The sequence below is a fragment of the Pithys albifrons genome, chromosome 5 (assembly GCF_047495875.1).
Source record: "Pithys albifrons albifrons isolate INPA30051 chromosome 5, PitAlb_v1, whole genome shotgun sequence".
NCBI classification, from domain to species: domain Eukaryota; kingdom Metazoa; phylum Chordata; class Aves; order Passeriformes; family Thamnophilidae; genus Pithys; species Pithys albifrons.
In genome coordinates, this window is record NC_092462.1 from 30,734,163 (window position 1) to 30,877,885 (window position 143,723).

Sequence of the window (143,723 nt, forward strand, 5' to 3'; positions counted from 1 at the left end):
ACCCCTACCTATGACCAGCCAGACTCCCTCCTGCAGGCACTGAAAATGCAGTTGACTTTTAGACTCAGACAGGCAAAAAATCAACTCATGCTAACATTGTTTTTTAAAAACTTGGCACAAAAAACCTAGTAAGTTAAAATAAAGGTAGCCTACAGCTCTAACTGGTATTCCAACTGGCACCAGTTGCAGTAGTGATGAGAACAGTTCCCTGCTGAATGCACAGCATATTCATGGTGCCATGCAGCCCCCGAGTGCGCTTGTCATATCAAGTTTATGCCATTATAATCCTCTTTTTCTTTAAAGCATTAATTCAAGCACCTGTCCAAACACAGGTGTATGTTTGCTGACAGAAACATCCATCCATTCCTATTTTGAAAGGTTGCAAGTTCCAGGGTGCTCTGGGGCACAGGCAGAGGGTGCCACAGTGTTCTGCCCACGTGTGGGAAAGCCCATGCAATGAGATTAAAGACACAAGGGGACAGGGTGGAAAACAAAGGACCCGTCTAACTGGAAGAGAGCAGGAAAAAGGGGGAAAGAAGAAAGCGAGAGGAGGATGTGAGCAGGAAACAACATCACTGTTGCACAGGATTAAAGGCCAAAGTCTCCTTTAGGAAGGGGGTCAGCACTATGACTGCGGAGACCCATCCATGCCTCCAGTCAAACCTGGGATGGCCTCTGGGTGGGAAAAGCTTTTACAACCACAGAGCAGAGAGGGCATTGCGCAGCTGACCCACTGCTGATGGGGACCAAGATTCCAAATGGCCTCATGTGTTGTCTCAGTCCAGAGCTGAAAACGAGTTTTGTCATTTGTTTGGCTTTATTTTATGAACCTTTGGTGAGCAAGCCCTGTGGTGCCAGTGTTCCTGTGAGTTACTATGTGTGATTGGTAAGGAGAGAACCAGACACAATTTTTGAGTTGTGAAAACCATGTTAGCAGAGTATTTGCTTTCTTTTTCTCCTCAAGCTTTGCCGAACTAGTTTAACTACTGTTTTTTTCCTGTAATTTAAGCATTTGAGGGTTTGGGTTTTTTTGAGCAAAAGGGATAAGTGCTTTAAAATAAGATTAGAAGGGTGTGTGAAACATGTTAAAACCGTGTGACCAACGCAGCTATCTCCAGGGTCTGTTCTGCACTTCTATTTTATAAACACCGTTTATTTTCCTGAGAGACCCAACAAGCACCAGAAGAGTTACTTAAAACCAAAACGGGTTTGAACAGCAGCAGCGATCCTCCGACACATGGGGCTGCCAAGTAAAGACAAATTAACCCTACTGGTGCCAGAGCACTGGAACAAGATGGCCAGGGTGACGTCTCCCTCCCTGGAGACAGTCAAAGCCCACTTGGAGGAGTTCCTCTAGCATCTGCTCTGGGCCACCCGACCCTGCCTTAGCAGGAGAGTTGAACTAGGTGATCTCCAAAGGTCCCTTCCAACCCTAACAATTCTCTGTCATCTGCACTAGGGCCACCAGATCGGAGGGATTTCGGTTGTCTTTTCTCCCTCGGCCCCTTCTTTCGAGCCGCGCTCTACCCTCTCCCTTCGCGCCGCGTTTCGGTTTTCACCCTTCTCTCTTTCCACGTGTTTTTTTCCCCCCTAAAAATCCCAGGGCAGCGCCGAGCCCCAGCGCGGTGACACCCTGCACGGGCGCGAGCTAGAGAAGCAATCGGTGCGATTTGGCACCGCTTGTTCCCAATACCTCTCGCATCTCCCTCCTGCATTGCGGGGTGTTGGTTCGGACCCCAGGGCGCGGGACGCAGGGCCCCTAATGGTGCAGCCTCGCCATGTGCGCGGTACTGGCTGGCGGGCGGGGCGGGGCGGGGCGGGCGCAGCCGCGCTGCGGGCAGGGGCGGTGCCCGGTGCTCGCGGAGCCGCCCTCGCCCCCGCCCGCCCGCCCGCCCCGCCCCAGCCGCAGCTCGGCGCGGCGCGGCTCGGCATGGCGGGGCTGCGCTTCCCGCAGCACGGCGGCTACTGCCGTGCGGCCGCGGCCATGAATCTGCTGCTCGGCGTCTTCCACGTCCTCCTGCCCTGCTTTCGGCCCGGGGAGGCGCAGGGACAAGGTGAGGGCGCCGGCGGGGCGAGGCGGGGCGAGGGGTGCCGGCGCTGCCCGCTCCGGGCTTGCGAGCGGGTGCCGCCGCCCCCGCCGCCGTCCCTCGGGCGGCTGCCGCGGTGGCAGCCCGGGGACACAAAGGGAGCCGGGACGTGGCTCGCCGTCGCCCCCCCGCCTCCCCAGTTCCCTTCCTCCCGGTCCCGCGGTGCCCGCCGGGGCCGCGCGTCGCTGCCGGCGCGCCCCGGCGCGGGGAGCCCCGGGCCGCCGCCTGCGGGCTCCGGCCGCTTGCCTCCCGCCCATCCGCGGTTTCTCTCTCTCTACCCCCGTAGCCATCGAGCCCATTCCCGGCGTGGTGGAGCTGTGGCAGGCCGAGGAGGGGGAGCTGCTGCTGCCCGCGCAGGTGAGGGGCGCGGGGTGGGGGCGGTGGAGGGCCGGGGGCCATTGCGGGGGCCATTGCGGGGCGGTGGGGCCCGCGGGGCGGGGGCGGCCTCGCCTGCCGCTGTCACGGCGGAGCCGCGTCCGCGCCGACCCCCGCCAGCCGCGTGGGGGTTCGTCTTCATTTGTTCTCTGATTTGTTTGGGGATTTTTTGCTCCCTCTGTATGTTTTTATTTATTATAATGAGTGCATTTGTGCTCGAAGTGCACTAGTTGTGCCTGTCGTGAATATGCACATGTTTATATCTCAGGCCTGCTTAGGTGAAGCCATTTTCCCCCCTTAATGACACATCATTTATGGTGCCGTTCCTCTCGTTCTAGCACATTTTTTTTGTCTTGTTTAGCCGCTGTCTTTGGGCACTAACAAGATCTGATAAATTCCGTGTTGGCGAGAGGAACCGATATAGTACAATGCCCGGCGGGGCTGGTGGGCGAGGAGGGGCGCTGGAAGCGGGGTCTGGAGTTAATGGCATTTGAGGCAGTCATTTAACTCGCACTGATGGACTCTGCCATATGTTGAGCTGGGCCTTCTAGACTTCAAGGCACCAGGCTCGTAAACGGGAAGAAACAGTCCTTAGGGACATCATCTTGTATGAGGGGCAAAAGTGGGTAATTTTTTTGTTTTAAGCTAATATATCATTCTCTGTTCAGTGCTCAGCGGTTGATACCCATTAATTTAAGGAAAAAGAGCAGAAGTGTCTATTCTTTCCTCAGCTAGCTAACAATTGATGCTGCTTACCAGGGCCCAGCATTTTATACTGTGGTGTTATGAAAGTATTAGCTATTGTATTTCCAAATATACATTTATTGTGCTGTTCAGAGTTTGACTGGTGTAGGTATGGTAGTAGCTAAAAGAAGGTGTAGGGTCGCGGTGCCCAGAGATGCTTAAGGAACTCCACCTTTTGCTTCTGCGTTCTTTATCTTGAAGACATTAAGATGCATTAGATGTAGAACCATGTAATGTAGCCGATTATAGTCGCTTCTCATAGCGAAGCTGCAATCGAGTGATGATGACGTGATGTTTACTTCCTGAGGAGATTAGGTCCTCTTGGAAAACACTTTGTTCTTGAGCATCCTCATAAAAATAAGCTTTAGCTTGGCTAAAGGAAGACAGACATGAATGACCCGTGATCGCATGGTTGAGCACATGGTCTTGCTAAGTCCTTGCACCACTGGAAGATGAAGCTGAGGCTGCTGCTACTCTGTCATTTCTGTAGATGCTGTGGTAGGTGTGCAGGAAGGAAAACAGGTGTTCTGACTTCAATTGTGACAGGCTTGCTGAAATAAAAGGTATGTTAAAAGCCAGATGAGCCAATCTCTGATTATTAGTGGTGCATTGGCTGTTTTGCATGGTTTTCCCCTCTGAGCTTGAGGACCACAGTAGCATCTGACGCATCAGTGGCTGCTTAAGCTGAAGCAGAAGGTCCTGGGTTCCTCAAACAGGTTTTAAGACCAAAATTTGGTTACAGGCTCAACCCTGATGCCTGAGTTTTTGTTGCCTTGTGGGCATGGGCTTGGGCTTTACCCAGACCTTGTTGGACTTGGGTCCTGTGGCTGCATTTGAAACCATCTTTTCTAGTTGTCGTGGGGAGGACATCTGTCCCTGCAGATGTGGTATGGGACCCTTTCAACACTGCTTTTATGGAGTGGTAGCACTGGTCTGCAGTGGCTGGTCATGGCTCTTTGAGTGCCTGAGGAGTCGAGGACTGCCCACCCACCCATGGTCCCCTGCGGTGTCTGTGAGGTCCTGAAGGCACTTTGACGTGGTTGCCCTTGTTTGCTACTGTTCTGGGTTAGTGAGGGGCATCAGTGGAGAAGCCAGCATCAGCTCCTGAGATTGGGAATATTGCGTTATCTGTTTTGCCCTTTCTTTGTTAGAGGGATGCTTAAACTTGCCAGAGGTTTATTGCTTGTTGGCCTCTGCATTCCACTAAAAAGTGGTGTGACCTACTGCTACAAGGAGGTTGTCCATATCTTCTTCCTTGCGAGAACAGACTTTCTCAGTTCAGCCTTTGTTGAGGGCTGTTGCCCAGTGTTCGTGTACCACAGCAATGGTGATGCAGTAGTGAGGGTCTGGTAAGAGAAAGAATTTGCTTTTGAATGGATAATAAATATGGTTTGGTAGGGAATATCCAAGGGTTGCTTCATTCATATATTTAAAGATAGGTCTCAGGGTAGACTTTGGGAATGGGAAGTGCCCTGGTCCCTTGATTTGGTTATTCCTGTTCCCTTTTGGAAGCAATTTGGCACAGGTGAGTGAGAATTTTGCCTGCAGAAGTGAAAAATCCAGGGAAGGAGCCATGCATATTCCTCTCCCAAAGCACCTCCTGCTACTCTCAGCAGGAATATGGATTAGGTTGCCCTGTCTCCCAGCCCTTTGCCTGTTTCTGGCGGGTTACCAATGCTGTCTGATGGATATTTTTCTCTTTCTGTCATGGCTTTACACTATTATCTTATTTTCCATGCATCATCAGCTGCCTGTCTGTGACAGAGCAGTTTTGAGCATTCCTTGCTGCCTGCAGAATTTGAGAGTGAAAGTTGGATGGATTGGTAACGCATTCAGCCATCCGGTTGCCAGCACATGCTTTTGTGCCAAGAGCATGCAGTGAATAAAGACATCGTGTTAAGGGGCGAGGGAGGGGAAACAAAGCGTTTTAATATTTGTAGTTGCTTTCTAGGCCTTTCACAGCATTGCTTTGTCTACGTGAGCTGCATGAATTTGCATGCGGGAGTGCAGCCGCCCAGAGCCCCCACGCCTCCACCCCAGTTGGTCGTTCTACCTTCTGTTTCCTCTTGCTTCCCTTTCATTGTTTGTGCTTCTCACGTGTTCCCTCCCAGCTTTCCTCTTACACATTTCTCTGCTTTTTCTTTTTTTTCCTCCCTCATGCTTGTGATCTCTTGAGTTTGGCTTCTATTGAAGCCTGCAGAGCTGTTTGGGGCTGGCTCACCTACTGCTCTTGCTCCGCAGCCGAGCCTGAAGTGTGCCCAGAGCATTGCAGTTGGTGAGGGTGTGTGTGGGCTGGTGTGCTGGAGCTGAGGGGGAGCTGGCTTGTATCTAGCCTGCTGACAGTCTTCCACTGGTCTGCAGCTTCCTCCAGCATTTCAGAGTTTCTTCCTGGGTTCCGTTTTTAACTCTGAGACCAGCTGGTTTTCCCAGTCGGATGTGGTGTCTGTGTTCCCTTGTGCCCAGTTCTTGTTGAAGGTGGTGTGAAGCATGGGGTAACCACAGAGCACCCACTCACCTTGCTCTCCTCATCCTTGCCCTTAACCTTTTTTGTAGCAAACATCCCTGGGATGGGCAGCTGGATTTTTTTTAAGTTTCTTTTCTCATCATTTGTCCACAGTGTGGGAAAATGTGAAGTCTTGCCTGCTCTAATGGTTGGGAGATGCATGGAAAACCAGTGGAATTTTGACATGGAAAAACTCAAGTGCAAGAGGCTTGATTAGAACAGTTGTGGTTTTTATTCAGGCTCCTTAAAATTTTGTGGTTTTGCATGTTTGTTTGTAGCTGTTTAATACTTACTTAACTAAAAAATCTGGGAGAAAAGCTCCCTCACAGAGGACTTGACACCCAAGCCCTTCACCATTAAAGGCTGAAAAAGTGCTGACTGTCAAGAGCCAGGTTGTAGCCCTTCAGTGCAAGGCTTAAACACAGTTAGTTAAATTTTATTTTCGATGAAAAAGAGAGGAAAGAGAAGAAGGAAAAGCACAGTAAGGATATCAGACCTGATGTCTTCATGAGTTTATGAAAAGAGAAGCACAAATGCCATTTGTTGTTCATGGTGTACACCGCTTGAAAGAGGTATTGGACAGTCATAGTTGGGTGCTTCTGTCTGTCCGGAACTACACCGGTGGTTACTGTGAGCATCTGAAGGCAGGGGCAGCCAGGTTGGGTGCCTGTAGAGCAGGGTATTCAGCACTTTCCTTCCAGCCTCTTCAGTTCTGAGGGAGGGAAGTACTTAAAAGTAATGTAATGAAGGTTAAGTTATAGTTCTTGTTATCATGATTGAAAATGACAGTAAGTCATCAAAGGCGATGTATACTTTGGTGTCAGTGCAATGTCTGAGTGATGTGATGGGTTTTCTGTTGTTCCTGTGTGTTGCTTGTAGGAGATGAGAGAGATGTTTCATCAGAGCAACACCTTGTGAATGTTTCAGTTTGCTTTCAAATACTAAAGAAATTACAATGACTGATTGTTTCAGTTTATTGTGACAGTGTTCAGGTGCTTGAATTTTGGAGAAATAGAAAGGTACTGCAGTATCTTCTGTGTCACAGTTGTTACAGACACTGGGCAAATACAGAGCTGCTGCCTGGGTTTTCACTTTGAAGATTCTGCTCAATTCTGAAAAAATATTTTATTATTTTTTTTCTTCCAAGTAGTAGCGACTGGTCTTCAGTTCCTGTTCTTCAGTGAAGCTCAGAGGCTAATAAGGTTAATTGTTGTACTGGTTTCGAAAGCTGATGAAGACCTTGATCTTACATCTGCATCTGAGATACGCAGCATTGCAGTATGTCATTAACGGAGGCGCATCCCATCAGCTATGCACAAATTAAATGTACAGAGTCACCTACTTCAAAGCAGGGTTTGTCTGAAGGCACACAATTTGTGTGAAAGCCTGAGACAGACTTGGAGTGGGAATTGTGCTCCTCTTTGGGCTGTTAAAAGGCTCCTCCAGGTTCCCAGCTGAACTTCTGGATGGCGCTGATAGGACTTGGGGCTGGTTGGCCATGCAGATTGTGCAGAAGCTGTCAGCGCAGGCACTTGTGACTTGTGTGACACAAGAGGGGTGCTTTCAGGGGCTGTCTAGCACAAGATAAGCACCTGCCCATATTCTGGGTGAGGTTTGAAGGAAGGGAATTTTTTTCATGTCATAGATAGACTGTTGGGACCTGCATTTTAGTTTCAGGAGGTGTTCCCTTCCTCCTGTCCCCCTGTAGTTTAAGAATGCTGGCTTTTTTAATTTTCCTGTAAATCCTCAGTGTAAGAATATATGTAGCCTGTGGCACATAGTGGAGTGAAGATAGGAGAAAGCTGGACATGGGTGTGTTCAGAGTTGAGAATGATTTAAAAATACTTTTTCTTGCACAATTGAGATTTTGTGCCATGACTGCACGTAGATTTGAAAGATTTGCCTCATTGTTGCATGGGAAGAAGTGAAGAGGAGAAATTGTAAGGTGGCTGGTGTTAAGGGTGAGCACTGTGCAATGACACAGACCCAAGTTTCTGATGCCTGGGAGATTCTAAGCCATTTAAAGGAGAAGTTAAGCCATTTAAAATGAGGATAGCTTGCCAGCCTGCTGTGGCAGACAAGCTACTTCTGGAAGAGGTGGATGAGGAGACCTGAAGTTCTGCTTGGTATTGTACTCAGGACCTAGAAGTGCAAAAGGATCTTGGAGAAGCAGGAAAACGTACTGGGTTTGGATTGTTGCCATACTGATAGAGTCTAACAGTAAGGCTTAGCAAAGTCTTTAGAGGAGATGGCCATGTCTTCATGAGGGCTAGATGCTGGGATCTCTGGATAGGTCTGTGCCGAAGAGCTTTGTGATGTGCTGCTAATCCTGGACAATTAACATGGTGTCTCCAACCTCCAGGCAGGTGTACAGAGAGATTGTCAAGTCCTCAAATTAACTTGTACTTCCCTGTCAGTCTTGTTCCAGATTTGGTTATATTATAGTGGAGGCTGTGCTGCTTCTCTTCTATGAACTGCTTGTGACAAAAGATGGAAGTTCAGATGCATCCGGTAGCTTTTGGCAAGATCTATATTAATATTAGCCATAAGGTCACTATTTTAGCCACAGTAATATTAGTTAGTGACAATAATATTAACCATATTTACTGACTTAGTGCGGTTGTCATTTTTCCGCCTTCATGAGGCTCCGGTCTTCAGAAATCCTACTGTCTGTCCCATTCCACAGACAGGTAGGGCCACCTGATCTGCTTTCTGAAGCCAGTAGAGGTGTTTACTGCTTATGGGTGATTTTTTTCCAGTATGTAGTGCGAATAGGAACTAGAATGAAAGCAGTGGCTTTTGGGGCCTGTTCCGTGATATACTTTGTGGGAAACATGTAGGAGGGGTGGTGGAAAGTACGCTGTTTTAATTTTAAAAGGGTTTTTTTTCTTGCCTTTTCATTGCTTAGGTCTGTAGCTTGTGTCTTGTTGGAACTATCACCTGCAGAGGTAGAAGCTGGGAAAACTCACCAGCTATTCCTGGCAGGATGACTGTGACCTCTTACTGAAAAATGTTAATCTCCCTTAAAGTTGTCCCTTGCTTCATCAGTGGGGGTTGAGTGGCTGTAACACACTTCATTTTGAGTTGTATCTAAAGCTTTCCTGGAGATCTGGGCAGTTCAGAGCAACTACCTCCTTGTTTTAAATGGATTTCCTGTAGGGAGCTCATTGAGCCAACACTTGAGTTCATTTCTGTAGACAGCTTAAAGTGGTTCATGGTGAACTGCAAGCTGGCACAGCTCAGCTGCGTGTCTTGAAAATTACCTGAGTCCAGCAACTGAGCTAAGATGATGTGTTCAGAGCTTCTGCTCTCTTCACTTTCTGTACATGCTGCTTATCAGTTGCTGCTACTCAGTGACAAGATCTGGGTTTGGGACCTCCCTGTGCCCCTTGGAATGTGGTACTTTGCCTTTGCTTTTAGCATTAACAGGAGATTTGTGTTTCAAGGCACTCCGCATCCTATTTCTTCAGGTTGTGGCTAATGAAATTTACTGATGGGGACAAAGAATTTGAAAGTGCAAGAACTAGGCTTCCTGTAGTTTGAGGACAGTTTTTGGTTTTAGACTGAAATTGTATGTGTGAGCAGATTTTTTAGAGATGCATTTGCATAAATGGAAAATGAGTCTGTTCTGTCAGCCTTTTGGGAAAAAACAGCAGAGTAGCCATGTTAAGTCACCATTTATCTTGTCAAAATGAGCCAAAACTTCAGATGGGATGTCCAGCAACAACCTTATTTGAATCACAAAGGAATTGCTGTAGGAATTTTAGATTTCTGAATTTGTTTTGCAAACAAGTCATATGAGAATCTGTCTCTGAAGGAGTTAAAAATGGAACATATGTCCAGTGTAGCATATCACAGTTCGGAGATACTTACATAGCATTTTCTCTGTTTGTCAGGCTGATACAGAGGAGGATGTGGAAGAGCATCTGCAAGAGCAAAGGTAAGCAAAACTCAACTAAAAACAAGAGTATTGAAGCTCATTTTGGTTTATGCTCTAGGAAATATCAAGGTGTAATTGAGCAGTCTACTAAAAATTACCTTTTTTCTTCTGCATGTTAAATTGTTGGGGTTTTTTCACTTATGGCCTATGATGTTCTCAACTTAATATGGATTTATTAGCAAAATGAAAAAACAGTGCCCAGTGTGTGCAAGACTGAGATATCCTCTTGCATCGATTTTTCCTAATTCTGTCTCTAAGACAAATTTGCTTCTCATTGTTTTCACTAAAAAAAAAAAGTGTTTATTAATTTTGCTTCATTGTATATTTTGTAATTGATTTCTTTAAAGAAGGAGACAGTTTTCTATTACAAAATCTGCAAATATAAATAACCTTGGAGTGTTAATTTGTACTGAGGTGGGGAAGCAGGTAAAGGACACTTAAAGCCAAAGGCTTATTAATGTGTTGCTGTGGAACAATAAATATCCTGCCTTACGTCTTGAAATAAAGGTCTTAAGAACTGTAGCCTCAACTCTGCTCTTTCTGTGAATGTTAGGATTTCTCTGTTTTGAAGGGTTGGGTAAATAGCACCACAGATTATTTTTTAAATTCACATTTTGTTTCCTCTGAGCGTCCAGGTTGAAATGCTTGGACATCTACCAGTGAAACACTTCCTTCCTTTGGTATGTGTTAATGTGGGTACAGCTTTCAGTGCCATGCCAGCCAGAAAGATCACAAGACTTAAAATAAACACGTGTATAACAGCACCGTTCTCTGATGGCTGCAGTTAGCCAGAAATGCTTTTCTCATTTATCTCCAGTCTTTGCCCTTAGCTTAGGTTTGAGAGCAAATAGATCTGATAAAACACAAGCCTTGCTGGGAGCTGGCAAAGCAGTAAGCGCGGGGGGCGGAACGGGCGGGTTATGATGAGTCTGCCCTACACTGCATCTCCCCGCGCAGAGCTTTGCCCCTTTCTGCCCCATTGGGAGCCTTCTTATCTAAACCCAGCATAACATTAAGGCTCGAGTGCCTCATCTTCCTGGGAATTACACAGAAGGTATAAAAACAGGATGTGAGAATTACTGTGGGCTCTGACAGCTGGTGCTGATTACTTGTGCTTGCCTGTGTCTCCCAGTTCCTACCTGCACAGGGTTTTTATTTTTCTGCCTCGTCTTGTGAAAAGAGAGTTGAACTATTGAAAGCTACTATTTCCCTGCACAAATACAGAACTTTATTTTTTTCGGCTGGGAACTGCTATGGTTTTGACGTAAAATTTTCACGCTGTACCTTTATTACCTGCATGCTTTCTGTATTGAGAGGTAGTCAGAAGGCAGCAGTCTCTAATGCTGTGCTTAAGGTAGTTTCTGAAGTTTTAATTAGTAGGCAGAGAGGTGTAGTTCAGGTGGCAAAAAAAAAATCTCTGCTTGCCTGTTTTCTCTGAAGGTGAATGGAGTCACTGGCTACTATGGCAATAATAAAAATACTGTGGAAAGATAATTGATTCTTGACTCAGGAAAATGTCATTTGACACATTTTTTTGTAATTCAGGTAATTAAAGATTTTTCAAGTAATTATTCATTTCCAAAAGTGAACTTGCTTTTGAAAGTAAAGGTTATAAGGTTCACTTCCAAGGATGCAAACATCCTTCTATTGTCATACTGAAATGCTTCAGGAAACTTGCCTAAACAGACCCTGGCTTGTGTGCACCTTTTAAACTGTTTTGCTTTTATGCTGTATGTAAACACTGACCTATGTGTGCTCTGTGTACTGAAGGAATGTTACAGTGTAGACTTTATGAAGAAGACCCAGCAGAGATGTGTTAGAAGGACTAGAATTTTTTTGTTTATTTCTAGATTAACTTTCATTCCCGTGACTTATATTACTATATGGTGAAATCATGGGGATTTCCTTTTCCTGTAGCAGCAAAACCTGAAGCTTGCAGCATCTTCATCTCATTGACAGCATACCCTGGGGAAATCAGCTAAAGCTACTGTAATTGGATGTGAGGTCCCTAGAAGCAAAGCACCTTAAAAGTAAGGTTATGAGCAGAAATTAAAGGAGATAGAGAAATCAGAAATTTCCCCAGAGCTGAAGGAAGTATGGAGAGTTCATAATCTTGGGGCATAAAGGAGAAAGTCTCTTCCCAAAACATTGTTTAATTCAGTTTTTAATTCTAGGTTAGTGGGCTCTGTTTGGAGCTCTTGGGAGCTTGCTAACCTACTTTAACAAAAAACCAAAACCAGTAGAGTATTAACAATTTTTTAACTGACTTCCTGTGCATGTGCATCACAAGGTTTTCTTTTTGGGCTGGGCATCTTGGTTTGCTCTTGTTCTTGTCGCAAGTGCACAAGGGAGATGGATGTAGTCTCATCATTTCTGCCTCATAGCTTTAAAAAGTAGAGCAATTTGCATGGAGGTAAAAAACATTGTCAAAATAACTTTCATAAAGAGCTATTTGAGAGGTGAATGAGATGATTTTGAGGTCTGTGGGTTTGTAGCTGCCCTGATTGAGAAAAAGATCGTTACTAACTCCTTGATTCCCACCCTGCAATTCCTGCCTTTCTGATTGCTTGGATGCTAACTCATGTTGCTTTCTGCTGTTTTGTGTCTGTCTGGATCAGACTTAAAATAAGAAATGTGGTAGAGTAGATACTTGAGTTGCTGGAGGTACTTCTTCAGTCCATGGACTCTGACAGAATTAAAACCACACATATGTTCGGGCTAGCCTATTAAAAAGCTTCAAGTTTTCTAAAAAACTTCTTATTACATTTGAAGGCAGTAAAATGGTGCCTTCCAGAACAGCTTTGTCAATGACAGGTATTGGCAAGAAAGGGTTTTGTTGTGTTTGGAATTTTGTTGTTTGCTGAAGCCCCTTGATCTGGTGACTTTGCTTGCCACAACTGGCAGTAGCAAATTTTGAAAATTTCAGTACTTGCTAAAGCAGCATAATAAGTCAAATGCAGAAGTCTGGCACAACTAAAGGGACAGGACTGTTAGGGGATGTGCACAAATGATGATGCTATCAAAATTTTTAGCTTTCTACTTCAAGGAAGTAGTCATTGTACTACAAAAAGAGTAATTTCATGTATATGACATTGTTAATACTTGGGTTTTGAGGACTTCTGGAGAAAGGCCTTGGAGGATCCAGTTTCCCAGCTGACACATTAAACAACATTTGCACCAGAATAAACTGCTGTGGAGCATGTATTCTTAATATGTGATGTGCAGTTATTGTCTATGAGAGGGAAAGCCATAGAATATTAGGAGTATGGTTTGTAATTAGCCAGTAGGAGGACTTTTTCCAGCCTTTGCCTGTGACAGGGCATATTTTGCTTTGAGTAGATAAGTATCAACTGCTAGGAAAATTATGAGTGTGATGCAGTTAGCTCAGTCAAGCATTTCTGTTGAACCTTTGCCTTTGATCACTGGAGAGCGTTTGACCCTGTGGACTGGAGCTGCTTGGGGCAGTAGATGGTATTGGCTCCCAGTGGGTTCCTGCTGGGGTGTCAGTGCAGCCTGGAAGTGACAGCTGATGCCCAGCACTTTGACCTCTCCTGATTGCCTGCTAGAATTTCTCCTAATCCTGTCTTTTTTGCTGTGTCTGTCAGACTGTGCTCCAGAAGTGGAAGAGAAATTGAAGGTAAAGGTAGCGAGGGAGTAGCTTCCTAGTTACCTGAGAGACAGCAAAGCAGTTAAGGAGCACAGACTGCAAAATTAGGAGATGGTTTAGTGGATACTTGAGACATAGTTACAATGTTTACTTCAGGAAAAATCTAGAGTGGCATGGGGAGAATGAGCCTGCTTTGTGTTGTGAGGTTGTACATAGCAATTTCTCCCTGGCCACAACGTCATCTCCAGTCAAGAGGAACAAATGAGGTTTGGCACTGTAAATGGATTATTAAGGCACTTCAGAACTGACTCATCCTTCCAAAAAGCCTGTGGTCTTGGTGCCATAAATTTTGGCAGTCCAATTCTTGGAAAGTAATGGCTTGGGACAGGTGGTATGCCTGTGTACCAGATAACTAGCTTGGGTGGTGGCTAAACCAGGAAAAGAAAGATTGAAAAATAGGTTAGGATCAACCAGGTTTTCTTCTTCTGTCTAATTTTTTCTTATTGAGAAGAATAAACATTGATTTTGTGCAAGAAGAAATGTCTGAATGTTAAAAATACCATAGTTTTATGTTGTGTTTATTTTTCAAACATCTTTTATTAAAATTAAACTTAGTATCAAGAAAGTGTTTCAAAATGAAAAGCTGGAAAGTAGTTTTGAGAGTGTCAGTGAGTGCTTCAACTGTCTGAAAGGACCCATCTTAAAACAATACTTTCAACCTAAGCTTGTGTGGAGTACCACTGATCATCTAGACTGTCATAAACTTACCCCTGAAAGTATTTGAAAAATTACATGAGGATTTTTCCTAGGATATATGCTTGGTCCTAACTTTTAGTAGTAAAAACTGCTTTTATTAAGTTTTTAATATTTTTAATTTTTTTTCTGTTTTACAAAAGAAGCAGAAATCCATGTGTGTATTAAAAAAGGAAACAAGAAGCTGCATTTCTTGGGAAAAAGCTTTTTAGTCCCCACTGATGTACTTGCATAAGGTAACACATTTCTACAGTATGCACAGAATATGTGCTTTCAGTGGTTTGCATCAAAAGCTTCTTCAGGATTGTTTGTAATTGATAAGTCATGTCTGCTTTGCCTCAGTTACAATTTCACTAGATTGCCAAGGGACTATTGATTGTAATTTTTACTGAATGCCTAAAGAAATTAAATTTGCTTTACATAATCCTTAGAAGTAGAGGACTGGAAATGAGATGCACACACCTGCCTGTTAAAACGTGGGTGAAAATCCCTAAGGAAACACCTGTAGGGGACACAGAGGATAATGTGAAACTGGACTAAAAGCTTTGTGAGAAGAACTGCAAGGAGGTCAGCGAAGTTTGAGGTTCACTTGTAGATGAAGAGAGAGATTGTTTTGGGAGGAGCTATCAATGTTACTCTTCTTTCCTTCCTTCCACTTCTGCCAGGCACAGCCAAGGTGCCAGGCTGAACTGTCAGTGCTTTAATTGTTTATCTCTGTTTTATGTGCGCCAATTGATTCACTGATGAACTTTGCCTTGCTGAACTTTGTATTAAATGCTGTTAGGGACAGCTGTGCCCTTCTGTGCGTTGCTTCTTCCAAAATCCTGGTCCTTTCACAGATTTTGTTACTTGCCTGTTGGGACATTGCATGGCAGTGCTGTGTGCTAACAAGTTTTTCAGCTATTGTTTATTTATTTATAACTAAATTGCTTTCAGACATTTCTTAAATGAGAGCAGTGGCCTAGGCCAGCTGTACTGTGTTTCACAGCAAACTGAGGAGCTGGTGCTGTGGCTTTCTCTGGTCAGGAGCTAAAGGCAAATGAGACAGTCCTGCACTGTTTTGCAAAGAGCTGTCAAACTTCTGTCCTCGGTATAGGTCCTATTTGACCTTGAATGAAATATTTTAAAGGTGATGTGAGGCCATATTAATTACTGTTGGATTTGCTGTTGCAGTCCCACTCATCATCAAAAGCTTGCCTGTATTGAACAAAGCCTGCTGGAATGTGTGTTTTCCTCACTGTTGTGCATCTTCTGGAGCTGGAAGATGCTCATGGTTGGACTAGAGACTCTGATGTGTATGTTGGCTCATATGCTACCTAAAATAGACTTTCTTATCTATGGGTGACAATTTGACTTTGAGAAATGAAGACAATCTTGGTATGGTAATTGCAAATTGGCATTTTTGCTTTCCTATGACTCATGGTGCCTTGAAAAGCAAGACAGGCTTCTATGGAATCACCAGTTTCTATGCTGACAGTGGCCATCTCCTCATGGCTTGGGCTGTGAGGTCATTGTTTGCACAGGGATTAGTGTATGTGAAGAAATTGTGTTTGTGGATATGTGCTACAGGAGGAAACTTTCTCACATGTAATGACCTGTTTTAAATGGACAAGTAAACTCTGCTTCACATTTTGATGGCCTGTATCTTTCTTTCTTTTCTTCTGTTAATAATTTCTTCAATTTTGATTATCTTCTGCAGATCTCTTGTTTACTTTTTATGACATCTCTGCTTTTTTTTTAGTTTCTGCCTGTGCCATGCCTGGAATGGTTGTAGTTTCTGTACTGCAGAAAGAAAAGGGTCTCTTGTCCTCTGCGTTGTTTGGTGCTCTCCTCTGCCTATGGAGCCCTACCAGTTCTTTGGATTAGAAGCACTTCTTTCTTTCTTTTTTTAAATTTTTTTGCCGTATTAACATTTACCTGTGATCCCTCTTCACTTTCTGTGGCAGCATCATCTGAAAATGTGTGCGAAGTGCTCCCCTGGTATCGACATCCCACTGTCAGGGATGGTTGCTGGACCAGACACCAGAGCTTTGTGTCATCTGGAGGAGCTCACCTCTGTTCTGTTTGTCCCAAATTGCACCCAGGGAGGTTCACCCATGTTGGTGTGGCACTGGTCCAGACCTCATGGCGTCTTTTTGCTCTTTTCTCAGTTTTTCAGTCCCCTCTCTTCCTGCCTCTGCCTTTTGGCCTGGGGTGGTTGTGTGGTGATACTTGTGTAAGGGCTGACTCTCCTCCCTTATCTCCTGCAGTGAAGAAGGAGCTGGGGAGGAGCCCAGCCAAATATGCTGCTCTGCTCACTGTTGTGAGATAGAAGAGCAGTTTAGTCCTCAAAAGTGTGGGGCTGAGAAGGAGGGCATCCTGCATACATATACCTTTGTCAGTGGCTGTTGGGTAGGGGAGGGTAAGGCATTTACACTGGTGTGACAGCCTGGGAGGCAGTTGGTGGGTTCTGAGTGGGTGATACGGCAAATCACACAGCCTGCCACTGGGTGGAAAGTTGAAAGCCACACACACATGCATCATTTGTTGTGCATGATTTGTTTTGGTTTTCTGTTGGTTTATTTTTGTTGGTGTGGTCATTCAGCAAACACATGGGGAAGGTGAACTCTTAATGCCAGGCAGTCACACACTGGGACGGCTGTGCAAGTCTGCTCTGGAACGTGGCATTTTTCTTACTAAACTTAACCTGCATTGTTTTGAAAAGGGGATGTTGGGACATGTTTTGTATGTTTAGAGAAGAGGGTGGAAAAAAAAAGAAAAGCAAAAGTAAACAGCTGCCAGGTGTGTTTGTCCATGTCCATTTGTAAACTTAGTGTCCCTCAGCCTGTACTTACTGCTTCTGTATTACAAGTAGTTCAGAATAGGAACTTTCTTCTTCTACTTTCACAGTTTAGCACACTAATAATGGATTTCAAGTGTCTGTTAATCTTCTGATTTGTGGACAGTGGGCCACAAAACATTTAGCTTTATGTCTATACATTTATTATTAATAAATTACTTTTACCTCCATAATAGCTGGTTTTAGTTGCCCTTAAAATAATTAATTTGCAGTAATTTTAATTTTACACAGTTAAATGCTAGGCATCTGGAATCATAGGCAGGTGTCAGCAGTCTGAGAACTGATATCCTGCAAGAATTTAGCTTCATAGTTTGTCTACTGTTGCACATTGGTGAATTGTGACAAAATGGAGAAAAGCCAAACCAACAGTTTGCTCACTTCTTGGAGCTTCCATCTGTAGAGTCTCCTTCGGAATGATTGCCCCCAGCACTCTGGCTGGATTACAGTAAGCAGAGCATAAATTTATCTGAAAGCTGTCTAATGCAGTGCAATAAGGAGTTATAGGCAATGCTGTTACCTGCTTCTCATCTTTCTAGAGACTCAAAGGTAACACAAACTTAGCTTTTAATGCTTCTCGGATTTTTATTTGACTGGGAAAGCTGCGCTCATGCCCTGGCAGTGGCTATTGAGTGCATGACTTGCAGGGAAGTAGGTGAAGGAACCTTTTCAATAGTTTTGGTGTTGGTCATAGTAACATAAGTAAAAGCATTGACTGGAAAACAAAGCAAATAGCTCATCAGTACCACTTGTAGTTCAATATTGGTTATAAATTCAAACCTGAGTTTCAAAAAACATCTTAGTTACATTGTTTTGAATGCCATTCTTTATCCGCTTTCTTCAGTAGCTGCTTTGGGAAGAAAGTTTTTCTTTTTCATGGTCATTGCAAAATGACCAACTCCCCTCATCAGGACAAAATGGTCCTATCCATTTCGGGGAGGGGAACAGTATATATCAAATATTATACTTGCACTTGACCACAGTGTGTATTAACTCTCTGGCAGAGTTCTGAGTTCTCACTGCAAATATTTGCTTTGTATTTGTGGAAGTTTACTTTCATCAAGTGAGCTAATCACCTGAGAGAAACATGTGATCAGTATAAATAATTTAGGTGTCTGCTTGTCCTTTCAGGGGTCCACCATTCTGTGTTATGTCCGGGCTGCCAACTGAGATAAGGAAGATAGAGGGCAAAGCTGGCAGTGTTGATAGTCACCTTATCTTCCTCTCCGCCTTCTGGCCCCAAAGTGGTGTACAAATAAAGCTGAGGGGGTTTTGCCTTTTTTTTTTTGTGTGTGTGTATGTGTGTCTTAGTAACTTTTGGAACTAGAAGTGAAAATATATTTAGGCAAGAATAACTCAGGATGTTTTGTGTGTGTGTACAAAACAGACCTTGCTTTCAGTAAAACAAATGACGTTTATATAAATTTTAAATATGGAAATTTCTCAAACAAAAATAATCACCATGAAACTTTTTTTGCTCAGAAGAAGCTTTTTTGCTCAGAATTGTGAGGAAAATTAGAGAGAGGGAAAGATTTTTTCCAAGAAGAGCGTGAGAAGTAGCCTCAGTTGTTGCTTTTGCTGAAGTTCTCATGTTCTGATGAGATGCTGCTTCAGATGAGGTCTGCTTCAAAATACTGTGGTACCCAGTGAGCTGTAGTTAGCAGTTTACCATCTCACCCACCTGCATTCCAGAACGTTCTTGATGGCAAGATCAAGAATTTTGAAGTGTAAAATAATGCTTTTAGTTACTATCTGATAAAAGCCAACTTCTGCTTAAAAACTTTGTGAAGACACATGGAGAAGCTGTAAGAGCTCAGAAGTAAAAATGAGAAAGTTAGGAAGGTGTATCACATAGAGTGCTGTTGAAAGCATGATGGGTGTTGACTCTGGTTTATGGTTTTGTTGTGTTTCAGATAGAAATTGAGTTTTATGAGAAGGAAAAAGTTCTGTTAAAATCTTTGCTTGCAACAGCATACTCCATAAGGAGACATGAGAAATGCAGAAAACAACGCTATTTTTTAAGCCTAAAACTGTTATTTCAGACTATGTGATGGTGCCAAGTACAGTCATGTAGCTGACCTTGTATTATGAAAGAACTGTTCCTTTGCAGTACTGAGATTTGAAACTGCTCTGGTCTTTGGAGACACTTGTATATCAATAGGATGGTAATTTGACACATCAAAATTCTTGAAAAGACTTCCAGAAATCTGAATTTTACATACATGTCTAAATATATACACATATACGTGAAGAAAAAAGTGACCTTAAGCCACAGTTGTTCATAGATATTTTCTGACTCTTTTACATATATAAATCATTATATATGGCTTTCCAATTTTTTAAGTTGTATTTTCTAAGTTTAATGTTCCTCTCTGGGTCCTGGCTATATTTTCTTTGAGAGTAAAGCATAGTTCTGTTTTTACATATCTCTCCACCTCTCTCAAAAAAAGTTAGCTTTTAATTAAAGAGGCAGTCTCAGCTTTACAAAGTAGATACAGGTAAACAACCAGGTTTTAATCTGTTTTTCTTGGTTCCTGCTTCTGTCTGCCATGTTGGTAGCACATTTATGTTAATCTCCTAAGGGAAATTTTCCAGTTTTTTTTTTAATCATGTGAATGCTAATACCTGATCTAATGGAAAGTTAATAATCTATTGTTTTACTGTTCTTTGTTGTACTTTGTGGCTCTTGAATGCTGCCATGTTCTTGCTGCCATGTTCTTCCAGCCCTTTTTTCCCTAGTGAATTAGTGGAGGGCTTCTCCTAGTCACGTGTGGTGGGTATATGCTTGAAAAGCTTTTGTGCGTGTCAGGAGAGGATCCAAAAGGGAATTGTCATACAGACTCTCAGACTTCTAGAAGCTCTGGGGACCTGGCTTTGAGCCACTGCAAGTGCTGCTTTTGACTCCTGCACACTTTTTTCAGAGCTCACAGTGACTGGCAAGCCATGAATCCAAATGTTAATACTTAACATCTCTTTAAGTTTGTTGGTGTACTGAGGTCTGACCTTTCCTGTGAAGTGACTTCATTTATTTCTGAGTTTTCTGGTTATTAAATTCAAATGTAAAATAAAAGGCCACCTGGCATCCTGCTCTCTGCTGATACTCTTTTGCTGATGAGCACTTCAAAGAGTTCCTCTGTGGGGCCGCATGTGGGTTTGGTGACATCAGGCCACTCTTTGCAGCCCTTCAGCTGTAGGTATTTGTTTCCTGTCAGTGAGGGCAGAAGCAGGTTCAGCAGCCATGGATCAGCCCCAAATTTGGCCATATGAATGAATACATGTGTATGCACTTTGATGCCATCTCCTGCCATTCATTGGATCAGTGTGTTGTGCTGCCATTGAGAATACAATTGGAACAAAGCGGGACTTGGGGACTTCTTTGACTCTAAGCCAGCAGTCTCAGTATGATGTGTTTAGCACTGGAGAGAGAAAAAACAGATGCATGCTTATTTTTGTATTATTTGTGAGGAGAATCCTTCGTATGGTTTCCAAGGTCTTCATTTTCCTGCATGTTGTGCTGCCTTTTAACTCCATGGCTGTAGTGGACTTGGAGAGGTGCAGTTTCCACAAGGAATTGAAAAGGCATGTGTGCCAGATTTTTTAGGTTCTCAGACTTCCTCGCAGCTTGTGTCAGAGTGCCAAAGTGCATGTTGTTCTTAAGGCTTCCCTGGGTGAGAATATGTGAAAGCTGTCAATTACTCCTCTGTTACAGGCTGGCTGTTTCACAAACAGGTGTGGCCTACTGGGACATTTCCCTTATTTAAAACCCATCAGCGTCACACATGCTGTAGTTTTAGCCGTTGTCATTGCACAGCAGAGCTGAATCCTGGGAGAGTTGTAAGATAAAAGCAAAAGTGGTTGAATTCTACTGAATTATCTGACAATACAGTAGTTTTATTTTTTGGAGGATAAATTGCAGTCGTTCTTTAATAAAAAAGTTGGTTACATTTGGTAACAAAAACTGTAATTTTAAAGTAATTACACTTTCCTGACTGCTGCTTCTGAGGCACTGCTTAGAGTATGAAGATGGACATTGCATGAAATTTCAGAGTTGTAAATACTAGGTGTCGTTCTGAAAGATTTGATTGCCTCTGCAGTAGTCAGTGCAGAAATCACTGTGTGAAGTCATTTGCTCTCTACTTGAACAGTCAGGACAGTCTATCAAGAATTATTACGAGTGTTCAAAACTGAAACACAGAAGATTTTTCTTTTTACCTTGGAACTCTACCAAAGTGTTGGCAATTGGCTGTCACCATGCACAGAGCTGGACGCTCGCGATGTTGGTGCAGTCTGGGCATCAGGCATCAGATCTGGCTGAGGTAATGCTGGAGCAGGTCAGCTCCTGCACTGTGCAGTAGCCACAGATCCTGAGCATTTTGGAGTACTGAAGCTGTCACTATAAACAAGTGCTGCCCAATGCAGTGGTTACCGTGGTGCCTTGATATTAAATCTCTGGGTGGAGGGGCAGTGACATTTTGCTGTGGGATGTGGCAGGAGGAGTGGTTTTCTTTCCACTCATTAAGTGCCCACTCTCTGAGCCGGGTGCCCAACAGTGTTTGTGTCACAACAAACTACACTGCAGAGTTGCACTGAAAGCTGCTTGTTCCCCTTTTCATCCCCTCTGGGCTCAGGGGACTCTTGTCCCAGCCAGAGCCTGAGAGGCTGTGCATCTGAGGAGAGACAGGCAGCAGCAAGGCCAAGTGGGAAAACCAGTAATGTTACTCAGGCCATGCAGACTGTTTTGAAGTATTTTAAGTATTCCATGTGCTTACAGTGCCATTATGGCATTTCTGTGTTGTCCATCTGTTGCTTGAAAGGAGGTGAAGGGTGTGGCAGTGGTTGTATTGCACCAGTCATGATAAAAAACAGTGTTTCAGAACAACAGAAAAGCTGTAACTACAGCAGTCAGGCACTGTGACCTGGAGCTGGCCCATGATGACAGGCAGAATCCATTCCCACTGCTGGTATCTAGTGTCTTCTGTGTGGAAGCGCCTTCTGTGGGCACTTCGGTGGTGGTGGAGGAGCAATTTCAGGGCAGAGCTTTACATGCTGGAAGGAAGATGGTCCCCTTCAGCTGCTTGTGCAGTGAGAAAGAGGTTTCACCAGAGGATGGTCAAGGATTTTTATTTAGTTACTTTGAATTACCCTCCCTGGCAGCCTGTTTTTCCTTAGTCCTTCAGAGGGAGTGGGAATGACAGGTTTCTAATTTCAGAGCCCCAGGTGAGGGAGTGCCCATGTCCCCCAAGCTGACCTGCCTCTGCTGCTTCCCATGGTGTGTGCAACTTCCCCTTGCTGCAGAGGGCAAGGTGGCAGGTAAAGCTGCAGCAGCCTTTTCAAACCCCCAGCATTTCTGACTTGCCTAGCTTGCCCTCTTTGCTCAGGTTTTCATGTTAAGGTCAGAGACTTGAGACACCCAGCATCAGTTTGTATTGCTATGGGGCAGACGCTGTGGCTGCATGTTGGGTACTACAGGACTTCCTGCTACAGAAGCAAAGGACACTCTGCAATCACCAGGCCTTTCTGTGGGAGCTGCTGCTTACAGATTGTCTGCTTTGGTGCACAGGGCTCGTCTCTTTAGTTTGATGCCACTTACTAAAGTTCAGAACAGTGTGCTGGGTAAGGCAGAACCCAACTGTACTGGGGTTGCTGCCATGGTTGCCTGGCTGGAGAAAGAGGGGCTGGGCAGTCGGCGAGTTGCACATCATGCTGGTGAGACACCTCGCCTAACGTGGCACTGGAAACCACTCGGATGTGGTGCTGGACCTGTGGGCTAGAATTTGGCAGCAGGGGAAGGACAGGGTGTAACTGCTGGCGGAGGGGGTAGGGGGGGGGCGGGTGGTGCGGGGAGACAAAGTATAGTAACAAGTGAAAAAATTACTTATGTCAAGTGATTGGCAAAACTGATATGGGACAACAGCAGATTTCAATCTAAAGATAAAAGGAAAGATACACAATAGCAAAGGGGAAGTGAAAGGAGAGAATGTAGATGGTGACTGATTCATAGCTGCTTGCACCTTGTAACCACCACCTCTGTTCATGCCAAGTGATTTTAAGGGTCTGCGCAAAACAGAATCCAGTCTCCCCACTGTGGCTGGCAGATGTGCAAGTCTTGCTGTACATTCATTTGGTGTCAGCTCTTCTCTGCAGGGTACTCAGTAGAGAGCAAGTCAGACCTCACTAGTGACATTGTAGGTCACCTCTTAGATTTTGCCTACATAAATATGTTTTGGTGGAATTACATTGTTCTATCGACTGCAGTTGTGGGTTAGCATTTTAAAATTGTTTGCACATCAATAAACATACAAACAGCAAAGACCTGAACACAGAGACGATGAATGCGCTAACCATATAGAAGTATAAATTATGTAATTTCTTTTTGAATTTTTTTTTAATGAGACTGGAAGAACAAGAAGCACTGCACTGCCTTTGGGAAGCATGTGATATTGTAGAATAAGTTTTGCAGTTCCTTACTCTTCTGTGGATGTAACATGTCTGCTTAGTTTTTGTGCCTGCCTGCTATAGTGCTGTGTGCCATGTGTGTCTCTGTTCTGTGTCTAAACCTTGATTCCTGGCAACTGGAGCAGGGTAGGGAGTTGGAGGGCCTGTACTTGACCGGCTCCTTGACCCGTGCTTTACGTGCTTTGTTGCCATTAACTGCCTTACTTCAATAGCTATTGTCTGATTTCTGTCTTGGTGTGTTCTGTCTTTTATTCAAAGCCTTTGCTGCAAGCCTGCTGCCTACAGCTCTAGAGGTGCCTGCTGCCTGCTTAGGTATTTCTGTGGCCTGTTGCTGACCCAGTTTCTGCAGTGTTTAAACTGCCCTTTTGAAAAGGGGACATTTCTGGCCTTTGTGAGCATTCTCAGTGTTGCTGGGATAATGTGGCTGATCCTGCAGATGTGGGTAGGCGCTTTAAAACAAACACGTACCCCTGCCCTGGTCCCCATGCTTTCAGTCTTGCTTGTTTTTTTTTTCCTTTCCTTGTAAATAAAAACAATTATTCATGCTTTCTGGTCATTGAAACGGTGGGCTGTGTTTGGGGGATGGTTTGTTCCTGAAACAATGACTGAAACGTTTGCTGTGCAGGGAGGGCAGGGCAGTGCCCAGCCATATAGAGTGTACACTTCCAAATTTAAAGATAGGAACCTTCGCTTTTGTTCCCAAACTGAGGAATTGTTTGAGACTTGGAGAACTGCAGGTTGCCCCATGTCCTCTGTGGTTTTGTTGTGATGCTTGGTTTGGAGGCTAAGTTGTTTCAGGTGCATTTACTGGGTTGGGGACTATGACTCTTGGTTTGAACACCCATGCCTTTTGTGTTTTCCCTCTACCCACTGAAGTCTTGCAAGCTGCAGGAAGATATGATGCTATGTCAAAAATGTGACCTTGTGGTAGCTACAAATCCATGTATTACCTGCTGTTGGCTGTGGTTTGGGGCACCTTGTCAAGCTTCTTTATTTCCTTTTTTTGCCATACTCCTGCCAAAAGCCACAACTTCCATTTTGACGCGATTGAAGATCTGCCTTACAAAGCCTCATTGCTCCTTTTTTGGTGTAAAATATTGCTGTGGAGTGACAGAAGAAACCTGTACAGAGGCTGGATGCACTTGCCATGCTTTCTGTCGTGCTCTTAGGTCAGATGCGTGGCTGTCATATCCAGCTGTGCCCATCAGAAGGGGCAAAGTGCTTTGTGTTGGTCCTGCTCCTCGGCCCACCCCAGCTACCCCTCTGCCCATGAGAAGCCCTGCTGGCTTCCATAGGACTTTGTGCAGTTCCCAGGCAGGACCATGATATTAATTCGCTTGCCTTGCAGAGGATGGAGAGTTGAGAGATGTATGGCCAGGATCAGTTAAATACACCTTTGTGCTGCCAGAGAGACCTTTGGCCTGTCTGAAAGAGCTTTTCCTCTCGTGGGCAGCTTGAGAAACCCTGAGTGAAGCAGACTAAAGGAAAGTGCGCCATTTCTTGCAGTGGAAGCAGATGTCTAGTTTGAGGTTGTCAAAAATCTAAAAAATAGCATTACTGATTCTTTGCCTTTGGTTTCACAGGTGAAAATTTCAAGCTGGTAAACTCTGATTAGCTTCTTAGCTTTGAAATACAGGAGGAAATGCAAGAATCTAGGGGAGGTGGAGTCTTAATACTGTACTTGATTGCAAGCACTTTTTAAATCTTATATAAAATAATAAAAGCTGACTTCCTTTTGGTTTTTTCAGCTATTTTTCCTCCTCTTTCTTTCCCCATCAGCTATCCCAGTGAAGGAAGCAAATGTTAACTTGTGGGCTTTAGGTACCCCTTGCTGGAATTCAAAGCAGTAACATACCTGAGGTTTCCTTGCTGGTAGACATTTTGTTCATAAACCTGTGAAACAGAGTGTGTTTCATATGGTTCTGCATTGCATAGGAGCAGGAGGTTGCAGCATTTTGTATGTTAGAAGAAACGGGCTGCGAGCATATGCTGTGCATTGACTTCAGCAGATCCCAGATGTTCTGTAAGGACCCAGTAATTTCTGTGATAAGTATTGTAACTACTCATCCTGCTAATGTCAATTTTTTTTTATTTTTACCAGCTTGAGTTTTCTGGTATAATTTTTTTCATATCCGTTTCCTTTAAAAAATAACCTAGTGAATTATAAATATACAGTAGTCCTTAGGAGTAGGTCAGAAATACACTGTGAGCATGCTTGCCTTTATTAATAGCACTAAGCCATGAAGCTGTCTTTCCATTTTGCACAGCAGAACCCAGAGCGCCAAGTGACACAAGGCAGGTGAGCTCAGCAAGCCGTTCTTTTCAAAAGGGACAGCCAAGGGACTTTTGCTGGCAGTCTGCATGGTGCCCTGTCACCATGGGGTTTACTGCCTTTAGGAGAAAAAGTGAAAATGATCCCATGCTGTGGAGGATTCCCCCTTTCTTTTCCTTCTTGCAGGAGGGGATGTACTTTGAAGTATAACTGGAGTTTTGTATGGCAAGCTGGAAAAAAAAGCTCTTAGTTTGAGAGAAGGTTTATATGACTATTGCAGCATACAGATGAAGGTGAAAATGCACAGTGCTGTCAGTTAATAAAATATGAGTGAACAATAAAAGTACTCTGCAATTTTTATTGCTATTTTAAAAAGGGTCTTAGTAAGAAAATGGTTCTGTATTTTATGTCCTATCTAAAAAAATATACCACACATCACATAGGTAAAATAACACAGATCCAATAGGTTACTTGGACAGGAACAAAAAGCTTTGTCAAGTGACACGAAAACGTTTGGAGGGGGAATAAAGAGGATACAGTACATCCCAACTGGGACGAATGGTAACAAGAACAAGAGAGTGATGCTCTTGTGAGATGGAGGTGTTGATTTGGAGTCAAAGCTACTTTTTCGGTGTTGCTATTTGGGTGGGTAATGGCTTATCTTTGACTTTTCATTCTTTGGATTTGGTAGTGGCCTGTGGGGGAGCAGCTGCTGTTTCCCTGCTGTACTCAGGACAACTGTGTAACTGCAGCTTCACCCTGCAGCACCAGGCTTAAAGGACTTTTAAGAAAAATGTAGCCTTGCTCCTTCTCCTTATGTTTTTATTTGCCTCATAATTTCATATTCATATAGAACAGCTTGTGAAAATGCTTTTCAATGACATGAAAGATCAGATATTTTTTAGAAAGCTATTCTGTAGTTTAAATTTGTTGCAGTTTGGACATGCTTCAGAAATTCTTGTATGAAGTTTCATTTGCTAGAGGAGATTAAGTTTTTAAAAAATTTGGCAATCAATAGTTTTTCTCCTTATAAAACTGAAATATAGCAGTGAGAAAACTGGTCTTGATGTGTTACTCAAGCAAATGTTTGGTAAAGGGATTTTGTAAGTGGTGCATTGTTTTAAGTTTTTGAGAGGGACTTCCCCAGCATCTTATCAGTTTGTAAAATAAATTGCTGCCCAATGCATTGAAACTATGTATTGTAGTGTTTGCTTTTTTGCATTTGCACGTTTGAGGCTGTCGGTTAAAGTGCTGTGGAAATAACTCGTTTAGTTGTTCATACTGAGCTCATTTTGGTTGTCTTCCTACACTGGCTTAAACAAGGCATGGTATTGGATGCTCGTTGGTAAATACTATTCATAAAGGTTGATGCTCAAAGGTTATACTTTGTATTTAAAAATTGGGGCTGAAATCCACAAAACAGAAAACATGCAAAGTCCGGACTGATGTTTTCCACTATTGTGTCAGATGTTTTGTAGCTTTGAGACGTGAACTTGGTGACTTTTCCATGACTTCTTTTCAGGGCAGTTGGTATCAGGTGTGCTGTCAAGACCAAAGGAAAGAAATTAAAAGCAGAAGTTATTACTTTTAATTTAAGTACTAGATCTGAGTTTTCTTGTATTTGCTTAGCTTCCTTTTTAATTAGTGTTCTTTTAGTTTTCCTGGGTGGTGGTGGTGGGAGGGAGGGATGCACAGGGAAGGGTAGTGGGTTTTTTTGTACTTAATGGTTTCAGTGTAAAGGTTTCCTATGGGCTGTTAAGATTTACCAAGCAAATAAGTGCCTTTGGTGCCCTACTGGCCTATACTCTTTTATTATATAAAGAAATTAAAAGGCTTGGATTATGTAGAAACAGCAAAAGGCAGCTCCCACAGGAAGATTATCACTCTTAATTATTAAGCTGGTCAAGTTTATCAGTGACCACGGAACTTTTTCATGCATTTTGCTGAACTGCTCTAACTTGAAATGGTTTTCATCAAGATAGAAATTTTTGGCTGTGGCTGGTAGTAGAAAAAGGAAATGGTTGGGTGCAATGATGTTTGACAAGAATGTAACTTCCTATTGCCGTGAGCTTTGCAGCCCTACGGTGCTTCCTGCCAGTGCCTCCCCCTTTTCTCAAGGCAGGAGTCGGATTTCCCTAGCCAGAGAAAAACCGGTCTCCCTGGCATGTGGAAGCGAAACACTGGAAGGAGTTTTGCTGCTGACTTGACAGAAATTGGCCCTTCGCTCTTCATCTTCGGGAGAGTTTTTGAGTAAAATTGGGTGTGTTTGATCAAATGAATTTTTATTTTAACTGGTAAAAAGAGAGTTGCAGTTGCTGCGTTAAAATGATGAGATCTGTTTTCACTTGGATCTCTTCTTTCTACTGGTAATTCTCCTATAGACATGCTGCTGGAATGGCAAGTGTTTTCATTGTAACTTTTACATAATTTAGTTGAGGCAGGTGTGATAGAATTGGCATTTGTCTCTTCTGAAGTATCTGCCTCTTCCTTTGTTCAATTCTTAATTGTTAGTGTAGGACTATGCTTAAAAACTGCCCTTGCTACTAAAATTTCTGTTTGCCGTTATAAGAACAGAAATAAGTTCTTTGCTATCTAGTAATAAAAATAATTATGTTCTCCTTAGGTACAAGGCAGGTGGAAGTAAAAATGATTGTTCTCTTTAGGTACAAGTCAGGTGGATTTGTGGCCCATGCTCTGACTCTGCTAAGGTTCTTTTATCCTGCCTCTTTCTTGGGGCCATGCTGTGAATTTTGACTGCTTCCAATAACAGGCTTTGAAAACCGTGGGTAGGGAATGGTGATTTAAATTTCATGGTATTACAGCATAAGGCTTGCGGTCAGTGCTTTGTTTTTAGGCACAGAAGGCAACATCCTGGCGCTGCGAAAGCCTTTTCTCCAGGTACTTCTCTTTCTACTCCTTCTCTAGGGCTCGTGTTTTCAACGTGTCTGAAAAAGATAAGTGAGCAGCACATCTCACTTGCAAATGTTTCATTTTCAGTTTAGAGGTTCTGGGCCGGAGTTTGGCTCAATGGTGTGGTCTTGCAGAGGTGTGGAGTCTCACAGCTTCTCTTGAAAGCGGTTTGAGCTGTGGTAGTTGAGCAGTGTTCTTCAAAAAGCACCCGTTTATTTTTATGTACTAAATAGGCCAGGGTGCTTCAAGTTTGACTGCCGTTCTTAATGCCAGTTAATTGAGTAAGGCAAAATAAGGAATTATTTGTGGTTTTAATGGCAATTTTTGAAGAACAAACCTGTGTTATGCAGACAGTTTAAATGTTCTTGGCTTTTGTTTGTTTGTTTGGGTTTTTTTTGAGTTTGGCAACTACAGGATAAGCAAATTACTCAAGTGAATTTGGCTAAAAAGTTTTGAAGATTAAAAAGGGGAAAAAATAGTGTGAGCTGTTTCAGGGTTTGTGTTTTTATTTTGCATACTCATGGGCTAGAAGCATTCTTTAAAAAGACATGGAATACAGTATTTTCTCACAACCCCATGAGTCCAGGACCTGGTAATTAAATATAAAATGTCAAGAGTACTAAGGCTCCTGATGGAACCAAAACTGTTTTTATTAGGCAGGTAGCTCTTTTAAATTGTCTTGCGAAGAACTTAAAAAGAATAATAAACTATTTTTTCTGAAATTTCAAATCTAACAGAAGATTGCTGACTTCTTAAAAAAAGATGAATTGTAAAGAGGCTAAAAAAGAGAGAGGGCAGCTAAAGGTTTTATTTGAGAGCTGTTATCATTGTCTTATGAACTTAGAGTTTGCCATGTGAAATATTGCAGAATGAAAAGGCAATTGTTAAATTATATGAAGCCAAAAGTAAATTGAAGGTGGATGTTCTGCTTGCCAGGATATTTGGGCAATGCTGGCAGTGGTAGAGATCCTTTGGATGAAAATATGTTTGATGTGCATTTTGAACTAGTGGACTCCGTACACTCTTCCAAAGCAAATAACTTAGTTACTGTCTATCCAAGATGCCCAAAATATACATGGTCCCCCTGAACCATCTCTAGAGAGTGTTGGTTGTTGCTTGATATTTGGTGGTTAAAGAATTTCAAAAGAAGAGGTTTCAGAAAACAATTCCAAAGGAACTCAAGTCATTGAGAATTAATATCTTAATTTACTACAGATTGCAGTTATTTCAGAAGTTGAGGACTTATTTATGGGAGGGAATAATTCTGTTGTTAAACATGCTTTTTACTGTGCTTCTCATGCTATTAAAATACAAACCACAGGCACAGCTGAAGAAAGAAGCCTTTTCACCCATATGCTTGCTATAGCACTTTGTGGATCATCTTCACTAGGTTTCTTCACAAGTCTTAATCTTATTTTTATTGTGATCTGCATTTAACTTCTTTGGACATTTTTGAAGGAGACTGAGTGTGAGGTTAGGGAGCAAAGTCAGGTTTTTAATCTTTCTTTCCATTTACATTCCATTGAGAAATATGACTTTAAGGGCTATACTGTGAGATACTGCAAGTTTGATGATTGCAATTTTGTTGTTTTGTAATAAGTAAAACTGAAGCACTGCTGGGTTAGGTTCTGAATTCTGGTAATAATGGTTTGTATAAATGTTACTGCAGACTTGGGTAGGAAAAGGGAGCACAGGAAGCAAGAGGAGAGAAGTTTGCCTGGAAGACAACTTAGGGCAGTGGAAGCACCAGCACTAGAGTCAGGTAGCAGAGGGATGCTTGAGTTGTTGGAGGAGAGCAATGCACAAGAGGCCAAGTGTTTTTAGAGAGGCTGTCTCATCCTTTTCACTGATGGGTTTGTTTGTTTGCTTTTGGGGTTGCTTTTTGTTTGTTTTTTAGCGTCTCTTTCCTGTAGCCAAAACATGCAAAATAGCAGGCATGTGTGTGCTCCTTAGTTGGTGGGTAGAACACTGTTTTGACCTTCCCTGCTTTCCACAGTCTAGGATTCAGTCCCTGTTGTACACAGTGTAGTTCAGAGGAAATAAAGACAACCATCCTTCTTCCAGAATCAGAGCGATTTGGGTTGGAAGGGACCTCAGTCTAGTTCCACCTTCCCAGCCATGGGCAGGAACACCTTCCACCAAACCGGATTGCTCAGTGTCTCCATCCATCCATCCTGGCCTTGAGCACTTCCAGGGATGGCGCATCCACAGCTTCTCTGGGCAGCCTGTTCCAGTGCCTCACCACCTTCATAGTAAAGAACTTCTACCAGTAGCAGCACAGCTCTCTGGTAAAGCATGTAAGTGAATTCCTAACCATGGGTTTCAAATCCCAAGCGTTCAGCAGCAGTGAGTCAGTCCTCCCCCTCTTCCCTAAACAATGCCGTGCTAAAAATAGGGAAGCTTTTTGACTTCTAGTTTTTCAGTGTTTGAAATTCACATTTGTGTTCTTGTATCTGTTGGTCATTCTTCTTTAAAAAATAAAAAAAATCTTGACAGACTGAGTAGTCACAGGTCAGTACAGGGCTTCCTGCAAGTCTCTGGAGCTGAGGTGGTGAGCATGACTGCACTTCTCCAAGTGCCAGAGCCCTACAGTGGCACACCATGTATAGCTTGCCCATGAGTTCTGTAGGGTTGTTGCAAGCTGAACTATTTTCTAGTTTCTGTGGACTCTTTCTGCCTCTAGGAAGGAACATAAATTTGGTGACAGGGGCAAAAAAAAAATCACTATTTAAAACTATTCCTGTTTCTGGTTTTGGCAGAGTTGCCTTGATGGTAAACTGAAGTTTTAATTTTGTATTTCCAAACAATTTCATAATATCTTTCAAAACTCCTCTGTGCCTTTCAGGAGCTGTAGTTTAACCTTCCTAATACAACTTGGTGCTTTTACTGCCTTTGGTAAAGGGGGAATTTGAGAGAAGAGAGGGACTAGGGATATGATAAAGGAAAAGTTTGTAGTAGTTTTGCAGAAGATTTTGGTTCAGCTACGTATTCTACTGCTATCAATTTCCTCTTAATTACCTGTTTTCATTTGTCTAAATAATTTCTTTTCATCAGCTCTAATCAGAATGATTAAAAGTATTTGGGTTTGGTTGTTTCTCTACGTGTGCCATTCTGCTCTGTCTTTGTCAGGTGTAGTTTAGAGGAATGAATCTAAAATTAGTCAGTAAAAATGAGAGGTTTGAAATTTCCTTTTCTCTGTTTCAGTTTACATAAAAAGGTTGTGCTTTCCTGTACAATACAATGCATACATGCTTTCGTATCTCAAACCCTCATCTTGTGGGTTCATTACCATTGCTGCATTGGTGGTACAAAGTGCTGAAATGCTCAACATAAGTAAAAGTCTACTTTTATCAATATACTGAAAAATAAAACAGTACTGCCTAAACAGATTCACTCTAAAAGGACCTCTTGTATGTTTAAGAACCCAGTTCTTTTTGCCTGCTGCTTCCAAGAACACCCTGCAGCCACAAAGCAAAAGACTCAACAATGAAATGCCTTTCCCTGGCTTGCTATTTCATCATCTGCTATGAACAAAGGGTACAAAAAGGAAGGAAGAAGAAAGGGTACAAAAAAGAAAGGAATTTCACCATGTAGCAATTATGATTATTCTCAACTACAGATGTTGCTGTCTCAATCATCAGATAATACGCTTGCTAAGAAAATATAATCAATTAAAGTGAAGAAATAAAGATACAAGGAAGACTTAAAGGAGCTTAAAGGACTTAAATTGAAGAGAAAGGAACATTTGGATAAACTTCCTTCACTCCTGGTCAGATGCAGCTTATTCTACAGATTGAGTGTTTTATGTGTATAGTAAGATGAATTAACTCAGTTTTAAAGTTTCATTAAGAAAAAAAAAGCAAAACAAGCCAAAAAAGCCTCCAGTGTAAGCCCCAGCATTTTATTCAGAATAGATTTGGTCTTTGGATTTTTAGGAGAAATATTTGTCTTGTGATATTGGACAGTGAATTAAGAATAAATCTTCTGTGAAGGAAGATTTATTTTTATTGAACTTTGGGGGAAATAAAAGGGTTTTGCCTATTTCAAACAAATGTTTGTAGTATACATTGCATAAAACTATTAGGGTTTAAGACTGTAAATAAACACATAAAATTATGCTGATCTGGTTGCTTACCTAGTTTTACTTATTGCATGAAGACTAACAGAACCCAAAGCAAGGGCAAACCAGTTTCAATGGTATATTTGACAGTGCTCTCAGCATCCCTGTATTAGCATCCCATTTTGTTAGTCCCACATCAACAGGACACCAAAATGTTCTTTCCTGGAGCAGGAAATGTTGTAAAAGGCTGGAACTTCTCCATGTTCTCAGCTGCCCTTTTCCCTACAGACAAGCAGTTCTGGGGCTTCTCAGTGGAGGGAATATGATGGCTTCACATTTTACAGATCATGCACTTTTAAAAAACAACAGCAAAAGCCCTTGAAATTGCTGCTCTAGAGTTATGTGTTTCTCCACTTGCAGAGGTAGTTGAGAGTGCTTGCATTCCTCCATCCTGCTTTTTTTCCCCCCTGGTGTCACTCCTCTTCCTCATCCCACCTTCCCTTCCAGTCTTTTTACCTGCTCCACCTCCACTTTTTTCCCCAGCCTGTGTTCCTGGAGCTGGCAGTTGTGTGCCTGCTCAGGATTTGTCCCTCTCTGACGGGTTTTCTGTGAACCGGAGTGATGAGCTGGAGCTGCGGGTTTCTTGGGCTCACCCTCTCTTTTAGGTGAATCTGTTGGTGAGATGAGGTACTTAAAAAAAAAAAAAGTTATTTTTTTGTTAAGTGACTTCAAAATTTAGATGTCTTAATAAATTGCCTGTGTTTATTTCTGTGTCAGATCCCCCCCAGAGATCTGAATGTGCTGAATTGTGTTTGGAGCGCAGGGATGTGCAATGGTGTTCTGCCAGCTTCCAGCTGCCTTGCAGTACTTGCAGTAGTACACTGGAGGAGTGCAGTTCTGGTGTGGATGGACTTGCCTCTTTCTCTCTGTAGTGGTGGCCTTGAGAATCCTTATTGTTCAGGTGTGATGGACAGAATGTTCCCTTGCCCATTCCCACTATTCCAACCTGTTATCGCCTGTGAGGGGAAAAAATCCTCAACCCAAAAGAGTGGTAGATCTCTTTCCACTAGTCCTGCTGTTGAAGAAAAAGCTCTCAAGTTATTTTTTGGCAGTACTTCAGGAGCACTGATAATCAGTGCAGGCGCCGTGGAGCTGGACAGCGGCTGGGTGGTGGGCAAAGTGCCATAGGAATGTGGCTGTTCTGCTTTTGGGGCCAGGCTGGGGCTTGAAGCCATTCAGCAGCTTTTGTGGGGTGCAAAGCAGAAGCTGGGTGTCTTGTAACCACGAGACCATTCCCAGGTGAGCTGTGTGCAGGGATGCCCCAAGTTATCTCCATGCTCAGGAGCCACCTCAGAGCCTGCAGAGTTTGTTAGTAGCTGAGGCTTAGCTTCAGCCATCCCAGGTCTAGGCTGACTTCTCCAGGAATGGATGGAAGCCCTGGGATCCTCCTGCTGCTGGTCTCACAGGCTTTTCCCATTTTCTAACTGGTAGAGGGTTGACTGAACAACAATACAGTGCATGGCCATGTTCACCCAAGACAAACGCATCCACAGATGGATTTGCACCCAGTTGTGCATTTGGTACCTATTGCAGAGCGTGAGGGTTGAGAGGAAAAGAACTGATGCTGCTAGAGCTCTCTCTACAAAGAAGGTTAGCAAGTCTTGGAGAGCCTTTGCCAATTGCACGAATTGGCAGAGAGAGGCACTTGGCTTCTTGCTGTTCTCAGCAAGGGTTTTTTGGTTGGGAAAAGTTATTTCAGCAGAATCTGTAAGATGCTGGAAACTTAAGTGGTAGTGGGGTTCAAGGTCATTCTGTAGTGCCCAAACAACCACTGGCTTAACTTGTATTCTGCCTCTGTGTGTGTGTATGCAAAAAGTATCTGAGGACCTTCAAGAATCGTGCCTTCTCCAAATGTCTGTGGCTTTTACTATAGTAGTAATTTTAATTTGTGTATGTTTACAACAGTACTCAGGTTTTCCTTCTGGGTATGTCCCCGAGACTGATTTTTGGAAGGAGAAGGAGTTGCAGCATTGCTGTGGTGTTTCTAGGACCGGAACAAGAGCTGACTGCAGCAGAGACAAGGTGGTTGGAAGGAGACTGTCACTAGCAGCTCCCCAGGAATGCTACGTGGATATATTGCATTACTCTTGCTACAGCGGCAAGGGAATTTTCTCCCTTGTATGAGTCTATGCTTTCATAAAAGTTGTGGGTTTTCATAATAAACATGGTTTGTCCTGACTGGTAATAAATTACTATTTCTATATTGCTTTGGAATATAGCTGCCGATATTAAAGGTGTCATGTTACAAAACTACATTTAAAAATTTGGAACCAATGAACTCTACCACCACACACTACACAAAACAGCTGGATAACTAGTGAGACTGCAGTCTATCTCTCCCTTCAGACTCATCCTTGCTAGGATGCTTATTAGCATCACCCAGTAAGATGAAACTGGTTCTGGCTATGTGACATGCAGGCAGCTTCTGGGGAAATTTTTAGCAACGTAGAACTGGGAACACAGATGTAATGAACAAGTGCTGGGCTTTTTTTTTTTACTGCTGTAGTTGTTGGGACTTGCAGAGGACAAGTTTTAATTGAGAAAATGGTGAAGATGTCATGGGTTTTCTGTATTATAGGTTATCAGCTAATGTTGAAATAAGCTAAAAATGCTCTAGAACTGTGAATTTTCCTAGGGCAAAGGAAAGATGATGATGTATGTTTTTCAATGTATTTTTTTACTCTCTTTTGCACAGAAGAAATGAGTTGACTTTTGCGTTAAAGCCACAGTTACACAAATGTTTCATTTGATGTTGGTCTTTGCCCAAGCTGCTATTTACTCCACTACCTCTGCACCTCTGGGTGCGCTCGTACCAGTGCTTGCATAGATGTGGAATTGCCCAAACTGGGGATCTGCTCCATGCTGATGTAGTTTTCATTCCCCAGGACTCTTTTTGGTTTTTTTCTGTCTGTAGTTCACTGCACAGCCCCCTGAACAGGTGTTATCAGTGTGATTGGGGAGGTATGTTCAGGAAAGGGAGATTGTCCAAGGCAGCACTGCTTCTGTAATGGCATATGTTTCAAACTGCACTTTTAGCATGCACTTTCCTTTCTTATAAGGTCAGTCTTATGGCAGTGAGGAACGTATGAAAAGATTGGGAAATGGATGAGAAAATACTCAGAATGTAAAGAGTTAAGAGTGTGTATTGTATCTTCCTTTCTCGCAAAGTGTAGCATCATGCACACTAAATACTAATTGTGGCTTGTTTTCTTTTCAGCTTCTCAGCAAAGATGCCTCCAAATGGGAAGGCCTTACATTTTCACCCATCAGTTCTGCATTTTGGAATGCAGTGAGTATCTTAGGTCATTGTTAATTTGGTTAATAACGAAGCATTGAGGAACAGATCTACTGAGTTCTCTTTAGGTAGAGAGCATTAGCTGAGGTCGTGCCATCCTCCAAAAAGCGGAGAAGTAGTAAGTAATTGCCGTGGAGATGGAACTGCTTTTCTTGCCTTGCAATGCTTTGTAAGTTAAAATCAACATAGTTCTAAGAAGGAGGAAAAGGTATTAGGGAACTGTAATGCATTCTGGAAATCATTGTTGCATGCTGGTTGCTCGTTTTTGAGTGATTGCCTTCCTAGTGGAGGGAGAGCTTCTTGTTTCGTTTAACTTCTGAAAATAAAACCTGGAAAGTCCCAGGCAAAACATACTGGTAGAATATGTGAGATTTTTTCTTACATCTCTTTTCAGAAAACTTTAAAAATTATTCTTAAATGGTAATGAGTCTTTGGTCTGTTGGTAACCAGAAAGAAACACAATCCCCTTGTGATTTAAAGGAATGTTTCAGGGAATTCACTGGAGGAATGTCTAAGATGTTGAATTTTAGGATGTACTAACTAAAGCAGAAAGCCTTAAGAGGATCATTGCTCTAGCTGACAAAACCAGACTTCAGTTACATAAAACTGTTTAATCAAAACTTTGTGCTTTGTAAGTATTATTTTTTCCATAAGCTCCCAGTGAGTCCAGAAAGTTTTGGTGAAGTTCACCTCTCAAGTCCCAGTGTTATGTATTTGTATACTAAGGGCAAAATTTGTTAGATGTGTTTCCAAAGATGAGTTACATCTGGGTAATTGTTGCAGATCAACATGTTTTAAAGCGGTTTGTGTTTGTTGCTTTTTTTCATACATTGCCTGTGCCTATTGAGTGAATAATTCATTTCTCTTTTTTCCCCCCTCTACTTTAGGTTACTGGGGTTACCCAGAGCTAAAATGCTGCATGCCTACAATCCTAGTAGAGATAGAGATGTTGTAGTCCATTCAGTGTTTACAGCTACTAGACAGTTTCATGTGTCTCCTGCTCATAGCCGGGTGAGTGTTGATGTACTTTTGGAAACTATGTAATGGCCAAGTGCCAAGACTTCGTGCTTCCTTTGGCATAAGCTCCTCATTCTCTGTTTTCTCTTCGTGCTTTTTGTAGGACCTCCAACTCTTTTTCTATTTTGCTAGTGGTTTTTTTGCTCTTTTCTACTTAGACTGGTATGGGAGGAAACATCCAAAACCTACAATAGGAAATGTGTTTGACAGTAACAGAGGAAGAGAAGAATTTTTCAGTGTTAGGGAGGCTGTTTAGATCTCATTCTGTTCTATGCAGTAATCCCTGGCATGTGGGTGTTTTACAGCCTTGAATTCTCAGTCTTTTGAATGGTGTTGAATATTCCTCAGAAAAACCTGCAGTGAAATGTTTTATGCATTTTGTATTGCAATTATGAGCATAGTTGCCTTTATGATGTAAGACCATTAATTTAACTCTGATTTTTTTTAACTATGTATAACAATATAGTGCATGTTAAGAATTAATTGCTGTGATCTCAGTTTGATGAAGCCCAGATTTCATCCTCTGCTGATGTGCAAAGGGATTTTATTATGTTTTCATCTGGGGTATTACTGTGCAGACATAAACGTAGTTTTTCTTCCAGATAGATTATCTGGTTACTAACAGTGATGCCTCAGTTCAGCTTTGACTCATTTGACTTTGTATCATGGGGGGATTGATTCACTTTGTAATAGCCATTTCTCTCTCTGTGGGGAAGTGTTTTTGTGCATGCAGACTGTCAGTGCTGCGTGGTTAACAAATTACACAAAAAGCAGCCCTGACCAACAAGGCCTGAGCTAGCTGAGTTGTGGACAGATAAACCTCGCAGTGTTGAGGTTCTGCTTAGTGGGATCTACAGAGAGGGTGTGCATGAGGGTTGTGTGACTGGTTGGTGGGTGTGTGATCACTGGCACCAAGCAAGCAAGCCTCTCTGTGGTCTCTGCAGGTGATTCCAGCGATGGGAAAGATGTCTTTCAGAGTACTCTTCCTGCCAACAGAAGAAGGCAGTATTGAAAGCTCAGTATTTATAAATACCTCATCTCATGGAGTACTTTCATATCAGGTAACCAGTCTTGTTTTTAGCTGGAGTTTTGTATTTACTTGTGTTTCATAAAGTGATTTTCATATTTTTAGAGACTTTCAAAGTTCATTGAATTCCAGATACAAGTCTGATGGGGTCATGTTAACAATTCATCTGTTTTAGCAGATTGTGCTTGTCTCATAATCACATACACATATATGGTTAAAATTACTACTGTTAATGGGGCTACTTGTTTTAGTAAAACCAAGTGTATTTGTGTGTGTGTACCTACAAGATCATGGCTTCATATTCTACTGAAGTCTAAGACCGCACTGTGCTGGAATGCATTTGTTGTGAAAAATTCATTGGAAAATATTTTAGGTGGTTTTCAGCTACTCAGCAGGATTTTATGTAAACATATTAGGGATGCAGCACAGGGTGAGAGATTTAGGCCCTTAAAACATGGAAGTCAAAATAATGGTTGTGCATTAAAGCTGTCTGTTTTCTGATTAACCAATTAATTCAAGCAGGTCTTTGGCTTTTAAGAAATTTTATATTCGACGTTATATACTCAATCCTTGGCTTTTATTCATTTTATAAAGAAATAATATAAGTCTGAATTCAGTGACTTAAAAAACAATGCCAGCTTTAATCAATCATTTAGCTATTTCATCCTTATGCTTTGATACTGTACTGGAAAACAAAGCTCCTTAAATTGAAACTGAGGTACTTTCAATTTAAGTGCATGAGTTTTAATACAAACATTGCATTCATCTAGTGTTTATTAGAGGTAATGCCACATTTGACAGGAACATTTCATCAAGGATGAGGAAGAAGTGCATTGTAGAGTGATTGACCTTTTCTTTTTGACATTTTTCCTTTCCTTGGGCTCACTCCTGACCCCTTAATTTATTGCTTAGTCAACTCAGACAGGGCCTTTTTCTCAACAAGTTGTAGGGAAGCAGTTTTAAGTGCCACCTAAAAATCATGTTTTTTTCCTGTTGGACTGCGGCAAAAATCAGTAGCAGCCTGGTTTTCATGGGTGTTTGCACCAGACACCTGAAACAGGGCAAGGAGCTGCCCATGATTTCAACTTGCATTAGGTTTAAGAGTTTCAAAATCAGGTGTAACTTGAGCGTTTGATGCACAGTTACAGCACTCTTGAGAGCCCCAAAGTCTTGAAACATTTGATGTTCCTAATGCATTTGTGCAAGACTATGTACAGAACAATCACCCAGATGGAAATGAGGTACTATTATAGTAAAATGTACTTTGTAATTACCTAATGGGAAAAAAAGGCATATTCCGTCTGACCTGGTATTTTCTCTCTGTAGTCAGAGATCTTCAGTGAACATAGAATGCATTTTATTATCCTCTTAATTAAAAAGATCCAGATTCTTTCTATTATAAAATAATAAATCTTTGCATAAAAGTGAAAACCCCCAATTGTTCTTTACCTATGATTATCCCTCCTTCCTTGATCTCCCCATTTATCATGCATCTCATTGTCATAAACTAACCTTGGTGGAACAAAATATGAATGCAGTAAAAGCATTCAACTTAAAAATCTCACAGTGTTCTGAAAACTGCAGAGTTTAAAAATAAAAATTAACAGAAATTATTTTTTTTGATTTTTAAGGTAAATGGTGATATGTGTATTAACTGCCTGAAGACTAGCCAGGAGAATTTAGATACTTTCTTTTTGAGATAATCTCATGCTCTGCTGGCGAGTACTTTGTTTTGTCTTTGCAACAGTGCCTGAATGAAGATTCTAAGGTGCCATTTATATGTATGGTTACTTTCTGCATTGGAACTTTATGTGTATAAATAGCCTTGAAAGAATCTAATGTGAAAAACGGATCTGTTTCTTGGGAAGATTGTTATTATTAGCAATATATTTTTTAAGTTGCTCTTACAACTGAAATACTAGATGTTGATGTAATGACCTTTTTTCAACACCAGGTTTTTGGAACAGGAACTCTGATGTCTTCTTCAGAAGAATCTGAAGTGCAACTAGCAAATGCCTACTTACTGCTTCCACACATTCAGAACATCCAGGCGTCACACACACTGGTACAGTACACGTTTCAAGTGGAGATGAAACCTCTGCTTAACCATAGAAGGTTTTTGGCCTCAGGTTGTTGGGATGCAAGGAACATTAATAAAAAATCCAAGTATCAGTGACTGCAAGAGAGATATTGCAAGATGCAGGACTACTGTGATCTGCTGCTTTTACGAAATGGTCTTTGGCATTTAAACTATTTGCACTTGTTCTTGTTCATGCTCCCGTGGTGGGCTGTCCTTTAAGTTGTGCTACCAAAGCTCAGTGGGTGGTTGTCAGGTGGTATCTGAAAGTTGTAGGCTTGCTGTTTGGCCGTTCAGTCTGAATTCTTGCATAGAGAAGTTTTGGGGAACATTTGACATTTTCCTTTCTGGAGAGTGACAAACATTATCCTATACTTTATTTGTGTGGAGTACAAGCTGGAGGTGCCGTTTTGCCATGCAGCATGATAACACTGGCACTAGTCTTGTTGGCAGGATATGAGTTGTGAGAGAATGTTGACTCAGTTCTCCTAGCTCTGGGTGTAATTTTTCTGTGCTGTGCTGTAATTGAGGAATTACTCTTCAGTTCACTGCATGTTACCAGTTTGGGCAGAAATGCTGCATCAGTGGGATAGGCTCCTCAGCTGTTAAAGGTGATAAATGAGATCTAAATACTAAAGAGGAACTTACGGCTCGAGCTTTGGTTCCTTTTAGAAAAATATTGCTCTAGAACAAGGTATCCTCTTCAGTAGTGCCTCTTTTAATTCGCCTTGTTTATATTCTGATCCAAATTCCATAAAAGCTGGTATCATTCTGTTTTGTCTGGCTTGTATTTTAAACTCAGAAGATGTGGAAGGAAGAGAGGTCAGTGAGGTTTGAGTGTGTCTACATGTGTGCAGACTGAAGGATACATTCCTATAACATGTACAGTGGAGGCTTGTAGTGAAAAAGCATTTAAAACAAACCAGTCAACTCACTTCAGTGTGCACATTTCTCTCCCCCTGTTTATTTTTAACATAAAATAGTAGTGTAGATTCAGGATAGCATAAGCCTCATTTCCACATCCCTTGTCTCCGTGGGATGATTGAGTTGTAACCTTGGGCACTAGTGTCTTAGTTTGATACACTAAAGGTATCCTTACCTCTGAAGTCTACTGATACTGCTTGTAAACCTCAGTTTGGTGCTGCATGGTGTCTGTCTATTTTTTGCCTCTATTGTCATCTGTTTAAAAGATTCTTGTGTTTAAGTTGCTCAGTAATACTGACATTCTTGATCAACCAAGGCCAGAAAGGCTTTGACATGATTTGGTCCCTTCAATGTGCTTAGTAAAGTGACTTCTTTGAGTTGCTGGAGGCATTGTTACCCCAAATACTTGCTCTTACTCCTTTACTGTTTGAAAACCTACACCTGACTTCCAATCTGAATTGCTTTGTGGCCGCTTTATATTTATTTAAGCTGTGCATTTAGTTTGTGTAACTCCTCCTGCTTCTGATGCTCATACCCAGAAGCATTTGTAGGTGGCATCGAAACTTTCAGCTTTCCCTTTGCCAAGCTACACAGTCTGTGCTTCTGCTGTCTGTGGGCTGTCCATTTCTTAATCAAATTTACAGCCTCTTTCTGCAGCTTCTTCCATTTCTAAAAATTTATTTTGAAGGTCAGTGGCCAGAGCTGTAAGTAGGGACGTGGATGAAATTGTGCCACTGTAGGCTGTTTGTATTAGAAATATGACATATACCTGGGGATTATAGGTCAAAGTTTAGCTCTACAGTAGTATTTCCATTGGAATACAACATGCAACAGGGTTGTGTATGCATTTTTTGTCGAAAATGGACCTTCATGTATTTTGTGTGTTGTTTTTAATCTTTTAATCGGCTATGGCACAAAGGCATTTCTTTTTTCTCCGTGACTCTCCTGCTTTTTTTCGCAGAAACTCTTGTGATTAATAAGAAAAACAAAATGCAAAGTTGCCTTTTTTACTGTTGAATTTCTCAGTCTTTGTTACACTTTGCAAAGTCCCAACTTTTGAAGGCTTCAGGATTGGAGTGCTCTGGCTGTGGTCCAGGAGCCCAGGATTTCTGGTCTCCTGGCTCACTTGTTGGGAGGAGAGAAAAGCTGTGTCCAGCACTGTGAATTCATAGTATGTCCACAAGGCCATTCAGCAGGTGCGAGTTACTGCTAAGCCGTAAGAGGCGGTGGAGCCCATATGGGTTGCTTTTGTTTATCCAGCTTCCGGTGTAGTCTTTGCATTAGTTGCCTGGGTTTTGGCATTGTTTAGTATTCAGATGGCACTAACAGGGCAGCTGCATCACTGCCTTGCTGTGTTCAAAATGGTGGAAACATCAATGGAGGAGTGACATGCAGAGTAGTGGGTCTTATCATAGAAGACAGAGATGTCACTTTGCTGACTTCCCAGAGGAGTTTGAAGTTTATGAACTCTGACTTTGGAAATACTGCTAGTACTGTCAGGAACCTCCTTCAGCTGTGTTTTGGACTGGTGGACAGAGAGTCAGAGAAACAAACAGACATGTACAAGCGTGGTGCTTGAGTGTGGAGAGGGAAGGTAGCAGGACAGTAGAGTTTTCTTGGTGTGCCATCCTGATAACTGCTTGCACAAAACTGGTGAAACATTGCTGAGTCATTATTACTGGGAGAGCTTATTAACACCATTCAGAGTGGAAATACTGCTTTAGGGTCTGGGACTGGCCAGGACAGAAACTTTGAAGGATCAGCCTACGGGAAGAAGAGGAGGCTAGTTCGATGTTTGTTCTTTTTTACTGATTCCGTAGCCAAACTCCAGGAAGTGGTTTGAACTCAACAGTCCTGATAATGATGCAAGAATATATCTGAAAATCTTTTGTAGAGCCATGTCTGATTGACATCTCCTTGATGGATGAATTATTTCCTAAGTAACTGTGTACTGTACTGTCCCCCAGCGGGGATCCTAGACCTGTGTCAGGAGTGGGGCTCCTTGCAAATCAGGTGAATGGTGCAGATTTTTGGGATTTTATTGAAAGAGGCCTCTGTTTCTTCAAAATTTAAATGTGAGAATTTATCAAATTGTCAAGAATTTCGTATCTGTGGCTTTTATCAGTTGTCTCTATTCAGTTCATGTAGGATTTATGGGTGCCGAGTGTGTGCATACATACAAGTACATATGCCTGGGTACCTAATACAAAATAAAGGCACCAGGTAATGAAGTGGCATTGTTTGTGCTGACTTGCAGAACTCTTCATTTCCCTGCTGTGCCGCTCCTTTTCAGTTTGCCTCTGGTACAAGCATTCCCTGTGTAACTCAGTGCTCTGCTCTGATTCATTAGCAGTGATATTTAACGTGTAAACAGAGTGCTTGCACTACTGGGATTTGTGGACATTGTCTGGGGTTTGTCTTCTTGGAAAATCTGTTTGTAACAGTGTTCTCAGATGCATTGTCTTCTCTTTAGGGTTAACTCAGAGCCATCCTGCCGATGTTGTAAGATAGTGGGCATGACAATTATACATCTAGAAATGTTAGAGAAATGCAAATCCGTTTCCCATTCTGAAGACAGCTTCACAAATAAATAAAAATTTCCCATAGAAACCAGAACAGCATCAAATACACCCCAATACCAATTTCCCCCTCTGTATGTGTTACATTAGCAGCTTCAATTTTAAGGTGACAGCAGTTTCCCATGTTAGATCTATGCCGGGTCAAGAAAAACAAAGGCTGGGAAAGCAAGATGTAGCTGATTTTTTTTTTAATAGGAGTGTAGAATCTTAAACTGCTTTAAACTACAGTGGCATTGAGTAAGGTATAACAACTCCCTGTGTAGGACCATAGAAGCTGTAGCCTTCTTTCTAGAAGCACTGATAATGAAAGTCTAAGCATAAGTCTAAGTTTAGCTGAAATGACCCCCAAAGTTGTACTCTTACTGCCTCATTAAAACTCGGGTAGCAGCCATGGCTGTGAGAGATTAGGAAGTGGTTCATGTTTTGGATTCGAATGGGTTATTTTTATGCTCTCAGAATGTGATGAGGACAAAAGCATCTATGAAAAAGAGGTCTCAGGGGCTCAAGTCCCCCAGAAAGCTGCACTGGGGACAGGGTTTAGGTCGCTGCTTACCCCTTTGTAGGGGTTACATCGCCCTCTTGTGTGAAATCTCAGTCATTTTGATATGAAATCCTGTTGAATTGCGAATGCAGGTGTTGGCTTCCTTTTGCCAGTGCTTTTATGAAACTGGACTCCATGAAATGTCACACTTGTGATACATCTCTCTGCTCAGATGCCCAGTCTGCCCTTCTTCCTGTCCTAGGGAGGTATGAAATAGGGTGCTAGAAACCTTCAAAAGTTTCTTCACAGTTTTGCTTTTCAGCATCAAATTATTGAACTTCTTTAAAAAGTCAGTTTCATTGACACCTTCAAAAACTTTAACCTGCAGATACCCTACTCAGATATTTAGGTCAGTAACGAAGGGCAGGGATTCACATCAGTTTCAAAATTAGCAGGAAATTTTGCTATAATTGGGGTACTGATAGAGTGACAGGTCTGTCATTCCAGAGTTTGTTTTTTTGGGGGAGAGGGAGGTGTAATATTTTGATTTAGAATAAAGATATACTGGTTGAGCATTTTGTGCAAGTAATTTGACTGCGGATTTCCAGATACCTTTCATGAACTATACTTGGCTTTGTCGGTGCTGTTGTCCCATTAGGTTTATGAGTGCTTTACCAGCTGACACAGTGGATGCCATCTTTACTTTTCCCATTCCAGTCAATAAAAAGGCAAAACAATCAATAAAAAAGTGAAACAAGTATTTTCTGTCTGTCCATTTTGGCATGCAGCCTGTGTGTCAGACCATGTCCAAGAAGCATTATGTTCTTGGCCTAGCAACTGTATTTCAGTGTCCAATCAGCAAAGACAATACACAGAAAACAAGGACATAAGCTTTTATATTATACAAAAAAGCTCTGTTGAGTACAGTTTTTTGACATATGGAAGTTTATTAGAATTCTCCTGTAGATGCTATATAAATATTTAATGATCGTGTGTAATAATAGTTTGATAAGTAGATATTGATGGATTCCCAAGATCTGGGGATTGATTGCTGGCCTACTGTACAGAGTAACTGTATTCATTTTTAAAAATTCCTTGCACTACTCTGTTACGTATGCATGGAAGCAATCTGTTATCTTTGTAAGTCATGGTACGTGAATCAGATTTCTGTGATAACATTTGAAGCGATGTGCTTGATTTTTTCTTCACTTTTCTTTCCTACAGGCAGAAACTTTGAATGCCACTGTCTTACGGGTTCGCCTTGAATGCAGTTTACCCAATGACACATTGCAGCTAGTTAAGGTATGTTTTATTATTGTTTTATATTTGTTTAGATCTTCTTATTTTAAGCCAAGCTTCAGGGACACTTTCCAGAACTCCAAAAGTTTTAGCAACAGTGCAGTTTTCAGTGTCTCAGTTTAAAGGGGAATTGTGCTTTTATAGAATTGTATCCTGGGATACAAATTAAATGTTACACATATCACACTAAAATGTTTAGGACAGAAGGAGATGAAAAAAGATAGCCAACACCCCATAAACCCCCTCAAAAACCTGGTCCAACAGGCTAAGTGTTCTGATGTGTGAGTGTTGTACTCCTTACATAGGGCACAAAAATGATTACATTCTAGTAATTTCTTTTCTCCAGAAATGTGTCACAAATGTCTGGTTCCCAGTGAGAAGTGATCAGTGAGCTGAGAGGCTGACGCGTGGGCTGCCTGGTCTCTGGTCTCAGAGCTGGGCTCTGGAGGCAGCCAAGGTGCTGGGCAGGACTGAGGAGAGGCGAGTGTCTTAGCAGAGAAACCGCCTCCAAAAGCACTGAGGCCCAGGCACAATAGCTGTACTTCTGTATGTTGCACATGGCAGCTGCCCTGTGCTGTTCCTCTTCCATGTTTGGTTCTTGCATTGCATGGTGCATAGGACTAGGCTTGAGGTGCACCTGAACATTTGAGATTGCAGAGAGTGCAGCTGCAAGCTCTTTGATCAGAGCATCCTAAGGGCACACCATGCCCGTGGTCCAGTCTCCATGGCAGCCTCCTCTCCTGCTCCTGGCAGCCATTTCAAGTGCTGAGGGTTTCTTTGATGCTGTATGAGCTGTGAGCTGGCAGCCCATCCCCAGGCACTTCCCTATTCCTGCTACACTTCTTGCAGCACTTTAGATTAGCTGAAGGTGTTTTGCTGCACTTCTGAGAGCACTTCATGTGCCAGTTTTTTTCTCTTCTTCCACATCCTGAGCAAATTAGTCATCTTGGTAGGGCATTAGAGCCTGGGTTTAGCAACCGTGACGGTGTGATGCAGGACCAATTTATGTTATTCACTGTTGATTGTCTAGTTTGTTTTGCTTTGTTGGCTTTAATTTTTTTTATGAAATGTTGTCTGTGTCTTTGTAGTTGCTAAGACTCGGCTGTGTTAACAGCAGCCACTCCTTACAGATAGAAATAAGATTCTACTTGTATTTATCTGAAGTATTCTAGCCAGACAACAGTGTTTTCTATTAAGAATTGTACATGTATGTTTGTTTTTTTAAAATTACTTCAGTGAGAAATGGAGACAAAAAACACAGGATTTGGAAAAAATAACTATAAACAGACCAGTGAACATGAACTGTCTTCCTACCATTAAGACACATGCATCAGTCTGTTTATGGCACATTTTATTGAAGGCAGAGGATTTAACAAAGGAAACTGTTTTGCAGTCCCTGAGGTGAGACTGACTAAGACAGTTTATGAATTTGCATTCTCTCAAGGTTCAGTGTCCTTTTTAGTTGTTTTTGTCTTTGTTTTTGCTGTGCTGTCTGTACCTGCACTATGTTTGGTTTCTGCTGAGATTTTAGCAGAGGTCCTAATTACTCCTGTTTTGCCAGTGCTTTGGTGCTGGAAACCTTGTCTGTTAGATAATACCTTTAAATAATTTCTCCAGATACCTTACTGTAATGATTTTTTGTGTTTTATCCCCCATCACACACACACTATATCCCTTGTCTCACTTCAGAGTTGCTGTATTATGTCTGAAGACCCAATGCTGCTAGAAATGAGCTTAACGGTAAGAGTGGAAAATGCCCAGCAAGATTTTGGGGAGCACAGACAATACTTACTGGAGAATCTTTTTGTCATTTATGTAGCAACGGAAAAAACAAAGACCTCAGGTAAGTCCTAAATATGCCTGTTAATTGTAATACAACTTGGTTTTATACATAAGTTGTAATTTGTTGCACTAAATTGAATCAAATTCAGTTACAGCTTGATTTTGTAAGAGAAACTAAACCAGTTCAGTTATGCACAGCTTGTCAGAGATTTTGTGTATGGTAGTTACCTTAAACACAGTTTTCTTCATGAAGGTTAACAGTCATAAAGTTGTAAACTATATCTGTTTCATTTATTTTTCAATTTCATTTTGTATCATTATTTTATGTGTTTTTTATAATTTTTTCATTTTTTAATCTGTTTCATCTTTTATTCTTATATCTGTTTTCATTCTTTAGTTCCCAGTGCTTATGCTTCTGCTTAAGTAGTATGGGAAGATGATATGGTCCTTCATTTTTTACACCTGTATTTCTGGTTTCCCATTATTTAAATTGACCATAATGGGACTGGGAATGCAGAATGGTTTATACAGTACTGGGAATAGTGGCCATTGTGGAAAGTAGGGTAATGAAATAATACAGATGTGCACATCATTTGTTCTTGTAAACTAGAATTCCACAGGCAAAACAATCAACTCCTTGCTGTTTCTTTATGCTGCAAATCCTCTAAGTCCGGGGGATTTAAAAATATTTATAGAGCTTTGCAATCTGTTAAAATAGCTCTTATTTTTGACATTTCTGCCAGTTTTACTTTCTGATTGGAGAAGAAGGAGCTGCTGAAGAATCCAGATTAAAATAATATTTTTAACATACTTGTTTAAAAAGAACGTGATCTTTTTGTCTTTCGAGAAGTGCCTTTTGAAATCTAGTCACAAAACAACATATGCAATACATACTGTTCCCCTTGTGCCTGTTCTGTGGTATTTCACAGCTGAAACTGAAATACCCACTGTAAACCTGCTTTCCTTGCCAGTGAGATGCCAGTGCTTTATCCTCTGGAGTTGTGGATGTGCATTGATACTGGTAGAAAATTGTTCACGTCTGTTGTGTCGATCATGCTCACTCTTAACACTTTCAGTGCTTAACTTAGCAGAAGTATGCCTTTAGGGCTGTTTCCTGTTAAATGTAGTGCAGTTGTAAGTCCTCATTGTGCTAGAGGTTGGTCCTATAAGCCCTTGGGCCTTGATGAGAAGTTCCATGTCTTGCTCCATCAGTACCAGTCGTGGTTTTACAATATCAAACAGTAATTCTTGCTTACCTGCTATTTGAATAATGAAACGAGAAGTGTAGTCTTGAGGGGAAAGTCTGACTGATGGGAATACGGTGCTGTGTTAGTCTCTGTGTGCAACATGTGTCAGCACCTAGAGAGGGACCACAGGTTGGCAGGGCCTGCACAGGGAAGCTCCTGACCCTGTTCAAAGATTGAAGGGGAGAATGCACTTTGGACAGCTCTGGGTATGTGAAGTATCTCTCACTCATAACCAACATCATGAACCCTCTTTTGGAAGCTGGCACTTGTTGTCTTGCTTGTGGAAGTTAAATGACCACTGTAGGATAAAAGTTCTCTCTTAATCTTTCCTGCTGCTTTTCTTTTGGTCCTCTACATCTTCATAGTGTCCTGTGGACAGGAATAGCTTTACCAGTGATGAAGGGTGGTTACTCAGTGTAGCTCTACTACTTTATCGGCAGGTGAAAGCTGTGTTCTACCTGTCCTGTGTTGCTTTAGGTAATAGTTTGCCACCCTACCAGGTGAGAGGACCATTCCTGTTTTGAGTCCAAAGCATTGAATCTGGCTTTGCACTGTCTCCTTAGAATGCTTGCTGTTTAAAGCAGGGGAGCCAGGATCTTGTGTAGCTGTGTGTGATACAGAACAGTTTTTACTGAACTTTCTCATGCTATTCATAGGCTGGCCCTTAGAAAGTTACTTCAGCAGCATCAGCTGTAACTCCTGTCTCCCTGCCCGTAGGAAAAAGTGGAATTGTGCTCCATCTTAGATTTAGGGAACAGTTAAGGAAGATTCCCTGTTGATGCTTTGCCTTAATTTTTGTGGCCAAAAATCTTGAGTGGATTTTTGCTCCTCTATCAAATGTTTGCCAGCTCAAGTTGTGAATAGTTCTTCCTTTTTACAAAGCTGTCACACAAAGATTTTTAAATTTAAATTGGGATTGCTTCTCATTTGAGTGTCTGACAAAACAAGAGTGCTTCTGTCCTTGGCTAACTTACCTCAGTGTTCCTTCTTTCGGACAGGTCATTCATCAGTAGATGTGCATATCATGCATTCTGGAAACAACCTGGTGCATATACAGGTAATTGTGGGCTTCAGAAAGTCATAATTTAGAATATTGAAATTCTTAGGGGAGTTAACTTACTGGCTTTCTCTAATAGCAGATTGATTTTGCTGATGGCAAGTGTCACACTTCTAAATTTTTAAAATATGCCCAAATGCCTAATAAATCCTTGAGATTATGAGTTGTAGTTCAGTGATGGATTTTTATTTTTTTAAGACACAAGAGCTGTTAACTTGAAGAAAAATTTATTTAGAAGATATGAGAAAATGGCAGATGGTGCTTGTAAATTTGACATGATAATAGACTAATACAGGAGCTGCAACACTAGTAACAGTAGTACTGCCACAAAGATGGTCATGTCTTGTCTTCTTGCAGGAAATAAGGCAGTTGTCCCAGAAAGGCACATCACCTGTGGAGTTTGAGCCAGTACTGCTATCTTCATCATCTACTAACTTTACAAAAGTTGCTTCTATTTCTTGTAAAGGTATGGGATACATATATTTAGAGATAATGTGATTAAACAAGATTTGATTATAAAAGGGTTGCTTTTTTCAGCTGAGACTCTGAAAGATCTCAAAATCAACTTGTCTGGACTTTATTGAGAAGGAGGATGAATTCTTTCTGCTAATTGTTTCCACTGTTTGTGTGTATATGCTTCCTCTTAGGCTCATTGAAGACTCTAAGCTATACATACTTCAAGAAGGGGCAGAAAACATTTGCTAAAATGTTAGCAGAATTATTGAATATGCTTTTTCAACATACTTTCATAATTTATGGATTTTTTTCTCTTTCAAATATGTTTTCCAAAAGGCTATTGTGCTTGGGTGGTCATTTTCTATGACATTTCTTGGCAGGATCATTGAAGAGGTTTGTCTGAGACCAAATGTGTTTGTGGAAGAGCATAAGTTGACATTTAAGCATTCCTGACTCCAGCCTGTTTCCTATTCTGACCACTAGACTGCAGTGTACAGACTTTAAACATTTATGAAACAGACTGCCTTCATAATGACACTGAGACATGTTTTTCCTAGGGGAAAAAAAAGGGCGAGTAAGAAAAAAGAAGGGACTATTAGGTTAAGTAATTCTTTTTTTCAGAGCAGTTTTTGACTTAAAATGAGGCAGCATGCACTGTTAAGAAAGAGTGCTGTGCCAATGACACATGGTTAAAATTGGTCAGGTTACTCTTTGCAGCCTTTTGTGTGTGTTTTTTAAAGTGTTTAGCATTCATAAATTCTTCTTAAGGCAAAGCTCAAAACCTCTGAAAATTAGGACTTAAGTAATTAGATGCTTTGCTCACCTGTGTGAGGGTTGGACCAGCAAATGTTCCCCTTTGTAGTGTTCTTGCAGATCTTCACATGAAAATCATTGTGGATATGCTTTGATCTTGCTGATCTATTTTGTGTGTCTGCTCTTTGTTCAGCTGTATCCTGTGACAGTGAAAGTCTTTACTCTGACAACAAGAAGAACAATCTGTTGGAAGGCACTACAACACTAAAAGCCTGTCTTTCCTGTCCTGTGATGGAAGGGTAGGTTGGCAGTGGATTTCTGTGTGTTTGCTACCATTCACTGATATAATAAAAATACTGTACCCTACTTCTAAGAGGGAAAGTTAATTTGCTTTGTCACTGAATGATTCCAGGGTCAGTGAAGAGGCTTCTTCTATTATTGCTGTGTCATTTGCCAATACAGACCCGTGACATTTCAAGCATTAGTCCTGTATTTTGTCTCAAGAAGTAAAAGATATGCCTTAGCAGCTCATATCATATAAATGTTGCTCAGTCTGTGATAAAATTTCCAGCATCCTTGTTAATGTAACACAGAAGCTGGATAGTTTTAGAAAAAATGTATAGTCTTTTCTTTCTTCAGTCATCTTTTGCCATCCAACCTACTGTATCACAAAGCAGTAGGCAATGTTGTACTATAGCATAACAAGAGAGTAGAGTTTTTGCCTACCTCTTTTATGTGGTTTTTGTAAATTTTTACTGTCTTTTGTAATTATTCCAAAGGAAATAATTTTGTTCTTCTCTGTAAAACCTTAAAAGAGCTTCATTATGCAGGAATACTGAAGTATCTTATCTTGGTATGGATCACTTACGTGTGTTCAAGGACAATTGCAGATGTTTTTGGGTTTTTTTCTATATTTACTTACAGGTATTTTGATGTAGATCCTTCTGCAGCATTGTTTCATATAGAGCCACATCATAATACTTCAGGATTGTGGTCCATATGGTTTACAAATAATTTTTACTTCAGCATTGAATTGAATGAAGTCTTCATAGCCAGAGAAGCAAAGAACATAATAAAGGTAAACTTTGTCTTCTTCATACAGTGTTTTGTCTTTTTTTTAAGGATATGGAACTTTGAAGATTCTTTGAAGAACTCTGTGTTATCAGAGCTTTTTGGAATCAGTTAAAAATAAAGTTATATATACATCTGTAACTGTTAGGTCCTGAAGAGCTTACTGTCTCAGGAGGCATTATTCACTGCCCAGCTTAGTTTTGTATTGTTTTTTTAATAACCCTTCTTTAACTTGAGTTGCAGCTACAGATATATCAGATTATAGACTATTGCTCTGTTCTCAGAATTGTTGCATGGTGTTTCTGCTCTTCGGGATTCAGCATTTCTTCATAGGCCATAGTGGAAGTCTTTAGTGCATGAACGAGCTTTGAAGTGTCGAAGGTGAAGCCAGTAATTTACTCGTGCAGTTACTTGATTCAAACCAGGCAAAGCTGATTCATGAATACATCTAAATGTCTATTTATATTTTGATAGGAGATTTATATATGTGTACTGTGTGGATCAGTTATGGGTGCATATGTGCATGTAGTAACAGCAAAAGCATGAGAAGAGAAAGAGAAAGTTTACATTCTTCAAGGTACCACTTGCACCCCAAACTGGTGTACCAATTTTAATTGAGTTTTCATTTGATTCTTTTTAGATCCTGAACTTTGCTGAACCTTTGACTCTACCTCCAGGCTGCTGGAATGTATTTTCTTTGAAGCTCAGTGTGGAAGACACTGTAATGAATGTGCTCTCTAGTGTTTGTTTGGCCACAAATGTGGGAGTGATGTTTGAAATACCTCTGCAGATACATTCGACTGTGTCCAAGGTATTGTATTCAATTGTGTTGATATATTAATAGGCACTACAAACCCAACTGCAGCAGTGTCTCTCTTAGACCAGCAATTTGTTCCCTAGCCCTGACAGCAAAGCTTAATACCAGACACTTGTGAAACCATTCTGCAGCTTGAGAAGTTAAGTCTCCAGAATTGAACTGGGATTCAGTTATGGAATAACTGAGCTATATATCGAATTATAATTGTTTTTATTCTTTTTTCATTTGACTCATCAAAATTATGCACTGAGAAACTGAAATTTGAACTCTTGTTTTGTCATATGGTCAGTCTTACTTTTTGTTTTGTTTTTTCAGCAGGGAGATCTTAATTTTGAAGCAATTGCCCACTGTGATATTCAGTGCTACTTGGGAAAGTCTGATTCAGGTAGGCTCATCTTAGGCTTTTTTAGGCGTCTGACAGTAGTTTTATTGTAGAAAATTCATTTTATGTAGCAGGACTTGTAATGAGAATATTGAGACTGTTCATAGAAATACTTTTATGTTTTTTTAAATACATCCACTTCTCTGGGAGTATATAAATAGCTGTGAGTCACCTGTACTGAGTATATGATGAATTATTTCAGGTCTCTAATTCCATAGCATGTGCTAAGTTATTGTTTTGTTTTGAAAGAATTTTTTAAACTTAATATTTAAGACTCTCCTATAAGTTCTCATTGATGATGATTGGCTGACATTTACCCAAATGCAGCATTAAGTATTACCTGAGTATGATACTGCCTAAAGAATGTTGAATCTGTTAAAAGCTGACCCAGAATAGTGGCTTTTAATCTCTGTGTTAGTAGGGAGTTTCAGAAGGCAGCTGGGTAGCATAGGCTTTAAATTTTTAAGTGAGTGCTTTCCTGAATGTGTTTTCAAGATGATTTTTCCCAAAATGTATTTTTGTGTGAGGATATGAAGAAGGCAATAGTAGTCACTCAAATGTAAGAAGGAAAATTGAGGTGACATACAGAAACATGTGGCTTGAAGAATTACTGATGCACATGCACACTTAGGTACATATCTTAGAAGCAAGTGTTTGCTTTTTTGTATTTTTTAAATCTCTATAAAGTATGGCTGATACAAGTGAATCCTTATTGCTTATTTTCTTTCCATTCTAATTATACACATAATCAGATCTTTACCTTTAGGTATTCTGCCTTCTGGTTTAGGATGCTATTATTTGTTAAATAGGAAATGCACAAGCCTGAAAATACTGACCTATTGAAAGTTTAACTGACTTATTCCAGTCATCATCAATCTCAATTCATCACTTTAGGTATTAAGGATAGGCATCATCAATCTCAATTCATCACTTTAGGTATTAAGGATTGTAAAATAAAGTACATGCACTTTCCAGATAAGTGATTTTTGTTTTCTTTCAAAAGAAGTTTGATTTTCTAACTCATTTTTACTATGTGAGAACGCTTGAACCAATATGAGTCTATCTTTCTAAAAGGCATTAATCTTCAGACTGATGTAGACCCTTGCAATTTATCTTAAGAATCTGAGAAAATTATCAGCACCTAGAAAAGCAGCTAAGATGAAAACACAATTTTTGCCACACTGTGGGATTTGTTTTGCTCCCTGCCATGCTGTGCAACTATAATGTTTTGCCACTATGCAGTATATTATTTTGATGCTTTACTGGCATCAGTGGAGAGTAGACTACTGATAACATGACGACTTTTCAATGGCATCCATTAAAAATAGTGGCAGTAAAAAGGGCTTACTAGAGCATACAAAGCCTGTGCAATACCCATGCTCTTGTTTGCATGTACAATTACTATGTTTTTGCAGATGTATTTCCTTCAGCAAATCTGATATGTAAAATAATTTCTATGCCCTCGCATAGGCTTACTTTGAAGGGGAAAAGTGGGATGCCTTTTTTATTTTTGGGTCCAGACTCTTTGCAGATACTGATTACTCATATTCAGAATTAGATTGATGGAAAGACCAAATATTATCTCTGTAAAATCTGAAAACTCTACTATCGTTTTAGCAAATCTGCTGTGGCAGAAGAGTCTCTCTCTGGACCATTCTGCCTGGGACGTGGATTCTGAGCTTGCAAGTGACCTTTATGAAAGATGGCAAAAAATCAGGCGTGGGGAAGCCTGCAGGTCTGTACAGAATCTGTCGAGGTTCTTAATTCAAGCCAGTACAGTGTTCTAAGAAAGACTTGTTTCTGTTATGAAGTATTCTTAATTAGAAGAAAATATTTTGGACCTTCCTACACTTAGGTTATTTATCTTGAAGCACCTGGAGTTTCAGAGCACCCCAAACACCTCCAGCTTTCATTTCTAGGCAGTGCCAGCCATAAGTAAGCTTTTCAGGTCCTTGAACTTTAGATTGTAAATAATGTTCTGACTGTAGTTACCTCACCACGTCTACCTAGCATGAAAGCAGTCAAAGCACATTTTATCAGATCATTTATGGAGTTGCATGACTCCTTCATCAACAGGATAGCAGTCTTTTTGGAATTAGATCTTTCAACAGCTTCCAGGGTATTTAGACCCTAGTGTACACACACAGAAGGTACACTGACTCTCTGCTACTAGAGTACAGCTCTATGGGCTTCATTTTGTAAAGAGCATTTTCAAGGAAAGATGAGTTGATGTAATTATATAATTATAGGTCCTGGCAAATCATCTTTTTTCTTTTGTTCTTTGAAATTAAAAGAAATAACAAAGTTTTTGTTTTTTGCTAATAAAGCAGGAGAAATATTTTAGGATCAGCTCGCTTTATTCAGCAGCAGAAGTCTGAAGAGGAATCCTTTGCCTTTTTCTTGCCACGATTGACTACAGAGCCTGGCCTTACACTCAATTTCAGTGCCACAGCAGTTAAAAGTAGTTTGGTGAGAATGGTTGTTGTTACAGTTTTCTGAGTTATGTGTGTTTAGCTTTAAATAACAAAGCCTGTGGTTAATATTTGGTGTTGCTTAGCACTTTTGTATTGCCTGTAAATCAATGTTTTGATCCAATAAAAGGCTAGATTTGTATCCCTTTGGCTCTCTGATAAGTTTTCTAGCTACATAGTGGTAATATTTTAATACAAGGAGAGTAAAGCAGTGTAAGTCTTAACCAACAATTGTGGTTGTCAAGGCTTCCCTTGCATCATTGTATAAGTTACATACTTGTAGTAAAATAATTGAACAGAGTACTAGGGGATAGAGTGTACTGTCATTAGTGATGCATGTGTTTATAGGATGGCCTTCCTCATGCCACCACCTTGTGTAACAGAAGTGTGTAAAACATTTATGAGAGATAAAACACTTGAAGAGCAATCTTCCAGCCACTCTGACAATTCTTTCCTCTTGTTTATGACATTTAGGCCTCTACTAACCTACCCTAGGCCAGAAATGATCATATGGAAATAGTTTTCCTATGCACATATTGTGAATTACCTTAATGTTCCATTTGTCTAATTTAATTGTTAGTCATTGCAGCAATGTGGGTAACCTGCTTGCACTCAGACTTCTATAAGAAAGGGTGGCACCTTACTAACTTCACCTTCTTCTGTGCAAGAGCTTTGTTCACCTCTGCCTGCATAAATCAAAATCCAAATGAAAGGGTTTGGGGGGGAGCAAGGCTAGTCTGTATTTTTGTACACACAGTTCTTCATGCACTCTTAGCTGATTTTGCAAATTATGACATTGTGGTGACATGTCCTGCTGTTCCATGCTGTCTTGTGCATGGATGATAACACTGCATTAAGACAGAAGCCAGATTGAAGTCCCTTGAAAATGCAGATCATATTACCAGTGCTGAATTGTTTTACTGTCCAGTTCTCAAATGTGTCGTTTTTAACTTTCTCTTTTCCCCTCCAAACTATTTAGGTAAAATATTTCGTACTAAGAAACCCTTCATCCTTCCCAGTTACGTTGCAGCTTCTGCCTCTTTCTTACTACCCTGATCCCCAAGCTTCACTGAGTCTGCTGAACAAATGGTAATAACTATCTCAGGATACTGTTTTCCCTTTTAAAAGATATATTTGCTATGCCTTATGATGGTTGCATATTGGGTATTTTTTTAATTTCAAAGGGTAACTTAGGTGGGGACAGTGTTCTGACCTATTTTGGAAGGTATAATCCTGTTCAGAGCAGCTCCCTGTATGGTGCATGACTTTGTAATGTACCTCATCATTGACAAAACACAAATTGAACAAGTTTTAAGCAAGTTTGTGTCTACCAGATGTGAACTACAGTTGGTCACCTTTTAGGATCTGAGGCTTAGTGCAAGCTGCTCAGATGAGGTGAACAGCTTAGAGAGCTGGGAATGTGCCTGTCCCTGCAATGCTAGTTGGTATCTACACAGGGTCTGTAGACTGATGAGTGAGAAGAAGGTATCTGAACCATCCCACCAGGAAAAGTTTTCTTCTTAGCCTTTTCTTAGGTAATAACCCTGGTTGCAGAGGAAACAGGAACTAAAATTCAGGTCCAGAGTAAGGAACCCTACCATAAATGTTTAGGGCCAGCTAAGTAAATGCTTCTACATTGTTTTGGACTTTTCTGAGATGATATAATGAGAAATCTAGATTAGAGATAGATGAACAGTAAGGGGATATGGTGAGGTGAGGTGAAGTTCACACTTAACTTTGAAAAAAAGATGTAATTCGTAGGACTGCTTGATTAGAGACAGTGGGATTACCCATGTGCTTAAGTGTAACTTGCGTATGATTTGGGATCCAAATCCCTGTGTAATTGCTTCCTTAACCTCATTTCTTTACATAGGTATGTGTATGTGCATATATATGTGCGTGTGTGTATATATATGCATATTAATAACTACATCTGTTTTCATACTAAATATGATTTCCACATAGACTCTTTCTAGTGGTTTAAAATTATGTTTTCTCTGTAGTTGCACACTTTAATTTCTGCAGATCTTCTAGGTTTACCAGAAATCACATCCATTAACTGGTTCTTTTTAAGCTGATGTCATAAATAGTTATGACAAGTCAGTTTTCAGTTCAGTGGCTGGAGGTCCATTAGTCCTCTGTAATCTTAAATTTTATCCATTGGTTTCCTTATGTCAGTTTTTAAAACCTTAATGTCAAATGCTTATAATTTACACTCAGGTAAATAATCAATTGCTCTAAGTGAATTTTACTTGCAAATTATGTGATAGAAAACAGGAATTTGTCCCAAACAAATCATGAGCAGAAAGGGGGATATTTGAGTAAATTAATGAGATTTAAAAATGATTATTTCTTAACAGTTATGTGGGCAGAAAAAGCTTTGGGGCATTTTTATGGCTTAGAAATTATATTTCTTTATTTTGATCTTTTACAGTATTTACATTGACCTATCTGAAATGCCCAGCTATTTGTCTGTGTTCCAAATGTGTGGAATCCACATAAAACTGATTTGTAGTGTATTCTGTTAAAATGCAGACCCATATTTCCAGCATATTTTACATCTGCCAAAATGAAATTGTAAAAATACTCTTTATTTAAGAATAGATGCCAGCATGTAAAAATAATTCAATGCAGTTCTGACAGGCTGGGTTTCAAGTGCTTGACATTTTATTTTGGTTTATTTAGGTTCGGCATAAATGTGCGAGCTATTAATTTCACAACCACCGAATTCAGGCTGATGGATGAATGTTCACACAGGGTAAGATGGCTAATTTTGGTAGAAAAAGTGGTCTGACACTCTAGAGAAAGCTTTTTCTAGCTATGCTACTTCTAAGTTGTGTGTAATTTATAGCATAGTGGTTTCATGATTCTCTGTCAGGTTTGTATCTTTTCAGTTAATTATTTTTCAGAGTTTGAGTTTGTTTCAAAAACAGCTGTGGGAAGGGAGTGCATACATGCCTGCATGTGTGTGTGTACGTGTTGAAGAGGCCATCGTTGGCATTCGCTCTTGGGATTTAACTTTTAGCTCCAGATTGACCGTGGAGTATCAGGCTTTTGAGTCAGTGATGTCAGGAGCTAGCTGATAATCTTTTCGGTAGGGGGAAGTACTGTGCAGTAGTTCAGGGGAGGAGAAGACTGAATTTCTACATTTCAGCTTTAGGTCATTGCAACTCCCGGATTCAGGTTTGGAATGTCATGGTTCTCTCCAGTTCCCATGGCCTAATTTTTACATGAATGTGATAACACTTGGCCGTGTCACGCCAGTGCTGAGCTGTGGTTAAACCCTGAGATGTTGTGTCGTGGATGACAGAAACAGAGAAGATGTTGTGTCAGGGATGTTGCCGTATTCTGGTGCTGAGAGTGCCATCCAGAGTATAGAGAAAATTTCTTCTTAGTCTTCTGCTGTGTACAAAAGCCTGGAATTGATGTATTTTCCTTGCTGTCTGGGCATGCTGCAGCCTCATCCTTAATGTTCTGTGTAGATATATGTTTCTTCACATATGCTTTAAGACCTTAATGAAGTTTTTGTACCTTATAAAAAGAAGAGTATGTTTACTACATTAATCAGAACTAACTTTCCCTTTCTGGCAACAATTTTAAGAGTAGTTGTAAAAGAGAGGAGACACCAGTTCATAAATCCTAGCCTGCAGGAACCCTCTGAAAAAGAGAAGGGTAGTACATGGTAGGATTGAGTTTCCACAGTCCCATACACCATACTGTTGACCAAATGGAAAAATAGTGGTAGATCTTTACATGAGTGTGTGCAATACATGTTTTTCGTTTGATTTGAAGCACTGTGAGGAACATGTATGATTAGATAGGTGTTCAGCACATATGAGATGGATCTTGACTTGTTAACCAAATCACTAGTTCTTAATATTTAAATTTTTCAATTTGTCATCATTTTCCTTGTCACTTTGTGTAATGAATTGCTAGGATCTCATTTGAGTTCATGCCTATCTTTTTAGGGAGTGATTGGTGAAGTTTGCAAATACCATGTGTGGCTTGCTTTTAATAAATACTGCCTGTTAAATGCAGTTTCTGAAAGTGTTTGGTTTTGTGTGTTATTTTTCATAAAATAGCCTGAAAATAAAAACATTTTGAATGGCAAAGATCAGAAAAGCTGTTAATTCAACAGTTATAAATGAAAAACAGCCAAGCAATGCCCGTTTTGGAATGTTTATGGTGGTTTTGACTGCTATAGGTATCTTATCATGCCTTTCTAAAAGGAGACTGCCAGTTTTGGAAGAGCAAGTTTTAGGGCTATTTCCATTTTTGTAATGGCACAAGGAATAAGCAACAGTATAAAAAACAAACAAAAGAAAACTTTACATTATTTCCAGACTAAGTGAACTTCTGGTAGTTCTGGTTTTCAATAAATATAGTTGGGAATTCACTTTGACTTTTTTCCAGTGACTCAAATGATCAGCATATTTGCCAACAGTCCCTTTCTCACTTAAATCAAGTTGTAAGTCATATGCTGGGGGTATAATCATTGCCACATTTCCCTGTGCAATCAGTACACTGTCAGTTCTTGTGTTAAGTGTTTCAGGATTCCTTGAATATGAAAGACACTGTATAATTTCTTTTCCATCTGAGCAAGCAAAAACTCTTTTAAAAAAATGAAGTAATACATTCCTCATAATTAAGTGCAGTAATAGGAACTTTTGCTGAAATAAACAATCTTATCTGATGTTTTATGTTGTTAAAATTAAAGGATTTTGTATAACAAGTTAGCAGTTTCTGCACCTTGCCAAAAAAGTCTTACGTGGTGCTAAGTAACGATATAGTGCTTTCTTTACTGACATCTTTAAACACACAATTTTGCTGTGAATAAGAAGTGCCTTTTTGTTTAACAGAATGCACATCAAGAGGATCTCATCAACAAGAAATGCAGTTCTGAGCTGCTTTTGTTAAGTTTACAGCCACTGGAAACCAGAAAAGTTGGTGTAATTTTTACACCGCTTGACTACAAAAGAGTAGCTTCCCTTATATTAATCAGGTAAACCAAGTTTCAGTTGTAATTCAGAATCAAACAACTCAGTGTAAAAATGAATTTGCAAAATCTTGGAGCATGGACAAATGCTCAAAATTTGAAAGTCAGAATACCTCTGGTTTAATAAAAATTACTTAGTGTGTTTGTGCCTTATGTCTCAGTCATTAAAAAGTAACAATCATTTTTCTTGATCTGTGATCATTATAAAATGCATATGAATATACTAAGGTAATTCTGAGTTGAGAGAAACACATTACGTGGCTTTGCTATTTTCAACTTGACTCCATAATGATAGGATTTATGTATTCAGTGAGTCTTATGTGCAGCCAAACATTATTTATCTTTGTAGGAAAGAAGTTTATGGAAGAAGGTAGCAATTTTTACTAGGTGGCACAGTTGTTATCCAGTGGCAGTGATTACAAACTTTCCTTTACTATGTGGAATTCGCTAGACACTGGTTCTGGAGTTATCCCCTCTGTGTACAGGAACTCTGGCCAGGTTTGGCCACTGACTCTGCTACTGAAACACTGTTGTCTTGGTTTGGCACCTAGAGAGCAAAGTCATGATTTTGCAAACATAATACCTGTTTTACTGGCTGATTGCTTGATTTTTATATTATGGCAGAAACAACTTAACTGTTCTGGATGTGGTCCATGTAGAAGGCTTTGGAGCCAAAGAATTGCTTAAAGTAGGGGGAAGACTTCCTGGTACAGGAGGGTCTCTTCGATTCAAGGTGCCAGAAGCTACACTAATGGACTGCAGACGACGTGAGTAAGAAGGCACAGGTCCCTGTTTTTGCAGCTGGCTGTGTTACTCTGTAATGGTACTGATGTGGTACATAAGTGTCAGTTAAATAGAATGTTAAATGCTGAAGAGCTTGCTCATGAGGGATGTAGATTCTGTTTTTTTCAAAACACTGAATGAGTATAATTAAAAGTTCTAGCAATACTCTACTGCAAAACAGTCTGTATTAAATATTAATCACTTCTGTATTTTTTATTAAATTGTAAATAAAAATAGCAATTTCTTTATAAATGTAAGAAAATACATTTTATGCATTGTAAAATGGTTGCTCTTTTTTTTTTCTTTAAGAACTGAAAGACAGCAAGCAAATTCTATCCATTACGAAGAACTTCAAAGTAGAGAATATTGGGCCTCTTCCTATAACAATTTCATCAATGAAAATCAATGGCTACAGTTGCCAAGGATATGGATTTGAAGTGTTAGACTGTCAGGAATTTTTCCTGGCTCAGAACTCATCGCGAGAGATCAGCATTGTGTAAGCACTGACAAATTCGCTGACGTAAAAGCTTTAATGGAAATTTGAAATAATTAATTTCAGTAACGGATGCTCCAATAGCATACCCACACACAAACTTTTGAATGTAAATTTTATAAGCATTTCCCTAGGGGTAATGCTAATAAATGGGTAATATAATAATGTTTCCGTATAGGACCTATAATTTTTTAAAAGTAGCATTCTTGCTTTTATCAGTGCATTATGAAGTAATACATTAAAGCAAAAGACTTGCCACAATTTTTAATTTGGTTGTTATTCTCTAGCCTGTTCCAAGTAGCCTGACCACAGTCTAGTCATATTTTTTCTGTACATTGCACGTACTCTAAAACTGATGATTTTTAAAATCCTCTTGAGTGAAAGATACTGTGACTTAAGTAGAGTTAATATGACTGTATTAAAGTAACTGCAGTTTCCTATACAAGTATCACTTCTACTGATTGAAAAGGCAAGTCATACCTTCTAGCAGTACCCATGGCAGTCAAATAGAATAAGGTGGGTCAGGGAAGTGGAAGAAGAGACAAATCTGACATTTTCTTCTGCTTTCCCTATCTTTCCAGCTTTGTACCCTGGTACTTTTGTATCCTAGTACCTGGGTTCGGAAGTACCTTTGTACCCTGGTACCCAGCTCTGAAATAATGCTGCCTGTATGCTTGACAGCTGTGCTTTTGTTAGAGTGTTTGGGTTAACCTGAGTTGATCGTGTGCACCTCCTTGAGAAAAGGAAAATGAGTCACAGTAATAAGAGTATTGTGAAGAGTCACAAGAAAATCACCGATATTACCAACTGAAGATGACCTCAAAGTCTTAACCTCTGTTCAGTGCTACTGCAACTTGTGTAGTTTTAGCAGATAGTGGATATTTAATTAATTGCTTTTTTTCCCCCTTCACATTATTAAATCGGGAATTATTTTGTATTTTTAATATCAATGTGACTCCATAAAATTAAATTCAGCACAACAATGGAAAAATAACACCAGTTCTGTCTGTTTTTCTTGACAGATTCACTCCTGACTTTACTTCTTCGTGGGTAATTCGTGAGCTTACACTCGTGACTGCTGCTGATTTGGAGTTCCACTTCACACTCAATGTGACTCTTCCTCACCATCTTTTACCACTGTGTGCAGATGTAGTACCAGGCCCCAGCTGGGAAGAGTCTTTCTGGAGGCTCACTGTCCTCTTCGTAAGGTAATGCTTTTGGGGCCCCTGCACCACTTAGAAAGGGTCCCACCAGGGAAAGATCAGCAAGTACTTTTGACTTGTGTTAGATCTTTTTTTTTTTTTGTGATGATAGGGCCTAAAATGTGTACTGCATCTGTCTCCTGAAGTCCTGCCAGCTGGCTGTGACTGCTTAGGTGTGATAACAATAGCTCATGGTGGAGTTCGCAAGCATTTCTTGCTGCTCCTCCTGATAAACTTCCCTGTTAAGACTGCAGTGAAAAAGGGCTAGGATACCCCCACAGGAATACCCAGGATACTTCCCTTGCTAGAAGATTTAACTCCCCCACAGCAGAGACACACATGTAACATATTAGTATCTGAACATTATAAATAGAATTGAGTGGACTTGTAGTTTATCTTTAAGTATTCCTGGAAAATGAACATGAATTTTATTTATAGTTTCAGACAACTGCTTGAGGACCTGCTTCTTCTGCTTCTTTCCTCCTTTCACATGTTAAAAAAATTGTGTTTATTGTTAGCTTTTTCTAGGCACACTGCAGAGCAGGCTACCCCAGAAAGATGGTGGGGCTTGTGTTAGCTGACTCTTGCTGGCACATAGTAAACTGCTTTGAAGAAGATTGTACCTTTGTACAACCACGAAGGGCTCTGCTTCTATGCATGCTCCTTGTTTTGTCTTTCTTTATGGACCTTTCACTCTGTGTAGTTGGACACAGATGATGTCCAATGCTTTCATCACACCAATCCTGAATTCCTACAAGCAGTGAATGTGAATGTCATGGTGATAACACACATGTGCTGATGCATACCTGAGATCCTGAGGCACACAATGCTGCTTGCATAGTTTCAACACTGAAAACAGCACAAATGAAGAATAGCAGTGACCACATTGCATGGTTCTAGATGCAATAGAAGGAGACTGTTTGCATCTGAAAAATCAGGAATTTCTCATTCTGTTTTCCTGCTAATAAAATTTATACTCTGTGGTTGAGAAGGTGGTTTGATGAATTGCAAAGATTTTGTTCTGGTCCATTTATGTTTGGTGCAGTTAATACACCATGGATAGGGAGGGTGTTTTGCAGCTTCATTTTTAGTTCAAAAGTATGGTGGCATTTGTAGCTCATTTTAGCCAGAATTTTCTCTAGGAAAAGAAAGAGGCAGTATTAAATATCAAAATAATTACATGACTATCGTGAATGAATAGAAGGCACTCAGGAGACTGATAGGTATCATACTGTGATATATAGTCATTGAGTTGTAGTGGGACTTAAAAATTATCTCCAAATCAAGGATTAGCTTTTTTAGAATGAACTTTTTCTTTGTTAAATTTTCTTCTGTCTTCATGAAGCTCATGACTGAATTATTTTATGGAGTTACAAACTTGTAAGTGCTATAAGGAAAAAAAGCAAAGACTATTGCAACTATATTTTTTAAAGCTGTTTTGAGTTTTCTTGTCTGTCTTTTTACTTAAAACTTACTAACAAAATATTTGAAAAGTGGATCTTGTTGGAAGCTTTTAAACTCTTTCACTGAATATTCCTGAAAGTTGTATGTATCGTATCTTTTGCTTTCCTTTGGCAGTTTGTCTCTGCTTGGAGTGATTCTGATAGCCTTCCAGCAAGCCCAGTATATTCTAGCAGAGTTCATGAAATCAAGACAGAGGCCAAATCCTAATTCTTCACCACAGCAGAACAGCAACTCTGTTGACATAATCAACTCTGATTCCTACAAGTAAAAATACTTTTTTTTCCTTCTTTTGTACCTCATTTATTGTGGAGTGGTGCTTTTTCTCTGTATTCTAATGTTGCTGTGGGCTGCTTTAGAGATTATTCCAAGCAGCATCTTTAAGAGAACTTTCAGTGTTGCGTATGTTTGTCTTCACACAAAAGAAATGGAAGAACTAAAGGGTTTATTAATCTTGTATATTGCCAGTAGTACATAAGGTAAAAATTGTGTGGTGACAGTAAAGGATACACCATGTGTGGCAGCCATGGAAAGAATACAAAATACATTGATGGTTCTCAAATCTGACCCTCTTGAGGAGTCAGACACTTAATCACAGAAGCACATAAGTGTATTTGAAGTCTGAGCACATACTTGGTCTTGCTCAACTCCCACTGAATCAGAATGTGCTTAGGTGGTATGACAAATTGAAGACCTAATGCAATTTCATGGCTTGTGAATGTGCCCCCATTTCTTTTATTACAAAAATACATCATAAAGAAATACATGATAGCTTTGTAAAGAAAAACAAATCTTAAATACCTTATTTTTTTCTCCAGGGGAAGCTGCAAGACATTTATGGATTCCTATAGTTCCTCAGACAAAGGTAAAGGGAAGGGCTTCCTGTCCGTAGGCACTTCTTCCAGCCGAAGTCAGAGTGCAGCAAAGAGAAGTCCTGCGACCTACAGCCACTCTCAGAAGAAACACAAATGTTCAGTTTACTACAGTAAGCAGAAACAAAACACAGCAGCTGGCAGTGCCATTGCAGCTGCTGAAGAGAAGCAGAATCAGATTGCAGAGAACCAGATCTCGGCACCAAAAGAGGACATTTGCACTGATGTTGTCAGTGAGAACTGGGTAACTCTGAAATATGCAAGTGGAATAAACGTTAACAAGAATTTAACTCTTCCAGAAGACTTTCTGGGTAAAGAAGAAAGTACACTGAAAAGTACAGTTCTCATTAAAAATACTTCTTCAGAGTGTGATCTGAAGGAAGATCTTCAAACATGTATGTTTCCTAAGGAAACTAACCTTAAAACTTCAGAAAATCTAGTTGAGCTCAAGGAACAGGAGTTCTGTCCTGTGAAGATGTCCAAGAAGCTACCTGAAAGTCATTTGTGCAGAAATTCACCTCAACAACAGCCAGAACTGCAGGAGATTTCTAGGAAAATTAGCGGTAATTCTTTTTTTCAAATTCTATCAGTCTGGATTCCTAGGTGAAATCTTCTTGATTCATTGTGATCAGGATTTTGTCTGTTTTGTGGGACAAGGAGATGTGGTGTTTCTTAGGAGTTCACAGTGATTTATCTGTTTATACTCCTAAGGAAGAAGCTTGCATTAAAAGTTGTTTCATAAATCATAAATTTGCTTGATTTACAGATTTCAAGCTTGTGCTGTAGCATTTCAACAGTTTAAATAATTGATGTCATAGATCTACTTGTAAGACACAAATTGCCTTCGTCAGATATTCCAAAGCATCCCAGTTTGCTATTATCAGGTCCACTGACAATGTGCTGCTTGGTATTTAGAGTCACCAAGCAAGCATGTATATTCGTATATGCTGTACATTCTGTATATTCAGAACTCCTTTGATAAAGCTACCTAAAATAACAAAAAAACTGAGAGCAGAATATTGTGAACTTACACTTTGTAGGAATCTGCAGATGAGTGTTTCCCTTGCTAATTGTATAGCTGTATTTTTTAATGTTGTTTTTCTTTTTTTTTAAATTGTGAAATGAAGCTGCCTGAGAAGTCCTACCACTTAGGTTCACAATTCAAATTATTAACAGCAGCAAAAGAACATCTGGGAGAAATCAAGAGCAGGGTAGGAGAATGTATCCTCTGGAAGCTTGGCTTTACTAAGGCACTCGCAGAGTAGCTGAATGGTGAAAACTGGCATTTGCTGTAGCTATGGCAGAGTTTATTTAGTGAGTGACCCATCACAGAAGGATTTGAGGCCCTGCTGTCATGTGTAGTTGTTACCACAGGCCCATTGCTTCTGGTTGTATCATCTGAGATAGAGCAGGTACAAGTGTGCAGTCTCAGGTGGAGGCAGGATAGTTTCACTCATAGTTAAAAAGTACTTTGACATTGTTCATGTGCTCCTGAACTAGTGTTAATAAGCAAAGAAGGGGAATGTGGAGGTCAGTAATTATATCCTGAACTCTATTTACGTGCACAGGAAAGTAACTTTTGAGTACAGGCTGTGGAAATCATAGTTATATATAAACCAGTTGGGAGATAATAGATTTATTTACATTGACAAAACTTCCACCTTGAGATTGTGTTTCGGGTGTCCTGACAGTTACCAGTTACTTGTATTCAGTGGTAAAGCACTAAAGGTAATCTCCCTTGTTGTCTATTAGCAGCTGTGGTTTTCTGCCCTATCAGGGATGTGAGTATTTCTGTGTTGCAAGCTGCTTTGTGGGTTAAATAAGTCTAAAAAGTACCATGTTGCAGTGTTTGTATCTTGATTATAGTTACTGACCTGGTTTTGTGCAAACAGAGAGACCCCAGGACTGAGGTTTGTGTGCTGGAGATCCTCAAAAAGTTCTTTAGAGCTCTGGCAGCCTCATTTACCTGGTGTTTCATTCACAAGCCCTCCTTTTGCAGTCATCATGGCTGCCTGCTCCGGAGAGGAGAGGGTGTCTGACTTGGAGCAAGGATGTTGTATTTGGTTGGTAGGAAATTGTAAAAAAGTTTGGGTATGCCTGTTCTTGTTTGAGAAGACCAGTTCAGTTCAAAAAGTGATACTTCCTACGCAAAGCAGCTGAGAGTTTCGGTAGATGTGGATGTATTGCAGATATCTGAGATACCTGGAACTGATCAGAGGTGAAGTTAATTCTGTCCTGTCCAGCACTGACAGGGGTCAGTCAGAGGACTGTGATTCAACTGGACAACTCAGCTAGTTGTTGAGGCAGCCTTCCTCTCAAGTCTTTCATGTTTTGGACTTTGTTACAACAAAAATAATTCTTCTCCCTCACAAGTCTCTCAAGAAAAGAAATTTTTAATGTGGAACCCTTCCTAAAGAAAGGATGACTTCCCTTTGTCTTTATAGTGAATGCAGAGGGCACTTCAGAGGTATAAAGTACCTAGTAAAGGCTGTCCTTAGTTTGATTTACCCGTTCCTGAAAAGTCTTCTCCCTGCTCAGCTTGCAAGGTTTTTAATTGTGTGGTTGGTTTTTTAGCCCAGTATGCTCTAGCTTCAGATTCTGCCTTACAGACTCCTAATTGAGACCCAAATAGCTCAAATTCAAATAAGATGAGCAGGACTTGGGTAATTTATGCATGTGCTGGTAGTGGTGTGCTCATGGGCATGAGCCAACACAAAGCTACTTTTGCAATTTTTATACAGTATTAGCTTTAGATTTTGAAATTTTCAGTGTCATCAGCCTAGAGATTAGTCTCCTGGTGTTTTGGAAAGCAACACAGTCCTGTTTGTAAAGAAAGGTAGAAGATATTGTGGTTATGATTGGGAGCACATTCTCTTCACAAGCAAACTGTTGTTACTATTTAATTGTAGGGAATAGCCAGCAAATGCCTCTCAGGAATGAAACAGAAAACTGCGAGACTTTAAAAAAGCAGCTCAACTTAAAGCCTTCCACAGAGAAAAAGATTAACAAGGGAACTAAGGAAGAGCCTCCATGCTGTGCAAAAGAGGAGATTACTTGTTCTGAGGTTTGTATTGTGATCTTTCTGCTTTTCAAATTTAGAATTATCTTTTTATTGTTTATTTAAATAAGCATGCACATACAGGTATGTATGTGTGTGTAGGGACTATTATATACAGTCACAGATCTGAAATGCTGTAAATCAGATGACTGAGGAAATATGCAGATGTGCCAGGCCACAGCCATTGCATGTTAATGCTGCTTTATAGAATGATGAGCACTTTGGGTAAAAATCAAAACAGCTCTTGTATAGTCACGTGAGCTGTACACAGCCAGAGATTGTCTTTGTTACTGTCAGAGCAGGCACATGCACACTGGAACCTAACACCAGCTGTCAGCCACACTGATGATGTGGGAACATTCTCTGGAGGGTCTGTGGGCATATCAGCCTTCAGTTGGAGTCCTGATCTCCAGATACAGGGCTTTGCATAAGAAATTTGCATATGAGAATGCAGCAATCAGAAGCCCCTTGACAGATTGCAAAGTTCCTGAGAAGGATCATTCTTCACCTCTGGTTTCTGAGTATGAGAAACACATCATACTGTACCTTTGTAGCAGGCAGCATAAAACACTAAAAGAACTTTTATCAGGTAATTAGTAAACCCAGGAGTTTGGATTATGTTGTTTGTATCCTGTCTACTGGGTAGGAATCCCATAGCAAAAAGGTATAAGGAGGAATTGCTAACCATGCTTAGGGAATATGTCAGAAAAGACAAGGTCTGGTTGGGTTTGGGGAACTGTTGTTACAAACTCTCTTCCATGTGTGTCTGATGATGCTCAGTTTGTTTCTTGCATTTTTTGAAATGACTTAATGGTAATTTACTCCATAATTTCCTCAGTTGTAATTCAAATGAATTCCTTACCCTGCCCCCTCAGCTGCTGAGGAAAGAGAGGATTTACTGCTGCTGAACTTGCACACAAACTGATCATATATCTGGCAGATGTTTTTTGTTTTTAGCACATTGGGAATTTTATTGACTGCTTTACTTTTTCTCGCTCCATTTTTTTATTTCCCTGGAAGTCAGAGCTAGATGCTGTGAAGGGGAAAATGCTAAGTTTGGGAATTCAGAAATTTCTTTCTCATCATCTGTTGCTGTCTTGATGGACAGAGTCTTGGAAAGGCCGGTCAGATTGGTGGTGCTGGAAAGATGATGTGCTGTGGAAAGGCATTAAATCACGAAGTAACTATGCTTTTGCATTGAGTCATTTTGTCCAGAGAAGTTTAGCTAGAAAAATCCAGTGAAGTTCATTGACTGAGTCAACTTCATTTTATAATATATATATTGTCTCAGCTCATTTTTTTTTACCTTTAGCAAGAAGACACGTACAGGAAGAAGAAACCTCAGGAGAAAAAGGAAGGAAATGTACCAAATATGAATTGGAATAGAAATAGAACTTCTAGAAAAAATAAGAAAAAGAACATTAATATATCTACAAGGTATATGTTACATTGCCAAATCATGAAGAAATCCAGAGTTTCTGTAATGTTTCCACAGGTTTTGAATAGTACGTTGGGCAGGGTTGTTTTATCTATTTAAATAAACACACTTCAATCCTGGCTTTACCCTTTATTTTTAAGAATGTGCAGTACTAAAAATGACCAGCAAAAAAAATTCCATTTGAAAATCTGTGTGTATATAGCTGCACCCCATTCTGCACAGCTGTGGTAGCTCCTTGTTAGAGTCTGGAATGTGCTGTCTCTGAAGTTTGGATGGTTAGCTTCCTTTCCGTTGTGTATTATGGGGAGAAATTTCAGTTGTGTATTTTCTTCTGTGAAAAAAAGATAAGAAAATTGTTGAAATTACTCCATCTTCAAGAGAATCATCTACTATATTGAGTAACGGGGGAATGTTTTCTTCTAGTAATTTTGGAAGAGAAATGTGTAGAAGGGAGACAGCAGCTTGCATTTTTACTGTAATGATTAAAAAGAGTAGAACAGCACTAGGCTCTAAAGAATATTGAGAGCGCTGTGGAAAGTTACTTTTTTCCTCCCCTGAGGATTGTTTAAATGCATTTTAAGGTCAGTTGTAAATCACTTTTAAATATTGTTTTAACGTGATTTAAATTTAAATTATTTGGATTGTTAAATAACGCTAGTTTACAAACTGCTGCTAGCATAGAAACATTTCTGAAGAGAAAATCCTCCTCCTTCCCCTCCCCCAGCCCTTTGAATTAAGGTCACAATCCTACAAAGTCTTCACAGACTTAATTTTTATTGCAAGTGGTCCTATTGAGGTCAGTGGACTTAACAATGAGATTGTAAATCTGAAGGGGCTGTTATAACTCATTATGCACAAATTACTAATCATTGTGGGAAGTCAGCACATGTGTAAATCTTTGCTGGATGCACACCTTAACAAGTAGGATGGATAAACTCCCAGAAGTAAAATACTGAAGTTTAGTGTCTGTTCCTCAAACCAATTCATCCATTGCTACTTTCTGAGTTAAGATGGATCCATTACCTTTCTGGTACAAATTTGACAGCTGGCTTTTATTCATTTTCCCTTAATACTCTCTGATTATTATATTGAATGCAGATACTTCATTTCACTTTTACTAGCAAAAATTGAAGATTGCTTCAGATTGTAATTTTATTCTAGTTATAATTATGCCAGTGAAATGAACACAGGGCACATTTTTCCATGTATTTGGATCTTTGTACAGCACTAGACTGTGCTTATCGTTGTAACATCTGATTGCCTTCTGCAAGTGCATTAGAGAATGGAGTTAAACATACAGATGTTGTTTTGCCTCTCCCCTGGAGAAGTAGTCATCTGTGTGATGGGATATTGCATTTTGAGTAAGGTTTTTTGGGTTTCTGTAAAGCTGGGGAATAAGACTCCCAAACCTATTCCTTCCCCTGCATCCTGCCTCGATAGCCGTGTGAGTTGAAATGTTTAATGCCTAAAGAGGAAGAATGCAGATGTAAAATGCAAACATATTTCTTTGGGTGTGGTTGTACTAGGGTCCCTGAGCAGAGTGAATTGAAGCATATGTGCAGTGAATTTGAAAGGCCGGATCTGAGAGCGAATATTGGAATAAGAGCCTGGTGTCCTCAGAGTAACGGGGAGAATTGTAAAGCAGACCAAAAAGCTGGGACTTTGTCTATACAGGGAGAAACAGGTATGCAATCTTCATTGTGTTAAATGGAGAAAGAAACACAATATGGATTTTGTTGCAGTAGACCTGTATTCCTTGCTTGAGAGACCTGTCCTTTTCTTGCTTTTGAACCCCAATGGGAATATGACAGTGCCTGAAATAATACCTGCTCGCTTCTGAAGGGCTCTTGCATGCTTTCTCCATGGGGTTGGTTGGTGGTATAAATCAGAAAATGAGTCACTCTGAACCCATAGTCCATCAGTTCTTAGTGTAGGACTGGCTGTCTGCTTGTGTGTTCAAATGAATGCTAGTATTGACTGTATTGCAAAGGACAGTTTTACAACAGGCAGGTACTTGCTTCCTGCCTTTCCACTGAGATTTTAATCACCTGTTTTTCCTGACTTTTGGGAAGAGGAGACCTGAAAAAAGATATCAATGTGTACAGAATTGTCGTGTGCCTCTTTGATGAGATAGTATGAAAGGAGAATCTATCACTTATGAATTCCTTACTTGCAACATTTTTTCATTGCTCTTAGTGTGCAGGTTCCTACAGCCAGGGTATGTTCCATGTTTAAAGTACTAACTGTATATTTCAAAGGACAGTATGTGCTTCCTCTTTCAACCTATTGCATGTAGCTGCACTTTATCGTCCCTTACATTCATTTTACTGGGGTATCTTACTGGAATGTTGTGTAGGTCATGAGTTCCTTGTGGTAGTAGGGGCTGGTGTATTTACTAAGGCTATTGGTAAATATTATTTTCTCTCTTATTGTCAATAAATTCGGAGAATCCATATTAATTCATGTTTCAGATGACTTCACTGAGCAGACTTTCTTAAATATTGTGTTGGTTTTTTGATTGGGCTTTTTTTTTTCAACTTCTTTAGAAAACTTTTATCAGCGATCCAAAAAGAAGTGTTTGGAGAAGTTTTGTTCTGATTCAAGCTCAGATTGTGGAAGTTCATCAGGAAGTGTCCGTGCCAGTCGTGGGAGCTGGGGTAGTTGGAGCAGTACCAGCAGTTCAGACGGAGATAAAAAGCCAATGATTACTGCCAGGCATTTTCTTCCATCCAGTAAGTTTTGCAAATAGTCTCTCTTCACAGTGGCAGGCCAAGTTTTAGCCTTCCTTCTGAATGGAAAGGGCTACTGTGGCTTGGGGCATGTAACTTGAAATTTACGGGAGACCTCTCACAAACACAGGGAGAGATTTAAAGAGCTTTGTACTCTACAAGAAGTACCACAAGTTTTGTGGAGGTGAAGATGACCTGTCAGGATCCTCACTAAAGAATCTGCATAATTAGTTTTCATGGAAAGATGAGAGAGCTGAGTGTCGCTAGCCAAAGCAATTTCTGCCTTTGAATTTTTCATCACATTATTCTTTTTAAAATGTCATAGCTATTTAAGAAATGCACAAATGAAGAATGTGTGAGAGCATTTCAGATCTGAGGGTGTGGGGAATGGATAGATGTATTCAAGGCATAAGTAGCCAGGAGACCTGTGCCAGTTGACTAGTATGAGAAATGGGAGCTGTGGTTCATTACTGTGATTTTTGAATGCCTGAATATCATTAAAATAGTTAAAAGCCTAAACCCTGTCACTGCTGTAATTACCCAGATTGATGTGGCAGTAGAAATAAATTTTAAAGTGCTGAAGTGACACAAGCAAAGCCACCTTTGAGTACCTGAAAAACTATGGTTTGAATAATTTAAAGATATGCAGGAACTTACACGTGTATTTATGTATGTATAAAACTCTACATTACTAAAGTATGTGACATAGCTGAACCTGAGATCTAAAAGATAACAAATTGTGTGTATATGTTCAAATTATAATGCCTCTTAAAAAAAGAGGAAAATAAGTCATGAGGAATTCAAAATTCATGTGGTATTAACAAGGATCTTCTCCATTAAGAGTATGGTATTCACTTCTAAGTCATAAAACACATTCTAAGACCATATGGACTTAGGGTAGCATGGTTTGAAATTAATGCAGTTAGCGATAATCCAGTCTGAGAGAAAACTTAATTAACACCATTGATGATTCTACTTGTGTGTATGTATATTCTGTGCATACTTCTTTTTTTAGGATCTATGATTTTCACAGTCATTCTTTTCTTTAGGAGAGAATATTTCACAAAATGATTTTCCATCTGAAACTCCTATCACTTTAAATCTGTCTCATAACATCTGCAATACCAGGTAAAAAATTTGAATCTACACCTATAACACATTAAAGAAACACCACCAACTTGAAATCTTGTCTCACTTCGGTGAATTATACCTACCTGTTGTCATTTTTTATTATCATCTGATTATACTTACTAGTTGGAAGATGAAGAATCTTCTTCAGTCAATGAAAAGATACAGGCAAAATTGATTATGTTGCATAAATACAGTATATGATTCCAAGTGGAAGATAAATGGAAATTAGTTTTTCCCTCTCATTTCTTCCACATCGTAGCAACGTAACTACATTTCCATTTAGTTATATTAAAGTAGTAATGGTTTTTGAAAAAAGGTGGGAGACTTTCAAGTTGATGCTATTCTTTTAATGGAAATAATGTTCCCCTAGGATATACAGCATGAAAGTTGATTCTTCCCTCCCCCAAATTCCATTCTACCTCTTTACTATAGTAGAGGTAAAATCACTTCTCATTCATCACTCTCTGTTTTCAGAAATAATTTAATCTTTTCCTTTGGGATTCTGGTGCTGGAAAATGTTTCCTTTCCATTCCTTTTGCTAGTTTCTTTGATGGGTTTTGATGAATATCAAGTTGATGGTCATGTGTGTCTATGTGTCATCATGAATGTAAAAGTAACCTTGCCTGAAAGTTGTTGAAACATTATGAGAGGTCCTACTGATCTTCATGAACTATAGCTTGTTTTCTAGTTTTAGAGCTGTTGAATTAATTTCCAATAGGTTGATACTTGAATAATAAAAGTGGAATAATTAAGGTGTATGAATTTATTCATTTTGCATGTGAGATAAGTAGCTGGCTTTTAATTGGAAAAAACCCTTAAAAATTAAATTGCACACTGGTCATTTGAAAATAATAATCAGGACAGTGGGAAAGCAATAGCAATCATGATGTTCATTAGAATATTTTTTACTTCTGTGTATATTTCCTTTTAAATTCTTTGGTTTATGAAAGAAAACAGTGTCTACACTTAAGAAATTAATTTTTTTTCTCATTCAGCAGAGACATGAACAGCATCCCCCAGTATCCTGAAACCTTATGTCCCAATTTCACTGACATAGCTGCAGATCCTGACAAAAATAAAGGTCAGTATTAAAAACCGAAGCTCGTTTTCCACATTTTGTCATACATTTTCAGTGATGTTGCTGATTTGTATACAGCAACTTGATAGACCCATTGTTATTAGAACTTGTAAACAAGTTAGGCACAAAGTTGACAAATGAAGGCTTGTAACCTTGATAATTTTTACTTATAACCATGATGATTTTTGCTGCCTCTGCTCCGTGTGAAGACAGCTTTTAGCTTTCAAGTCATGTTCTAGATATTCTTTCTTTTTTCATCCTCTTGCTCTGCACAGATTTTTGTTCAAAAGCCATACAGTTAGGAGATCAAGAGCACTAGTGAAGCTCAAACATGACTCAAATCAAACATGACCATTTTTCTCTCTTAAATTTCCACAGTTGTGACTTGCTCTCTTTGAAAGCAATAAAGAGCGAGGTTGGGTTGAGCTGTTAATACTCTTGAGTTTTCATTGTTCGTTTTTTAAAGGGAAGTAATACTAGTTTTTTGAGTGGGATTCATGAAAGCATCGTGCTACATGGTGAAGTGGAGTTTGAAAACTGCTTACGAGTTTGAAAACATGGATCTTTTGGCAGCAGCACTGCCAGCCCATGACTGTCCCTTCTGCTGTAGGTTTAACTTGTGTCTATAGGATATAAATGCTGATTAAACTTTTTCCATGGTAGCAGTATTAATACATGTCACGTGAAATAATGAAATACAGCCAACTTTATCACCATTTTCTCATGGAAATTGCTAATTTGGATTTTTAACTTTCTCCAGCTGCCAGTTCTTGCAGGGTTGATAGGAACCAAGTTAACTGTGGGCAGTGAGGGCATTCAGTCCATAAAGAGGAGCACAATGAATATGTGCCCTAGGGGCTAAATACAGCAGTATTGAGTTCACAGATTGTTTGATTCAGTCTACTAAAAACCTGACTTTGTTCCTGCTGTATTTGCCCTGTTTTGTTGAATTCAAATTTCTCAGTTCAAGTCCTTATATATATCTTTTTATAAAAAAATAGAAATTTTGAGATTTGTTTGAAGATGGACATTTGTCACCAAAAAACCCCAGTAGATAGGTTATTAACTCTGGGGTTTTTTTTCTAGCATACAGTCCTTATTGTGGATCTGAGAATAAAATGTCATTGTGACAGTTGCAGTCTCCTTCCTGTGGCTCTGCATTTCATTCCCCTTTCCTTTTTTAGGTCTCTACCCAACAGGAGACTTGTGGCCTGCCCAGCCAGTCTGCATGACAAACAGTTTAAACTACAACCTTGAGAATAACATACCTTGCATGATCCAAGAAACCCCCTCTGTCCACAACAGGCAAGTTACATTTTATGTAAAAAGTATGAGTAATGCTTTATTCAGGATTCTGTGATGCAGAGAATTGTTGTTGACTTACAATATTTGTAAGGCAAATTTGCTGGCACTTCAGTCTTAGTTCTGTTTGTCAATGCTCTTCCATTAGTAAATCGTTTAATTTTACTAATACAAATTCACTGCTGTTCATATATAGACTTTCCTTTCACTTCTTTTGTATGGTCAGGCAGAGGGCCTAGCTTTTAAATTTGTTGCCCTCCTGTTAATACATATCTTCTGTATATCACACGGTGTGTTATGTAGTGTGTACTTATGTTAAATGGCATGACCAGACATTGCTATAAAAAGATAAATATTCCTGTTTTGAAGGTGGTTTAGGGATACAATTGTTATGTTTCAAACTCTGTGTATATTTGGGTTGATCTTCCTGTAGTAATGAACTTAATTAAGTCTTGTATTTTACACTGCTCACAAACCAAATTTTACTAATGAAAGATGCACCACAAACTAATTAGCAGAAATACTCTGCCACCAAATGGCAGTGAAATATGGCTGGTTCTTCAAGTCGTACCTGTAACCGTGGGAGGCAGGTTTTTGGACCTGAGAGACGACTTCACAGAAGTTAGCAGCAACAGGCTCCTTTATTCATACACACACACACTTATATACATCTTTAAGACTGTAACCTTCCGCAGGGTGATGACACTTTGGCACCGATTATTGGCTAACAATGTTGTTTATATTACAAAGCCCTTCATAATTGGCTGACCATGCACATCTGCTGAGAAAGTCGGCAGCAGCCATTTCTGATTTCATTAATTAGTTCTTAAGGCTACAGCACTAATTTACATAGGCAGTTCAGCATATGGCTTGCTTTTTAGGTGAAATACCATATAAAATTCCAACAGTACTCTGTCATCCAAAATGACAGAAGGACCTGGGGGTCCTGGCAGATCACAAGCTGTCTATGAGCCAACAGTGTGACCTTGTGGCCAAGAAGGCCAATGGTAGCCTGGGATGCCTTAGAAAGAGCATTGCCAGCAGGTCGAGGGAGGTGATCCCACCCCTCTACTCAGCCCTGGTGGGGCCATATATGGAGTGCTGTGTCCAGTCTCTTTAGTACAAGAGAGACATGGAACTCCTGGAGCAGGTCCAGCAGGGAGCTACTAAGCTGGTCAAGGGACTGAACCATCTCTCTTATGATGAAAGGCTGAGGTAGCTGGGCCTGTTCAGCCTTGAAAAGAGGCAACTGAGAGGGAACCTCATCAACATCTGTAAGTATCTGAACAGAGGGTGCCAAGAGAATGGATCTAGGCTCTTCTTGCTGGTGCTGACCCACAGAACAAGAGGCAATGGGCAGAAACTGATGCTCAGGAAGTTCCACCTGAACATGAGGAAGAACTTTACTGTGCAGGAACAGAGTGGCCAGAGGTCATAGAGTCTCCTTTGCAGGAGATATTCAAGAATAGTCTGGATGCAATTCTGTGCCATGTGCTCTGGGATGACCCTTCTTGAGCAGGGAGGTTGGACCAGATGACCCACTGTGGTCACCTGACTGATTCTCTGATTCGGTGACACCATAGTAATGCAAAAATCCCTCAGTGATGGTTTTGGGATCCCAGCCAGACAGCTAACCTCAATTCTGTCATGTCAACAGACTGCAGTCCTGTTGTTTGGGAGCCATGGCCAGTGGTCTGTCTGACTCTTAAGTCAAATGAAATATGTGGGGATTGGCGGCAACTCCGTATTAAGTAGCTAAGCTTTCATATACCCATCTCGATTTGGACTTCATGTGCAAAAATACATGTAAATTGTTTATCGGTATTTAGTAGTGATAGCTTATGATAGCTTCTTGGCTGAATAGTAAAATAGTAAAACTGAATTAGTGCAGTTTCACATGTAATCCTTGTATATGTCTACATTGTCGAGACTGGATGCAGACTTGGACTATTTCAGACTTTCTGCACTACTGACATGTCTTCAGGAATTTCTCTTGAAAAATCTACTTGAAATTCTGGAATTATTTTAATTAAAAGACCTATGATTCCTACAAATTAACATGTAGTTTAGGGAACATATTGACAGGACTTTAGCATGTGTGGTGAGGAAAATAGAAATCTCCATTTTAATTGCTATTCTCAAACTTTCAAATGCTTGAGAATATGTTACATTTTCTTTACCTCAAATCCCATTATCCATGATTATGGGAATGAAATAAAATTTCCTTTTTACAGAGGAAGAAGTTGAACTCGGGCATAGCAAGACTCTGGTAGCTGTCACTACAAGTTGTTCATTCTCCCAGAGGAAAAACAACTCAGAGAATCACTGTGATTATGTAGTGGCACAGAGTAGATACTGGCAAAATAGACAAGTGGAATGTGAAAAGCCTCAAGATCAGTTACAGGCATTTTACATCTAACAGCTTTACATTAAATAAATATTTCTAAATAATTTTCAGAGGTTCTGCAAATTGTTTCTGACAGCAGATTTTTCTTGTGCTTGGGACAGCTTCATCGACTGGAATGCAGCTTGTGATAGCCAGTTTTCCAACATGTATTGTCCACTAGAGTTGAATGAATATGGTGCTTTCCCAGAAGGTAAGATGAAAGAAAATACATGAATTATCACAGAGCATGGTTATTTTCCTCTCACCTTTTATAGAACAAAAGGCTGAGCTTGTCTGTACACATATGGGCATTCATTGCTTAAGTGGGCTTTACGTTTTCCAGCTGACTTGAGTGCTGTGTCAGAGAAATAAACAATGTCTGCATGTGGTGGATGAGAAGACTGGTCTTCTTATGGAGTTACTAAGCCTGAAAAGTTGGTATGCAGGACTGTCGAAGGGAATAGAGAGAAATGCTTGTGACTGCAGTATTACACAGATTTTTTTGCACAATTTTCTTTGTTTCCTTCAGGCAGGCTACTGCCTTCCAAAGTGTGAAACACAAGGCCTCTTGTGACCAGTTACCTTCCTAGGCTAGAGTTTCTTGGCTTGGGTAGCACACTGGCAGCAATCTAGAATTCTTTAGCATTACCCGTCTAAGCAATGAAGGTCAGACTACAATATCGCAGGCAGCACAGTGATCCCTCAGGTGCTCAGAGCTGAGACATGTTGGCAGTGAGGCCTGGGTAGGCTCTGCCGTGCATGTTCTGTGGCTAATAGAGATCCTGTTCTCCAGCGGAGGGATTGCCAACTCTTTATCCTGTCCTGATAACATTTTGTTAGTAGCTCCCTAATACAGAGAGGTAGTCCTGTTGACAGAAATTGATAGGCTTCACTGCTGTGCTACCCTGAAGCTGCCTGAAGTCACTGAAGGATTAAGTCAGTTCCAGTCTGGCTCACTCTCCACAAGATTTAACATTCCTTCACAGAAATTTTAGTAGTGTTCATATTGCAAAAGCCTTAATTTGTCTTCCTATTTTTATAAACTACAGAAAACATGAACTACCCCAGTGGCTTCCCAGGTACTGCAGCAGTGCAGAATACAGCTTTCATTGACCAGAACTGTCCCTCTACCTGGAATGCTCATCCCAACATGCCACCTGCCTGGGAGCCTGCCAGTTATGTCAACTCCACAGTGAGTATTGTCACTGTGAGGCACTGCCTTCACCTGCTTCTTCAAAGCCTTCCTTGTGCATTCCTGTTTTTCTTATACCTGTTGCTTGCATGCTTTTCATGAATCTTTTAAGTCACTTGATGTATGTATTTAATTCAGACATTGGCAGTCTGGGTTTTTCCCAGCCATTTGTCAAGGATGACAAACCTTGTCTGACCTTGTCTGAGAAATTTTAAGACAGATCCTTTTGCCTGAAAATTGACTAAAATCATCTTACATATGGAAAAACATTTATACTTATGTAGTCTACTGAGACTTTTTCCTATCAAAATCAGCTTTTCCAGTTGAGGGTAAAACACAAAAAGTGCTGACAGCAAAACCCCAAGAGATTTGGAAATTCTAGAGCTGAATGGACAGCTGCTCTCAGTGATTTTGACAGGGTTTTTTTCTGCTAGGAAATCCGAGTGATTTAAGCTGGATTTGTGCAGCTTTCTGAATGCTGACTTTGACCTGTTTAACTCCATACTAGCCATGTTTATGTCATCCCATAGCGCAGTGTAGTGACTTCAGTTCAAGGTGGTCTTTAATTGTAACCACCTTCTCCTCGGCTCATATTTCAAGATCCTCTTCTGTACAATTCTGATTTTTTCATTGACAGTAGGTTTATTTTATATAAAACCAACCAAATAAAGCAAGAAATATTTTCAACTGTAGAAGTGAAAATTCTTCTGTGTTAAAAAGTGGCAAAACTGGTAGAAGACGTCTTCCTAAAATAAACATGGCTTTATTTCATATTTTATTCAGGAATGCCAGGAAACACAGAAGGTAGAGATTGGAAAATACATTAGATAATTCAGTTCATTTCCCTAGTGAGCTTTTCTCCACAATACATTTCAGTGTTTCATTCGGTTTTAAAAGTCCCAAGACTTCCATGACCTTCACTGAGAGACTTCCTTGCAGACTAACACATCTTGCCCTCTAGAATGTTCTTTTTAAGCTTTTGAAATTTTCAGACTAAATTCCCTAGCTCCCAATTAATAGTCTCTTTTTCATACTAAATATCCCTTTCTGCTCCTGGTATGCATAGTCTTTCTGGTCTGACATATACTTGAACCTTTTTCTTGTCATTTTTGGGCATCCTTCTCTTCTAATTTTAACTCTTAGAGCATGCGTGGTGCTCTTTGCACATCTTCTGTTTCTCCATTGTTCTCCTTAACAGGCTGACCAGAAGTGAATATTGTATTCTTGTTATAGTAATATCTGTGCTGTGCAGGGAGGAGCGCATATGGCTTCATTCAGCAAAGGGCCTTACACAGACACACACAGACACACACACATTCTGCTGTAGTATTTTCGGCAGCCATATTTCTTTGTCAACTCCTGTGCGATTTTCTACTTCTGTGTTTCTGCTTCCTCCCATTTAGTACCATGTTTCCATGTTTTCTTTGGCAAATGGTCCATTTTGCAGTTTCCCATGATGGTTTTATCTTGCTCTGCAGCCCTACCTCTCAAGCACCCGAAGCTTGTCTCCAATGTCTGGACTTTTTGGTTCCATCTGGGCACCTCAGAGTGATGTTTATGAAAGCTGCTGCCCCGTCAGTGCCACAACTCAGCATTCAACCCATGTGGAGAACCAGGCAGTTATGTGTAAGCAGGAATACTATCCGAGGTTTAACCCTTTCCGTGCCTACATGAACTTGGACATATGGACTACAGCAGCCAATCGAAATGCAAATTTCCCTCTTTCGAGGGACTCGGGTTATTGTGGAAATGTGTGAAAGGAATTTGATTTCAAAATGTGAATAAAGATGCTTGCAATTTTGATTACTAGAGTAAGCTGGTTGCTGAATAGATTACAATGTTGGTGAATATTTTGGCACTTTTATATTGAAAATAAATTTTTTTTACTGAAGTCTGAGCATTCAGTGCATTTTAAAAAGCACAGCATATTCAGGACACTGTTATTGTCAGGTGAAGGCCATCAATTTAAAATTCCAATTTTTTTCATGGATAAGGACAGTATCAGTTCTTAAAAACATCCATTAACCTGTATGCACTTGTTTCTTCTGAAGTTTGCATTCTGTGGATAAACTAGGAGTGGTTAGCATTTTTAGCTAGAAAATTACAACCATAAGTAATCGTATCTGTACCAAACAGTAGCACTGAGGACCTACCTGTTAATGCAGATCAGAGAATTCCAAATGGTGCCACTTCTAGTGCTGATATAGTTGTTTGTGGATGTAAATTTCTGGCAGTAGAAAAAAGGCTGAATTGTGGCTTGTTTATCTGGCTTCAAAATGCAAGCTGTCACTTGGACCATATTATGCTTGTGCAGTGTGGGTGAGAGGGCATTTCTTCCAGGAACTTTTCTTGTGACTCCTGGCATTTTGTGTTTATATTTTTAGCCTTCATGTTGAAATAGCATTTTCAGTGCATTTAATTGCACTTATTTAAAATGCCAAATCTTTAACTGAAACAAATGTTTCTTTGAGAGCAGAGTTCACACCACTCTCCAAAACAGAATGGCAGTGTGTTGGCTCGTGTTAGGAGACTGAATCTCTGTAGTGGGAAAGGCAACTGAGGAAATGCTGCACCCATGCCAAATCTAAATCTATCATGGAAGCTCTCTCTGCTTACCCTTCCTGTAGAGCCTTTTCTTCTGGCATGGCAGATTGTGTCTGGGTGTCAAAAGGAGGGGAAGGCATCTCTTAGATTCAGAGATGTCCTTGGCACAAGGGGACTTGTTAAGCCTGAAGAGAGAGTGAAGGTGAATCCAGTAGTAGCCTTGTATAGCTGCTTTAGGAAGAGCCATAATGATGTCAGAACCAAATCCTGTGTCATGGCTACAGGTGTTACAGCAAGTGGCAGTGCTCACAGGTTGCCGCGTGGGAGGTTCAAGTTGGCCATGAGGAATAATGACTTCTCCTTCAAGGGTGGTACAGGGGAACAGATTGCTCTAACAGGTGGACAGATCTCTCGTCTTGATGTTCGTGACATGGCTGAACAAAGCCACATGTGACCTACTGTAGTCTGTGGCGGTCCTGCTCCTCATGGGAAGTCAGACTACAGACCACCAGGGTCCAGTCACCATTTTGAGGATTCTGCATGCTTGAACAAGTTCCTTACTGTTTGCTGTTTGTTTTCTTCTTGCCCTTTGAACACAGAGTAACTGGAAGACAAGAGCTCTGTTTTGACAGTAAGGGATTGATGCTTTTGCCTTTCTTTTTATTCAAAGGCAGAGCAGAAAAGGCACTGCAAAATAGCTGAGAGCCTGCATGCAAGGCTACTCAGTAATCTGAGCTCCCAGACCTAAATTCTGACCTTGCCAGTCTTACCACATTGCTGAGCTATTGGACCAGCTCTTGTAACTTGCTGGTTTCATCCAGAAGTGCCATCCCAGAGCTTGAAATATTTCAGGAGAAACTGCACATTTCTGCAAAAAGTTTGTTTCAGTGAATCAGCAGTTCGTGCAAAGAAGGCTTTGTTGAAAGATATCCTGCCTGCTACACTTTCATGTGTGTTTGGGTTAGCCCCAGGAGGACGTAATGTCTAGTTGGGATACTCAAAAGCTGCTGCATTTACCTGCTCTAATTGCTCATGTAGAAGGTGCTCCTAAGCCTTCCTTTGGTTCTGATGTCAGTAAAATGGGATCATCACTGAATGCTTCTCCAGACTGTGGTGTTTTAATTGCTTGACCACGATCTAGTGCCTGGAATCTTCAACTGCTTTCCATGATGTGTCGTGCTGGGCAGGAATCTGTTTGACTCTGGAGTTCATTCGTAATTGCGTGTGATTCTGAGGGAAAGTTCACGTGTTCATATGAACTTTGATGCTCCTGAAATTGGTACTAAGCCATGAGAAGTAGTCATAACAACTGACATGATTTCTGTGCATCTCTTGCCTATGGCAGGAGACTTCAGGAGGAATATAGTGGGAGTATAAACACAATAAATACAGATTAAAAGAAAAAAGTGAGCCTTTGGTTTGAAATGCAGTGAAGTTTTTTATTCCCTGGATAATGTTGCTTGCTGTGTATAGCATGCTCATTGATTTTGGATGTACAAAGGCACAGGAAAGAAGAGAGGACATGGAAAGCTGTGCTTACTTGGCTTACTCAGTTTATTCTGTTAATTATGTTAAATGTTTCAAGGAGTTCCTTATTTTCTGTGCACTGAAGTGAAGCTTTTCCTTAAGTTCCAGTCTAAGGAGGTGCATTCCCTATATCTGGAACAAACTGTAACAACAAAACCCCACTCAGTTCTGATAGGCACCAAGTCCCTGTTGTAAGTAAAGCATATGTTTCAGACAAAATATATCACTGGAAACGAGAAGAAAACTATGCAATAAGCCAAGTGAATGCACTGGAGAGTTCAGAGAGAGCAGAACCAGACAGAAATATTTGGAAAAGAAGACCTCTGTGAAAAATTTGGTCAGAGTTGTTAAAAGTGCCTGCAAAAGACAAGGGAAATAACGCTGCAAATAGTTTGAGAAATGCTTCTAAGAAAGTAAACAATCATTCCCTTTAATCAAACCAGAACAGATCAAGAAGCAATCCCCTGGAAGCTATGTAGTATTAGGCAAAGTATTTCATATAACTTTTCATAACAATAACTAAGGAATGTAGTAAGCTCATTAAGGTTACCAGGAATAATTGCTGGCCATCAGGAGATATCTGTACCTTAATTGGCAATCCATTTGACTGCAGGTGGATTTGTGCTCGGATAAAAATCATTCCTCCTACAGTGAAGGGGAAGATGAAATAATAATTCTACTACAAATTTCTTTGTACCAAAATGATTATAATTCTACTGGAATGAAACTGGAGAGGTTGCTCTAAAGACCATCTCATCATCATGAGCAAAGTAATTTCTAATTTCTTGGCTTGTGCCAGGAGTCCTTTATAGCAGCATGGATCTTTCTGAAATTGGTACCATTTTTTTCTTTTTAGAGACTTGAGGAAAAGTTCTTCTTGATTAACCAAAGAGATGCTTAAAGTGCAAAGGGAAGACCAAAAATACCAATATAAAGAGAAATAGCTTGCACAGTTCTCCAGTAGGGCTGGTGATGGGGTGGGGGGGGAACCATGGGTGCACTTCAAAGTGTTGAGTGTCGATTTCTATCACATTGTGAATGCTATGTAGTCTTGCGACATTGATTGTAGGTACTATGTGGGATGGCCTTTGGACAAAGCTAGCATCTACTGCAGGGTTGTTCACCTGCCCTAGCCTTGTCATGCTGCAGCAAGCCCCTCTCCACATTATGCTATAGAGCTGTGGGAAGGGGAGCATCTACTACAGCTTCCCTGGAGAAGAGGGCAGTGCTCTGCTGGGACCTTGTTTCTTGGTAAGTGGGGCTGGTATGGTGTTGAGCTTGCTTCTGCAGGGAGACATTTGGACTGCCCAGCAGCCTGGCTGCTACCAGTCTGGCCTGGGAGCCTGGTTTGAACTCCTTGGGAGCAACAGACTGGCTAGACAGAGCTGCAAATATCACCTGTGAGGTTAAAAACATGTGGGGGATCCTACATGTCCCCCAAAGGTAGGCTCAACACCGTTACTGCTTGCTCTTTCAAGTTCCTCATGAGCATGTTGGCAGTTGGTGAATTGCTCCTGCAGCTGGACCTGGCCATGCAGGACTGTTCAGCCACTTGCAGGAGCAATGATCAGCTAGCCGAATTTCATTCTGCACTGGCAGAAATGAGCTTGAAAGTTCTTGGGGCAGCTGAGAGATCTGATTGCCAGAGGGCAAATGAGTTCATTGAAGAGAGCTGTTAAACTACCTTGAGACAAAGAGGAAGAGGCAAGGTAGGTGGTCACTACCTGTACTGGGGCTGGCAGTGCTGGCAGCTTCATCACCCAACTTCTCTCAGCCTCAGGAGAAGCCTCAGTGACACCTGGGAAGTGGCCTTCGCAGCACCTCAGATTCCTGCAGAGCCACCACTGCCATCCTTCCAGGTGAGCTCCTGGCTGATCTTTACAGTGGTAGGTTGGACACTGCTTTCACCCTCAGGAAAAACCCGTTATATGTTTTTCTGAGTTAATGAGTCATCTCCATCTGCTTTTGTGCTTTCCACATACATGCTTTGCTTTCAGCAATTTGCAGATCAGGTGCACAGAGGTATCTCCCTGTCACCATGAGTGTATTTCACTTCTACCTTTGCTCCATCCTGTTAGTCTGTTTGACCACTCTGTGGTGAAAACCGTGTCCTCTTCTGCAACACCCCTGGGTGGGCTGAAGGCTCCCTGTCTCTCCAGGATTGCTGTGCTGACGCAGCCCTACTCTGTCTCAGTGGCAATGTGACAATTGCCCTGCCTTTCCAACAGGCTGGCAGAGCTTAGTGTCTCAGCTGGAGGAGGTCCAGCATATTGGTTGGAGCAGTTGCCCAGTCCTGCACTGGATGAGGCTCTGCAAGCTGAGCAGTGTGGAAGAGTGGGAGACAATGAGCTCTGCTCTGCCTCATCATGGGCAAGTGACAGAGCAGAGCAAGGGGAAGATTTGTTGTCCCAGTCCTTACAGGTGGTGTTGGAACTGAGGCCCTGGGATCTCATGTCCACCTCTGCAGCTCATCACTAATGTGGGAACATAGGCATTCCACTTCTGCTGAAAGCTGAATGTTGCTGCTGCCTCTTCTTTCTCTAGAGTGTCTCCCTGTAAGATCTGTCTGTGCTTGCTTGACAAAAACGCCTTCTTTGTCACTGTAGGCCACACACTGTGCAACTCACCTTTTTCATGATCTGTGCTGTATTTTGTTTCTTGCTGCTTCCTTCAGCAACAACAGCAGCACAAATCCTCTGAAAGGTTTTTCCCCCAGTAGTGTGTGGAAGCTGCTCTCTAGGATATTTGGTGTTTTAGCTACCTTGTTCAAAGGTGATGAAGGTTTGGTGTTTCCACGTAGGCCCCATGCATCTCTGCAGTTTTTGTTCCTTGGAGGCTGCCAGCAACCTGCATGAGCAGGGACCACACTGGCCTGGAATACAGGACCTGCCCAGTGTACAAACCAGTGTCAGATGCACTTCTCTAGCTGCTGTGGACAAGCTCCTCATCTAGCATAAACTAGTTATTTAATCACCATCAGCTGAACTACCAGGAGCCAGGCTTGGCTTGCAACTGTGTGCCATATGTACGCATCTCTTGGAGGAAGAACTTCACCTTGAGTGACCAAAGAGACCCCATCCTCTTCAGTAAACTTGGCTCCTGTGCAGTGATTTTGAGGTGATAAAGCATACCCCTGACCATCCCTGCCAAGCTCTGGGTTATGGCTGATGTACCTGTGGGCTGGCAGACTGTGCCAGACCTCTTCATCAACACTGGCAGAACACTCCATTTGCTACGAGCCATTTGGTTTTAATTTTGAATGTATGTACAATGTGTGAAGGGAAGCTAATGTTTTCACACGTCTTTGCTAGCACAGATGTGGGGAAGCCTATGCCTGGACCTGCTCTGTCTCTCCGTCAGCGACATGGAAAGTGGGCTGCCTCTGCTGGGCTTGGTGTCAGCAGGTGCTGTAGTGCAGGGCTGTCTCAAAACCAGAACTAACCTTCTCACGCAATGCTGCAGCAGTGCACTCGGCCATCAGCGCCTTACAAGAACCTGCTACGATTGCTGGTTCTGATTTAGGGAGAAAAATGTTTTGCTTCACTTGCTTAACACAGCGTTCTTCAATGAAAGGTAGTTTGCGGTGTGGTGTAGGAAATGCTGAAGAGTGCAAACCAGATGTTGAAGATGATAAGGGAACCTTGCAGAAACATCAGAAATGCTGTACCCTTCCCATCACTCTCCTCAGACCTGAGAGATGGTGGAGCTTATTGCTTTCATATTGGCTGTGTTCTTATGAGAAAGGGAGCATCTCAGCAGTGTTCCTCCACTGCTTGCAAGCAGGCTGGCTTATTCTGCCTCCAGCCCATCTTGTGATGGCACACCTGTGGTGCAGGAAGAGGTGTATGGTGCTTGTGAAGGAATGGAAAATGACCTCATTGCTGATCTGTTTTCAAACCAGTGTGGGAAGCCCTTGTTCTTCCTCAACTCCCCCAGTGCTTTTCAGCTATGGAACCTACAGTTTGTGGTGTAAATGGTTTGTGGAGCTCCTTCCAGGGCTGCCTGCAGGTCAATCACTGCCTCTGTGAACAAGCAAAAGTTGTAACCAGAAGAGATGCCAGTCCTACTTCTGTTGGTAAAAGCCTCCTCTTAATCATAGCTCATATTCCTCGTTAGTTTTCACTTAGGCACCTTCCACTCCCTCCTGTTGGTTAAGGACATGAGACATGCACAGTGTGTTCCTTCAGGCTCCCACTATTAGCACTGTGTTCAGTTCATGCATTTGCCAAATGACTTTGGGTACTGAGTTTCAGTTTTTCCCATCTGTATGTCCTTGACATGTACTACTGCTCCTTGCAGCACTTTCCAGATCTGCAAGAAATTAGAGCATAGGTACCTTCTGCTTAATTAAGGCTCAGCAATTTTCCCACGCTGTCTCTCTGGTGAGCACGGATGTGGCTGAGCAATTTTCTCCTGACACTTTGCTATCATTTTCACTATTGCTACATCACAGCAAGCACAGCTGGTCTCTCCTGGCTTGCAGGGTTTGCTTATGCTTTCAGTTTTAGCCTTGAAGATCATGGCTAGGCATGGCTTGGCCTGAGCCATCTGTGGCTTGCAGGGTGGGATGCTTCTGATGTCAAGCAAAAGCCTGGGACACAAAGACCTGATCGAAATGCCCAGGGGTGAAGAGCCTTCGGGGGCTGAGCTCACAGTGACACAAGCTTTTCCTGTCTGTAAGTATTTCTGCCTTCTGAGTGAAATTTACAGGCAAGATTATGAGTTTCTCTTGCAGTAGCTGAACTTCATGACCCAGTTTGATACCCTACAGCAATGTGCAACTTTTGGAAGCTCTCAATTCACAATATCCTTAAGGAGAGATATCTCTGTGCATTTTATAGATGGCCTGTACATTCACTGGTTGGTGGAGGATTTGTTTTGTTTTGTTTTTTTCTTAAGAAAGGAACATTTCTGTTCATTGAAAAGTTTTTAATAATTTATGAGTTTAAGGACTGATAATTTCCAATTAGTTACACAATTAATTGAAGACCAAGCAATGGCTTATGCGAATGCTTCAAAATTCTTAAGTGAAGTATAAAGGATTTGTTAACTCTTTTTTATTAGTTTCCTTAGTAAAGTGTAAGTTTGGGACCATCTTCCAGAGAACAACTTACATTACCAAAACTCAGTAAGCTGCACGTTTGGTTTTGGTTGCAGAACATGTGCCATTTCCTGGGATAGAGAAACCTGAATTCTATCTAAGACAGTATTATTCCTTCTGAAGACCTGATTTAATTAATGAGCTGAAGGCTCATTCTGTCCTTTCTCCCTACTTCCTCTTGTCGCAGTAGACCTTTGTCAGTTGACCTGGGAACCTGCCATGCAGAAGTTCAGTTGCCTTGGCCAAAGCATCACCGGGATTTCGTATAGAGAGACTTTGTTAGAGAAGTCCTCAAGGAACTGATATTGAGCTCTATAAATAAAAATAGAAAACAGATGGCAGCAGTTTCATCTGGTTAAGTGGTTTTTAACTAGTCCAGTAACTAATGTTCTCATATACCTACAAAAACATTACAGTTCTATCTTTGCAAAGATCAAAAGAACAACTTTGAAGGACTTGCCAGGCACACACAGCCATGTGTTTTAATAGATGACAGACCTAATGTATCCTTACAGTAATGGGACTGACTTGCCAATTTCAAATCCCCCCCGTATTTCTGCAGTGAATAATGCTTAGTGACTGCCCTGCTTGTTTTTTTCATTTTATTACTACTACAGTGGGGCCAGTGTTGTCTCAAAAATACTGCAGATATTAAGAGAAGTCTGCAAGTCTCTGAGAGAGAGCCTGGTAAGGAAGTATTCTATGAGAGGAAGGAATAGGAAGCCTTTGGAGCTGCCTAGGTCTCCTCAAGTGTCTGAATACATCAATGTCCAGCACTATTTAGACCAATCTGCTTACCCATGAGTATCTCTTTAACTTCCAGAAAAACACAGGGAGAAGACAGACTAGAGCATGCCTGACACGGATTTGCACAAGCAGGGTCTGCACTGCAACATGGTATCTAGGACAGGTTGTACTTATGGATGTCTAAGATGACTGAACCCATGGGAACTGCAATGCAGCCTAGCAGCAGGTGAACTGTTGTGTGCCAGCTGCTGCAAACTCCAAAAACTAGCCTCTGTTGTACAATTTATTCTGAAAACTGTTTTCCAGTGGTACCATTTATTCTGATGGCAGAAGAGGCTGTTTCTTAGAAGCTGGAATAAACCTTTCGAAGTCCACACTGTTTTAGAGTTACAGTTGAGTTAATGCTTGCTCCTATGCAAGATGCTGACTGACAAGTTTGCCTGCACAATAGCTGCTTCTGCTTTCCACAAACCCTGAACACTGGTTTGCAGTCTGTCTCTCTTCACTGCCTTGTGGCTCTACTCTGTAAGTCAAACCCCATGCTAACAGAGTGGAATGCTGCTGGATGTGCCATGACTGTTAGTCTCTTTTACCTTACTGAAACTTGGCTTCCCAGGATACGGGCTTCTGTTTTGTTTCCCTGGTTTGCGTGTTACATGAATGATTGATTTTAGGAAGTCTAACCTTTTACTTAGCTTGATTGAAAAGCATATTTTGGCAGTGGAGAGGAAACATATGCAGTTAAAAATCTCTGGATCTGGTAATGATGCCTTTTCTCTTCATTCCCCATCAAAACAGCCTGCAGCTGAGTTTCTAAAAGCCCTATATATGAAGCTAAATGTCAATGTCACCACCAAAAATTGTGAAAAAAATCTGTGACAGGAATCTTTTCCTCAAATTCCACTTTACCCATTGGACCTTAATGTATGTCCTACATCAAAGTGAGATGGAAAGAATGTCAGCTTTTTTTGGGTAGGTAGATATATGATATGGTAGACATCAGTGACATCTGTTAATGTGCTTTAAGAATTAGACAACACAGTCCTACCACAGTGAATTGAGAGAGAGACTTGAGCAAAAATTGGGATCCTGCTTCCCCTTCAAACATGTGAAAGTTTAGCATTTAGTTCTTGTGTGTCCCATATACAGTTGACACTGATATCTGGAGGCTCTAAGATTTGGATACCACAATTCCTGTTGAACCTCTCTGTCTGCTTCTGAGTATGCTCGGCATGTCTCAGTGCAGCTGGTACCGACCATCTCTGACAGTGTCCTGTGGTTAAGCCCTTGCTTCTATCTTCTCTACCCACCTTTCTGCAAGGCTTCATCCAGTTGCAAATTACCTGGCTCCTTCAGAAAACTTGTCCAGAAGGAGCACCTTGTTTTGTTTTGTATCTTATCTGGAGGAGGATTTACGGAGGTTTAGGGAGCCCTCGGGTTCAAAAAAATTCAAAAATGCTATGAAACTGGAGCAGTCATGGTCTATCTGCCCTGGAATTCCACATGTGTCCTGCTTATTGTAGCAAAAGGAGCAAGGGTTCCAGCTTGTCTAAGTGATTTTCCCCTGCCACAGCCCTCTTGGACAGAAGGTCATGGCTTTCTGGAGCCAGGCAAAGTCAGTGTCTCTGTATGCAGGAGCAGTCCCATTTTGCTCTCTGCCAAATGTGCTGGTCAGATTAGATGTACATGACAGTAGAGAGCCAGCTCTCAACTGCTTTCCCACTAGTGGGGACAGGCGGCTAGGGGATCTTGTTGCCTCTTATCTGCTCCATCTTCTGGCTTTCCACCCTGGAGGAGAGGGAACAGAACAAGGAGGGATGGGTGCAAGCCTTGCTCCAGACAGATGGCCCTGCAGCCTTTGCTATCTGATTTCCCCTTTAAAACGCACTAGGGGTTCATCTAATTGCAGAGTAAACACTAAAGGCATGGCTGTATCTACAAAGCTGTTTTCTTGCACACCAGAGGTCATAGGGAAAAGCATGGATCGGAGGGGAAGGAAAACTCTGGCTGAACTCTATAGAGTAGGAAGTGCAAGACTTTAAGGGCTAAAGAGGACACAGACAGCTCCGAGGCATGGTAGTGAGCCTCCTATTTCTCTATACCTCCAGGGCAATTGGGCTGAGACTCTTGCTCCATGTGCAATTCTCAAAGGTTTGTGCAGTCAGGCATAGTGTGGTTGCATCAGGCTGGCAGTTCCTCATCCTTGCCTCCCCTGCTGGAGGTGTCCTTCACTCCCGACAGGTTCCCAAGGAGGTTTTACTTCCCTCTGGATGGCAAAAATCTGGCCTGAGTGAGGCTGGTGCTTGGGAAGACAAAGGAAGGTCTATTAGTCATGGCCCATTTATTTATTTTGAGTTATTTCCTGGTTTCAGTGTTGTACAATGTTTACCAAAGACGAGCAGCCAAAGTAAATCACATGAATGAAAAATTGCAAATGAAAGAGCCAGCCGCACAGCACAGCTGGCCCCCTGCCTCCAAGTGCTTCAGTCTTTTCAGATTAGGTGCTCATTTGGTGTTCTCCTGCAGATAGGCTTGTAAGAAATCACCCTGGGGAAAACCTGCCTTGATATGCAGCCACTGGCAGAAAGCTGAGGCAGGTCTGGAAAGACTCTCCAGCAAGAGGAGGGATTAATGTGTCTGCTTGTTAACTTTGGCAGAGTGTGTAGTCGTTGTGCCAGCAGTTAGGGAGAGCAATTGGAGAGGGATTATTTTATGATTGGTGGCATTCCTGGGGGATAGTGGACAGAGGAGTGCAGCTGGAGGCCTTTCTACAAGGAGTAAAAGGCAGAGCAGAGCACAGAGTGGGTCCTTCATGGATGACAGGCAGTTTCAACATGAGCAGCCAAAATGGATGCCAATGTTCCCTTGTCCTGTAATCCTGTTGCAGACCTGACTCACCCAGGCTGGTATCAATGTTGTCCTGTTGGTGAGAAGTTACGAGCTCACAGATTTCTTGTCCAGCAAACCCGCTGACTGGCTCCTTGCTGAGTTCTCCCTGAAAAGGAAAGGGCTGCTCAGCCTGGAGACAGGATTTCTCCACCTGCAGAAACAGGGAACAAGCCAAACTCATTCACAAGCTGTGTTTCATCATGACAAATGTGAGGAATACTTTTCTTACAGAAAAGTTAGACTGCTGAACAGTAGGGGAGAAGAGGTCTGCCAGCCTTTATCCATCCCTTCTCCTGTTACTCATTGCATTTTTCTTAGTGACTCTCTAAACATTCTTTTCAGCTGGAAGGCTTTGCAAATATCAGAGAGGACACTGTCAGATAGAAACATGGAGTCACCAGAGACATGACCAAGAAAGATTCCTCTCAATAGAGGGTTATGCATCTCGGTATGCTTTGCTTGGCCTTTTGGTCCCAGATGTTAGCTGGGAACAAATCAACCCCAGAATCAACCCCAGAGAAAAAAAAATACTCCAAAGACTGATTTTAAGGGAAATTTGTTGAAACTATTAATCATGGAACATACAGGAAATTAATTTCAAATGATGTAATAAAAATAGCACATGAAAGAAGTGCAAATGTAACATAATTTCTATAAATAGAAAAGAATATTTATGCTGCCACTTGTGTGAATTATAAGCTGAAAACAAACCAGGTGGCCAGTCTGTTGGGTAAAAATTGTTGAACACTGGATAGTAAGACCCAAAGAAACAAAGATCTCTTGTGTCCACAGGTGCAAATTTCATGGTGAGTTAAGCATTGAAGGAATATGACCTGAATTGATCAAAGGTAAAAGGATGCATCTGATTTGATGCTCTTTCTCATGGTAGAGCAAATGTAAGGTAGACAGATTCTATTACCCTATGGTTATCTCTGAACCAAGTTATTCTTGTCCTATTTCAGCTATGGAGATAGAAGGTGGATGTTTTTACTGCTTTTTTACCTGCATTTTCTTTGATTCCTCTTCCTTTGACTACTCTTCTGTCCAAAAGCTGTGAACCACAGAGCAAGTTACTTCAATGCATGTCTTATCATTCATCCTACACTTACTAGAGATCTAGGCAGTTAAATGCCTCCCTGACATCCGATCCCGTCGGATCTCAGAAGCTAAGCAGGGTCAGCCCCGGATTAGTACTTGGATGGGAGACCTCCTGGGAAATGCTGGGTGCTGTAGGTTCTAGTCCTGAGGACTTCACTGGCACTGTCCAAGCTTGCTTGGCCATGGCAGATGAACCTCAGGACTTAAATGGTGGGGCCAGTTCTGCGCATGCTGAGCCTCACCTAAAATCCACTGCGCAGGCTGGAAGGGGACACCCATGTGGGGACAGCCCTTCCCAAATCTTTGTTCGCGAAGCCAAGCCACACGCACTCTGGACATCTACAGAAGTCTTTTTAACATTACTACAACCCTCTGTTGCAATCTTTATGTAAGTTTCCTGCTTGATTTCAAGTGAAGAGCAGGATTTTTTTGGTTTTCTGTTGCCATGCACTTGAAATCACCTATTGCACCAGGTGTTTTGTCTCTTCTGGAGTTCCTAAGTCCTGCTATAAGGCCTGCAGGACCTTATATATGTTTCTGGACCATCACTGTTGGAGCAATGGGACACTGCTAGGTCCATGCCATTGCCTCCCAGCTTGTGATCTCTTTCCTCGGCTGTACACCATGACAAGCCAGAATCCACTGGCTTGAATCAAAATGCGAAGAAAGTAAAGCAAAGCAAACAAAGCATTTCAAAGCTGATGACTGAATCTACTGCTGTGGGTCAGCATGGGGCCAGTGTGGTCAGGTGTGGTGGGGCATGCCACAGCCATCTCCAGATCGTCCTGGAGACACCTGCACTGCCATGGCACAGCCATGCTCGTCATGGCACATCCAGGTAACAGACGTTGGATGTTAGAGAGGAACTGAAAACACTAGAAAACACCTTGGTTTTGAGGTTGATCTCCTAGTGTGGTGTGTTCTTTTCTGCAGGTACTGTGATAGAGACAAAAGGCATCTTGCAGCACAGGCACAAATTACACAGTCTTTTCTGAATCTGTCATTGCTAAACTGGTACTGTTCCACTCAAGAAAATCTATGGAAGAGCAAGGAATGCAATCTGAGGATAATTTAGGTGGAATGATTAAAATAGCTGAGTGTGTGCTTGAAAATCGGCTTGGGGCATCTGTTTCCAATCATGTTCAAATTCAGAAAGTTAGAGAATGGTCAAATATTGGAAATATCTTACTATTTGAAAATGGTTTGGTGGCCCTGTCAATGACCACAAGCACTTTTCAAATACTTACTGACCTCTTTTTATGATCAAGTTTTTAATTTCTAGTAAAAATTATGTTTTCATGGGTGTGTGCAACTGTGTTGTAGTCAAGTTTCTAAAAAGTTTGTTTAAAAAATCATACAGTTGTGAAAAAGGACAATAGAAATAATCCCTGCAAGAAATTCACAAAACATGTCATTTTTCTGGTGTAAAAAACTTAGGAAATAATGCCTTGGATTTTTTCCTATATTTTAAAACTATGGGGCTTCGATAGACTATAAATTCTGAAGAGCACCTACACTGAAGAAAGAACTTCTGAGGACTTGAGTAACTAAACAAAAATATTTGGAATTGACTTATTTTCTTTTTCTAAATTCCACTGCCATGTCTGAAATATTTCATAGCATGAGATGCAGAGGGACGCAGCAGCTGAATGCAAAACCTGAACTACCTGTGCAAAACACATTCTGACATTGTCTTTTTCGGAATGAATACAAAATCTTGATATTTTTATGGTACATGATAATGAGCTGCTTCATTTCCTGCTCAGATTCTTGCCCAACTGTTAAACACGATTTTTTTTTTTTTATAACAAGCTGTTAAATATGTATCTCTGCATCCCAGCAAAGTGTTTTCCACCTCGATGCAGGAAACAAACTCTAGCTGGTTTTGCAATGACTTGGTCCCATTCCCAGGAATGTTTTCCTTTCCATTAAAAAAAACCCAACCAAAACCAAGAAACATACCCCAACAAGAAAACAACCAAAACCACTGGAAAACAGAAGCACTTTTTTCAGCATATTAGCACTAGATAGGCATAAGCATGAGACATGTCTATGCATTCCTCTGAACAAGGCCAGGCAAGGTTTGCTGAACCTTACCCACACTAAAATTCACTCAAATGACACGTGTGTCCCTTTGCACAGCCTCTCTTGAAGGAGCTTTTACTTGGAGCTGAGCAAAGCTTTTTTCCTCCTTATGGGAATTTCTAGTGCCAGGATACTAGAACCCTAACTTCCTCCCAACAGCCTGCCAGTGATGGCTTGCACCTGGTGGGCTGTGGTAGGGTATTTCCTCTCCTGGTGAGCTGAAATGAAGCAGAAGCTGTCCAAAAAGCGAGTGTAAGAGACCCCATTCCTCTCTTCCCAATCCATCCCTGGGCAGCCTGTGCCTTGTAGACTACTTGAGGACTCCAACCCTGGAGCAGCCCCAGTAGCCGGGGTTGTACTTGGGAGGACAGCACCATCTCAGCATAGGCAGGTTTGATGACTGCTGGCAGCCCAGAGCCGTAAGTGTTTGTGGCTCTGTCCAGAAACCTGCAAAATCTTTGTGTGGAAATAGGAATGGCACCTCTTTTTGTTTTGTTTTGTTGGTTTTGGTTTTTTTTTTAAACTGGAAATATGGTTTAGGTCTCCAAATACCTCTCTGGGCAGGCCATAACAGGAGGATTATATGATAGTCCTAGTCTTGGATACAGCAAAGCAAACTGATCAATACAAAAGAGTGAGAAAGGTGTATAGCAAAGGAGAAAGTCCTTCAAAATACCACATGAGTGGTACTTGGGAAAGCTACACAGAGGTATTTCCTGAAGATCTCAAAACAAAATTAAGAACTAGCTTTGTATACTGGTAATGTTGAACCAATTAACAGCATGAAAAATTGCAGGAAATATTTTACAAGAAAACATGTTTTCCAGATTATAACTGTTTTTAGGGGATGGATCCTGAGTGGCAGCAAGTTGGGAGCCTATCTGCCTAAGTACATTTGGGCTGACCTCTGACATCCCAGTACTGTATTGTGCATGTTTCAGGTTTCTGAGTCCTGCAATTTGACTAGCCTCCCTCTGGAGCACCTGTGGAGATACAGGATTGGGAATATGGGAAGCCCAAGGGCTGGTGCAGCTAAGCTGGTCCTTAAGAAAAGCTGAGGTCAAGGCTGCATAGGGTTTGGGCACCTTACCTCCATGTGTTGTTCCCATCCCTGCATCTTCTCTGGGAGCTGAATCCCTTCCAAAGGGATGTAGAAAGCTCTGGGTGATACTCAGAGGAAGTTATGGTCAACCAGATGTATTTCTAGACAGATCTCTCCAACATGTCCACCAAGGAAGATCATCAGTTGTTGGTATCAGTTTTATATCTTGCCTTACACTCTACAGCAATCCAGAAAGCCACGTGCCAGACACAGGTGCTGTTGATCCCAGTGTGTCTCCAGCATTTGTGTGCAGTTGAGCTACTCATCAGTGTGTTGGACTGGCTTCCAGCCCCATGAATGTGGAAGGAGTGAGCAGCAATGGTTGTGGGGACCCGTTCTGGGTGAGTTGTCTCAGAGTTCTCATTTTGGAGTAATGAATCTGTGTGGTGTTGGTAACAGGATTTTGTGTGTTTGACATAATGGTCGTCAGAATAGGGAGTCAAAAGTTGAGGATTTTTAACTTTATAGTAATGGAAAATGTGTATTTACTGTGTATTAATGGAAAATTCTAATGTTTCTGTCAGAAATAAACTTTTTCATCCCACCTGAAGTACAAGTAAGAAAGGAACTGCATTGTCCAGTTTTGCCTTGCATGTAGGCTGCTTCCTGTTGATGCAGTTTCCTTGGGCATCAAGAACTCCTCAGGAATACATTGACAGAAATGACGTGCTTTCCCTTGTTGAGTCATGCTGAGACAACTATTCTAGACAAATGAAACTTTCCATGTTATTAGAATAACTTTGGTGTCTTAGTCTGCAAACTTCCCTGCTAGCTGCTCGTTAGTTAAAACAGAAAATCAGTGCCATGTTTTTCTGACTGAATGCTTTCAGAAAGGATATGATAAAAATAAATCAACAACTGCTTCCTTGGCAGAGGCAGTCCCGTAGGCTGGCTGTTGAATGACTAACCTGTTACACAACATTATCGTGCTCTGCCACAACTGCAGGGTTTGCCTAGAAGAAAAACAAAGGAAATCAGCTCCTTTGCATTTAAACTTTCAGTCTGAAAGATCTTCAGATCAGGGGATTGAGCAGCTGGCAGGGTAGGCCTGATATGAAACATGACAAAGTTCAAATTGTTTATTTTTCATTATCATGTTCCTTTTTGCTGCAGTTTGAACATGAATACCCAAAGCCCTGCAAGTCAGATTAAAGCACAGTCACCAACAATGCATGCCAAGGCTCTGCTTCCAGGACTGTGAAAGGGTGCCAAGCCGTTCTGCTTCCAATTACGCAAGTATTATACCTCCTACTCCATCGAGTGCAATCACAGATTTGACTTTTGGCCTTTCCTCACCATCCATTTCCAGTGGGGCTTAGGGTGAGAGCACCCCGGGTTCAGTCTGCCTGGCACCGCTGCGGTCAAGCTGATGTGCTGACACATCCTGGTTACCAGGGGTAAGTATCAGGAAGCAGTTTTGTGCTGTTTGCAAAGGTTTGGAATGTGTTTCTGCTCACATCACAGACTGGTTAATGGATTCACGTGCTCCCTCCCTTTTCTACTGCTTCTGCTTTTTCTTTGAGGTGGGATGTTGCCTGGGTTAGGACCTTTGTGCTCTGCTCCCTTGTCCTGTCAGCAGGAAGACAACAAGCAGCTCTGAGGGTGGACGCTGACATAGAGGAGGAAAGAGAGGAAAAGAGGGGACAGGCTGCATGATCCTCTCATATGAGACTGGGGAGGGGAAATACTGAAAGAATGCAACACACCCAGATACTGCAGAAGATGGGAAGGTCTGTATCTCTGGCTGGCAGAGGGGAGAGGGCTGCAGGAATCAAGCAACTGGAGTCCCATTATAAAGTCACATTTCCCAAGTAACACAACTTATGCAGAAAGAGGAAGCAGTGGAGATATAACAGTGAAATAATCCTTGTAACTCTTATGGCAGACTGATTGAGGAACAGTGTTGCCACTTGGTTTGTGGTTTTTGATCAGGTCCATCCCTGTGTGGTTCTGCCCCATATATATACGCATATATAAGCACACACACATATATATATACATATTTGTTCCTATGTTTATTTTGGTGAAAACTCATCTAATATAGCTCCCCCTCACCAGCTGCTGCCCTGTCTCACTGCAGTAGTTTACTAGTGGAAAAGGGTCATGGCAAAGCAGCAGTTTATTCATGGAAAAGGGTTGTGACAGTAGCCTGCCCCTCTGACAGCAGAGCCAATGCAGTGACCTGTCACTGAGCAGTGAGAAGCAAGGATGCCAGACAGATTGTAGCTGAGATCAGGGAAGAAATGGCTGAGAGAAATGTCTGCTGCTTGTGCTGCTCTTGGATAAATAGGTACATTTAGAGAAAGACAGGTTAAAAAATGATGACCATATCTCTATTTTAGCTCTATCTACCTGCTGGCAAAGGCTTGTGTGGTGTCTCTGCTTGGAACACCTGCAGTTAAAAAGCACAGTCTTGTTGCAGATCCATGCACTTCTGTCAGGAAAAAGTAATGTAGGTGAAGTTATGTCCCTTTTTTTAAACACTGTAAAAGAGGAAGATTAATCATAGCTTAAACTTGGAGGAGGAGAAAAAGCACCCACAAAGTACAACTTTGTTCAGTGCTTAACTGTGCTGTAACTCTGTAGAAAAAGCCAGTGAAGGGTATTCTCACCTTAAAAGACAGCAGCTTTCTCCTACTTTGGACTCTGATTTTAAAAGAAGTTGTTTTGAGTCATGCTGCAGCTCAATTTGGAAGCTGATGATCTTGGAGGCAGGTGATTAGTACCTGGCCTTTGTGTGGGGGGCAGCTTGTGGAGGGCATTTCTGGCCACCTTGACCATTCTCTGACCTTTCTGACTACAGATAACATGATAAATCCTGACACATTGGCCTGGCATCAGAGACACACAGAGAGACAGACAAAACTTATTCTGCTTTTAGACTTTTTTCCTACTGAAGGAAACAAGGACAAGGGCCACCTCAATTTCTTGGCTTTTTTAAGCATCTTCCTGAAATTAACAGCTTGATTTGTTAGCTGTGATATGGTCAGACCAGTCTTCCCTTTCTGAGAGAAACCTAGCCCAGTGTACAGCCATTATGAGGGTTGACTAAGCCTGGATAGAATCATAGAATCATAGAATCGATTGGGTTGGAAAAGACCTCCGAGATCATCGAGTCCAACCCTTGGTCCAACTCCAGTCCATTTACTAGATCATGGCACTCAGTGCCACGTCCAATCTGCGTTTAAAAATCTCTAGGGATGGTGAATCCACCTCCTCTCTGGGCAGCCCATTCCAATGCCTGATTACTCTCTCTGTAAAGAATTTTTTTCTGATATCCAACTTAAATTTCCCCTGGCAGAGCTTAAGTCTGTGCCCCCTTGTCCTATTGCTGAGTGCCCAGGAGAAGAGACCAGCCCCCACCTGGCTATAACTTTCCTTCAGGTAGTTATAGACAGTGATGAGGTCACCTCTGAGCCTCCTCTTCTCCAGACTAAACAACCCCAGCTCCCTCAGCCTCTCCCCATAGGACTTCTGCTCCAGTCCCTTCACCAGCCTTGTTGCTCTTCTCTGGACCCGCTCCAGCACCTCAATATCCTTTCTGAACTGAGGGGCCCAGAACTGAACACAATACTCAAGGTGTGGCCTCACCAACGCAGAGTACAGGGGAAGGATCACTGCCCTGGTCCTGCTGGCCACGCTATTTTTGATACAGGACAGGATTCCAGTGCCTTCTTGGCCACCTGGGCACACTGTTGGCTCATGTTGAGCTTCCTGTCAATTAGTACCCCAAGGTCCCTTTCCGCCTGGCTGCTTTCCAGCCACTCTGTGCCCAGCCTGTAGCGCTGCAGGGGTTGTTGTTAGGATAAAGTTGTTACTTTTGAAATGAACAGGCGTTTAGTTCAAGTCTCTTCCAAAGCTCATCACAAATTTAACTAAAATTATTTAACTTTATCAAGGAGTTGCAGTTTTGGTGACAAAAATTTATAGGAATGAGTTTCTTTGAACCCCAAATGAACATTATCAAAACTGAAAGTCTTTCCTATTGAAGAACAAGAAACATTTCAGCTGAGAGGTTCTAGAGGGAAGAGGTAGCTTTGAGGAAGTCAATGGCTTCCCTTCAGTAAAGACCATTTCCCTTCCCCTTCTCCACTGTGCCTCATATCTGCTTTGCCTCTGTTTTACAATGTTGTTATGCTTATCAGCTATCCTCTGTAGCAGACAAAAAATACAAGGCAGTCTTTCAATTTCTTTTTTTTTTTTTTGAAAAGTGACAAGCTGTTAACGTAATGTGCAATGCTAATGTCAGTGGAGCTGGACTGAAGGTTGCTGTGAGGTGCACTTGGGCTCTCTGTGAGCTTTGCCACTGTTGAGCACATAGATGCTGTTGTGGGCCCTCTGACATGTGGTAGGAATCAATCTGTCTGTCTGCTCTCATGCAGGTGCTTCTTGGTGCAAGAGGGGATCAGATTGTGACAATTTCTGATCACAGGATAAAAAATGGAAACTGCAATAGGAATGTTTGGTGTTTGAATTTAATTTACTTCCCCTTCAGAACTGGTTGGAAGACTCCCTACCCCTTTATAAAAACAGCATACTTGGCTGGTTGACCAAACCTATGTTTCTATTCCTCTATTCAAACCTGTCTCAAAATTGCCTTTGATGTTTGGAGAGGGATACTTTCTTAAAACTGTGTCTTGTGTTTCAGACAGAATATCATTCCCATTCTTACGCATTTTCTATTTGTTGACAACCTATGACTGCAGTGTCCTAGGAAATGAAATGTGTTGAGTGTTTCTCTAGTACTCCCCTTGACTAAACAATCAGACTCCAACACTTATATTAATATATGTATTGCTCTATATATTGATAATATTTTACAGGCCTTACACAATGTAATAACTTGGTTGTGCTGAGATTGGTTACTCAGCGCAGTAAACAACGTTCCAGTGCCTACCAAACAAGTATCGAAACTAGAGATACAGGGAGGTGAACACAGTTCTGCCTAGGAACTATTTCTGTACTTAATACTGGAGGAAATGACTGTGAAAAAAATGCCTTGCGCAAAATGGTTGCATCAGCCTTTCCAGCAACAGGAGTTGACTGACAAAAGGAGAGACTGACACTGAATTTCAGTTTGCAGGGAAAGAGAGAGCAACAACAATCTGTGCTCATTTTTGTGTGCCCACTCAGCAGCAGCGATAGAATTGGTTGAAATGTGAGTTTGAAGGGCATGCCATGCATGCTGAGCAATTCTGAACTCTTCAGAAGCCATGATTTCCTTAGGGCAGCCTCCACTAAAGAGAAGCCATGCAAAGTGGTATGCTTTGCTGGCTGACTAGTTAAAGGACGCTGGGAAATGGTGAACATAAAGTTTTTTTTGAGAACAGGTTGAAATATTTTCTCACTTCAGGATTGTCACCTCATCAGATCTGCCAAAAATTTCCAGCTTTTTTTGTGTTTGCAGGTATGAGGTGACCATTTGGATGCCAGAGTATATGGTCAGCACAGGAGGAGACTGAAACACATCATGCAGTACACAAGGTAAGTAATTAACCTCTGCTTACTTGGGGTTTGTGGGTGCTGTTCATCTGCAATACTGGAACTGCTTACAGTTAAAACTTGTGAGCTTCACAATGGTGAAATGTTCTTTGGCCCCTGTGGCATGAAACACAGCCCTTCTTTACTTTAAAATCAGTATTGTTCTAATTACACACAGTGTTTATAGAGTGGCAGTAACATCCAATTCTCACCCATTAATATGGTGTTGTTTTACGGAAAAGAGTGATAGACTTGTTTCATTACGTAACAGCTTGTTCTGCCTTTCCAGTAAAGAATGTAAATTGTTTACACAAGCGTACAAAAGGGTGTGTCAGGAGCCTGTGCAGCTCTGCTTTTAGAAGCCCTGAGTCTGGTGAGACTTCATGCAGGGGAACCCACATTTCTTCCAGGAAAGTTTGTGGTATTGGAAGCTGCAGACCACTGGAAGGGCTGGGAGGGGGATCATTCACTCTTTGGGCTTCAGCCTGCCAGGTAGCCATACAAAATAGGCAGGTTGACACTGCAAAGGCTGTGAGCATTTGGAATCATAGAATCACAGAATCGCTTTGGTTTAAAAAGACCCTTAAGATCATGGAGTCCAAGCATTAAACAAACACTGCCAAGTCCACCAGTGAACCATGTCCCTAAGCACCACATGTACATGCCTTTTAAATACCTCCAGGGACAATGACTCCACCACTTCCCTTGCCAGCCTGTGCCAGTGCTTGACCACACTTTCTGTGATGGAATTTTTCTTAATATCCAATCTAAACCTCCCTGGTGCTTGTCCTGTCACTTGTTATCTGGGAGAAGGGATCGATCCCTTGGCTACTGCCTCCTTTCATGTAGTTGCAGAAAGTGATAAGGTCCCTCCTGAGTTGCCTTTTCTCCAGGATAAACAACCCCAGCTCCCTCAGCTGCTCCTCATAAGACTTGCTTTCTAGACCCTTCACCATCTTCATTGTCCTTCTCTGGACACACTGCAGAACTTCAATGTCTTTCTTGAAGTGAGGGGCCCAAAACTTAACACAGGATTTGAGGTGCAGTTTCACCAGCGTCAAGTACAGGGGTATAGTCACTGCCCTGGTCCTCATGGACACTCTATTTATGATACAAGCCAGGATGCAATTGACCTTCTTGTCCACCTGGGCACACTGCTGGCTCATGTTCAGATGGCTGTCGACCAAAACCTCTGTATCCTATTCTGCTGGGCAGCTTTCCGTCCACTCATGTAGGGCTGCATGGGGTTGTTGTGACCCAAGCACAGCACTTTGCACTTCACTTTGCTGAGCCTCATACCACTGACCTCAGCCCATGGATCCTTCCAATCCAGACCCCTCTGTAGAGTCTCCTTACCCTTCAGCAGATCAACACTCCCACCCAACCTGGTCTTGTCTGCAAACTGACCAAGTGTACACTGGATCCCTTGTCCAATTCATTTATGATCTAACCATCTTCCCCTCTTTAGGGGTGAAACATCCAGCTATGGCTTCTTTGCTAAGACAGACTAAAGAGGCAAGAGCCATAACCAACATGCATATGAAAGGGCAGGACACTAAGAATGATCCTTTATGACTGGATGAGCAGCACACCATGTTTACAGGGTTGAGAAGCTGAAGTAGGAGAGGAAGAGTGACAACACAGGATAGCTCTTAAAAAAATAATCTGAGATTACTAATGAAGTTGCACAGGATTTCAATAGGTTTTAGTTCCAGTTCAAAACTTAAATTTGACATTATCTTCATTCATTTCTGTTTCCCACAGAAAAATGTCCAAACAAACAAAACACAAATCAAGATTTACACACCCCTGGCGAGTGTGGGCCATCTACATGGTCTTAGCTGCAAACCTCTCTGAACAGCAAGAGCTGAAACAGGCTTGTCCTTCATGTGATGCTGCTCAGCTTTGCAACTGCTCTTCCATGGGCTTGGACTTCATTCCCCCGGGGCTCACAGCCAAAATCACAGTGTTAAACTTGGCCCACAACAGGATAAAGCACATCCGATCCAACGACCTGCAGCAGGCTGTGAACCTGAGAGCCCTGCTGCTGCATTCCAATGAAATCAGCTCCATAGATGAAGACTCATTTCAGTCCCTCGCAAAACTGGAGCTCTTGGACTTATCAAATAACAGCTTGACTCACTTGTCCCCTGTGTGGTTTGGGCGCCTTTTTTCACTCCAGCACCTCCACCTTCAAGGCAATTTGTACAGAGACCTGGGAGAAAGCTCTCCCTTTTCTAGCCTGAGGAATCTGAGCTCTCTCCAGCTGGGCAACCCACAGTTCTCTGTGATAAGGCGAGGGAACTTTGAGGGCATTGAGCTTCTCAATAAGTTGTGGATTGATGGTCGCAATCTAAATCAGTATGAACAGGGAAGTTTGAAATTGGTTAAGAAGATAAAACACATGATCATAAACCTAAGAAATAGTAGCATATTCTCTGAAATTGTTAGGGACCTTCTGTACTCTGTCACTTGGCTAGAAGTGAGAGAAATCAAATTAGCAGTTGAAACAAAAAGCTTGGTGCAGAACTCTACACCTCCTTTTAGGATGCAAAAACTTACATTTAAAGATGCTTTCTGCACAGATCAGTCTCTTAGCCGAATGCTAGTTTTATTGAAGAGCATCACCTCTTTACGACAGTTAGAAGCAGTTGATTGTGTGCTTGCAGGGAAGGGAGAATGGGACATGAAAGAAATTGCAAGCAGTGGGCAAAGCTTGGTTGAAACAATTTCAATAATAAATGTAGCAATTCAGAAATTTCATTTATTTTTCGACCTGTATGGTATCGAGTCACAAGTAAACAAGCTGAAAAGACTCACTATTGCAAGCTCTAAAGTTTTCATGGTAGCATGCAGTCTTGCAAAACATTTTTCATCACTTCTGTATCTGGACTTCACTGATAATTTGCTTGTAAATAATCGTTTATGTGAGACAATCTGTGAAGGTGCCTGGCCTTCACTGCAAACTTTAAATCTAAGTCAAAACTCTCTAAAATCTCTGAAAGAGACTGCAAAATGTATATCTCGTCTACCCAAACTGAATAATCTTGACATTAGCCAAAATAATTTTGGTGATATTCCAGATGCATGTGCATGGCCAAAAAACCTGAAATATTTAAACCTCTCTAGCACTCAAATTCCTAAAGTAACCACCTGCGTTCCCCCAACTCTGGAAGTTTTGGACGTGAGTGCTAACAACCTGAAGGAGTTTGGACTGCAGCTCCCATTTCTGAAAGAGCTTTACCTCACAAAAAACCACCTGAAGACCCTTCCTGGTGCTGCGCCCATTCCAAACTTAGTGGTCATGTCAGTCAGGAGAAACAAGCTCAACAGTTTCTCCAAGGTAGAGTTTGAGTCCTTCAAGAGACTGGAGCTGCTGGATGCCAGTGATAACAACTTCATCTGCTCCTGTGAATTCCTGTCCTTCATCCATCACCAGGCTGGGATATCCCAGGTGCTGGTGGGGTGGCCGGACAAGTATATCTGCGACTCCCCGCTGGCAGTGAGAGGGGCACAGGTTGGAGCTGTGCACCTTTCCCAGATGGAGTGCCACAGGTCCCTCGTGGTGTCATTGATCTGCATCCTGGTGTTCCTGGTCATCCTCATCCTTGTGGCTGTGGGCTACAAGTACCATGCGGTCTGGTACCTGAGGATGACCTGGGCGTGGCTCCAAGCCAAGCGGAAGCCCAGGCGAGCCCCACCAAAGGATATTTGCTACGATGCTTTTGTCTCCTACAGTGAGAACGACTCCAACTGGGTGGAAAACATAATGGTGCGGGAGCTGGAGCAGGCCTGCCCTCCCTTCCGGCTCTGCCTCCATAAGCGGGACTTTGTCCCTGGGAAGTGGATTGTGGACAACATCATTGACTCCATTGAGAAGAGCCACAAAACGCTTTTTGTGTTGTCCGAGCACTTTGTGCAGAGTGAGTGGTGCAAATATGAGCTGGACTTCTCTCATTTCCGCCTCTTTGATGAGAACAATGATGCTGCAATTCTTGTCCTCCTGGAGCCCATCCAGAGTCAAACGATTCCCAAGAGGTTCTGCAAGCTGCGCAAGATCATGAACACAAAGACCTACCTGGAGTGGCCTCTGGAGGAAGAGCAGCAGCAGATGTTTTGGGAAAACCTAAAAAGAGCTTTGAAGTCATAGAGGAAGTCAGCAGCCCCCATTTTAACATATTTCTACAAAAGGCTATATGCCATTGTTTCTTTCTGCTAAGAATTGTTTCTTTCTTATATTTTCTTTCCAAATACAGCTAGCTTTGTTGTGTATAGAAATAATTGTCCTGTTACTAACTGAGAATGGCCCACTGCAGGCTTTCCAGTGATTTGATCCTCTGTTCTTTCAAAATCTCTTCCAATAAGTGTTTGGAAGCTATGTTGGACTATATATACTTTATTAAATACATTTAGCTGAATGAAGGGTATTTATGTATTTTTTTTCTCCTGTTTACCACTATCCTCAATTAATTTCTAACAATGCCATTGTAATTTACAAATTAAATTAAAAGCCAAGGACTTGAATCAATACTCCCGTGTCCATCTCTTCCTGTGAATGCTTTTTTGTCCCTTTGCAGTCACTACCTCTTTCCCTTCTACCTACTCACAGAAATAACTGAATCCTTCTATTTGTGGGGTGTGTGACTGCGTTTCTAGTGTGTGAGCTGGATGATGTTGCAGACTGGCTCATTTCTTGGTTTTGCTCTTCTACTTTCCAGAGCGCATGTATGTAATCAATGGGCCTTGCACCCCTTACAACTCTACTTAGCTTCCTTTATAGCAGGTGAAGAAAATCACAATGACAAGAGGCAGTTCATCTCTCTACTTCAGTATGAGATATCTCCTAGAACTACTGCAGTGCTCTTCACCAATTACAGAGGCAGTCTAGACAAGCAGGTAGATACAGATGTTTGTATTAAGACTGCTGGTCACACACGGAGTTCTTGGATTTCTTGTGTTTCAGATTTTCTTGTGTGAACCTGAAATTGTCTCTGAGGGGCTTAAGTTAGGTGTAGTTTCTCTGCTTTGGCACTTCCATGTTCCCCTTTGCTTGTGTTGCTGAGGCTTAAGTACAGGACAGTCTAGATGAATCTTGATTAAATGTAAAATATGGAATTATTTTGTGGTGATAAACCAAAGCATTAGCATATGGGCTGAGCGAGTATTTGAAAACTAGCAAAATTTATACACACATGTCTGTTGGTATACTTGTACATAATCATATGTATATGTGTGTGTATGTGCTTACACGTGTCTATCTTCACCCTTCTCTGTGTATCTGTACATGTATCTACATATGATAGTTTCTGTGGGTGTAGCCTGCAAACACCACTTTCAGTTCTACTTTCCTGTTATAATGTTATCTCTAGGGCCAGTCCAAAGTCTGCTACAGAGGGACTCTTCCTCCACTCTCTTGGAGAAAAATGGCTCAGGGGCTAATCAAGGCAGAACTCCAGGTAGGTGATGAGTGAATCATCAGAACAAACAATGAGCACTGATAAAACAGATCAGGAGACTGCATGCCTAGGGGTAAGAAGGGAAGTAAGTCTTGCCGATCATTACAAAGAGAGGGTCAAAGGTTTTTAATTTTCATACAGTACAATCTTTGCACAAGCCCAGACTTTTATGGGTTGGCATTTTTACAAAGGGGTGACAGTATTGCTACTCTTATGTCTATCAGATCACCGAGGAGGGAATTCCCCTGCTCACATTATCAAGGCTGAGAGGTGAAGTGGAAAGGAAACAGCAGTGTGAGAGGAAGCTAAGTAAAGAATGATCAGCAAGAGAGAGATGAAACACGGTGTGGGTTAACTGGTATTCAGGCACCAAAGCTGGAGTGGGCATCTTGGGGGATCTTTTGGGCACAGAGGTGAGTGTTCAGGTGGGTGAAGGCTGGAGATGCAGGGAAAGACAGTGAAACTACAACACTAGAGCAAGAAGCAAGGAGGGATCACTGGGAAGAGGCTATCTCATCTCTGCCTCCTCTGTATGGGCTGTTAACTATGCTCAAGGCTGCTAAGCACAAGTGTGGGGTGGGGAGGGATTTCTGTCTGCCAGCACAGTGGAGCAGAGAGCTGCAATCACAGGCAGCTGCCACGAATGCATGGCAGGCAGTGAAGGAAGGCTCACCAGGAGAGCCAGGACAGGTTGATGGGAGCAATGTCCTTCGGGAAAGGGGAGAGAAGAAAGCAGGAAATGAAAAAGAGACAAATTGGGTCAGACTGTGCCATTTCTACTCAGTTTCCTTGTGGGAGGGTGCCTTATATGTACTTTGTCCTGTTAGTGTGTTGTCCCACTCGTATGTTGATAGTGGCTGCCCAGGGAAGGCTGGGCGTGAAGGTGGGCTGCCTCAGTGTCTGGAATTCAACTAGGAAAAAAGAGCTGATGGAACAACAACCTCAGGTCATCAGCTGTCTCCTCACCTAACTCTGATCTGTTGCACATCCTCTGTGTTGGAAACAAGAAGAGGCATGCCTGTGTATGTGTGCAGATGTGTGTACATACATAGATACAATTAGGGCAGTGCTGCTGGGTGATAACTAGGACATATGTAACCCACACACAACCAGATGGAGGGCAGCAGCTTTCCCCTGTCTGCTTGTGGTTTGACTCCTTCACCAGCCAGTGGCTCTCCCACTTCAGACTCCATAGCACTGCTCCAATTTACTAGCCCATATTTACCTGGATAGTGCTCCCCAAACTAAAATCAATTTGCACATTATTGATACTTACATGAAGCTTTAGCATTTTTTAGCATTTATAGAACCTCATTCTATTATCAGTCATGGCTTTGTTTAAGTATATGCACATATTTCCTCAAATTTGTCTATTCACTTGGCCCAGGGAAAATAATCCTGAGCATGGCTGATTGCTTGGACCCTTTTGTCCGTAACCCAGAAACATTCTGAATGTCTTGTTCATCACAGCATCACATGATATGAGGTGCAAGTTTCTGTATTTTAATTGCATTTTCATGTCTATGTGGCTTTTTAGTTCCCAGCACAACAGGGAACCGTGATTCTTTAATAGGGTAATGATATAGTTCTGGGGCTATGTATCTGAATAGGTGTGGAGAGGCCTGAATTGATCCTGTAAATCAGGGTCTTAAGCAGAATCATTAGAGAGGAATGGGAAGGGAAAGAGAATGGCATAAAATTGAATGAGGATGGGAATGGGATTTCTCTGAGTGTTTGCTTAGATTACAAATGAGCAAAAAAACTGCAAAAGAAGCTCACAGAAGTGACAATAAAGAAAAACATCCTGAACCACCAAATGGAGTTTAGCCCTGCAGTCCCTAGATGGTTTCATGCTGGTGAGGTGGAGAGCCATTAGGTTCAGCTGTATTTCCTGTACAGTACCTGCCTAGTTTCCTTCTGTGCTGCCAATTTTCCACCTCTAAATAACCTATCTATAGATAGCTTTTGATTGATTAAGTTGCCTGGTTGTTTCTTTTTCTAACAGTAAGCATTTTGATGACAACTTTAAAAAACCACTTAAATTTGTTATTAGTGAAACTCGTGTTACTCATAACTTTGCTCCTATAGCCTACAGCACCATGTTATCCAGTTAGACTTGTGGTACAAAAAAGCCCTGTAAAAGACCCTCTGATAGACAGCAGGTGAGTCTAACTACAGATCACAATTCTTTGTGTGTGATTCACATGGACAAATATCTAGGTATCTAAACTGTGGTACTCCATTTTAAGTCGATGGGGTTGTTACTCTTAGAGTCATCACATCTTAATCTCGTTGTTTAAGACATACAATAACAATTGCCCCTAAAAAATGTCATTTCTCTCTGTTGACTTTGGAGGACATGTTGGGTGACCAGCTCAGCTGTGGGCATCTAAAGACAGGGAAGACAGAAGTGTCCTTCAAGATCTGAAGCTCCATATCAGAGAGAGGCAGACATAAAAGGTAAATAACACAAGAGGTCAAAATGTTTATAGTCTTGTAGGTGGGAAGAGATGGAATGATGAAAACAATGATCCACAATTTTTCCTTCTCTCCCTATATACCCAAACAATCTCAGTCAACTCTACCTCTTTTGAATAATCTTCAGCAACTATTTTTATGGCTAAAAATAATGCAACTGGAAGGGCAGGACTTATCTATATGAACGTATATGTGTGGGTCAGCTACTGTAAAACAAATCAGAATATGAATTCAAAGTACAGTAGATCTTCTGCTCAGAGTCTCAGTGGGATAACTGATGGAGAAAGTAGTTCTCAGTGAGCCAATCTAACCTCATTAACCTGATACAGAGCCCACAACGATTTTGTGAACCTGTTTATTGGCTCTTCAGGGTTGGTTCATTCTTTTCAACCTCAATAAGATACCTACTGAGGTAGGGGGTTTGTGACATATGGGTGAAAATTATATTTTAAAAATGGTCTTTGATCCTTGTCAAGAAAGGTTGTAATTCAACGTTTAATAAGGCTTTTAAAGGGAAAAGAGTTGGCTTCAAAAATTGCTTTTCCAACTCCTTGGAAGGATAGAAGAGTAACAGAAGAGTCACCTTGTTGAAAGGATGGGCTGGATATTGCAGAAAGCTCTGTAACAACAAAAGCCATGCCAAATCAGTATTATGAAAGGCACAACTGTGAGAGGAAAGTGAAATGACACAGAATCCACATGTGTGTGGGTTCTCTTGAATAATTTCAGTCAAGGAACAGGCTGTGGGCCTGGAAAAAGCTATGTAGTCCAGACAACTGATCAGATCTGCAGGAGCCTCCAAAAGACCCTGTCTCTTCCTTATGGCTTGGCTTGATCCCTATGCCACAGTTGCCCAAAATAGAAAAAGGCACTGGCAGAGAAAAAGGATGTGGCAGTAAAAAGGAAGAGCTAAGATTCAGTAGGCAACAATGGTCTGTTTTACAAGCTTAAGTCTCACTAGCAACTATTAGACTGATGGCACCATGAGAAAGATGGCCTATGCAGTCATCCAGGCAAGTATTTGTTTCCCTGCTTCTAGTACATTTACAATCAGAACAGATAAAGGCAGATAAAATGAAGAATGGACTGAAAGAAAGGCATTTCTCATCTGCCCATTGTCAGAATTGAGATTAGACATATACTTGCAATGAGTATTAAATGTGAATGTTAGTATCTACTGTAATATGCTGACTCTTCTTGATGTAACCAGGATTTGAAATACATACCGGAAACTCCGTGTAGTAAAAAATGAATACATAAAATGATGTTTACACATATTTACAGCAAATAATGTTACATTAAAAGTAATGTTGTGCTTATGCAGATGTTTAGCTGAATCTGCAAAACATTTAGGCAGCTGTTAACTGATTTTATAGTCTTCCTTCCAAATTTAGAAATCACAGGGGAAAAAAAAGTAAAATCAAACCAATGCAGATATCCTGTAACAAATTATATTGATATATTTGTGTATAGTATGCCTTTTTAAAATTAATCTATTTAATCTCTGAACTCTGTTAAAACCAAATATATTTACAGTGCCTTTGAAAGGACAGAACAGTAAAAAGTATATTATAGGTATATCCAAAATGTACTTTCTTCAAAACTATTCATCTTACATTTGCTCTGACTGTATTTCATATTTTAGATAAAATAATGACTAAACACCCCTGGCGAGTGTGGGCCATCTACATGGTCTTAGCTGCAAACCTCTCTGAACAGCAAGAGCTGAAACAGGCTTGTCCTTCATGTGATGCTGCTCAGCTTTGCAACTGCTCTTCCATGGGCTTGGACTTCATTCCCCCGGGGCTCACAGCCAAAATCACAGTGTTAAACTTGGCCCACAACAGGATAAAGCACATCCGATCCAACGACCTGCAGCAGGCTGTGAACCTGAGAGCCCTGCTGCTGCATTCCAATGAAATCAGCTCCATAGATGAAGACTCATTTCAGTCCCTCGCAAAACTGGAGCTCTTGAACTTATCAAATAACAGCTTGACTCACTTGTCCCCTGTGTGGTTTGGGCGCCTTTTTTCACTCCAGCACCTCCACCTTCAAGGCAATTTGTACAGAGACCTGGGAGAAAGCTCTCCCTTTTCTAGCCTGAGGAATCTGAGCTCTCTCCAGCTGGGCAACCCACAGTTCTCTGTGATAAGGCGAGGGAACTTTGAGGGCATTGAGCTTCTCAACAAGTTGTGGATTGATGGTTGCAATCTAAATCAGTATGAACAGGGAAGTTTGAAATTGATTAAGAAGATAAAACACATGATCATAATAATAAAAAATATTAATGTATTCTCTGAAGTTGTTAGAGACCTTCTACACTCTGTCATTTGGCTAGAAGTTAGAAGAATAGCATTCAGTATCTCTGCTGAAATGCAACTATTGAGAGTCATGGCCTCTTCTTTTGCAAAGAAAATTTCTTTTCAACAGACCTCATTAACAGATGCTACTGTGCCTGAGATTGTAAGAATTTTAGAAGACATGCCAAAATTAGAGGAGCTGGAGCTAATAGACTGTAGACTCATGGGAACTGGACAATGGGAAATGGAAATTCATGCAAACCAATCACAGACCCTTAGAGTTTTCACAATAGAGAAATTATCTATAGAAAAATTTTACTTATTTACAGATCTTCAGACTGTGGAAGGTCTATTATCTCTTTTTACCAGAGTCACAGTTCGAAACACCAAAGTGTTTTTGGTACCATGCAGAATTTCGCAACATCTTCTGTCATTAGAGTATCTTGACCTTAGTGCAAATTTGCTTGGAGACCAGAGTTTAGAACATTCAGCCTGTAAGGGTGGTTGGCCATCACTACAAACTCTAAATTTAAGTCAGAATTCATTGAGTGACTTAGAAATGACAGTTAAAAGTTTGTCCCATCTAAGAAATCTATTTGTTTTAGACATTAGCCAAAATAATTTTGGTGATATTCCAGATGCATGTGCATGGCCAAAAAACCTGAAATATTTAAACCTCTCTAGCACTCAAATTCCTAAAGTAACCACCTGCGTTCCCCCAACTCTGGAAGTTTTGGACGTGAGTGCTAACAACCTGAAGGAGTTTGGACTGCAGCTCCCATTTCTGAAAGAGCTTTACCTCACAAAAAACCACCTGAAGACCCTTCCTGGTGCTGCGCCCATTCCAAACTTAGTGGTCATGTCAGTCAGGAGAAACAAGCTCAACAGTTTCTCCAAGGTAGAGTTTGAGTCCTTCAAGAGACTGGAGCTGCTGGATGCCAGTGATAACAACTTCATCTGCTCCTGTGAATTCCTGTCCTTCATCCATCACCAGGCTGGGATATCCCAGGTGCTGGTGGGGTGGCCGGACAAGTATATCTGCGACTCCCCGCTGGCAGTGAGAGGGGCACAGGTTGGAGCTGTGCACCTTTCCCTGATGGAGTGCCACAGGTCCCTCGTGGTGTCATTGATCTGCATCCTGGTGTTCCTGGTCATCCTCATCCTTGTGGCTGTGGGCTACAAGTACCATGCGGTCTGGTACCTGAGGATGACCTGGGCGTGGCTCCAAGCCAAGCGGAAGCCCAGGCGAGCCCCACCAAAGGATATTTGCTACGATGCTTTTGTCTCCTACAGTGAGAACGACTCCAACTGGGTGGAAAACATAATGGTGCGGGAGCTGGAGCAGGCCTGCCCTCCCTTCCGGCTCTGCCTCCATAAGCGGGACTTTGTCCCTGGGAAGTGGATTGTGGACAACATCATTGACTCCATTGAGAAGAGCCACAAAACGCTTTTTGTGTTGTCCGAGCACTTTGTGCAGAGTGAGTGGTGCAAATATGAGCTGGATTTCTCTCATTTCCGTCTCTTTGATGAGAACAATGATGCTGCAATTCTTGTCCTCCTGGAGCCCATCCAGAGTCAAACGATTCCCAAGAGGTTCTGCAAGCTGCGCAAGATCATGAACACAAAGACCTACCTGGAGTGGCCTCTGGAGGAAGAGCAGCAGCAGATGTTTTGGTTTAATTTGAAAGTAGCTCTAAAATCCTAGACAGAATGAACATAAAGTAAAAATACTCTGGAATTTTTTCTGTTGCCCATTTGTCCTGTCACTTATCTACATCTCAAGGACAGAGATCTGAGATACTGAAAATTCTAACACTTGCAGTGAGATTATTCTCTTTTTGTAGCTATGGTTCTGAATTGTTTTACTGGTTTGGGATGGAATAGGGTTAATTTTCTTCATAGTTCCTTCTATGGTGCTATGGTTTTTACTTGTGACCAAAACAGCCTTCATAACACAGATGCATTTTAGCTGTTGCTCAATAATGCTTGCACTTCATGAAAGTCTTTTCTGTTTCTCACATAGTCTTGCCATCAAGTAGGCTGGTGGCGTATCATGATTTGTGAGGGAACACAGCTGGGACAGCTGATCCCACACGACCAAAGTGATGTCCCTTACCATAATGTCATGTCCCATGACATCATGCTCAGCACTGAAAGTTGTGGGAAAGAAAGAGTAATGGAGGATATTTGGAGTTATTGTGTTTGCCTTCCCAAGTAACTGTTTTGTGTGATGGAGTCCTGCTTTCATGGCAATGACTAAATATTTGCCTGCTGATGGGAAGCAGTGAATTAATTCCTTGTTCTGCTTTGCTTGTGAGAACAGCTTTTGCTTTATCTATTGAACTGTCTGCATCTCAACCCACATGTTTTCTCACTTTTACCCTTCAGATAAGGGGTTCCACTGCAGGGGATTGAGTGAGTGGTTGTGTCGTGCTGAGGTGCCTCCCGAGGTGCAACCACAATAGTTGTCTACACATGTTGATCAGCAGTATTAGCAAAAGCTGTTTCATTTAAACATTTAATGATGAAAAGTTGTTTAGATATACAGCTATGTAGTTTATATGTCTTTATCTTTGCAAAAGTTTTAGGAGAGAACCTGCCTAGCCGAGGGTTTTTTCTGCATTCTTTGTATAAAACACTTCTAATCACATGCTATAAAGGTCAGTTTATGGAGCAAAGATTTTTGTCCTAGCTCTCCTAGTCAGTGGATCTCCTCAATCAGCATTTCATAATCACTTTAAGTTAAATGCCCAGATCTCCTGAGGATTGTGGCTGCAAGGCTGAATGTAAAAATTCTCTTTATCACTGCAGTTCTGAAGGCTATCATGGTATATATGTTCAATGGCAGACAAATTCCTCGGTGAAAGACATCTATGAAGGATTATTTCTGTCTAGTTTCATTGTACCATATGTGGCAAAAGATGTTTCAGAGCAGGTTTCAAACACACTTCTGACTTGCACAAATGGAATTTAGGGTATTCTCAGCTAGAATGTTGGAAGCACTAATATATATGGAGCCTTTGAATCCAATGCCACATTCCACTCTTTGTTCAGCAGCCTTAACAGAGGCACAAAAAGGGTGTTTCCTACCTTTCTGCTCTGTCTGTAGATGTAGTCCACAAAACTAGAGGGGGAAGAGGGCATCCCTCCTAGGACATTGTGCTTGCTATTAGGTGGGGCCAGGTTTTCTTGAGAAGATTATTGGGACAAGGGCCCTAATTTCTGGAAAGGTGTAATAAATGTGAGACTGACACCAGACTCGTCCTTCAGAGATGATTTAAAAAGAAAGAGGTGGTTTTGGTGATACTTGCCTTGCAGCCACAGCAGATTTCAAATTCTAATAGCTTGAATCTGGTAGGCCAGAGGGACAATTAACTTCTGTATTGCTTCAGGGCTTAGGCACAGCATAGGACATTTTCAGGCAGGTATAGAGGTGAGTCCTAAAATCCTTAAATGGAAACATCTACAACATTTGGATTTATCTGTGATGAGATCATGTCCAAGTCAATTTTTTTTTATTGCTCTGTTTAGATCTTCAGCATCTAATGTGGTACAAAAACTCTGTTCAAACACCTCAATATGTGTAATTGAGTTGGGTGCATTGGAAGCTTCCTTTCACAGTTGGTTACCTGTTGTATTGTTGCTTTTAGAAAGTTCTCTACACAGCCAAAATGTCAGAGAGAGCAGAAGTACCCTGTTCTTTGCTGGTCATTGAGAAGATGAGGACACACAGTCTTCCATTTACATTCATAATTAGGTAACTCTGACAGTGTAACAGAAATTGACAGCTTATTTACACACATTTTTGCATTTATGAACACAGGCATAAGACCTTACAAGATTTATTAACTTTGTTACTTCATGTAACCTAACAAAGCCACCTTCTTTCTATGTAATCAAGATTTACTCTTTCATTTACTTTGTTTTTTTTTAAGTGCAGCATTTCTTATTTTTAGCTTCTAAACCTTACCTTCATCTGTACATGGCTTCACACAATCTCTGGTTTATTCTCATATATATAATAAAGTGTAAATAAAGCTAGTGTGGATCTCTGATTTTTAATAACAATTTCAAATTCTTAAAATACTGACTACGTTTAATTTGAGTTCAAAAGCTACTTCTGCTAGCTACCTCATTCATTCTAAGAAATAACTCTACTTTTCTAGCACAAGCTTACCTTTAAAAGTATAAATTTCTTTTCATTCTTGTCTTGAGAAAATAAAATATGTTTTCATAGCATGGTGTACAGCCTTGTTGTAATGCAAAGAGGCACTGTCCTGTGAAAGGGTTTCTAGCAGACCAGAGTTCCACCAATTGCTATTTTCTGTAGTCTTAAAATTAAGTACAGAATATGCATATTATTGTAGGCAGATACGTACCCAACACTTTGAATTCTCACTGATAATCTGACTCCTCTTTTAGAACCACTGAGTCAAAACACCAAATAGCAGAGCCAGTCCAGAAGTTTTCCATATAATACTTGTGTGTTCCAACATAATCTGTTGATAAGGAAACTGGAGAGAAAATACAGCAATGGGTAAATCCTGGTATTTTTCTCAGTCACAATCAAACTAACAGTATTGGGTTAAATTTTTGAAACGTCTCTTTTTTTTTTTTTCAACTCTCATAATTTTCTTCCTTTTTTATAGAGGTAAGGTTAAAATTAAGAATCCTCCTCACATATGATTAAAATAGGCTCCAAAAAAGTAAGCCAGACTTTGCTTCCATTCAAGCAAATTTCTACAGACACGGCAGCAGATCTTCAACCAGTATTTTATTTGCTAAAGGCAAAACGTTGTTTACTCACTACTAACAGAAGGGGAGGGGAAAAAGCACTTGTTATGAAAGTGGATTATATCAACGTTGTTATTTTGTTACAGAGTGAAATCCATTGTGTGGTCTTTGTAAAACTGTGATTTGCATTCTTTAAAGTGTTCCTCTGATCATAAAAATTATTTCTGGATGTCTTAAAATCAAGAAGGAAAATATATATATGCACTTTTATTTCCCTAGCTTGCTTGGGGTCCTAGGTAAGGGAAAGGCAAACAGAACTCTCGTATTTCCTAAATATAATTGTTCCTTAATAATAATAATTGGGTTTCCGTTCATTTAATGCAGCCATCTGAACCCTCCACTGCAGATCAAGACAATAATTAGTAAGTAATCAGGCTATGGTTTAGAAAATCCAAATGAAAAGCACACTTCTTACAGAAAAGTTATGGGTTACTTAACATCATCTTTAAACCAACTTTCTCAGGGTAGTAGGGGGGAGTTTGGTTCTAGCCAACAATGCACTAACTATGGATACAGGGTTCATGAAACCCAGCATCGTGTGTATTGTTAAGGAATCTTTCAAATCTGTAAAAGGCCCAGTGCTTACATCTGCAAACCTAGTCAAACCATCAACAGATAATTTGAATGGCTGAGTATGGATGCTGCCTTGTTTTAAACCAAGCAGTTTCAAATTTCTTAAAATATTTAGACTATTTAGAATTATCGTAAGGCTGAATCCAATGTCCTGGTCATCCAGACTGGTCTTCATATTTTCCATCTTGACAGAAGCCAGGATACTTTTATGAACTGAAGAAGAGGATGGTTAGTAACATTGTTCCAGCACTTATGAGTCATTTCATTTTACCTTCTGGAACGCAAAATCCCTGAGTATGAGGCACTGGGTCTTCTGTCGGGCTGTATGGTACATGCCATTGTGTGAGAAGGGTTTCATATCTGCTTTAAAACCACCCAGTAAGCACAGCCCCGGGCACAGCCGCAGGAAATCCTCTGCAGCACAACAAAGGGGAGTCTGAACAGCAGACCTGACTGATGGGTCCGGCTGTGTACTAAGTACCTGGAAGCTGGATTTAGGCCTGAAACTGTCAGATCATGGCCACTCTTGCATCAGTTTGTCTGCCAAAAGTCTGCATGGCCTCAACATGAGCCACAGAACCGATAAGTAATTTGTGTTCCTATTTTTACCTTTGTGCTCTGCTGTTTCGGTTCCTTTTTTGCTTGGTATTCATTGTCATTATTATTTTTAAATGCAGCATAGAAGAGGAGAAAACAAGAGTTTCATAATTACATGGAAAGGATATCCATGATTACAGAACAGCTGTTAGGTATTTTCAATGATTCCTTCTTTGTTTATATCCACAAAGACTTTCTGCCCACAGACTGCACAGATGTCATTGGACACATTTTTTGTTGGTATGCCACTGATGTTGTAAAACTGTCAAGATCAAATTTACAGGAAAAAAAAGGATACAAAAAACCAACAAAATATTTGCTTAGAGTCAAGCGTGCATAAACACATTTTAACTGCCATCAAAGATAAGGACAGCATGAAAATGGCTACAGTTGTCACTAGTGCCAGGATTCACAGTTATCAAGGAATAATTAAAATTTTATTGCTGATGCAAGAACTTTAGCAATCATCTGCTTGATGTTAAGTAACTGGACCTAAGGTGATTATGTCAGCATAATTTTCTTATTTGAAAGAGGAACATAGGAGCTGTAAAAAGAAGACGAGGAGAGTCTTTCACAGACTTTGGGGAAGGAAGAATCTTTCCTATGGCAATTAGGAAAATTATGTAGTCTCTTGCACAAAGGGTTCTGCCTACTGGAAACCCCAGATCAGGCCTGGCATATGTCAATGGCTACTACATTAAATGTTCTCCTAATCAGAAGTTTGATGAGGGTGTTCAGCAGTTTGCCCATGGCACAAGAACAGCAGTTCCTAAGGAAAAGAGAGGTTATTTATGGCAAAACTATCCAGTAGACCTTATTCTCATGAACCAGGGGCACATGAGATTAAAGGGCTCACTTCCAGTCCTTGGAAGCGGTATTCGGGGCCACATACCCTGACACTTAGACCAGTGGTGGAAGCCATGCAGTCAGAATAGATCTCTGCAAAGTCTCTTCACATCAGTCCCGTAGTACAATAACTAAAAAAGCAGCGGTGAAAGACACTGAGTCACAAAACTCTTTTCTGTCATAAAACCACAAAAGATTACTTGTGTGAATCTGTTCTTCACCAAAACACCAAAACTTTTGCCTGGGTAGAATTTGAATTTTCTTTATGTTTGTCTAGGATTTCTGTCTGAGTAGCAGCCCGCTCAGAGCTACTGTACTGGACTCAGTTTGATGTGCCATCTGACCAGAAATTCCAGGGATTCCTCAAGAGCATGTAGATCAATCTCATAATGCATTTACTGTAAGTCCAACACTTCTTGGAGGTAATGCAGATATTGCACATGCATAGATCTGCTGTTCCTTTAAGTGTCAGATTTAGTGTCCACACATTGTATAGTCAATTAATCCAAAAGTACATAGCTTTGATGGAAAATTCTTGGCAGAAATTTCAGTCTTGTGTTACGAATACTGTTCAGCTTTATTCTATTGGAATATTTTATTTAACTAGCTAAATTCCCCCACAAGTGTATTTTGAAGATGTAACTACAAAATTTGTTAGCTCTAATTCAGAGGCTCTTATGTTGTGCCCTGTAGCAGCAGAAATGACAAGTCCTTTTTAAAGTTGAGAAGCTCCAGTTTCATGAGTATTTTGTAGCCAGATTTCAGCCTCCCAAGACCTGTTACACATAACACATACAGCCTCAGAAAATTGACAAGAGACCTTAATATTTTTGCAGACTGTATTGTGTTGAGGGGCCTGGGGGTAGGGGATTAAATACCATTTGCTGTATTTTTGAAAAAATATTATTCTGAGGAATTTTATTTGAGAGGACAGAGGCCTCTTTCAGCTACAGAAACTTAACATTTCTTTGACTGGCATGTTGTACCTTATTGAGATTTGGCTGATCCTTTTGCTTCTGCAAAACAATAAAATAGATCTAATTGTTCTGTATAAGAAGACCCTAAACAAAGTCTCTTTCTTTAAGGAAATATGTCAGCTTGGCCTACCTATAGTAAAGTTAAGTAGCTGTGGCTCCAAAAGCAGTTTATAACCTGCTTTCAACACTGCTGGCTGTCAGGCATGTTCATACTTTAGGTACGAGGGCATTTGCTGCTGCAAAAGAAGATGAAACTAAACCTGCAGTCTGAAGGAAGTAGGAACTCACTGGAGTAAAAATCTTTGTCTTTGGCAATAGTCAAAATAAAAAGAGTAAAACCCCCAAGCAACATTATAGCCTGCTAGAGTGGGAAATCATGATTATCGGAAAGAATTACAATGTTGTTTTGATATGAATATATTTATTTATTTTTAACTGTTATGTCAAGCTCTTTTTGTCTCATCTCTTTCGGATGCATAAATGCAGAACTGGGAACTAACTCAGAAGTTATGGAATTAAATGAGTGAACAGTGGTTGTACAAAGTTCAAGGATTTTCCTTCTCTCTTTACACCACAAACACAAGTTGCAAAATGACTAAATACCAAACTTCAGATCAGTAGTAAAAAAATCCCCAAGTAAGAGGACTTACAGTTACATAATGTGAAGGGGGTTTCCTATGTAGATGTGGGTGGTGAAGACACCAACCTAGAGCAATTTCACTGCATACAAAGTGAAATCTATCAAATAGAAAATCCTAACAGTTGCCAATCCCAATTTTACCTGAAGTTACATACCTAAAGAACATATTAATTCCAAACATGGTAGTCACTATGGCTAGCTAACCCACAATTCCTGTTGTATAACTCAGTTTATAGATCGAGGGAACCATTTACAGACCAACCTAGGGATAGAAAAAAAAGAAAGACTGCTAAGAACTTGTGCATATTGCAGAGTGGAACAAAATGCTGCATGTGTAGCCTCTACCTAAGTATTTGTATAAATACAGCAGAAGTTTTATGCTTCTGTATTTCTCCCTTTCTTACAGGTGAATAAAAATCTATAATACAGGAAAAAGTACAGGGAAAACAACCCCCATCAAATCCATTTTATTTTACTTCAGTCTTCACAAGAAATGGTAATTGTGAATAGACTGCTAACACTATTAAAACTAGTAGTTTGGAATTGTGGAGGAGGGAGTCATAGGACAGAATAGGACAAGAAGAGGTAAAAAACACCTGAGGTAAATTAGATACAGTCAAGTCTCTATACATTTATCTAAAGCGCTTCAAATTCAGCAGAAGCAAGCTCTGCACCATTAATAATTGTCTTTATTAGGTCAGGGTGGAGAGGCAGATTTTCAGAAGCCTGGAGAAGGAAGAATACAGACATCTCTTTAGGGATGCAGACGCGGGTCTAAGGAATAAATTCAGAGTATTTGGTATATGTATAAAATTGAGATTTGTAGACTCATTAACACCTGGGATGACTGCTGATGGTGAGAGTCTGCAGAATGAAAAACAAAAATGGAACTGATGGAATTAATTTAATTTTAAGTTTACTTGTCTTTTTCATTTGCCTGTCTGTGCTGGTTTAAAGGTAAAGCGGTGGGAGAAATGAACTCGATTCAAGAGAGATTACAAATCAGAGTTACAATTTACTAGAAAGTTTAAAAGAAATGCAATGATACACACAAATGACAGACACAAAACCCAGATGTATAAGCCAGCACCCTGGGACATGAACAGACTTGGGTTTGTTAGCCCCTGTGCTGAGCCTCACATGGTCCCCCTGAGTGCAAAGTAAAAGGAAAACCTGTTGATGAGGATGACAGTTGCAGTCTTGTCATGAGGGGCAGTCACAGTCCTATTGAGGTTCTGGTCCCCCTCTGGATCCAATGAGTGGCCCCTTAAGTCCCCCAAACCCAAGAATTATATATGCTAAGGCTCAGGTGGGAATGCTCAGTACCATCCCCAGGGTGAGGAGTTTCACAATGGGTAATTTATTCCATGAGTCATGGGATATTTTTGGAATCTTTGATGACCCATCAGCAGACATGGCCCCTCAGGCTGGGTGTGAAGGTGCTGGTGCCTCCCCGAGAGGAGTTATCATGGCTGAGTCACTGGTGTGAAGACAGGGACACTCCCTTATCTCACAGGCTTCTTTAACATCCAGCTTGTAGCCTGAGGTGTCAGGTGTGCCCTGGGCAGCTGCTGCAAATGATCCATTATTAAAAGTTCATCAGAAATGTGTAGAACACAGTTTTGGTTACACCTACACAGTGATAAGCTGGTCCTGGCTGCTGTAACTAGGAAAATGTCATATTTGATAAACACATATTTAAAGGAACTTATTCATACTGTAGTTGGAAGATTTCTTCAAATTCAACGGCTAATGGCCTTTTTTGTAATTTGCTTCAGATAAATTCTTATTTGCTCATCTCCTTTTCTTTAAGAAAAAAAAGCTAAAAAAAATCACAAAAAAAGCAAAAATGTCAGAAAAAAGACATACTATGATGTTCTTCCCAAGAGAGGCTTGTGGCTTGCTCTGAAATTGATGTAATAACTGAGAGCATTCCTCACAGGGACAGGGATCTCCCCCAGCAAAAGTTGATGGTGCAATAAAGCCAAACGACCCACATCTTCAGCAGTGTAACTAACTGTTGGCAAAATTGAGACAGTCATTTCAAAGTAATGACATCCTATGGCTTCATTTTACATGGTTAGGTTTGATTAACAGATTGTCAAACTGTAAAACTCAGACGTGTTACAGCATGTGACACAGAAGAGCCTTTGGCTCTAGAATGTTAGTCTGTCTTACACCCTGTAAATAATCATTAAACCCAGAGCAGTAAATGGTTATAACACTGAGATACAACTCATCAGACCCCTCACATCCTATTCTTAGAAAACTAAATTGTCTATTGATAGAACTAATGCTACTGAAAAAAAATTAAACTTTGTTTTGAAAGTCAAGTTCTGAAATTGGTGGAGGCAGTTTGCCCTTTAAGCCTTAGAACTGCTCTTACGAACTTTCAGAAAGTCACATTTGTCTGCACTGCTTTGAGATGCTGCTCAGGTACATAGCCACTCTACTGAAATTCTTAGCAACTCTTTCTCCAGCACAAAACACTGTGGCTTAAACTTTTAAACCATTTTTTTCAAAATGAAATTATATCAAACTCCATACATACATTTGCATCAGTTACTGTCAGTGATGAAATATTCTGTTTCTTTTCCAATAAGCAAATATTTGACACCTACTGAAGAGTCAAAAGCCCTGTAATGTCAGTTCTCTTTGTGATCACAATTATTTACCATGAATTTGGGATTGTGGAAGTCTGATGATGACAAAGATAATGCAAGATTGACTTTAGTATATGTTTATAGAATTAACTCCTACATCTTTATGGAAAGATTACTAAAAATATCACCCCACCACCCCCCTCCCCAACCTCTGAGGGAGTTGGTTTTAAAACTTATGTTTGGTTTGGTGCAGGGAGATTTTTTAAAAGCAAGCAAAAAGCACAATTCACCTGGAGTAAAAGGCTATTTCTATGAAAGATTAATCTCTTTCCTTAATCCAAAAAGTAGAGTCCTGAAGGAATGTGTGTTACTCCCTGTCAAACTTAACAGTTTTGCCACAGATTTCAATGAAAGGAGGACTCAATTCTTCTTCTCTTCAGAAAAATAAGAAACTCTTAAAAACCAAAACAAAATAAACCAAGCCCCCAGAAAGCATACATCTATTGAACACACAGTATTTCACAAGGTAAGTTGAAATAAATTAATAGATAGAAACACCTGTAGAAGATAACAACACAGCATCATTAGATGACATTACTGTTAGGCATTTCTACACCCTGCAGCCTCGACTGTAAGGGACCACTGTCTGCTGTCCGTGACGATAAAAGTGACAGAACTCCTTCCAGGCCATGCAGGCCTTCTGGCATGCCACAGGTCGGTGGCCTCTACACATCCCTGAATGAGAAGCCTGAGGTCTCCAGCCTTCACCAGAGGCCACTGCCTGTCTGCCTTGCTACTGTCCAAATGGATCCCTCTTCACCGTGTTTGTGTACTGTAGGTTGCCTTTTTTTTTTCAGTAGACTGAAAGGAAAATCTGAATTTACCAAAAAAAAAAAAAAAAAGCTGAAACTGAATGAACTGAATGGGCACATATTCAGTAATGTGGGTACTTTCTAATGCATACCTTTAATAGAACTTTGTTGCCATGTTAGCTGCAAAATAAAATGATAATTAATTAAAAAAATGGTAGCACAACCTTCTCTTGTGGGATGCTGTTATCAGATCAATTGGTATATATTATTTGCAGTAATTGTTTCAACTTTCCTTATTGATTTTTATGTCTTCCAGATTGTTCATTTTACTACTATTAGCTCCACATGAAACACATGAGTATTTTGTCATGTAAAGGAGAACAAAGATAGGAATCAAGTCATACAGATGCAAACCCCAGTATTGATTTATTATTAATACTGGAAGGTCACCATCTGGACAATTCCATAAAATAATACATCTGCATTGCTGCTAAGTGGGAGCTTTAACATCTGGATCATATTATTCCAAATTTTCCTCATCCACCCATCATAGCAAGAGGAATTTCCTGACAAATTAGATTGCTGCCCAAAGGTAAAATGTTTTTCTCATTACTATACTTGAAATGAGCTCAAAAAGACCTAGAAGAGAAATCAGCATCAGTGTCATAGACAGCTTTCCCATTTCCTAATTATGCAGATTAAACAGGTCATACAAGCACCAACTGAAAAACATCCATTTGTCCTGTTTCCCTTACAATGCTCCCCACAGTCTAAGGAAGCAAGAATGCCTATCACCAGCAAATTCGATAGAAGAGCTTTATCCCACTATCCTTTCCATCTTACTGCATATGGTGAAAACTGTACACATAAAGAAAATAACTGTGTAATAATTAGATTTATTGTGAGAGATTGACCTTACCAGAAGTTGTTAACTTGGCAACACAAGCTAATGAACTCCCTAAAAATCTAGTTTCTTTTGATGTAGGCATATTCAAATACCCCAAAACATATGCATTGAAGAAATAATAAATCAGGCTGTTTGAGTTTTGTAAGGTTTACAGTATATTGAAAATTGGCAGAAATTTCTATGTTAAGTAAATCAACCAACCTTATTTTCAAGATCTGCCTCATTACTTTGGTACAGAAATCAATGTTGTCATAACTACGCTGCTTCATTTTTCAACTATATTCCCAAGTAAGCTCTTATTCCATGATTGCCACATGATACAAGTTATACAATCAGTAAAATGAGCAACCATCTGTGGTACCAGAAGTAAGGCTTTTGGTTTTGATCTCCCTTTCTATCTTAGATATTCAAGATTTCTATTATGCCAGGGAGAACAACTTTGTTCACATATATCATATTTATTTAATTTTCAGCAATGGACAGCTTCCAACAGCAAGCAAATTGCATTATAAGAATCAGCTAAATACCTGACAGTCAGAATTTCCTTTGGGAAAATACAAAGTCAGAATACTAATCAGCTTTTTCCTCCCTTCCCCATTTGACATGCTTTATGTTGAGAAAAATGGAGAAGGTAGCCTAGCACAGCACAGACCATTTTTCAAGGATGGTAGTTCTCTGATTACTATTCTTTATTGCCACCCCACATCCCAGAGTATGTAATACAGTTGCAAGCATATAATTGCCTGCACCTCGTTAACCACAACATTTACAAGTAAAATTGAGAGAGTGTTGCTTGAACACAGATGCAAACCTATTGAATATCAGTTTTTAAAAAATGAATTAGCAGAACAGAGACCTTGGGTTTATTTTTAAAAATCTCAAATAGCAGTAACAAAATTCTCAAAAGCAACTGAGAAACAGTTTTCCCTAATCTGCTTTTGTATCACATGGATGTTAACTCCAAGCTGTCAGAATGGCCTACTCTTCCTCTTAATCTATTTTTTGCCCTTTTTTTTTTTTTTTCTTTTCCCCCCTCCTCTGTACTAGGCTTACATCCATGTTACTTTATACGTGGCCATCTGGTGAAGGGCAATCCCTTCCCTCTTGCCAAAATTATCCACAGCTGAGCCTTGGTAGCTTTGCTGCAACTTTTTTTTGCTCTGGCCCCTTTGAAATAGGAGCCTTCCCCAGCATGCCTTTTTTTTAGGAGATGTTTTACATTCTCGATAAGCCTGGATAAGGCTCTTTTGGAAGGTACAGGCTGTTGCTGTTTCTCTTGCATCTAGTAAGTAGTTGCTGCTTTATATTTTTTGTTCTTTTTGAGAAAGCTAATGAATGCCCTTTCCATTTAGGGCTGATTTTATGCTCCCTTTGACCTTCGTTTCCTTTTTCTTTCAAAAAGAAACCAAGCTATTCTTTTTTTACATGTTTGCAAAGCACTTTGAAGGGGAGGGTGGGAGTCAATCATTGCAATCCTTTGCTTTACTTCTCCTAACAGGACTGCAATTCTCTCTGGGCTCTTACTATGTCTGCAAATAGCACAACTACCCAAAGCAGGGATGTGTATACAGGCAAATACCCACCATGACCTCAAAGAATCAGACAAAAAGGTTTGCCAGCTGTTGCTGCTGTCCAAACCATGATATGCAATGGAGGGCTGGTTACTTGCGTTGTTGCCTCTGGGGACAGAAAATAAAAAAGAAAGCAGTTTTTGATCATAGAAAAGGAGCCTCTTATTTATCCCTCCCACTGAAAATAGCATGTTCTACCTCTTCATTTAGTTTCACTTTTCTTCTGCTTCTAAAGATGCAAGCATGTTGTCACAGGCAAGAGGAAGTGTTTGGTTTCTTCTCTTTCAGTATAAGATGCTGTTGCATGTAACCTAGAGGTGAATTATACAAGCACAAACTAAGTAGTCAAAAGATGCGTGGCAAGTAAAAGAAATGTATAAGCAAGCAAAAGTAGAGGGCTGTTTTCTCTTTAGTAAGTATGTGGTTGTTTCTCAAATTTTGACTTATTTAAATGTTTCCTACCAAATCAAACAAAAATTATATGCACATGAATGCAAGCATAATAACTGCCACCTGGAAGAACTGTAATGCAGAAGTCTAGACCTGCCCGTACTTAAGGGAGCAGTCTATTTTTATTTTTTTTCTGTTTGTTTTCATCTCAAATGGACAATTTCCTGTATGCATTAGCTAAGTCGTTTAAGTACTAAATGCAACCATCTTTACATATTCTGCTTCTGAATCAGAAAGTTTCCTTATCTAAGACTGTATACTAGTAATTTTTCATTTATTTCATTATTCATTCAACTTTGTTTCTTAATTTTTGTACTGTTTGCTAGTCTTTGAAATACAGAGGATCAGATTTTGGCAGTTACTACACTGGTAGAAATTTGTAACTTTAACATTGCTATGTGGCATACTTTTAAAGAACGCAAGCTCATTCAAGGAGATCAACAGTGTGTTAGAAAACTGTGCAAAAGTATCTGGACATGAAATGTAGGGGCAGTTACTACTTAATACACAAACTTGGAAGTTGTTTTGGTGACAAATACTCTCAACTAACATGGAATAAATGCAGTGACCCACCTACTGGCAGAGACCTGCTGTGAGCAGTGCTTGCTGTTGTAAAGTAACTTCATTCGTAGATAGATGGTAGGTGTGAGAAGACATTACTTCCCCAGCTGACTAGACCATGAGCAGAACATCTAAAACTCGGTGCACAGTGAACTTCAGCTTCTGGTGCTGCTATTTTTACTGAAAGAGGCTCTTTTTCAGTTCCTCTTTTACTGGAGAAGGAGCCTTTGCAGCTATGCACTGAAAATTGAGGCCCCAACATGTTTCTGGTGCAGATATTTTACTTTAAAATACACTGCAAAAGCACAAAACCCATCACAAAGTCTTATGAAAGTGTTGCAATGGTTATAGTCTTACTAGATCCTTCCTAAATTAGACTAAAGTCATTTAAAAGTATATTTTTCCATGCTGCCTAGATCACCTTGTTGGCGTGACTAGCACTTGTAAACTGATTGTTGGGAATGAAGTTTCAGTTGCTGAAGACTGAGGCACACAGGTAACAGAACTATAAGAATCACAAGCTGTAGGCATTTCTTCTTTTGACAGTGATTAATTCTCTGTAGTACATATTAACTAACTTTAAGGGCTGTTAAAGAGGAAAATGCCAAGGCAACGCAGAGCGCATGCTTTTTAGAATACCACAGGCTTTCCGGCAGACAGGGACTTTCCCAGTAGTCATAGCTTGAGTTCCAGTGTGTTTCAGCAGTGAGATGACGCCAGTTTTTTTCAAAATATTTTCAATGGAAAACAAAGATATGCACAGCCTGAATGACTTCAGTGTTGTGTTCTTTATCCTAAATATCTGTGAAAATCAGCAAGGCAAAAGTTGATAGAAAAAAAAACTTGAAAAACCCTGAACTGAGATGCTAGTATGAACATAATATGATTAAATGATAGAGCAGATGGGTCTAGAAGAGAAATTAAAGAGAACATAATGCTAAAGTAATATTGTGTAGGATTATACAATATGTTTTCAGGCTCTGTGTATGCTCAGGTTTAGGAGTGTGAGAGTTAGTGACATGAAGCTAAAATCCTCAATGAGCTGCACTATCTATGACTTCATTAGAAACATTACCTGTATGTATCTTGCCATGATGAGCACTTTGTCACTGTTCCTAACTCTGTAAAGTATAGCCGAAGGCCTGTTTCACAACCTCTGCATTGCAATTTTATGTCGCCATAAAAATCCACTGACACTAAAGCTGTCATAGATCAAATAATTTTATATCATATGCTAAAACAGTGTCTGTAAATTGTATCAAGGTTTCATGCTTTAGAGTTTAGCAGACCTGTCAAATCAGGGAATACGATGCTTCCAAATCTGAAGAGCAATTGCCAAGAGACAAAGTATTGATCATGAAAGTTACTGATGTCACTGTTATTAGGAAGTTCAGTTACCAAAAACTGCATTTCAATCTGCAGATGGCTTAGGAGGCTCATCAGCTGATGAAAATCAAAGAAGTTGCTTGTGTGCTTAAAATGCTGCCTGTTTGTAATAGCTGTGTAATCCCTGTTACTTTCCTTAATACTCACAAAAATATTGGTTTTTAAGGACTAGTCCTTTCTGAGCTGTCCTACATTTTTTTCTTTTCTATTGAATAGGGAGACCAGGGGTGGAAAACATGCTACTTTAGTTTTCTCAGGTCTGCGTATAAGTCTGCGGTAGAGAGAAGGAAGCGAGTCCGAGCACCATAAGCCCTGGGTTTAGCACCTTAACCACAAAACAAGCTTTCTCTCTAATTAGGGAAGTGCCTGAGTAACTTGATGAATAGGGTCCTTCAATTCTTCCAGTAAGCTCTCTGTAGCAATACTTCATCTAGACAAGCGTGGTGGTTTTGTTCTACCTAGCCCATTATTAGACAGTTGTTTGAAAACTCTAAGTCTTTCCGATAAAACCTCTAACCTACTAAAGCCTGACAAGAGCATCAGTATGCATACAGAAAAAGTAAAACGCAGGGTTTTTTTTCCTTCTTGTATAGAAGATATTCTCCACCTGACCAAAAGCCATGGCTTGCTGCTTTCCACAGAGGCTTTGTTGTCTTGCTAGATATAAACCCTGCAGGTTATGCCATTACTCCCAACTGTAACCTGTGCAAAATATTGCCTTAACCATTACAGCTCCCAAACTGCTCTTTCTGACAAGCTATTCAAATTGTGGGACCAACAGTGGCTTTGCTTCCACTGAACAGGTGCAGTCTGGGCAACAGCCACAACAGCCAAGGCTGCAATGAGACTAACAAGACCATCTCCATATGCACTGATTCACAGAGATGGTGCTTTGCATGCACCTTCCAATGTTGCAATCTGAAATGAAAATACCCATGCTGTCAAAAAAAAAAAAAAAAAGAAAAGGGTCTAGATTTGATTGTTATATCTAGGTAATAGTAACCTTATGTATAAGATACTTTCAGAGGAAATAGGTTAGTGTTGTTATATATGAAGATATAAGGTAAGAAACTAGTTGAGATTACTTGGTCTTTATAACTAGAACTATTATCCTGAAAAATTAAATGAAGAGCAAAGTAAGGGAGAGTTCCCTCTTTTCTTTTTATTATTTTCTTCTTCTTTTTTTTTTTTTTAAATCTTGTAACTTAGTCCTGAACATAAATACAGCCACAAATGAATTTCAAGTCTATGAATTTCAAGCAGACATTTTATAATCACAAACCTGAGCCCATCATGATCTTTTAGTCCAAGGTAAATGCAAACTCAGAAAAGGGCTTAAGCCCCTCTTTCTGCATCCTTCCCTAGGAAATTAGAATCGTAGCTGGTATTTGTCTTCCTTCTAGAGTTAATAAAACTTTCCTTCAGCCACTAAGGAAGGAGGGGATTGTCTTAGAGCTATAAATCCTTATTCATCATATCTAAAGCTGAGTGAGCTGCTGGGTTAGATCAGAGGCACATGTCCTTGTAGTAGGAATCTCGCTCTTCTTCTGAACTTGGCTCAAATTAACCTGGACGTTAATTTTCCTCTGACCTGGAGCTTTCTGGGCCTACATTTCAGGAGTCAACAGCACCTCCTGGCTTACAGATCTGTGTAAGCACTGAGTGCACCGCCAGGCACCCTGAAATGAAGCTAAAGAGGCAGACTTGCACTGTCTCCCTTTGCCTTTCACGCACTGATCTGTGTGGGGGAAACACCATGCACATAGCTGGAAGGGAGCTGCCACATGTTCTGTCTGATGCCTGCCCTAGACAATTTGCAGATCAAGACCCTGTGCCATGGTGGCTGATGGGCAGTAGCTACTTTGTTCAGACCCAGCTGCTGTTAAGCAGCTGGGACCCAGATCTGAGCAAGGAACTATGCAAAACCCTAAAGCCATTCTTTGCTACTAGTATTGGTTATCCCATGTTAGCCAAACTTCGAATCCAAATAAAACTTCTGACTTTGCAGAAATCTGCTTATAGGTTTTAAACAGGCGTCTCTTTCCCCTTCCTTCTTCAGGAGCAAAAGCACAACAGCAGCCACGCTTTTTTCCATTTAGAAAGGAATGCCTAGGCGGTGGGTGCTGAGCCCAAATGTTGCACCGCTGAAGTGGGTGCCGATATCAGTGCCAAGCACCTCTTTGCCCAGCTTTATGCAGGTAACACAGAATACCACACCTTCTCTACCGACAGAGAGCTTGTGTTCAGCATTTCAGAGCAGCCCATCGGTGCCCCTCTGGCCGCAATCAAGGGTGCCCCCTTATGGGGAGCGCACCGGGCGTGCTGAAGAGGCCAGCCCAGCTCTGGAGATAGCGTGATGTGGATAATGAGTAATTAAGTAAATAGCAAAAGGTATGGCAGCAACAGGGAGATGACAAGATTTTCTCTTCGCCCTCTCCTACCCCCCAACCCCGGAGATGAAGGCACTAAAATGATAGTTAAAGGATCATTTCTTTGTGTTAGACTTGCATGGACAGGAAGTACCTAAAGGAAAACATTGTGCTACAACAGCAATCTCTGTAACGATTACTGTAAAGTTGTTCCCTGTTTCGTTTTTTCGAGTAATGGATTAAACAAACAAAATAAAAAAATCCAGTAAAGTTTTTCAAGAAAAGAAAATTCTTTGCTAACTACACTTCTGTGAACAAAATGTTAATTGTTTCTGGTATTGCTATAAAAGTACAATTCATTTAACAAAACATTTGCAAGCAATACGTAAATTAGCTTTCTTTCATTGTTTCTCTGCTGAAAGTATAAATAATTTTCCTGAAACAAATTCAAAACAAATATTATAACTTCATGCTGAACAACAGACAAATGGGTTTTCTTCTTTTCACCTTCACCACCCCGTCTGTCCTGTGAGTTGCTGGATGTGTTGCTAAATTCCTCTGCCCCTCTTGCCTGGAAACTTAGAAACTTGCAGGTACACCAAGAATAGTGGTCATGCAATTTCAACAGTGGTGATACATGATGGGTACAGCTAATTAATTCCTTCAGGGACACAGACCAACAGGGATGATGGTGTATTTTAGAGACTTAGAATTATAAGGTAGCTTCAGCCAAAAGGGACCTTAGCATTATCTGGACCAATCTCCAGTGCAAAACAGAGTGAAGGACATCAGGTTGCTCAGGACTGAGTCCAGCTGAATTATTAACATCTTCACAGATGGTATTCACTGCCTCTCTGGGCCTCCTGTGGCAGCAAATTCTCTTTTCCCTCAATATATGGGGACAAAATCACTGCAACAAAATTAGAAAGCTGAGGCTTAAACAAAATGTCTTACAGGCTTATTCAAAAAGGTCTAGGTCTGATCTTTCAGCTACTCTAATAGAGCAGCTGTACAGGTACACCATAAAGCCTGTGGTATAGCTCACACAAAAAAGGCTGAACAGTGGACCCTGAGTTCTCAACAAAGTCTAAAGGTAGTACTTCAGGTTCCAAACTGAGTTGTCTTAGAAAAGGTCATTATCAAAGATGGTGTTCAGTTCTCATTTTTTTCTCCAAAACATTCCAATTCTGTAAATGTCTTTAAATTTTCTATAAAAATTCTGAAACTCAAGGGGATATTTTTTTTCTCATTTAAAAAAAATTGTTTGCTTTATTTTTTTCAGTTGAAGTGCCCATATGTGGTGGGGAGAAACAGGGAATGCAAGTCACCATTCCGTTAGGGAAAAATGTACACTTCTAGAAGGATTTAAGTATCGAAAGATACAGCTGCACCTAACAGAAAATTAAAAGCCACCTAGATGTCCAGCTGCCATTCTGCTTCCTCAGCTTCCTTTGCTGATTCTGTCAGAAAAAGTATTAGGCAACTAGCTCCTGATCCTCATATCTTTGAAGGTGACAAGGATCAAAACTGAGAGAACAAGCGAACAGAAAACACTTCACCAAACTTTTGCAGAGTCAAATATAGGTGTTGACAGCCTGTGACAACAAATACGGTAAAACAGGGACTTGCTTTTGTAGTTCAAATGTGTGATAATGTACTTTTACAACAATACTGGATTACACATCTGTAAATGCTAATCTCATTAGAGCTGAATTAAATTACAGCAATTACATTATATAGGTCAAAGTAGAGCTGTGTTTCAATTCACCCTGCCTTATTTATTTGTTTATCAGCTAGCAAGCAATAGAAAAATTGTGGATTCTGAAATTACATTCATGTCTTGCTAATTGAATCTGATTTCTGTTGTTATTGTGCAATAAAACTGAAAATTGCTTGAGATACTTTAGATACCACTTTTTTCAACATTGTACACCATAATATTTTGACTCTGTAACAAGTTAGGAATCAGTAAGAGGAAGGCTACTGGGTCTTAAGAATAAAATCAGTTTTATTTCAAAGACAACAGACCTTTTGCCAGTCTTCATCATATTATATTAGTATACTTTGCAACTCACAGTTAAGGACAGTACTGTACGATGCTGCTACAGGGGTGTTGCTGTCCATGATGGAAGGTTTGGAAGAAGGAAGAACAGAAGTAGCATATACAGGGAAGCATGGTAGAGTATATTGATGTTGACCATGAAGAAATACATGTGTAGAGGAAAATACAACACAGCAGCACGTGCTGTATGTGCAGCAGTGAGTGCAGCAACCCTTAGGAACCCTGGCCGGGAAGGCTGGTTACACAATGCAGGGGGGCAGATGAGCAAGGGAGAATATTGTGGCTGTTGGTGATGCGTAGAGGACAGTGAAACCCTATTTTAACGTGTAGTCATACTAAGGTATCTGAAAATTTCATTTGCCCCCAGGAAAAGAACAATTAAAGCATTTGGACCCAGCTAGGTACCATAGCATCAGTTGTAATGGATGGACAGTGAGTGTATGGTAGTGTATGTGACTTGTCGGTAACAGTGTCCCTTCAATAGTGGGCACACTGACCTTGCAAAAAAGTATTTGCTATAAATGCTAAACTCTCTTTTAAACACAGTGTCTGTCAGCAGCAGATACAGATAAAGATAAAATGCCATTTGTGCAGCCGAGGCATTTCTTCTGGCTGCCGATGAAAAGTACCTGATAATGAGGTGTTAATTAACGTTATCCACCTAAAACCGGACAGAACAGGATAAGAAAAGAATATTGCCTTAAAGAATGGGCAGAATGGCTTTCATATGAGTGGAAGAATATTTTCTTGTCACAGTCCACGTGAAAAATAAACACTGTCCTGTTTATTTACGCCGGAGTGAAATAAAACCTTCATAACAGACAAGCAGATGCCCTGATGTGCCCTTTAAGTTTCTCAGTTGGATGACTGAAACTTTTGATTTTTTTAGTCTGAAAAACAGTAATTTCTCCAAACTCACTTGCATTGCTCATTATCACTGATCTCATCTTATTTGCAGTGTTGTACTAATTTTCCAGTGTTTGTTGTGTCTTGTTTGAAACTGGATTGCAGTTATTGGGAGAAGGTCCATGTGTTCTTATGCATGTTTTAGTCATTAAGCACGCAAAAATTGTGCCTGTGCTTTTGATACTACTACAGTCCTAATGAAGAGTGATTATGATTAATGCACAGAGTTGCACAGAGAGCTACCGTCTCGCTCTTGCCAGCTGTTGAAAATTCTGTGCAAGCTATACTAGATCAGGAAATGGTTGAGAGTCTCTTGATGGCTCCATTTTCCAAGAGGCAAGAAAAAATGCATAAAGGCAGAGGAGGGCCTGACAGTCTTGCTTGTCAGGAGCGGGCTGGTAGAGGGGTGCTGGCCAGGAAAGATGGGTGACAGCAAGCTGGAGGGTTGAGAAGCAGGAGTGCCTCTTTTGGGGAAGTAGCACTGGGTTTTTGTTTAGAGGTGCAGGCTTGCATTTTCCCCTTCTTGCAGATGGCTGAGGAGCACTTGGCCTTCCCCAAGATCTGTGCTCTCTCACAGCCTGCGGGACAATAGAGCTGAAAATGTGTCTCCTCATCACAGGGCCAACACCTTTACATGCACCTGTTACATGTACCTGTATATACACACATACCCGCCCTGTATGCACATGGCTGCAACTACACCTCCCCCCCTTCCCCCCATCCCCAACGACAGCCACCCTGCCTCCTGCCACTGCCAGCCTCTCTCCAGCCACCCTCGGCCCTCCTCTTCCCTCCAGGACCATGCCACATCCATGGCAGTAGTCATGCCCCCAGCAGTGGGTGGGAAGGTGCCACTGCCGGGTGCCCACCCAAGCCCACAGCCTCTTGGTGGCAGCACTGGCCAGCATCAGAGCAGGCAAGGCTGCACCCCGTGCTATCCACACAAATGCTTGCATGTGCAGCCCAGACCACCGCTGTTGGTCTCTCCCACCTCTGCTACCTGTTCTAAACACGAGACAGGACATCTTTGTCTTTATTATTCTCCCTGCTGGGTTTGCTTCATGTGCCTGATGAGCAGCATGTGGGGAAGCTGCCTGTGAGAGATCCTTTTGAACAGGCTGCTCAAAACCTCCAAAGGCAGCAGCAGAACCAGTTTTATTATTGTTCGTTGTTGCCAGATAAGGACTTAAGTTTGTTATCTGATGCATGGGAAACCAAAATGGAGGTGGTCCATGGTCTTCTGGCAATTTCTGAGTCTGTTATTGAGGATCCTAAACAGGTGGCTAACTCTGCAAGTCCCAAGTTGCCATGACATGGTGAACGTTTCCTAGTATTTCCCAGCAAATACATACATTTAAAAATATGTATATATTTTAATCCAGTAAATTGCATATCATAATGTAATGCAGTTTCACTGTATAGCTTCCATACTGGGCATTTAACTTAGAATATGCATCAAAACCTACACAATAAGCTTAAATCACTAAATGTATTTCTGTTACAAAAGTATTCATTATATATTTCTTATTGCTCTTTAAAATGCAACAGCAGAATATTAAAAAAAAAAGTTGGAAGTCTGAAGAGCATTTACCTCCAACAAAGCAAAAATTCTCAAGGGAAAATTAATATATGTTGTTAACCTACCTTTCCCTTTCTTTCTTCAGTGTTTTAAGAAATGGGGCTAAGCAGCCAAAATGAGACTGGGTGATAGAGGAATGTTTCTGCATAAACAAGCTGCATCCATGTTCAGTATTGCATACTGTGCCTTTGTAACACCAAACAACAGGGTCAGAGCACTTGGCAGAAATCTAATCAAAAGGAAGGAGGTGTGTAAGATAGCATTAGCCCAATCACAACAATTTAAATTATGTGCAATTAACATCAGGGGCCCTGGTTTTCCTACCTTTAACTCGCCAATCAACAGAACACAATAAACACCTGAAATTTTATTTTTTCAGCTTTCCCCTAAAGAATGCTTTTCTGGTTTTGTCTACGTTTTCATAAACTTGACATGCTTCAAAGGCTAGCATAGGCATTACAAGACAACAACTCTGTCTGTCTGACTAGGCTGGGTTCTGGGACTCCTAGAAATCAAAAAATGATGGATTTTTTTTCTTCTTGGAACTTTTGTGGGAATGTCAGAACTGCTAAAGCTTCAGAACGGATCTGTCAGATAATTTTGGCAAATTCTTGATGTGATAGCTACACATATATATATAATACTATACTGGAAAAGAAAACCCATTTGAAAAATAATAGTAAGTAGTGTACTTTTTATCTCACAATGCATGCAATTCACTAGGAAAGTAAAGTAACAGAAAAATATTCACTGGATACATTTATGATCAAAGAATAAAACAGTACGGATGAAGCAAGATGGACATCAGCTGGTTTCACTATAAGCTCAAATTACTGAAAATTGGTCTCCTATACAGGCAATAAAATTTTGTTTTTCTAACTACACAGTAAAATGCAAAAATGGGACCTTTTCTTCCAAAAGTTGAAAGGCTATTGCTTTAGTTGTCATTTGCACTGGCTAAAATTAAAAGTGCAAATTTCTATGCACTGAAGCATGCATGCATCCATGGTGCTCTGTACATTGTCTATTTTATGTCCAGCTTCTGGACATTGTCAGATAAAGGAAGAACCTTTTTATTTTGTGAAGGTGTTCTTAAAAAGCAGCAAAACACACCAGACAAGGGAGATATAGTAAGTTAATCTGCCATAAAGCAGGACATGAAAATGTGTTTTCTCCTCATATCTGCCAAAGTTAGAGAAATAAAACCTCTTTACTGCACATAATGAAAATTCAAGAACCAATCCCCTTGCTCCCCCAATGATGTGACTGGTTTAGGAAGAGAAAATTTTCTGCAATAACAATACAGTTTCTCTTAGTAATTTTTATTTTTTTAGCTATTAGGCTTCTGCTTTTCATTTTTTTTCTTTGAAAAAGGAAGTCTAAAAGTCTGCATTTTGTAAAATGGAAGTGGGTGAGAGCTTTATTATCTCAGAACCCCAGAATGTGGGCACAAGTAAAATGTATTGAAAGACTGGTGGTGGACCATGCTAAAGGCAGCACATGTAGACCCGTCTTCCACAACAGCACTATTTGGCTTCTGTACCACTATAGCAATGAGATATAATGTCATAGAGAAGCAACATTACTTTTGCCTCTGGTGGTGTTAATGTTGTCTAAGGCACCACTGGTTTGGAAGGTGGTAGTGGAGAATGCTGGAAAGGCTGATGGACAGCATGGCCAGTTGGACTGGGGGACCATGAGCTTGTAAACTTAAAACATGGCAATGAACTAGTACAGAGCTGCCTTTCAGAAAAGCTCAGAAAGGAGTAGGAGGGAGAAAGCTGAAGCTGGGCAATAGGGTGCCGCACTAAATAATGAAGATGACAGAGCTGGGGGATAACAGGTGTCTTTCAGTCAGAATGCAGCAAAGAAATGACTGATACACATGTCCCCAAGCTGGAGTTGCTATCTGGTGTAGGAAATCTGTCTGAATATCACAGAGTTTATGCCTGCTCAGCTTGTGGTTCAACATATTGTGTCTGTCACCTCATCATGTAAAGCCTTGGTTCTGCCATCACTAGCTGAAATTCAGTATTGCTCCTGTTGAAGTCAACAGAGTGAAGCAGGCTGTAAAAGCTTTTGTGCTGTAGGCAAGGAGCATGCCAGCCCATGGTGTACTGGAGAGGCAGCTGCTGGGCAGCCTGGTGCGTATGCAAAGCAGCTTCCCCAGATGAAACATGACAACTGAAGCTCTGCTGTGAGACCTCTGTAGCCTCTGCTGTATATCGTGGGTCACATGCTGAAACCTGTGCCACGAAGCAGTCGTGTGCGTGCTTTAGTCTTGTTGAAGTCAAAGGGAATTAAACATGTCTTCAAAGTTTGGCATGTGCTCCAGCACTCCTTTGCCCAGAGGCACACTGTCATTGTGCTGTCCTGCTGCAGGGGGGTGCATTTCTCACAACAGCTTTGAGACAGCAGCAATCGAGTCAAAGGCTCATAATAGTTGCTGATGCATTTTAGCTGCATTCAGAAGGGAGCACATTTCATCCAAATGTATGTTAGGTTTTACACCTCTTAGCAGCAACTGCCCCAAAGTCCCAGATTTTCAAAGAGTTACATGGGGATTTATCCAGCCAAATCCCATTATAATCAATAGGAGCCGGGTGAATAATTATACTGCAATTCTTTATAAATAGTGGGGAAGTTTGTCGGTTATTGCTGATTATGATGCTGACTTTGTCGATATAGATCCACATGTCTATTGGTAACTGCACTTAGACCACCAGATTATTTCACATATTGGTATAGTTTCCGTATTTACTGTGCATATCACTTCAAAGAACTGAGGTTGATGACTTCTGGTCCACTGTGTTAGCAGTCCGTCTCCTCTCCATCTCCTGTTGTTTCCTTTCACTATCTGAGTAACAAAAAATGGTGGTGTAAATAGAACTCCAACAAAGAGGTCTGTTGAGCCTGTAATGCTCCCCTGAAAGGAGGCTGTCTAGGGGATGAATGGAGCAGCTTCAGTCTAGCAGTAGTGGGGAAATAGATGACTTGGCATTGGACAGTCGCAACCAGCAGGGTGCATATGCCCAGTGTAGTGGCAGATAATGGTTAAGCTAGTCAGTTGAAGAGCTAAATGAGCGTACATTGTCTAACCCTGTAACCGTAACTAAATTGTAACCTGAAAAGAGTTCATAAACATCTGGCTGCTAGCCCATCTCTAAAGCTTAATAGCTAAATCTGAGGTGCAGAATTTTTTAAGGCTGCTAATTGTTACTTGGAAGTATTACTGTCATAAGCAGATTAGTTCCATTTTAAAACTGGGGAGTGTATTAAATTGTGGTTTGAGCATCTCTGCTGAGTTTTCCTATTAAATTGGTTTTCACAAGACCAACACTTAGGATTGATGCTATTTCCATTTGGAAATAGACACTCATTTGAAAACACAGTTTCATGAGATCTTGCTGCTGATTTTATAGCTCTGCTAAGTATTTCATACAGAATTCTAGTCCAGTGGTATACCTTAACTTCGATAATTATTATAATCATGTATTCATCTGTTTAAGCTTGAATGGAATAAGTGACACACAACTAAATCTTTAGATTTCTTCCAAATTTAGCAGTGCAAGAGCACATTTCCCTGTACAGTCCTGTTTTACTTTAATATTCTTATTCAGTGACAATGAAAATCATATACTGGTTAGACTAATAAGCATGTGACCTCCTCTGCAGACTAGCTTTTCAATCTTTTTATAACTTCCATTATTAATAGGACAGCATCTACGTGCACTGCATTTGTGTTGCAAATACTTACAATAGTTGGAATAATTTTCTAATTACTTAAACAATGCACTGTAGCAGCACCAACTGAAATTCCTGTAAGCTACAGGCTTGCTAATTGTTTCCTTTAGTAAACCTAATTTATAGGGCTGTGCAAATAGTTGCTGGGTTTAAAGTATTTTGGCAGCTGAACTGAAAAAAACTGTTATGGACTGAATGGAAATTTCATTTCTTTAGAATTGTTAGCTCAGCACAAGGATTGATTTGAGGTTATAGGAATATTTTTCAACACCTGGCACACTGTTTAATTTGGTTTTCAGGTACATTTAATAAAAGAAAAGGACTGGATCATAAACATGAGAGGAAAGTAGTCTGAGCTTTCTCATTTTATCTGCTAGTTGAGTAAGGCAATTTACCTAGGATATTAACAACTTGAATTCAAGACCCCAAACTCTTTAAGCTATTAGTAAGGTTCACCTAACATTCAGATAAAAGTCTTAATGCTGGAAATAAAATATTCTGAGGTGGAGCTCTGTTTCTTTCCTAGGATGTCTAGATTTAAAAAATAACCCCAATAGATCAAGCAAGCAAAATCAGAACTTCTGTGTCAGGTTTCTTGTGCTGAATCTTCTCTGTTTATGAGTCTGACATGAAACCAGGACAAACATCTACAGTGGCAAGAAAGAGGCTGAGGATCAGAGATGAGCTCTGACCCTTCATGCTCTCCTACTGCTGTGCAAAGTGCATAACATAGTCGTCAGGCCATAAGCTTGTTCTTTATCTATCTGATTTATTCTATAGTTTTATATAATTTGGAGCATATTCTCCTTTCTAATTTGTAAGTTACCAAAATATTTGGTTATTGGTTAAGCTCTCAATCTGAATCAAGACATGGAACACAGAGGAAAGGAGAGGACAAATTTAAACCTGGATCTCCCACGGCCTAGACAAGCGTTTGTCATCTTGTCTCACATATCTGAGTGTGCATGAGTGAGTATAGCTAATGACAGGGACTGCAAGTCTGTTACCAAAACTGGAATATTTAATTTCAGAAATGTCCATTGCCAACCTCAGAAACGAAAGGGAAACAGCACTAGGTGATTTTCCAGAATTTACTTGAGTCATCAGAACCAGTAAATCTTACAATGAAAAAATGTTCAGCCAGCTGTACTTGATTAAAGGAAATTCTCACAGTGTGAAAATTGACAAAGACCTTGGTTTTCCATTTATCTGAAATTGTTATCAATACTGCAACTTGTATAATGCTTTTTGAAGAGGCTTTTGATCTGGAAAATCTCTGAACAATATTTTACTGGGGGAACCTTTTTAAAAAAACTTGCAAAAAGCTTTCTATTCTTAATTGTTTTCTCGGTTTTTTTAACTGGGTCTGGACTAAATCCAACAATTAACAAGTTCTTATTTTTCAGACTTTCTGAAGACTGCATTTTTTTCATAGTCCTTGGGTTTTCTTCCTGTTTTTTTACACACTTATAATTTAGCTATTCATCAGGTAAATGCCTCCCTGATGCCCAATCCCATCAGATCTTGGGAGCTCAGCAGGGGCAGCCCCGGTTAATGCTTGGATGGGAGACCTCCTGGGAATACTGGGGGCTGTAGGTTCTAGTCCTGAGGACTTCCCTGTCACTGTCCAGGCTCGCTCAGCCATGGCAGGTGAATCTCGGGAGTTAAACGGTGGGCCCAGTTCCACGCTCACTGTGCCTCACCTAAAAAATCCACTGCGCAGGCTGGAAGGGCACACCCACGTGGGGAGAGCCCTGCCCAAATCTGCGTTCACGAAGCCTGGCCATGGTGATGATGATAATTTAGCTATCTCAATAGAGAACATTTGGATCTTTTTTCCCCCCTGTTTTTCACAGGACCAAATAAGATTTACTTGAGGACATGTCTGCTATGACTTTGTTGCTTTACTCTGAATGCATACAGATGAAAGTAAAATACAAAAAGAAGGTGCTTTGCCAGGCACAGACCTAGAGTGTATGCAAACATCAGTCATTCAGGTTCTCAAGGTCAAGTCTAACAAATTTAACTCTTCACAAAGATGAGTATTTTCTTCCACACACACCTTCCTTTCTTCCCCATTTGCAGCCTCTCTGCTAGCTGTGGCATTTATACCATAACTCTGAGAATGAGCATGAAATATAAAACTAACGATTCCCTTCCAAGGTTAAGCAAGTGGCATATGACTTGAGGACTATGCAAGCCCTTGCCCCAAAATGGGGGTTTGCTGTGACCTTTTGTATTCCTATCACTAAAGATAAACTTGAAGAACCAGCCCTCCTCTGCCTTCCCAGGGATCTGCACTGTTATCTCTAGTCCTTGCTCACCAACACTTTTATCTGTCAAAACCCTCTCTGCTGTCCTAGCAACAAGCATCCAGGCTCTTTTCCAGCTGACATAAGCTTCCTGCCACCTCCTGATGACAAGTGCTTCCAACATTTCCAGCTGTCAAGCTTTCAGCATCTGCTCCACATGTCACCAGGCTGACTACACCGAACCTTGGGCAGCTTTGCACTTAGGCAGTTGCCTGATGCTATACTATGAGAATGACTTCATTGTGAGCACAGTCACTTGTCCACCTCTTTGGATGCTGACACAGTGACAATCAGGGTTGATGTTTTTTCTTCCAGATAGCTTTGGCTAATGCATTTATATACAAGTATATGTTTTATTCAAACTTAGTCTGTTATTGTATTGATGCTAAAGGGGTTTTTGATTTTTAATTTTTTTGATTTTCACATTTTGTAGATTTTAGGAACACAGTAGCTGTAGATTTTTAGTGGGTTAATATTTCTGGCTTAAATTTAATGTCCTGCTTTGTTGGGGGTCACTCACGGCATCAGTATTTTAACTATCAGATCTTAGAGCAGTGGCTTCAGCAGAGCTCCACTAAATCTACTCAAAATGCTTCTCTTTTAATTGGAGTTCGAGCAGGAACGGCTTTTCTGAATCCTTGTGTCCTTGATTTATATATAGTATGACAATTAGAAAATAAATACTCTTGCTGTTGAACAGTCGCACTCCTCAGTCAATAATGAATTCCCTCTGCTTCTATTCATGTGTATGGAATTTTACTGCTAATTTCCATAGGACCAGCCCTAGGCCATCATCTCACACTTCATTAAGTCCACCTAGAATGTGTGTTGGTACCAAGTTCCCTGGCAAATTTTGCCATCTTTTTTTTTAAAACCTCTGTTTCTGCACTGTCCTTTCAGTGATGTGTCAGAAATGAAATATATCAGCCAGACAAGAATCTCGCACTGAAGTAGATTATGCCACTGCAGTATTCACCAGCACCTCCTTCTTATCTCTTTTCTGAGTACTGCTGTGTGTAAAGTTTTCCACAAGTTCTTCAAGATCCTTTTTCTCCTTGAGAGGATCAAAGATAAAATGAGTGTGGGAGACAGACAAGCAGGAGGAGAGCCCAGCTGGCAAATGCAGCAAGCCTGGGCCTTGGGGTGCTCAGTCTCATCAAGTAAGCCTGAAAAAGAGCGATTTTCATGTCCAAGAATCAAGTGTGTTTAGCCCTGCCCTGCAGATGGTCATTGGATTGCTACCTAAAGGGATACAGCCTGCTGCTCTCCTGCCTTATGGGAGCTCAAGGGCTGGAACAGCACTCCAGCCCCTGTTCCTTGCCCTGAAGGGTAGGTCTCTGGGGGACTCTATCATGTGCTGCAGGGACAGACTCTACCAGGATGAAACTGATGCTGCAAACTTTTTAACTGCCCTTACCAACTTACCTTAGTGCTGGGCAAGCAGTAACAGCAAATTGAGACTAAGCCTGCTGTAACATACTTGTTTCTTTGCAAATGTCTGTGCTGAGGGCTTGTTTTTAGGATGCACTTTATGTGACCTAACTGCATCACCTGGTCCTCATACATACAGGGAGATGGTGTAGCCATAGAACTAGGGAGATCTGCTCAGCTGTCCAACGCAACACAAACTACTCATCCTGTCTAGTTGTTTTCATTCAGGGCTCATTTATGGTTGATAAAAGAGCTAAGCTGACATAGTGTCTGTCATATGTGATCAAGGAAGATGGTGGGAGCACACAGCTGGCAGTGGGGTGTAGAAAATGGAAC

General features: G+C 40.9%; 3 protein-coding genes across 9 annotated transcripts; all 3 read left to right on the plus strand.

The window, feature by feature from the left end:
• Positions 1 to 1,894: 1,894 nt before the first annotated feature.
• TMEM131L (transmembrane 131 like) lies at positions 1,895 to 81,350 on the plus strand. Of its 2 annotated transcripts, none has more exons than XM_071556128.1 (35): positions 1,895 to 2,054; positions 2,374 to 2,444; positions 9,606 to 9,649; positions 35,821 to 35,892; positions 36,786 to 36,909; positions 37,860 to 37,976; positions 39,897 to 40,007; positions 45,228 to 45,305; positions 46,992 to 47,145; positions 49,330 to 49,388; positions 49,746 to 49,854; positions 50,791 to 50,896; positions 51,522 to 51,675; positions 52,309 to 52,479; positions 52,801 to 52,870; positions 54,485 to 54,602; positions 55,195 to 55,336; positions 56,318 to 56,427; positions 58,024 to 58,096; positions 60,198 to 60,340; positions 60,959 to 61,101; positions 61,427 to 61,613; positions 62,633 to 62,818; positions 64,391 to 64,540; positions 65,092 to 65,708; positions 68,055 to 68,209; positions 69,516 to 69,640; positions 71,168 to 71,325; positions 72,188 to 72,373; positions 73,420 to 73,498; positions 74,497 to 74,582; positions 75,764 to 75,884; positions 78,390 to 78,478; positions 79,317 to 79,459; positions 80,938 to 81,350. In XM_071556128.1, the coding sequence occupies exons 1-35, from the start codon at positions 1,931 to 1,933 to the stop codon at positions 81,214 to 81,216; spliced, it is 4,854 nt and encodes a 1,617-aa protein (XP_071412229.1). In that variant the 5' UTR covers positions 1,895 to 1,930; the 3' UTR covers positions 81,217 to 81,350. The 2 variants fall into 2 exon arrangements, with proteins under 2 accessions (XP_071412229.1, XP_071412230.1); XM_071556129.1 differs by having other exon boundaries at positions 74,500 to 74,582.
• Positions 81,351 to 88,020: 6,670 nt separating this feature from the next.
• On the plus strand, positions 88,021 to 106,544 carry LOC139671859 (toll-like receptor 2 type-1). Of its 5 annotated transcripts, none has more exons than XM_071555148.1 (5): positions 88,021 to 88,206; positions 96,737 to 96,893; positions 97,666 to 97,949; positions 101,960 to 102,036; positions 103,798 to 106,544. In XM_071555148.1, the coding sequence occupies exons 4-5, from the start codon at positions 102,023 to 102,025 to the stop codon at positions 106,181 to 106,183; spliced, it is 2,400 nt and encodes a 799-aa protein (XP_071411249.1). In that variant the 5' UTR covers positions 88,021 to 88,206; positions 96,737 to 96,893; positions 97,666 to 97,949; positions 101,960 to 102,022; the 3' UTR covers positions 106,184 to 106,544. The 5 variants fall into 5 exon arrangements, with proteins under 5 accessions (XP_071411249.1, XP_071411253.1, XP_071411251.1 ...); XM_071555150.1 differs by lacking the exon at positions 88,021 to 88,206 and adding an exon at positions 93,101 to 93,115; XM_071555152.1 differs by lacking the exon at positions 96,737 to 96,893.
• An 841-nt stretch (positions 106,545 to 107,385) lies between these two features.
• LOC139672310 (toll-like receptor 2 type-2) lies at positions 107,386 to 117,461 on the plus strand. 2 transcript variants are annotated; one of them, XM_071556131.1, is made up of 3 exons: positions 107,386 to 107,489; positions 109,846 to 109,949; positions 111,613 to 117,461. In XM_071556131.1, the coding sequence occupies exon 3, from the start codon at positions 111,621 to 111,623 to the stop codon at positions 113,970 to 113,972; it is 2,352 nt and encodes a 783-aa protein (XP_071412232.1). In that variant the 5' UTR covers positions 107,386 to 107,489; positions 109,846 to 109,949; positions 111,613 to 111,620; the 3' UTR covers positions 113,973 to 117,461. The 2 variants fall into 2 exon arrangements, with proteins under 2 accessions (XP_071412232.1, XP_071412231.1); XM_071556130.1 differs by lacking the exon at positions 107,386 to 107,489 and adding an exon at positions 107,725 to 107,902.
• The last annotated feature ends 26,262 nt before the right edge of the window (positions 117,462 to 143,723 follow it).

Excerpts from the sequence above, each read along its gene's own strand:
- TMEM131L (XM_071556128.1), top strand. The coding sequence starts at position 1,931 with ATGGCGGGGCTGCGCTTCCCGCAGCACGGCGGCTACTGCCGTGCGGCC. Across the intron at positions 9,650-35,820 it reads GAGCATCTGCAAGAGCAAAG|CTTCTCAGCAAAGATGCCTC; the intron begins GTAAGCAAAACT and ends TTTTCTTTTCAG. Across the intron at positions 56,428-58,023 it reads CTGAGTCTGCTGAACAAATG|GTTCGGCATAAATGTGCGAG; the intron begins GTAATAACTATC and ends TGGTTTATTTAG.
- LOC139672310 (XM_071556131.1), top strand. The coding sequence starts at position 111,621 with ATGACTAAACACCCCTGGCGAGTGTGGGCCATCTACATGGTCTTAGCT.